This window comes from Delphinapterus leucas, chromosome 13, assembly GCF_059928025.1.
Source record: "Delphinapterus leucas isolate spDelLeu-1000000601 "Yukka" chromosome 13, BTC_Dleu_Yukka2, whole genome shotgun sequence".
Classification (NCBI taxonomy): Eukaryota; Metazoa; Chordata; class Mammalia; order Artiodactyla; family Monodontidae; genus Delphinapterus; species Delphinapterus leucas.
The window spans coordinates 86,674,230-86,817,850 of record NC_143141.1 but is presented as its reverse complement, the minus strand read 5'-3'; the positions used below and the strand labels follow the sequence as shown (position 1 = coordinate 86,817,850).

General features: G+C 45.6%; 3 protein-coding genes across 6 annotated transcripts in view; 1 reads left to right on the top strand and 2 right to left on the bottom strand.

Moving 5' to 3' along the window:
• NOL10 (nucleolar protein 10) overlaps positions 1–21,827 on the bottom strand; it is a 97,367-nt gene extending 75,540 nt beyond the window's left edge. For both annotated transcript variants that reach the window (XM_089923442.1, XM_022554120.3), the window contains exons 1-9: positions 21,662–21,827; positions 17,689–17,734; positions 15,314–15,412; positions 12,535–12,612; positions 11,252–11,289; positions 9,900–10,036; positions 9,100–9,165; positions 7,595–7,655; positions 2,839–2,924 (exon numbers count right to left, since the gene is read on the bottom strand). In XM_089923442.1, coding sequence (XP_089779568.1) covers positions 2,839–2,924; positions 7,595–7,655; positions 9,100–9,165; positions 9,900–10,036; positions 11,252–11,289; positions 12,535–12,612; positions 15,314–15,412; positions 17,689–17,734; positions 21,662–21,727 — 677 coding nt within the window. In that variant the 5' untranslated portion in view covers positions 21,728–21,827. The remainder of the gene's footprint in view (positions 1–2,838; positions 2,925–7,594; positions 7,656–9,099; positions 9,166–9,899; positions 10,037–11,251; positions 11,290–12,534; positions 12,613–15,313; positions 15,413–17,688; positions 17,735–21,661) is intronic.
• Positions 21,828–48,288: 26,461 nt separating this feature from the next.
• Positions 48,289–102,527, top strand: ATP6V1C2 (ATPase H+ transporting V1 subunit C2). Of its 2 annotated transcripts, XM_022554130.2 has the most exons (13): positions 48,289–49,608; positions 52,194–52,261; positions 77,369–77,454; positions 84,223–84,317; positions 88,535–88,626; positions 89,957–90,055; positions 90,665–90,733; positions 92,631–92,723; positions 92,838–92,931; positions 95,334–95,471; positions 96,240–96,337; positions 101,849–101,981; positions 102,256–102,527. In XM_022554130.2, exons 1-13 carry the CDS (start codon positions 49,480–49,482, stop codon positions 102,343–102,345), a joined length of 1,284 nt encoding a protein of 427 aa, XP_022409838.1. In that variant the 5' UTR covers positions 48,289–49,479; the 3' UTR covers positions 102,346–102,527. The 2 variants fall into 2 exon arrangements, with proteins under 2 accessions (XP_022409838.1, XP_022409840.1); XM_022554132.2 differs by lacking the exon at positions 95,334–95,471.
• PDIA6 (protein disulfide isomerase family A member 6) lies at positions 102,475–125,856 on the bottom strand. 2 transcript variants are annotated; one of them, XM_022554129.2, is made up of 13 exons: positions 125,728–125,856; positions 120,256–120,397; positions 116,915–116,972; positions 116,337–116,463; positions 113,117–113,223; positions 111,303–111,433; positions 110,791–110,905; positions 110,119–110,259; positions 109,260–109,344; positions 109,065–109,137; positions 107,770–107,928; positions 104,071–104,167; positions 102,475–103,467 (listed from the first exon to the last, which is right to left on the bottom strand). In XM_022554129.2, the coding sequence occupies exons 1-13, from the start codon at positions 125,744–125,746 to the stop codon at positions 103,399–103,401; spliced, it is 1,323 nt and encodes a 440-aa protein (XP_022409837.1). In that variant the 5' UTR covers positions 125,747–125,856; the 3' UTR covers positions 102,475–103,398. The 2 variants fall into 2 exon arrangements, with proteins under 2 accessions (XP_022409837.1, XP_089779567.1); XM_089923441.1 differs by lacking the exons at positions 102,475–103,467; positions 104,071–104,167 and adding an exon at positions 104,864–104,955.
• Between the last annotated feature and the right edge of the window lie 17,765 nt (positions 125,857–143,621).

The window sequence follows — 143,621 nt, the reverse complement described above, 5'->3', positions numbered from 1 at the left end:
CACGGGTTCGTGCCCCGGTCTGGGTAGATCCCACATGCCGTGGAGTGTCTGAGCCCGTGAACCGTGGCCGCTGAGCCTGCGCGTCCGGAGCCTGTGCTCCGCAACGGGAGAGGCCACAGCAGTGAGAGGCCCGCGTACCGCAAAAAAAAAAAAAAAAAAAAAAAAAATCACCTGAAGCTGAATCAGCAGGCAGAGCTACTTTTAACACTTTGTAACATATCCAGATTTCGTCCCTATGACTGGACACATAAGTTCACTGTTTTTCTTATGAAAATGTGATAAAACTCTATAGGAAACTGTATGATTTGCTTTTCCACTTAACAGCATATTTGGAACATCTTTCCCTAGAAATAAATATGCTTCTGCCACATAATTCTTAAAGGCTTACGTAGGCTATTGGTCAACACTTCCTCATCTGTAAAATAAATACAAAACAGTACCTGCATCAAAGACTGTTGTTGTTTTATTAAATAAGTTAATATATGTAGAGAACTTAGAACGCTACCTGGCAAATAGAAAGTACTGTAAGCTATTATTTCTACCAAGCTGTATTTTGATTTGCTATCCCGGGCTCTTTCTGACATCTTAGTATTATTATAATGGGATAAACACCTTGGGCTGTGGAAGATGGGAGAAGGTGCACTCTGTACACGTAGGAAGGCCTTTAAACTGATGTTACCTTTTCTGTCAGGCAATTTAGCAATGGGTACCAAAAGCCTTAAGAACATGTATGCTGTTCAAGCTCTTGATATTTTCCAAGGAAATAATCATAAAACTGTAAATAGATGTGTACTAGTGAAAAACTATAAGCATCCTTCACGAACCAAGAGTGGTCTGTTACTTAAATTAGACCTACCTGTATATATGCAGGAGTCATTTTTACTTTCTTCTGTGCATTTTTTGAAACTGCTTAGTATCTTTTTACATTAAGTACAAATCATCTTTACAAAATTAAAAAAAAATTTTAATAAATAAAATAACCTCCATCATGACAGCTGAAAAATGCCTCACCCCTAAGGACAAAAGAGGCCACCAAAAATGTCTGTGAATCAATATTCTATCAAAAAAAGAAAAACTACTCCCATGTTTCTAGAGACCACAGTTAAGATTATTTTTTAACATCCCTTCCTTAAATTTTGTATAATGGTACTTCTACTGTAGTCATTAAAGTAGAAATAACCTTAAGACATACTGCAAATAACTCCTGCTGGCCTGTTTTCTTAAATGACTTTTCAAGATGAAACAATTAATGACAGGGTTTGTACACAAGTCTCTTTATTCTAATTCAAACACAAGTTAATGCTTAAGGGTAAGAGAAAATTAACCTCTTTGCTTCCTATACAGTGAGTAAATATCTTTCACTTAAACCTGATTTTCTACTTTCTAAAAATAAACAAGTTTCTGATTCATTTTCTTTCATACCTACTTGATGAATACTAATAAGCATTTTCCATTGCTTTATTCTATTAACAAATGTAGAGACTCATAATTCAGTAATCTGCACTTAATGTTTTATGAGTTTTTCTTCATGTGTACATTTCACAATAAAAATGTCTAAGTAATTCCAAAACAAAATGAAAAATCAAATGTAGAATGAGTTTTCCATTTTTAGATTGTTTAATACACTATACTCCATACCATGACTAATGAAGTTATTCATTAGCATTACTTTAATAAAACTCAGTAACAATACTCAGGAAAAAAATTTCCTATACTCACTTTCAATGTCATAATTAAAAGATGGAAAAAATTTTTTCTTTACTTATGACACAGGGAAAAATGTATACATTAGAAACAGACATCTTTCCATTCAGTGATTCTTAGCTTTTATTTCCAGGTCAAGAATGCTTTTTTACAAAGCTGATTTTTTCAAAAGAAAGAACTATATTTCTTCTTCTCTCCCCCAGAAAAATGCAAATCACACAAAATTCTACAATAAATTTAGAGTTAGTCTCTCTTAGCCCACCCATCTAACACTCCACCTCCTATGTGACATGACTGTAGATAAATGTCTGATCAACTGAAAAGACAAAGTAAAATGACATTTCCATGAATAACAAGATCCCAGAGAAAGGGCATTCCCGAGCAGATTACAGCAACTAATCCCATGTCAAGGATCTGACAAAGAGAGTGATAATCTGCATGTGCTAATATGAGCACAGAAAAATGTCTAAAGGGAATTCCCTGGCGGTCCAGTGGTTAGGACTCGGAACTTTCACTGCCGGGGGCCCGGGTTCGATCCCTGGTTGGTGCAATAAGATCCCGCAAGCCATGAGTCAAGGCCAAAAAAAAAAAAAAAAAAGTCTGAAAACATATGTACCAAGCAGTGTAACAGTAAGTACTCTTGTGAGTGGGAAAAGGACAGGGGGCTTATAGGTATTACTTAATTCAAGCTTTAGAGGTTTTCATCCCCCAACTGTGATTTACTTTTCCAATTATTTTAAGTGTAGGAATGGCCAAATAGGAACAAGAAAATATCAAAAACATTGCTTCCCTCTACCTTAGAATTCAAAGCACATATTTTTGTTTGTTAAATGGAGTGGTGGACTCCTGGTTCCACCACCATATCCTACAGAATGGGAAATACAAATTCCTGCAGTGTATTTGTTTTAACAAAATTCCACGGCAACTATATAAATAAGGAATTCCATCTGGCTTCCCCACTTAGTGACCTTTCACAGGAAAGGATTTCTACATAAAACAACCACAAAACCACAAGCTCAGATAAACGTGTTTTAAGAGTGTCATCCTTTAGCAACTGATTTTAATTTAGTGTTGATACGTTTGTTTAAATCAGAAGCTGATGAGTATTTAAACTGCGACTTCACTCCCACTTACTCAGAATCAGCTGTGACGCTACTTAAGGCGCAATCTAACAGGCCAACCCTGCCACGCGTCCTCGGGTCCCAGCACTCCACTCGGCCCTAAACAGATAAAACACAGTCATTTTAAATACTAGAATATTTTTAGACAAATACCAAAAAAAAAAAAAAAAGTCTCATTGATTATCTCGTGGGGAATAAGAATTTAACTTTTTCTGTATGCAGAAAATTATAAGACACTGATGAAAGAAATTAAAGATGATACAAATAGACGGAGAGATATACCATGTTCTTGGATTGGAAGAATCAACATTGTGAAAACGACTCTACTACCCAAAGCAATCTACAGTTTCAATGCAATCCCTATCAAACTACCACTGGCATTTTTCACAGAACTAGAACAAAAAATTTCACAATTTGTATGGAAACACAAAAGACCCAGAATAGCCAAAGCAATCTTGAGAACGAAAAACGGAGCTGGAGGAATCAGGCTCCCTGACTTCAGACTATACTACTAAGCTACAGTAATCAAGACAGTATGGTACTGGCACAAAAACAGAAAGATAGATCAATGAAACAGGATAGAAAGCCCAGAGATAAACCCACGCACATATGGTCACCTTATCTTTGATAAAGGAGGCAGGAATGTACAGTGGAGAAAGGACAGCCTCTTCAATAAGTGGTGCTGGGAAAACTGGACAGGTACATGTAAAAGTATGAGATTAGATCACTCCCTAACACCATACACAAAAATAAGCTCAAAATGGATTAAAGACCTAAATGTAAGGCCAGGAACTATCAAACTCTTAGAGGAAAACATAGGCAGAACACTCTATGACATAAATCACAGCAAGATCCTTTCTGACCCACCTCCTAGAGAAATGGAAATAAAAACAAAAATAAACAAATGGGACTTAATGAAACTGCAAAGCTTTTGCACAGCCAAGGAAACCATAAACAAGACCAAAAGACAACCCTCAGAATGGGAGAAAATATTTGCAAATGAAGCAACTGACAAAGGATTAATCTCCAAAATTTATAAGCAGCTCATGCAGCTCAATAACAAAAAAACAAACAACCCAATCCAAAAATGGGCAGAAGACCTAAACAGACATTTCTCCAAAGAAGATATACAGACTGCCAACAAACACATGAAAGAATGCTCAACATCATTAATCATTAGGGAAATGCAAATCAAAACTACAATGAGATATCATCTCACACCAGTCAGAACTGCCATCATCAAAAACTCTAGAAACAATAAATACTGGAGAGGGTGTGGAGAAAAGGGAACACTCTTGCACTCCTGGTGGGAAATGTGAATTGGTACAGCCACTATGGAGAACAGTATGGAGGTTCCTTAAAAAACTACAAATAGAACTACCATATGACCCAGCAATCCCACTACTGGGCATATACCCTGAGAAAACCATAATTCAAAAAGAGTCATGTACCAAAATATTCATTGCAGCTGTATTTACAACAGCCAGGAGATGGAAACAACCTAAGTGTCCATCATCGGATGAATGGATAAAGAAGATGTGGCACATATATACAATGGAATATTACTCAGCCATAAAAAGAAACGAAATTGAGCTATTTGTAATGAGGTGGATGGACCTAGAGTCTGTCATACAGAGTGAAGTAAGTCAGAAAGAGAAAGACAAACACCGTATGCTAACACATATATATGGAATTTAAGAAAAAAAATGTCATGAAGAACCTAGGGGTAAGACAGGAATAAAGACACAGACCTACCAGAGAATGGACTTGAGGATATGGGGAGGGGGAAGGGTAAGCTGTGACAAAGTGAGACAGTGGCATGGACATATATACACTACCAAATGTAAAACAGATAGCTAGTGGGAAGCAGCTGCATAGCACAGGGAGATCAGTTCGGTGCTTTGTGACCACCTAGGGGTGGGATAGGAGGGTGCGAGGGAGGGAGATGCAAGAAGGAAGAGATATGGGAACATATGTATATGTATAACTGATTCACTTTGTTATAAAGCAGAAACTAACACACCATTGTAAAGCAATTATACTCCAATAAAGATGTTAAAAAAAAATTTAACTTTTTCAAACTTTTTACCTATCCCCTTTTTAGTACTGTTAAATGTTTTATCATTAGCTGCATTTCTTTTATAATTTAAAAGGAGAAAAGAAGGATGGTTAAGAAAAACAAGTGCAAAATGTGATGCATGATCCTTGAATGGACCTTGATTTGGTTGGAGTGGTAGCGGGGAGAGGAGTTATGAAAGACATTTTGGTATAACTGGGAAATTATAAATTTGTAAATATTACTGTATCAATGATAAATGTTTAATATATGTACTATAATAACTATCACAGAAGAAATCAAAATCCAACATATAATATAAAAATTAGTACTTCCCTGGTGGCACAGTGACTGAGAATCCGCCTGCCAATGCAGGGGACACGAGTTTGGGCCCTGGTCCGGGAAGATCCCACATGCCACGGAGCAACTAAGCCTGTGTGCCACAACTCCTGAGCCTGCACTCTAGAGCCCGTGAGCCACAACTACTGAACCCACATGCCACAACTACTGAAGCCCAAGCTCCTAGAGCCTGTGCTCTGCAACAAAGAGAAGCCACTACAATAAGAAGCCTGCTCGCCGCAATGAAGAGTAGCCCCCGCTCGTTGCAGCTAGAGAAAGCCCGCGTGCAGCAACAAAGACCCAATGCAGCCAAAAATAAATAAAGAAATAAATTTATTTTTTTAAAAATTAATATAAAATGAATTTTAAAGTCTGGTCTAACTATGCATATCAAATTTCAAGCCCCCAGTAATCAAGGTACCCAAGGAATTCAGGGACCCAGCCTTTGGTCTGGGGGGTTCTGCTGCCCCTTCAACAAGTCTCAGGGCTGGTCTTAAAACAGCTAGTGAGGGCTTCCCTGGTGGCGCAGTGGTTGAGAATCCGCCTGCTGATGCAGGGGACCCGGTCTGGGAAGGTCCCACATGCCGCAGAGCGCCTAGGCCTGTGAGCCATGGCCGCTGAGCCTGCGCGTCCAGAGCCTGTGCTCCGCAACGGGAGAGTCCACAACGGTGAGAGGCCCGCGTACCGCAAAAAAAAAAACAAAAAACAAAAAACAGCTGGTGAAAGAGCAGCCTGCTCTAATACAAAACTTCTCTTACAGAGCACGCTTCCTGATTTCTAGCCTAACTTACTCTGTAAGGACTCTATTCAAATAAACAATTTTTTCAAGAAAATTATTTTAAAACTTCCCCTTGGTAATCTCAAGAAAAGTAATTAGCAAGATACTGCTTCACTGGCCTGACTCAGGCTTAACAGTATTATAACACTGTCAACACAGTTTTATATGTTTCCATTAAATCAACCTCATGTGTTCCATTTCAAATTTTAATCTTTTAACATAAAAATAATTTTAGTAAAGAAACCTAAATTTCATCCAGATGGACTGGTTTAATAAACTACAGTACATTCAAACAATGGAATCCTATCCATCAGTTTAAAAAAATTACTTTAGGCGTTTCCCTGGTGGCGCAGTGGTTAAGAATCTACCTGCCAATGCAGGAGACTCGGGTTGGAGCCCGGGTCTGGGAATATCCCACATGCCGCGGAGCAACCAAGCCCGTGCGCCACAACTACTGAGCCTGTGCTCTAGAGCCCGTGAGCCACAACTACTGAAGCCCATGTGCCGAGAGCCCGTGCTTCACAACAAGAGAAGCCACTGAAATGAGAAGCCCGCGCACCGCAACGAAGAGTAGCCCCAGCTCGCCACAACTAGAGAAAGCCCACGCGCAGCAACAAAGACCCAACGCAGCCAAAAATAAATTAATTAATTAAAAAAAAATTAGTTTAGCTTTATAAGTAATTACAAGTACCAATGTATAAAGACGTACATTATATACCATTACATTAAAAAAAAAAAAGCAAATGAAGAACCATGGTATAATTTCAATTTTGTGAAAAACTTTTAAAACCATATTACTAACACATATGCATACCTGCACATACACAGAAAAACAAAAAAGAAGGGAGAATACTGCAAGCCATTAGAGTTACCTCGGGTGTACGAGGATTTGGTAACTGGAAGGCACAGAAGGGTACTTTTTTAATAATACGTTTTTGACATTTTTACCTTTTTTTTATTAGGAGTATTTAACAATATTGTCATTAAAAAATGCAAATCTAGAAAAACTTCTGGTAAGCATGAAGGACACTGATTGAAAGGTACTGTAGTTTAAAATGAAAATGTTGTGCATTTATTGAATGCTACTATAGAGGATGTCCAAATCAAAACCCCATATACCTTTCCAGTTTATAATGTTTTCAAATAGGTTCTTTCATGTGATTCTCACCAGCACAGCACCTCTATACAGTTGCCAAGGTAAGTATTATCATCTCCATTTCACTGATGAGAAAAACAAGCCTCAGGGAAAGTCAGTCATAAAACTATCAAGCAGCAGAGAGCTGGGACTGCCTCCTGTTAAGAACAAGGGTGGCAATCATACTGGAGCTGGCAATCCAGCAGCGACTTCAGGTCTCACCCCCGACGATGATGGCCCTCGCAGACCACATCAATGCACAAGGGGCACAGTCTGCAGCAACGGCACAGCTGTATCTCTGTGGAACGTGACCCACGGTCCATACGAAAAGCAAACCAGTGGGCTGTGGCTTCATTAGCACCCTGCTCTTAGGAACCAAGCAACACTGTCTTTAAATAAAACTCCATTCGTTATCAAATACAGAGCAAATGTTCTAAAAAATAAAGTCAACGTACGCTTACCTCTATTGTTCCTGCGGCAAATAAGCCATGCACTGAATTTACGTCACAAACATTATTCTCCCTAAAATAGTAAAGCCATAAGGGAGAGAGTTTTAGCATCTACTTTTGCAGGGGGCGGGGACGACAGACACTCAATAAACTTTCTAAACAAACAGTAAACGCAATGCTGTGCATAAGGTGGCAGCAGATTCTCTCGCTCATCTGCGTATGAGAAGCACCGAGGCATTGAAGGGGCCAGTGCATTGTACACAGTCCCCGCAGTTTCAGACCCCAGGGTGACACTCTATCTGCCAGGGGACGAGACAAGGAAGGGCTTTCTTCAAAAACACTATTCCACCATCGCGAGAACACGTTTCCCAATATATTTTCTCCCAAAGCAAAAAGAACGCAGGCTATCACTACGCCAATCCTGAGACTTGACCAGCTTGTTGAGTACACTGACCTAGGCTCGTTTTCTTTTTCTGAAAAATGGCATTCACCAATCTCATAGGTTGTTGTGAGGATTAAATGAAAAAACTACATGTTCAGCACAATGTTTAGAGTTTACAAGACAATAAATAAAAGTTGTTATTATAAACAGGAAATTCTGCAACTAAAAAGCATGTAACTTTTTATTATCCAAGGATGCATCATGACATTACTATAATTTCTTTTTAAAGAAAATAAGAGTATTTCAAATCAATGTGGAAAAGTAACCCAGAGTTTACCTGGTTTTTTATCACTACCTGTTCTTCCAGCCTTTAAAAATCCCCTTCAAAGCAATAAGGAAAATCCAACAGGCTCATTATATACATAGGTGAGAAGTAATCCAGCTTCCACTCTATACTAGCTGTGTGAACTTAAACAAGCTACTTACCCTCTCTGAGTCTCAGCTGCCCTATCTGTAAAATGGAGATAACAATAGTACCTATACTGTAAAAATTTGTTATAAGTTTCAAATGAGTGAATATATATAAAATCCTGAATAATGCTTGGCACATAGTAAGTACTTTCACTACTGTTGTTGTTACTATTACTCAGTATTAATACTATTATGACAGATTCATCCCTAAAGGATTTCTCTATGAATAAAACAAAAGTACAGACCATAACATATGATGAAAAGAAAACGTGAAAAACTCTTAAATGTCTGCCAGCAAAAGCATAACAAAATAAAATAAAAAAATAGTACTCCAAGTTATTTCAAAATTTCTCTATAACAGAAAATATCACAAAACTAAATCATGAATGAAAATTTAAAGAACACAGAAAAAAACAGCAACTGAATTTCTGGAGTGAGTTAAAAACTCTTCACATATATTAAAAAAAATTTTTTTTAATTTTACAACATCCCCAGGTCTTCTAGTGAATTTTTTGTGTGGGAAAAAATTTAATGTTACTCTTTTACCTAAGTTGCCCAGAGCTCTGCTTACAGGCAACACGTGTCATTTGACAACAAAGTGGGCGTCTGGCTTCATCTCCTGGCCAAAATAAATACAGCAGGATTCTTATAACAAAACACTCACGCAGCATCAGTCTGTAGAGGATTCAGGAACCGTCCTTGTTCCAAGTTCAATCTATAAACTTCAGAGCTGTCAAACAATGAATAAAGTGAAAAATCCAGGAAACTACAATGAACGTTTCTTCAAGCAAATATAATTTTTAGAAACATGGATCTGTCATGAAGCATCACTTCCCTTTGTAAAACTGATACAAAAATGCATTCTAACCCTAAAAGATAACCACCTTACTTGTAAGTTTGTTCATGCATAAAAGTGATTTAAACGACCCATGTGCCAAGGAAATATGATGAAGTCATTAAGTAGGATATTATTTACAAATAACACGGAGAATACAAGATCCAAAATGTATCTATAAGTGTATGTATATAAGACTACAATGAAATAACAATAAAATACTAATAAGGGTTTCCTCTGAGTGGCATAATTATGGGTGATTTTTTTTCTTCTTTATTCTTTTTTATATTTCCCCAATTTTCTAAAATGGATAGGACTTATTTTTATAATCATAAAGAAGGTAGCATTTAAGAATAAAAGTTTTAAAATGCATGCAGTGGGGCTAAGATACTGACTCCACACCACTGCTACTGGGTCACCCATGTCTCTCTAGATTTAGAGCACCACGCTAATAGAAGTCAAGGATGTAATTCCTAAATGAGCCAGTCACTTTGGAACTACACTCTTTGAGCAACCATAAGGCAGGGATAATGTCTTATCCTTCTTTTAATCCCTCTCCTCAATTTTAAGAACAGAAGTTGCTTGGGGAGGTGGAAAGGAGAAAACAAAGGGTGATTAGACCCCAATACCTCGCGCCAACAAAGTACAAGTCACAGGATGGATAATGGTAAGAAAAATCTCTCCCGAACTTTGGTATTCTGGTTTTGTAGTAGAAACCTGATTGTGAATGAAATTCAATGTATCTATCGTTATGCAGGAAGACAATCTGAAAATGAAACAAGAAAATTAGTTTGCTTAGGTTAAAGTATTTATTTCATCATCATCACTGAAACCGGCAAAGCAAGAAAATCTCTGATCTCTCTCATCCTTCTCCTTGCTCTCTGTAAACGCATGTGTATAAACACAACTCGCCATGATGGTTAAGAAATGTGTTTGAGAATCAAACCTCTCCATTAGTTACTTAATGCCTTCCTGCATCTTAGATAGGTTTTTGGCAAACTTTACCTTCTAACTGAAAGACTTAATACGAATGCTCTTCATCTATCTGGCACCAGCACTTTGTAATGTAGAGCACTGCTCAGTAACCTCAGCGAGTCATTTCCTATTTTACTTAAGAACACGTTTTAGTAATCTCACTATTATCACACGGAGTTTGATAGGCTCCTTGTATAAATTTAACTTTAACGTATTACAAAGGCATCTTAAAAATCTGCAGATGGTATTGAAAAGCAAATTTATCAAGATCTAGAGAAAATATACTATAAAATTACAAGTCCCAAAACGTACGATAAACGGCTACCACAGGCAAAAGGATAAACTGTACCCCATAGTTTCCAGAACTGAAGACAACATAGAAAGCATGTCAGCTCTGAAAATTCAATTTTCTTTCATGATGACATCTCTAAAAGTTTTTCATTTTAAACTGAATAAGGCACTTTTACCGACAATCTTGTAACTGTTGAAAATTACCACAAGAGTTGAAAGATGCACTAATGGCACCAAAAAAGAAAGAAAAGGAAACATAAATATATTAGCTGTGTCTTGAGCTGTTTCAGTATATGCACAACCACTTATTTGCAGGGTTAAGAAAATTAAACATACAACACTGCTGCTGTACTTTTCACATATGAATAAGAAAACGAAAATAATAAATGCAATAATGAAAATCACACATCTAGAACACAGGATGGTCTAAAAAGATGACTGCTACCAATTCTTAAAAATATAGATAAGGTTTCATTCATACATGCTATGGCAAACTTATTCCGATATTAGACTGGCCAAAGGCTATCTCTATCCCAGTTGTCACATACATGTGACAAACTAAGTATATATTAATAGAAAACAATAGGTTTTATTTTACTATACAGCCATTTTAAATTTAACAATGGAAACATCATAAAAACACTTATCATAAAAACAAATCCCTCTCATTCATTTCCTGAGGACAGGCAGGATAAACCAACGCTACAAAGCATACCTTTGAATAGTCATCAGACAAAGTTTCAAAGGTGACAACTGAAAAATAAGGAATAGGAAAAACACAATTATCAGTCCATTTTTTAATAAAAATACAAATTTGATGCAAAGATTCTAACTCAACACAAATACTATATAGAAATGCTGGGTTTTTCTTCCCTTTTTGCACCTACATAACACAAGAACAAAGTTTCCATGCTATATTGCCCCCCCAAAACACCAAATGGAAAATTAAAAGCTTTATAGTTTCTTTATACAGATCAGCTAGATTTTCTACAGAACTGAAGCAAATTAAATAATAAATTTACAAAACATAATGACTTCTAAATTTTGTCACAGTTTTTCTGAGATGTTCAAAGTAAAACAACAAACATTAAAAACTCAAAACTTTTTGCTTTAAAAAAGGTAACAGTAACTTTTTACTCATTCATAGTATACCTGCTAAATGAAAATAAAGAATGAAAACAGTTATTATTAGCAGCACATGGAGTTTGTACTGTTTTTTAAAAAGAAGACAGTGAAACAAGTTAAGAGAATACATAATCCCATTAACTTCTTCTCCCTCAATCTCAAACATGGGGCCACCTGACAAAAATACCTGAACTCTCCCATTTCAACCTGCGCCCTGCGCCAGGCAGAATTCTAAGAATGACCCCGCTGACCTTCCCCCCCAGGGCAGTCCCCTCCTCTGGAGAGTGTGGGTGGACGCTATCAATGTGAGGAGACACCGCTCTTGTGATTACATCACGTTCTATGGCAAAGGAAAGATTTATAATCACACGAGCCCTTTCAAAGCAGTTTTCTACAGCTGGCGGCAGAAGGGGTAGTCAGAGAGATTCAGAGCACGAGAAGGATCCAATGAGCTGCTGCTGGCTTGAAGGAGGAGGGGACCAAGTGAGGAGGAATGCAGGGCTCTCTAGAAGCTGAGCATGCCCCCAGGCTGACAGCCAGCAGCAGAGGGGTCCCTAGCCCTACAACCAAAACAAACTGCATTCTGCCAACATCCTGTAAGTTTGAAAAGGGGTCTTGCCCAGGGCCTCTGGAAGAGTCCCACCTGGCTGACACCTTGAGGTCAGCCCTGAGCACAGAACACAGAAAAGCCTGGACGGACTTTACCTACAGAGCTATGAGCTAATAAATGAATCTTTTTTAAGCTGCCGCGTTTATTGCAATTTGTTACACAGCACCGAAAACTGATACACAACCCATGCCCATTTCAAAAAGCAGAAAAGCAGCCAAAAATAAAAACTATTTTTGTGATTTCAAATATAACCTCTTACTTACCTTCTGAATCTAAACACCTTTCAAACTTCAAGGATAATTGATAGGTGTCATAACATCGAACTCGAGGTTTGTATGTTCCTATAAAAAAATTTAATGTGATGTAAAACCTAAAGGACATACTTTTCATTATCAATATCCTGCAGATATGTTGAGTATACTTTTTGTTTAGAGGTAAGTAAGATTCATTATAAGCATATCAAACAAAAAGAATTTAAAAGCAGGCTCTCCTAAAATGGACGGCTAGTGGGAAGCTGTTGCATAGCACAGGGAGATCAGCTTGATGCTTTGTGACAATCTAGAGGCCTGGGATAGAGAGGGTGGGAGGGAGGCTCAAGAGGGAGGGGATGTGGGGATATATGAATACATATAGCTGATTCACTTTGTTGTACAGCAGAAACTAACACAACACTGTAAAGCAATTATACGCCAATAAAGATATTAAAAAAAAAAAGCCCTCTCCAACATCCCAAGGGAAAAATGAACAAAGGATATAAACAAGCAAGACACGGAAAATGTATACACCTGTGTATGAAATACAAATAACTAATCAACTTCACAAATAATCTAACAAAGTAGATTTTTTAAAAATTAGTTTTTGCCAATATTTATAAAATAGATAAATAATAAGAACCTGTTGTATAAAAAATAAAATTCAAAAATTCAAAAAAAATTCCAAAAAATTAGTTTTTGTCTATCAAATGGCAAAAACGAAAAACTGGTTAGTATCTATATTGAGGTTGATGTTCAAAAAAAGTTCTCTCATACTTTGGTGATAAGTATAAATTATTAGAAATTCTTTGGAGGACAATCTGGCAATATCTGTAAAACATGTGATGCTCATACACCTTATATCTGTATTTCAACTTATACAAATTTATTCTACAGAAACACACCCATAAGTGTACCAAAGACATGAAGAGTGTTCACCGCAGCATTATTTACTGATGGCCAAAAATTGAAAGCAAATTAAATGTCCACAGATAGGGAAACGGTTAAATAAATGATGGTAAATCATTATAGAGGTTATAAAGAGGATGACGCAGACCTGTAACTCCTGACATGGAAAGCTGCCAAAACATATTACAAAGTGAAAGGGACAGTGGGTACAGCGGGTGCAGTGAGGGCTGCAGAGTGGCGCTTATACTGTGATCTGGCTTTTGTAAAACTCAACAATGACAGTGTCAGTACTCTGTACAGAAAGAAGATGGAGGAATAAGCACGGTGATATCTTGTGTATTTTAGTGCAATCTTAGGGCCTTTCACATTTTATCTTATGTATTTCTATAATGTTTGCATTTTTTATAAGTTTATCATGAAAAGAAAAAGACTGACTTTTAAAACCACTAAGGATATTTTTAAAAGAAAGGAATGAAGTAGTCCTATGTTTTCTGGCATGGATCAAAGCCCAAGATCTCATTTAAAAATAGTATATAGTATAGTATATATACACACACATACTCTATATACAATATATGTGTTACATATAATCTATAATTAAAATTTAGATTCTGAACATAAAACTGGACGCTAAAAAATGTGGATAGTGTTAGTAATGAGACAACCATTAACACAGAACAAAAGAGACTAGCACGTGGATGTATAAAAGTTGTCAAATAAGAAAGTGGTTGGAAAAGAGATATAGATGGATAATGTTAAGCCAACAAAAAAATTTAAGTGGACAATACTCAGGATATATGTAGCAAAATCACAACCATAAAAAGGTTGGGTAATGCTGTTCTAACTTATAATATATTAAAAGTTCCCTATATTTGTTGACTTTTTGATACTGATGAATACTGCTAACATAAAATCTTAGTGACATAAAAAATACTAGTACATGACAGAGAAAATCATTACGGTAAAAATGCCCTTTCCTGGAACCATCATTCATCGCTGGTGGGAGCGCAAAACGATCTGACTGCTCTGGAAAACCATATACCTACCCTCTGACCCAGCAATGTCCTCAAAACAGACTTGGACAAGACAGTTCATAATGCTTTACCAGTAACAGTCGAAGAATGAAAATAGCCCAGGTGTCCACCAAATGAAGAATAAATTAACAAAGTGTGGCATATTCCTATAAGGAAATACCATTTGCTAATAAAGAAAGAACACATTACTGACACGTATAATGACATGAATGAATCTGAAATATGAAGTCCTAGATGAAATAAGTCTTACACAAAAAAAATACATAGTGTATGACTGCATTTACATGAAGTCCATTTAAAACAGGCTACACTTGTCTGTGGTGAAAAAATAAATCACAGCAGCGGCCGGCTACACATGAGTGGGAGCAGGGATTGACTGTGGGGGGCATAACGGAATGCTCCGGATGAAAGAATGTTTTGTATCTTGGTAGGGGTTTGGGCTACACAGGCGTATGCATTTGTCCAAACTCATCAATGTACTTATACAAATTTATCTTTTAAAAAAAAAAGCCATAAACGAATACTGAACTCTAGTTAATGATGTACACACTGAGGTATTTAGGGGTGAAGTATACTAATACCTGCAACTTACTCTGAAATGCATCAAGATACAGGATAGATTGATGGATGGCAGAAAGACGGGTAGACAGATATGTGATAAAGCAAATACAGTAAACTATTGAAGAATCTAGGTGACAGGCTGTTCACTGTACAGTTTTTTCAATATTTCTATATGTTTGAAATTTTTAAATAATAAAATGTCAGGGTAATTTTTAAAAAGTGACCTTTCCCATCATAACATTTCCTGCTACGAAGTATATGTAAATCATAACCAAAAAGATGCTTACCGGTTGCTAAAATATACTGTCCATCTTTTGATACCTTAATAGTGGTACAAACAGTAGGCATTTCAAAATCCTGAATAAGTTCAATTCTCCTACGGACATCTACAAAGAAAGAAGATAAATAACTGGTTTAACCGCCATGTGCTTACTCTTGTGTCCAGGAAGACAGTATTCAGAGCGGGGTCACTACCAACGGCAACGTCCCTGTGCCTCCCAGCCTCGGGAAAGTGCACGGACACAGCCCCGCCCATGACACAGCAAGCTCTTCTCTTAGCTCATACCTTATTTTTCTAAACTAAGTATTTTATTTTTATTTTTCAAAAAGGAAAAAGTGTCATCGTTAATTGGAAAAAAAAAAGGTCCATAACAGTGCATCAAACATCCAGTTTCAAGCCCGGGATAAAGGGGCAACAGAATAAACATTAAACCACTATTGTTATTCAATCATGGATCATGGCTAAGACAAAAATCTTTACCATTTTTTCTCCTAAATAATAACAAGTCTAAACCTTTAAAATCTTAACTTTATATAAGAAGCTGCTACCAAGCTGACTTTTGCCTCTTTGTGGCAGCACTGATCTGCGGCCAAGAAGATCCAGGCTAGAGGAAGCCTTAGAGCAATCTCTGGGTCAAAACACTTAAACGTACTCTCACAAAACCTGGTTCCCTGCAACAAGAAAGTGTGGATTCTTGCTGGCTGCTACTGTAACAATGCGCCCACTGTGAGGACTGTGTATGACTCTCTGGCACATTACTGCCTTGTTCACTAAACCAACCAACTGAGCAGGAATGGCCCACTAAATTTGGAAGACACACGATACTCTTGAGATGGGCTGGAAAGGAGTCAATGAACAATTTTGTCCTCTAAGTAATCTGAACCTGTTTTCTTACACACTAGAACACTGGAGTGGAATGAGAGAATCAGAAGAAATCAAAATCAGTAAGCACTGTGAAAGCAGCAATTATTCTTTTCCTTTGATTTAAAGTTGTAATTTTCTAATTTTATATAAAGCCTACTTCTTCTCCAAGATGCTTGCTTTGACGTATTTATCTCACATCCAGAAACCTTTTCAATATCTTAGGTCTTTGATTTTCAGAAAATAACTTGAACAAAATATGTGGGAACTTAATCATCTTTCAACTATGACAAGTTGTAATAGAGAAAATTTAATGAAAATTTGTCCAAAATGATTTAAGTTAAAAACTGATCTTACAAACCTATCTTCCCTGCTGTCATAACTTAAAGAATCAAAATCTTCTACAATGACCATATGTTCATGTTCATATGTACTGTATGTAAAATTACTTTGTTCAGAAAGAAAATGTCCATTGTCTCTATAGCTCAAAAACTGACAAATGGATTTAACAAATGGAAAAAGATATGATACACTGGAAAACAAAGTGATTATGGAACTGTTAGGAGAGCTAGTCCTTCTATGACTGCTTGCATTCCTATTGGTCTTGCTGGGTATGGCAAGACTGTGAGGCCCTGGCCACTCCTTTACCTGAGCCATTTCTCAGCATTATTTATGCAGCTGGGAACCTCCACAGGTGAGTCTCCTCTAGACAAAGAGCAGGCGTGTCTACTCCTTGCTGTAAAGGCAGTGGACTTCTCAAGTTCAGTGTTCCTCAGCTGCAACACAAACCCACTGCATGCAGTGCACCCATCTGGGCCGCACTGAGTGCCCTTGTGGAACTTGGGCAGGGGGGTGACAGAGCATGCTGCTGATCATGCTATCTGCTGTGCTGCCTGAGTAATGCAGCCCTTGTCTCTGACCCAGGAGTCTTACGTCTTCTGCTATCATCCATGAAACAGTAACAAGCTAACTTACTAGTGCTTAGGTAGGTAAAATCAAACCCTATACCCACGGGACTGTATCAAGCACAACAAAGGTTTTCTTAAGAAGGAAAAGGGGGCTTCCCTGGCAGTGGTTAAGAATCCACCTGCCAATGCAGGGGACACGGGTTCAAGCCCTGGTCCGGGAAGATCCCACCTGCCGTGGAGCAACTAAGCCTGTGCGCCACAACTACTGAGCCCGTGTGCCACAACTACTGAAGCCCACAGGCCTAGAGCCCGTGCTCCGCAACAAGAGAAGCCACTGCAATGAGAAGCCCGTGCACCGCAAGGAAGAGTAGCCCCTGCTTGCCCCAACTAGAGAAAGCCCGCGCACAGCAACAAAAAAACCCAACAGAGCCATAAATTAATTAATTAATTAAAATTTTTTAAAAAAAAGAAGGAAAAGGGCAGGAAGTTTATTTTCCACTGCATGAATTCCACTGTGTTTTTGTAAACCTTCACTTAAATATGATAACAATAAATGAGAAAAGCATTATAACGTGGATCACAAATGTAGCTGAAATGAAAAAATAATACTCACCAACATCTTTCTTCTGAAGTGCTCTCTTTTTTCTGTCAGAAAGCCACTTAAAGAAAACAAAGAGACTTTATTTTAAAACATATTTACTTGAATTGTTTCTCTGCTTACAAAAATAATACATGCTCATATTAAAAAATTGAAACTTCACAGGAATATATAACATAGAAAATGAAAATACTCTGTAATCCTAACCCTACTGTTAACACCCTGTTACATGGATTTTTTTCTGGTATATATTTACATATACTAGACAATAAATTTTTAGAACTACTATATTTTATACAAGAGAAAACTAGTTCATCTAATCAACCTAAGGGAAAGGAGTAAGCCTCAAATATTATGGGTTATAACTAACATATGGAACTTTAAGTGAAATTTTAAAAAGCAAACATTAAATGGAGAAAGTTTCTTAAAGAAATATATTTTTTACAAAACATAAACCTAGATAAATAAACCTGACCAAATAGCTGACACTTGATAATAAAGAAATGATACTTTTAAAAGTCACATTCGCTGACACTAGATTTTGTTCTGTAATTCCTGTACCTTATTTTAGCTTGCAGCGTAAGTCCATTGCATGAACAGGTGCCAACGATGAAGCACTAACCAGTTACGATTACCTTAAAGCAGTGGTTCACAACCGGGGGCAATTTTGCCTCCGAAGGGCATCTGGCAATTCTTAAAGTGTACTTGGTTGCCACAATGGGAAGGGGTGGGCACTCCTGGCACCTAGTGGGTAGAGGTCAGGGATGCTGCCAAGCCTCCTACAATGCACAGGACAGCCTGTACAACAAGCATTGTCCAGCCCAAAATGTCAATAATGACGAGGTTAAGAAAACATACCCTCAGGAAATCAAAGAAAAGCAAGAGAAAAATTAACAGATGTCATTTCTAAAAGCAGAAACCCAGTGTACAGCCCATGTTAGACACAGGACATTATAATCTTGAGGGCTCTCTGGTCATGTAGCCCCACTCCTGAAGACCCTAAGTGTGACGCCTGAGGCAGTGTGGACGCTGGAACAGGTGTCACTCTTTGAAGGGCCTCAGTCTGAGCCAGAGCTCTCCTCCTGCCTTGTGTTAGGGCATTGATTTACAGGTCTGTGCTAGTCTTTGTGATTATACTGCTCTGATTTCATTTTAGGCAGAAATGTTTCAATTAAAGGTGATGTTAAACTATATTTCTGGGCACTCGATACATTCTTCTACATCAACTTAATAGAAGCAAAACAAAGGGCTTCTCGTTTCATAGGGGATTCGATTTCCTCTTATCAGGGAGTTATGCTAAAGAAGGGGGCAGTTCATTCAATAGCTGGTCTCACACATCAGGAGCTTGGGGCAAAGGGGAGGGGACTGAGATTGCCTTCTAAATGGGAGCCTGGGACCTAAAAGAGCCAGAAATTCCTTACAAGGGTGACGATGGAAAAGAGTTGAAAAATGATGAAAAAACAGTTCACTCTGCAGTTTCTGTACACACTGACAGCACTACAGGAGAGCACACCAGACAGAGTCAGCACGGGGCAGGAATGAACCAGTCTAAGTTTTAAAAGTTCAACAAAGAACTGAAAGTTGTCACTGATATCAGGCATCCTCTTTGTGTTCTACAAAATCACAGCTGATAGAGAACGTCACTTTGCCAATGCCAAAGAATTTAACCAGAAACCCAGCAAAAGAGCTCTGGAAATGCTGATGACCTAATTCTCTCACTGGACAGGCATCCCGCCATTGTTGAAAAAAAAACAAAAGAAAAGAAAAGAAGAAAAAAAAACAACACCCTGCTTGATCTTACATTTGAAGTAGGTAAAGCAAAATAAGCAATTTGTTGATAAGTCAGAATTACTTTAAAAGAAGATTTAGAGAGATTCCCTAACAGGATACACATACCCGTTTACTCAACATTTCCACCTGATGTTTATTAGAACATCAAACCTTCAGTATCAAAAATAAAACTTTTCATGCCTTTTGCTCACTACCTTCCCCCGACCCCCAATGTGCTCAATTCTCCATTTCAGTTATCAGCAACACCGTGTACCCAGTTATTCAGATCCACACCCTAAGAGTTCTCTCTTGACTCCTTCCTTCACCTCAACTCCCTACGACTATCCAACCCATTAGCAAGTCCCATTAGCCTACCTCCAAAACACCTCCTTTACCCCACCCAGTCTTAGCATCTCCTCTGCTACCATCCTAGCCAGAGCCACCCGTCTCTCAGTTGGACCACCTAACTCATCCCCACTCACACCCTCCCCAGCTGCAGTAATTTACCAGAGAGCAGCCAGTCTGAAACCCAGCAACAGCTTCCAACAGCACTAAGAATAAAACCTAATTTCCTGCCTTGGCCTACAAGGCCCACCTCTCCAGCCTCAGCTGTCCCCACCCTCTTGCCCCACTGAGCATTCCACAGCCACAACCGTGCCTCTCCTGTTTCTCCAACGTGCCAAGTGCCTTCCATTGTGGGTCACTGACACTTTCTGTTCCCTCAGTACGGAAAACTCTTCCTTTCTCCCATCTTCAAAAGACTCAATCCTTTTCATCAACCAAGTTTCTGTTCAAATGTTACCCCCTTGTAGAGGGGCCTTCCCTGAGGGCTTGAGTCCAAACCACTTTCTCTAAACAATTCATCCACAAGTGCTCTCTTACAGACACTCAAAGCACTTTTCAGTATCTGAAGTTGTCCTATTTGCTTACTTATTATCCTTTTCCCCAACAGGGAACCTTATCTGACCGGTTCATCACGTATCCCAACACTTAGAACAGGGCTGCCTGCAGGTACTCACATCTCAGCAAATGTGCAGAACCAAAGAACAAAATGAGAAGGATCATGCTGTGTGACAAACAGCTGGAGAACAAGGAGTTATTTAACCTGAATTCTGAGAAGAGTCTAATCAGTGGCTCCAAATCTTTTAGGGTCAGACACAAGGAAGAGTTACACTTATTCTGATTTCCAAGGGCAGGACTCAGAGCAACAGCGGCATGTAGAAAGGGGGCGTGTTTTGTTTGTTTGTTTGTTTGTTTTTTTGCGTTATGCGGGCCTCTCACTGTCGTGGCCTCTCTCGTTGCGGAGCACAGGCTCTGGACGTGCTGGCTCAGCGGCCATGGCTTACGGGCCTAGCCGCTCCGCGGCATGTGGGATCTTCCCGGACCGGGGCACGAACCCGTGTCCCCTGCATCGGCAGGTGGACTCTCAACCACTGCGCCATCAGGAAAGCCCAGGGGGCGTGTTTTAAAACAACTGTCTAACAAGCAGTCTCAAAATGGAAGAGCTTCTGCCAAAAGTTTCTTCTCACTGGCAGTGCTTCGACAGCAGCCTGACCAGCACTTATGAGAAATAACATACAAGCTACAGAGCCTAGGCAGATGACTCTGGACAAGTCACCCTTCCCCTCGCTGGAACTTTTGCATATTTTCAACATGAAAAGATTGGAAGAGGATGGCTGACTTTCCAAACGCCTTCCAATTCTGATGTCCTAAGACTCAACGAAATCGAGTTAAGTTCAGCAAGGTTCAAAAATACTGCCGTCCACATCATAAATGCTGCTGACACAAAGTCTGCATTTCTCTTCACTGCTGTATTTCTAGAACTTGGCATATAACAGGAATTCAACGAAGAGCTGATGAGCGGGCATTAAAGTGGGGGAGAAACACCTGTCAACCAATCTGTCCACGTTTTCCTCCTCGGTGTGGCAGCGGCTGTGAACATTATACAAGCCCAAAGGTACAGCTCCTCTGTTCTAGAGAACTTTACTCGCAAAAAGTTCAAGCCAACTCATCAATCCCGATCACCCCTCGGCCCAGGCTCTGGCGCGGTAACAGCACTGTCCTCGTCTCCCAGCATCGACTAGCTCCCCCAGGCACCGTCCCTGGACTCTGGGCCTCCCCTAGTCTGGGGCCGGCCCGGGCCCAGCTGAAACTACCAGGAACAGGGAGGAGGAAAGGGGCGGCTGCCCCGCGAAGAGGAGGACCCGACGTGACTCACCTCGGGAAGGGACTTGCCGCAGCTGAGACTGTAAATCTTCACTTCGTTGAGGCTGGAGACCTGCATCGCGGCGCCGAGGAGCAGCCACCCCCGTTCCCGTCCAGGACGCTGCAGTGCACGCAAGCACCGTAATCTCAGGGCCTCCTGGAGCGCAAGCGCCTGGGCGGCGTGGGGCCGGGGGGCGGGCGCTGGGTGATGACGCACTTCCGGGCGCCGGGAAAAGCGCCGGTCCCGGAAGTGGGAAAGTGGCGGAGTTAGGGAAGGCTAACTAGTGAGGTCCTGGAGTCGGTGGGGCTGGGAGCGACCTTAATATAGGGAGGGCGAAGAACTGCTTTCCCTTTTCTCAGCAGGGAGGAGCAGGAAGCTCTTAGGGTCTCTGCTCAGGCCGAAGGGTCTAGGTACCCGGGAGGGCGAGGCTGTCTGGGCTGACTGAGGCTTTGGGGGGGCCCGGTCAGGGAATCCAGGGAGAGAATGCGACCTGGAAGCGAATTCAAAGTGGAAGTGAGTTCTTTTCTCACCAATGTTCCTGCAATATTCCATTAGAAATAAAAGCTTTTTAAAAATGATATTAAAAAAATATTTTCATCTGGAATTGACATTCATTCTGCAGGGGAGCAAAATTTACCATCCCAGAATGTCTCTTTGGCGTGCGTATTATTTCTAACTGAAACCAATCAAGGCCCAAAAGACACAGGAAAAAACTTTGACCTTCCCCTTCACTGTCTAGAAGAATGTAGATGGAGGACCTGTTCTAGCAAGGGCGCTGTCGCCATGGATAACTAGAGTGTGAACTGGGTGTGGTAAACAGGGAGCAACCTAGCAAAGTCTGTTAAAATTCCCCTCTGTGTCCCATTGTCTCTGTGATACCCAGCAAGCATTTGTTTGCCAAACATTTGCTTTCTAATCTCCATGTCAGTTGCCTTCCTCGCTTTTGAAGTCTCAAACCAGTACCCGAAACAATCTTTTTTGTCTTTAGCCGAAGATGGTATTTAAGATGAGGGTTTCCAGCATTTTGGTGCATTACTCAGTTTTCCTGGGTCCCTCCCATGTATACATGTTATTACACTTTTGTTTGATTTTCACATATTAATCTGATGTCAATTTAATTCTTAGACTAGCCAAAAGAACCTAGAAAGGTAGAGAAAATTTTCTTCCTGGCAATCTCACTAAATAAGGAAAGAAAAGAAAAAGCATAGTAAGAAGAGGGGAAAAAAGGTAAAAGAAGAGGTGATCAGGGAAGAAATGGATTTGAACCTGATGTTTTTTGAGATGGGTGTGTGACAGTATTGACAGACAGACCCTCACTTAAGTATCGTTTTCAGAAAGTTCACAAACTTTCTCTGTTGATCATCCAGTTACTTAGAGACTGTTGCCTAGATCTGAGGACTTAAGAATTCTTGGTGTGGTTAGATGAAACTTCAGCAGAAAGTGTCGGTTAACTGTGCAAAAGGGTACTTTTGAAACTGGAGAGTAGTACTCACTCCACTTTCATATAACTGAGGTGGGTCACTTTGAGCACAAGCTATATTTTTCATGGCAGAATAAGGACTTCTGAGCTCAACAATTTTGTTCCTATTGTAACTGTCCTTATTCTACCTTAAAGTTCCAGTCCAAATTCTACCTTCCGCCTGAGACTTTTTTTGAGAAAATACGCAGGACTGCCATCCTCCTTGGGGAGGCGGTGTCCCAAGGGAGAGAAAGATCATGGGCTTCAGAGTGGTAATAAAATAGGCCTTTTAAGCAAGTTGTAAAAATAGAAAACGTTAACAGAAACAGACTGACAGATCTAGAGAACAAACTAGTGGTTACTGGTGGGGAGAGGGAAGGGGGAAGGGACACGATAGGGGTAGGGGATTCAGAGGTACAAACTATTGTGTATAAAATAAACCAGCTACAAGGATATATTGTACAGCACAGTGAATATAGCCAATATTTTATAATAACTTTAAATGGAGTATAATTATAAAAATATTGAATCACTATGTTGTACACCTGAAACTAATATTGTACTCAGCTATACCTCAATTTTAAAAAAAATGGAAAATGCTTATTTTCCAAAATATGCAGGATGATTTCCAAGACACTTTGAATACTTTCATACACAAAAAAATACTACCTTTATTATTTTTTAAAATAAATTTTTATTTATTTATTTATTTTTTTGGCTGCCGTGGGTCTTTGTTGCTGTGCGCGGGCTTTTCTCTAGTTGCGGTGAGCGGGGGCTACTCTTCGTTGTGGTTCCTGGGCTTCTCATTGGGTGGCTTCTCTTGTTGCAGAGCAAGGGCTCTAGGCGCGTGGACTTCAGTAGTTGTGGCACTCGGGCTCAGCAGTTGTGGCTCGTAGGCTCTAGAGCACAGGCTCAGTAGTTGTGGCGCACGGGCTTAGTTGCTCCGCAACATGTGGGATCTTCCCGGACCAGGGCTCGAACCTGTGTCCCGTGCACTGGCAGGCGGATTCGTAACCACTGCGCCACCAGGGAAGTCCCTACCTTCATTATTTTCAAGAACGTATTGTAAAGACCCATTGAGTGTAAACCACAAGCATGTCTGTCACTTATTAAGTGACATGTGTTAGGTATAATATATATAGATATAGCCTACTCCTAACTTTGATAATAAAGAGTCCTAGACCATTTCACTTTACCTTATTCAATCCGATTTCCCACTGACTGACCCCTAGACTTGCCATCTACCTCATGAATATCAATTTCATTTCTCTGCTTTTGAATCTTGGCTGATGGTCATTTGAAGCCCTCCCTTTGTCCTTATATCCAGAGGCCACCATGTCCTCAAAACTCACCTTCTGAATATTTTTCTCATTCTCCCATGCTTTCACTGTACTGAATAAATACCTTTTTTTTTTGCAGATTTTTATTATTAAAATGCATAGTAATTTAACACATCCTACAGACAATAATAATGAACACGGATGCCATGCGATACTAGATGCCTGTTCTTGGCGGTTTCCTGCAGGCACTCTGGTTTCCTTAAGTCACAACCTCTCAAGCCTAATTAAAATATCATTTTTAAAAAGAGAGCCCATAAAGCTTCCTTTTTTGTTAAATTTGGGATGGGCTCCTTTTTTAAAATTTAAAAAGTTTTTGATTTCTATACAATTTTTAAAGGTTACTTTCCATTTACAGTTATTACAAAATATTGGCTGTATTCCCCGTGTTGTACAGTAACATCCTTGTGCCTATCTTACACTCAACAGTTTGTACCTCCCACTCCCCCAGCCCTGTATTGCCCCCCACAACTGATAACCACTAGTTTGTTCTTTATATCAGTGAATCTGCTTCTTTTGTTACATTCACAAGTTTGTTGTCTTTTTTAGAACACAAATAATACATGTAAGTGATATCATACAGTATCTTTCTCTGTCTGACTTATTTCACTTAGCATTATGCCCTCCAAATCCATCCATGTTGCCACAAATGGCAAAATTTCATTCTTTTTTATGGCTGAGTAATATTCCATCCTATACATATACCACAGTTTCTTTATCCATTCATCTGTTAACGGACACTTAGGTTGTTTCCATGGGGGATGGACTCCTTTTGAACATGTTCTTCACCCTGTTATTTTCTTTCTCCCTCATTTTCATTACTCCAGGAAATTTTTTAACATATTTAGAAGTATAATAGTGTATTGAACTCATGTACATAAAACTCAGCTTCAACAATTCACACATGAACCATTATGTTTCAGCTATACCCTCACTACTTCCTCATCCTTGGTTTATTCTGAAAGATTTGAAGTAAATCCATGGCAATTACCTTTGTGGTTTGTAAGTACCTTTAGTACTTGTCTGACCACCCTTTGCACCTAGACTTCATGACAGTCTGGGCCTTACTTCATCTCTGGGTTCCCTGGGCCTAACCCACTGCCTGGTAAATAGCACACTCTCAGTAAATATTCCTTGATAAAAATGAGTCAATTAATCACTCCACATCCTGACCCAAAGTCCTAACTCTTTGTCAGGTACATTTTGGCCTTTGGAATATTGAAAACAGCACAGCTCTCTGCCAAATGATTGTTTCAAACATGCCCATTTATACATCTTCCTTCTCCAACAAGAAATTTCAGAGAGTCAGGAACCACACTGCAAGGAACATGATGTTCCCTGCTGGGTAGAACAAGGTGTACTTGGTCCTCGGTGCCAGGATGGTGCCCCTCCCGCAGTCACTGCCCTGAGGGTTCAATCCTCCGCATTCTAGGGTTGTTTTCCACTGAGGGTGGAACTACAAAGCAGGTGCTGCTTCCTGGGTGTGTCTAGTTTCATCTCTAACACGAATATTCAGTCCCTAGACTGTGATGAACTTGAATGTGGTGCTTTATCCAATGCCCGTGCTTGGAGCTAAGAGTACAGTCTTCAAAGCCAGACTGCATGGGTCCAAATCCTGGCCCTACCACTGGCTACCTGGATAGAGGCTGGATAGAACAAGTTCATGTAATCTCTCTGCTTCTGTTTCCTCATTTGAACAATGAGGATAATAATAGAACCTACCTCAGAGGGCTTTTATAAAGATAAAATGAGTGTGTGTTATAATTCACTGCGTCCAGGATACCTATTTTTATCATCCCTGAAATCAGGTGTGTCTTGTGTGTCATGCATATTTAATTGACAGTATTTTTCTTCTAATGGTACATGGGATAATGGTGCATCTTATAGTTAATGGGCTTTTAGATTCAAAAAAATACAGCACATATGAAACGCTTAGAACTGTTCCTAACATAGTAAGCACTATTTGTTAGTTATTATTATTTACTCCTGGGAACAAAAACATTAAAAACTGTCTAAGAAAAAAAATAAAGTTGTAGACTCCAAATAACCTTAACTGCTGTGTTATTAGTTGCTATTCCAGAGACCTTCAAGTAAACATTCAAGATTCCTCTCCCAATTCTTTACGTCCACAGCCAATCCAACTCCAAATCCTTTAGATTCTCCCTTTCAGATGTCAAATTCATTCTTCTCTGTTCCCACTGCCAGAGGAATTCAAATTTCATCCTCTCCCACCTGGCCATCACAATCCTTTTATTCTGGTCTTCCTGCCCCAAATCTGTCTCTCACAGGAGACAAAGTCATGTCTCTAATGGGCAAACCTGATCACATCTACAGTCTAACTCGAAACTCTTTAGTTCTCCCCAAGCCTAGAAGGACACCTTTGCTGGCCCCTTCCGACTTTCCCAGCCACTGTACCTGATGCTGCCCCCTCCCCAGCTCGTCTCTCACCCCCGCTCACTCCCTAGACTCTCCAAGCTGAATTACTCACAGCGTGAAAAATACAAGACCCTCTCTCACACCTCCTTCGAGTCTTTGCACCTGCTCTTCGGACTACTATTAATCCCACCCTCTGTACCTCAGTAACTCCAGTTCATCCTCCTTCACCTCCGGGGGCCGTAAATACCTAGATTCTCATCATACATTGTATTTAATCTCACTGCAGTGTTTCTTAAACTGGGGCTTACAGTTGTATTTGCAAAATAACATTTCGTTGTTTTTTTTTTTCTATTTCAACAATAAGTTTTTAACCAACTGATATAAGCATATCTGATTATCTGGTTGGCGTCTTCTGAAAAGTACTACGTCTCATATCAGCGCCAAGTTTGTATTTAAGTTTACAGTTCACTGGCTCCACATGCCACTACTTTTATTGTCTCGGTTCAGTGATTAGAAAGAGAGAGGATGGCATGAAATAATATGATAGGGACACGTCTGAGCCAAGTGAAAGCCCAACGATGTCATGGCCTATTATGTGAAAGAAGGTTTTGCAGTTGATCACATAGAGGACGGTGGTGGGAAGAATTAAATCAGGTGGGGATAGAGAATGCAACAGATCTCATGTCATAGCAGTGCTATATATTCATCTAGCAAAGCAGCAACTGGTTTTCATCAAAAATATCTATATATCAATTATCATCGTAAATTAATTTGAATTCTATTGGTTTGAAGTTTTACATGAAAATAATGTATCAATTTGTTTTGGTGTATAGTAATACAAGAGCTAAAAGCATAATAAACTTATACTAGGTTTACATTTGTGCATCTTTAAATAAAACACTAAAAAGAATTAAGTCCTAAATGCAACATGGTGGTGTCCTGGATTGGATCCTGGAACAGAAAGATGATATTAGCAAAAACATTGGTAAAATCTGAATAAAATCTGTAGTTTAGTTAATAGTGTTGCACCAATGTTAATTTCTTAGTATTGATAAATACGCCATAGTTATGTAAGATGGGTAGAATAGGGGGAGCTGAGTGAAGTGTATATGGGAACTCTCTGTAGTATATTTACAACTTTTCTGTACATCTAAAATTATTTCAAAATAAAGTTTTTTTGTTTTGTTGTTTTGTTTTGTTTTATTAAGATGAAGCCAGTGTTGAGAGCCCTCCTGCTAAGCCCATGGAGCGTCTCTGTTTCTTCTGGAAACTCCTTCCTCGTTTTCTCTCCATGAGGCACTACAATAGGCTGTGGATAGATTTCCCAACCATCCACCAGAACCAGAACTCTTGATACCCGTCACCCCTGGCCTTCCCCCTCCCAATAAACAGGATTATATTCACCAAGTGGTTCACTCTCCAAGTCAAATCCACCGGGAAGTCTACCTGTTTTATCTCCAAAGAAGATTTTCTGGATTTCTACACTGCCACTGCCACCCACTGCCTGGCTCCCCAAGCTGCCAGCTGGTCTCCCTGCTTTCACTCATCCCCTGACCCTCAGCCCTCAGAGCAACCTTTTTAAAATAGTGCATCAGATGGTTTCGCTCCCCTACTTAGAACCCAGTGCACTCACATTTAAATCCAAACTCCTTCCTGATGCCTAACAAGATCCTCCACCACCTCTGTTCAGCCTACCTCTCTCTCCCCAGTGACTTGGCCACACTGTTTTCTTGCTTTTCTGGCCTCAGGGTCTCTGCACTTGCTGTTCTCTCTGTCCAGAATGCTCTGTCCTCAGCATTTCCACGGCTGCTGCTTTGCAGCATCTGGATCTCATTTCAAATGTCGCCCCCCCCACCCCCAAATGCCTTCTCTGACCCATAGCAGCCCTGCCCCCGCCCAGCTGCGTCCATCACATCCATGTGCTTTATTGTCTTTCTTGCATTTATTACCTGAAATGACTTTACTCTTTAACACTCGAAGTGTTTTATACTCTGGCTCCTCCATGCTCACTAGCATGTAAGCCCCGTAAGAACAGGAACCTTATCCATCTGACTGCTATACATATATGTAATTATATGCAACACTGAGAAGAGAACAAATATAAGTATTTGTTGAATGAATGAAAGAGGAAGATGTTACTATAAGTGACCCCCAAAGATAACGTTTCTCTCTTCCAGACGCTTGCTGGTCGCGTGGTCTTCTTCTCGCCTGTCAGACCCCATTTCAGAATACTGAAATGCCTGATAGCTAGCCACGCCCTTCCCAGCCCAGGATGCCTAGCTCACCCATTTCCCTGTTACTCTGAATCATTGCTTCGGGTTCCGCATAACCTGCAGAGGAATTTTCCACACCTTAAAAATACCATTAACAACTGGATTCGTTTTCTATTGCTAATAGCAAATTACCACAAACTTGGTGGCTTAAAACAGTGTAAATATTGACCCACAGTTCTGTAGGTCAGAATTATGGCATTGGCATGGCTGGTTCTCTGGCCATGAAACTAAGGTGTCGGCCAGGTTGGCTGGTCTGGAGGCTCTGGGGAGAAATCAGCTCCCCAGATCATTCTTGTTGTTGGCAGAATTCAGTTTTCTTCAGTTGTAGGGATGAGATCCCTTGTTTCCTTGCTGGCTGTCAGCCGGGGGCCACTCCCAGCTCCCAGAAGCCGTTCTCAGGTCCATCCTCCGTGACCCCCATGGGCAGCTCACAGTATGCATGCTTGTGGTCTTTCAAGCTGGCCACAGTGGGTCTCAGGGACTTCCCCTCTGCATCCAGCAGAGAAGACTCTTCTAAAGGGCTCATGTGAGTAGGTGGCCCTATCTTAAGATCACCTGATTAGTAACTTAATTATATCTGCCAAATCTTTTCTGCCATGTGATGTAACATAATAGCCTATCATAGTTACAGAGGAGGGAGCTATGCAAAGGTGAAGGACGTTGGGTCATCTTAGAATTCTGCCTAACTACATGTGACTTGCATGGCCGTCACCATCACCATCACCATCACCATCATCATGTACAGGTTGTCTTTCCCACCGAGGGAAAAAAAGAATCACTCCTCCCTCCATGCGATAGACTCCTGGAGTATAGCAAAGATGTGAGAAATTAAATTTAGTTAAGCACACATGTATTCAGCTACTACCATGTGTAAATGCCATGTTTGAATTGAATTGAAATGCCTTTAGGACTTACTATAAAGTTTTTGTGTTATTTTAATAATTAACTCTTAATCATGTGTCCTGTAACACTATTCATTCATACACTCATTCAGCGAATATCCATTGAGTTACTACTATGTGTTCAGACACTTGTCAATATGTCTGCCTTAGGCTGTATGTTTTTAGAAGGCAGATTTCAAGTGAAATTACACAGGTGAAAATGCTTTGTAGATGACATTATTATATAAAAGTAAGACAATACCATGTAAGTCTTTCTCTGTGGGCTGAATTGGCACACAGATTCCAGAATGTATATGAGATAATGTTAACATTTTTAGGTATACAGATGCAGTTTGCATACCTAAAATACAGTGCTGCCCTGTATTTTTACACAGCCTTGTGTTATGCCTTTTGTCCATTTTATGTGACTTGAGCAAAAAAGAGAAAGGAATAGACAGTTAATAGTTTTACTGTTAAAAAGATTTACTTTTGGGCTTCCCTGGTGGCGCAGTGGTTACGAAACCGCCTGCCAATGCAGGGGACACGGGTTCGAGCTGTGGTCCGGGAAGATCCCACATGCTGTGGAGCAACTAAGTTCATGCGCCACATCTACTGAGCCCGTGCGCCTAGAGCCCATGCTCCGCAACAAGAGAAGCCACCGCGATGGGAAGCCCACGCACCGCAACGAAGAGTAGCCCCCGCTCGCCGCAACTAGAGAAAGCCTGCACAGAAAAAAGAAGATCCGACTCAGCCAAAAATAAATAAAATAAAATAAATAAATTTATTTAAAAAAAGATTTACTTTTTTATTATGTTAAGTCCACAAATGGCCAATGGTGAAATAACTATAGAATATTTGATCATGAAAATCTATTCCCTAGTTATAACACATAATAGGCACTCAATGTCTGTTGAATAAATAAGTAAATGAATAAATTTAAAAATGGTTAAAGCTATATGCACGTTATTAAGAAAATAACTTTCATAAATGTTATTAATATAAATTTATTATTGTTTTCATTAGTATTATTAATATGGACATTTAACTGTCTTAAATGCACCAGAATGAGTTATTATCTACATTATGGACAAAGTTAAGCTGAACTTTAGATTAAGTAAAGCTGTGTTTTCTTTGCTTGTCTGCTCTGGGTGGTGGTGGGAGGGATAATATAAGTTAACTTACTTCCACAAGATAATATAATCCAACGCTGAAATCCCCCTTCTCTTTCCTTCCCTCTTTTTTTCTCCCTTTATCTTCCATTCAGTAGCCAAACATTTACTGGACCTATTGCCAGACCTTGTGCATATTAGGAATAAAAGTCTACATAGGACGTAGTCCACATTGCCAAGGAGTTCTAGAGTGGGAGAAATCAAGCCAGGGAAGTTGGCAGTAAGACAGACTGGAAGACCTCTTATACTTGACCATGAAGACCCTCACTAGGACCTGGGCCCCAAACCAGATTGCAATACACACCCCACACCTCACCCCAGACAGTGGGATGCTACCTCACTGCACGTTTTCTCCTTCAATCACACACTAATACTTTGCATAAACGATACCAAATACACATGGGCGTGCATTTCCAGTCTATCTGAAGGAGCTATTTTGGAGAGTTTAATGTATAGAATCCTTTGAATAAGAACAGATATTTACTGAGAATGAACACAGGCTAATTATACTACACGGAAACTGGTGACGTCTGTGCTTGAAAGTTTATCACAAGCTCCACCTTTGTGGTGGGATTACTGGCTGACATCACAACCACAAGCAAATTCATTCCGTCAGGGCTCTCAGTGCCCCGATCACAGCGGGCCTCACGGAACATAATCATTTGTTGACTCAGTTTTCAGAACTGAGCAGCTGGACTGTAATAGTAGTCAATGTTCTACCTTCTAAGGGCATTCAAAGTGATCAGGTTATAACAAAAGACAAAAGCCATTGATTTTGGAAGAAAGCAGCTCACTTCATGGATGACTTGCCTGGCTCCTTCAGAGTTCTAGGGCTTCCTGCTCCACACAAACAGAGACAATGACAAGAGTGGGAAGTGCAAAGGCCCTGTGCAGTCACACAGGGCCCCATGCTCATGAGACCCTCACTCACACCTGGTTTAAAACTCTGCTGTTGTCATCTTGAAATTCTTAATAATTTTTGAGCAAGGGACCCTGCGTTATGTGCCCAGTCCTGTGTACAGGGCATGGCTGATGCATCAAGGAGGGGTCCCAACTCATTTGGGGGGGGTGGGGAGGCTTTCAGAAAAAGGAAGGGACAGCGAATGTCAGGAAATGTAGCTGAAAAGGTGAGAAAGAGCCAGGTCATGAACTGGTACCTTTCAAGTTAAGGCAACTGGGACTGATCCTGGAACTAATGGGTTTCAAGCCAGAGTAGTGGGGTCAGATTTGCAAAAACAGTCTCTCTCAGGCTGGTGCATGAGCTACATTTGCAGGGTCCAGGTAATTAATCAGAGATTGCAATTATCTGGGTGAGTAATGAGGAAGGCCTGCACTAGCACGGTAGCACTAGGGACAAAGGAGAAAAATCAGCAGGCCTTCATGATTGCTGTCAGGGCTAAAGGAGAGGCCAAAGTTAAGGGTGCCTCCCAACTTCAGGGTCAGGTATGACAGTAGATAACACAAGAGCAGATCTTGGTGTGTGTGGGGGGAGTGGGAGGATGGGGAGATACATAAATAATTCAAGATGAGATTTGTCAATAAGATGTCCATTCTCTTGGCTTCCCTGGTGGTGCAGTGGTTGAGAGTCCGCCTGCCGATGCAGGGGACACGGGTTCGTGCCCCAGTCCGGGAAGATCCCACATGCCGCGGAGTGGCTGGGCCCGTGAGCCATGGCTGCTGAGCCTGTGTGTCCGGAGCCTGTGCTCCGCAATGGGAGAGGCCACAATGGTGAGAGACCCGCGTACCACAAAAAAAAAAAAAAAAAAGTCCATTCTCGGGCTTCCCTTGTGGCACAGTGGTTAAGAATCCACCTGCCAATGCAGGGGACATGGGTTCAAGCCCTGGTCCGGGAAGATCCCACATGCCACAGAGCCACTAAGCCCGCGAGCCACAACTACTGAGCTCGCGTGCCTAGAGCCCATGCTCCGTGGCAAGAGAAGCCACCACAATGAGAAGCCCTCGCACCGCAACGAAGGGCAGACCCCCACTTGCTGCAACTAGAGAAAGCCTGCGTGCAGTAATGAAGACCCAACATAGCCCCCCCAAAAAATAATAAATAAATAAATAAAGCCTGAAAAATCACATTAAAAAAAAAAAGATGTCCATTCTCACCACATTAATCTATAGATTCAACGTAATCCCAATCAAAATTTCAACAGGCTTTTCTTTATTTTTTGGTAGAAATTGACAAGCTGATTCTAAAATGTGCAGCAATACAAAAGGTTTCTTCAAAACATTTGAAAAAACCCCCAGAGTTAGATGATGTACACTACGTGATTTCAAAGCCTACCGTAAAGTTACAGTAATTAAGAGAGTATGCTTCTGGAGGAAGAATCAACAAACACATCATGGAAAAGAATAGAGAGCCCAGAAATAGACTCTAATTTATGTAATCATTTGATTTTCAACAAAGGCACCAAAGCAATCCAATGAGGAGAGGAAATTCTGTTCAACAAATGGTGCTGGATATATGTATATGTATAGCTGATTCACTTTGTTATACAGCAGAAACTAACACACCATTGTAAAGCAATTATACTCCAATAAAGATGTTAAATAAATAAATAAAATATAAAACAAATGGTGCTGGAATAACTGGATATCCATATAGGGAAAAATAGACCCTGAATTCAACCTCATACCATACAAAAAATATGAATTCAAAATAGATCATAGACCTAAACACCAAAGTTAAAACAATAAAGATTTAAAAAGGAAACATAGGAGAACATCTTGTGACTTGGGGGATAAGCAAAGGTTTCTTAGGTCACAAAAATCCATAATCATAAAAGAAAATTGATGTTAGAATCAAAATTAGAAATTTCTGATCATCAGAAGACATAGTTAAGGGGCTTCCCTGGTGGCACAGTGATTAGGAATATGCCCGCCAATACAGGGGACATGGGTTAGAGCCCCGGTCCGGGAAGATTCCCACATGCCGTGGAGCAACTAAGCCGATACGCCACAACTACTGAGCCCACACGTCGCAGCTACTGAAGCCTGCACACCTAGAGCCCGTGCTCCGCAACAAGAGAAGCCACCACAATGAGGAGCCCACGCACGCCACGAAGAGTAGCCCCTGCTCGCCGCACCTAGAGAAAGCCCATATGCAGCAATGAAGACCCAATGCAGCCAAAAATAAATAAATAAATAAATTAATTAATTTTTAAAAAAAGACAGTTAAGAAGATGAATAAGCAAGATACAGGCTGGTAGAAAATATTCGCAAAACATATATCAGATGGTGGCCTGGTATCCAGGATGTATAAAGAACTCCTACAACTCAACAGTGAAAAAACAACAACCCAATACAAAATATATGAGTATATTAATGACCAACAAACACATGAAAGTGTCCCCTACATAATTAGCCATCAGGGAAATGCGAGTTAAAACCACAATGAGCTGTCATTACACACGCATCTGGATGGCTAAAATTTTAAATTCTGAAAACACCAAGTATTGATGAAGATATGGAATGACAGGAACTTTCACACATTGCTGGTGGGGTGTTTGGCTTAGCGCGATCACTTTGGAAAACTAGAATTATCTACATAAGTTAAATATATGTAAACTCCAGGACCCAACAATTTCACTCCCAGATATATATTCAACAGGAGTACATACAACGTGTTCACCGAAAGACATGTACAAGAATGTTCACAGCGGCATGATTGCTAAAAGCCCCAAACTTGAAACAGAAGTCCACCAAAATACACCATGGTACACCCGGCAGTGAATACTGCACACCAGTTAAAACCAAACACCCAAGAACATCGAACCTCACAAGCATAACACAGGAATCAAGAAGCCAGGCACCGAAGAATAGATAGTGTATGATTCTATTTATAACAGGCAAAACTACTCAATGGCTTTAGAGGTCAGGCTGGTAGCTTCCTTTGGAGAGTGCGAGGAAATACCAAATGGCAGAGGGCCAAGGGGGCTTCTGGTGCATTACTAATACTCTTTTTTCTTTTCTTTTCTTTCTTTTTTTTTTAACTAATGCTCTATTTCTTGATTTGGTTCCATGGGTGTTCCCACCTGTGATTCATTGAGCTGTATACCTGTAATTTGTTCTCTTTCCTGTATACATTATAGTTCCTCTTTTAAAATAATAGACATTAATTTTTAGAGCAGTTTTAGGTTCGTGACCAAATTGAACGGAAAGTACAGAATTCCCACGTGCACAGCTGCCCCCATTATCAAGTCCCCCACCAGAGTGTTATATTTGTTATAATCCGTGAACCTACATTGATACATCACTACCACCTAGTTTGTTTCATCCATTAGGTTTCATCCTTGGTGCTCATTCTTGGTATTCTGTGGGTTTGGACAAAATGTATAATGACATGTACCCATCATTATAATAATATTATACAAAGTAGTTTCTCTATCCTAGAAATCTTCTGTGTTCTGCCTATTCACCCCTCACTTTCCACTACACTTCAGTGTTTAAAAGTTGTAAAGAATAGATGGTCCTGCGGGAATGTTTGAAATCTCTCTGGGAAAGTGTATAGATGAGGCTTCTAGATCTGGAGTCCGAGTGTCTAGAGGGGCCCACAAACTCCTTGATAATATCATGTGAAAAGAATCCTATGTATTGTGTAATGTGCAGTTATTTTTTCTAGGAGGAGAGGTCAACAGAGAATCAAAGGGATCTGTGATCCCCCAAAGTCCCAAACCTCCGGTGCAGGGAGAGAAAGGAGCGGGCAAAGAATGGAGTTTTGGGGACAACAAAAGTAAAGGGAGGTCAGAGAAAGGACACGCAGGAGAGAGTCAGGAAATGAGTGGCCAGAGGAGAGGATGGAGTCGTGCAAGTCCCAGCAAGGGGTGATTCCAGAGGAGAGCGTTAAACGAGGCTTAAAAATGGAGGGAGGATTGTTTTCGAGGAAGCAGCGAGGACAGATGGTAGTGGCTTGAGGTGGGGTTCCCACCTACACACACTGTCCGCAGCAGAGCCGGGAGCCTCCTCCCACCAGGCATGGCTCTGCCTGTCCCCACCCCTCACGAATCTGGGTGATTCTAAACTTTCAGGCCCTGTCGTTTCTCCAGGGAGAACCCTGTTTGAAGTGGGTTTTCCCCGATACTCTCAATCTCACTACCCCTTTTTATCTTCTTCATAGAACTTTAAAAAATATGTAAATTTCTCACTTACCTGTTTACTTGCATGTGACCAGAATGTAAGCTGCCTGAGGCCAGGGCCTTGCCTGTCACGGCTCCCGTGGTTACCCCAGCGACGAGCATAGGTTCAAGCACACGGTAGGTCCTTCAGCAGCAGGGGAACTCGCTGTACCTGGCAGTCAGGATGCAAACACAGTGCTGGACGTTTAGCAGGAAGGAGAGAGATTGGGGAGGGGTGTGTGTGGAGTGAGGCTCAGGGCCTAAGGAGGGCGGTTTAAAGACAGAAAGTGATTGAGGGAGTTCCTTGGCAGTCCAGTGGTTAGGACTCAGCGCTTTCACTGTGGTGGCCCGGTTTAATTCCTAGTCAGGGAACTAAGATCCTGCAAGCCGCATGGCGGGGACAAAATTTAAAAAAAAAAAAAAAAATCAAAGAAGACAATTGAGCTTGTTTGCATGCCGAGGGGAAGGATCGTGGAATGACGGTGTGACGATGAAGGACAGCCAGGAGATAACCGATAGGGGAAGTAGAGGGGGGCCTCGGTGATGAGCACGGGGGTGGGGGACACTGGCCTCGAAGAGGAGGACCTGTCGCGTTCTCTAAACAAGAAGAACAAAGCAGCTGTGGGGTGAGAGGTACATAGGGTGGTAAATTCATAGCTTGGCAGAATTAGAAATGATATGACATCCGAGGGTATCACTTTTCTTGAAGTAGGGGGCAAGGTCATCTTCAGAATGAAGGCTGCAAAGCCCTAGGTAGTAACTGCAGCAGAACAGTGAGGCTGACCCCGCTGAATCACCGTGACGGTCATTTATCTATTTACTGTGTCCCCCCAGCAGCAGGGGGGGTCTCTGAGAGCAGGCACCTGACCTGGCTTTGACCACTCAGCCCCAGGAACCTTGAACAGCCCTGGCCCGTGTTGGAGATCAAAGCGTATTCGCTGAAAGCATGAACGGGTGAGTGACCAAAGGGAAGGGACAGCTGGGAAAGGAGGACAAGAGCGGTGCTGGGCAGCACTGTGGGGCCTCTCTGGCACTGCTGAGCTGCCCAGATGTAGGTGGGGAAGACTCAGCATCAAGGGTTTTGCTGAAATGAGCCGAGGATGATTCACGGGAGGAGTAGGGCACGAGAGAATCAAAGGTGCTGATGAGAGGGAAGTTCAGACAGTCAGGCCTGGCAGGAGAAGAAGCCAGATTGGGAGGAGGTGACAGAGCAGGGGAAGGCAGAGGCATGCGTGTGTGCGTGTGTGTGTGTGTGTACGTGTGTGGGCGCGCTGAGGGCAGCGCAGTGGGAGTTGGGCATGAGAGTGGGATATTGCTGTCCAAGCTTTCAGAGGTGGGGCAGTCCACAGGAGTGGGCAGCTGAAAGGACCAAAGGGAAGGGCCTTGGAGTGGAGGAGCTTAGAGGCCGGGATGGACGTTGTCCATAGGAACACTCAAACCATTCCATTCGAGCTGGAGAGAAATACCGCACCAAAGTCAGATGCCCGGCCTCACAGAGCAGGGGGGAGGGACCAGATGATGACATTTCACTCATTCATCTTCATCCATCCATTTATTCATTCGCTCGTTCAGGAAATACTCATTGTTGATTTCCCTCACAGGGAACCAGGCAGACAGGGGTCTTTCCCTGACGGACCTTGTCATCTCCAAGGACCTACCACCATGCACGCAGGTCCCTTCCTAGGAGGGGGAGGGTGCGGCGGTCTGCTGGACCCTTGGCAAGAGGGGCTTCTTCGCGGACACGGAGGCATCTGGTCCGGCAGCATCGGTTTCCCCATGGATGTCCTCAGGGGAGGGCTCAGCAGGAAGGAGGCACGTTGACATACAGCAAGTGTGTTTGCCCTGGATGGTGTCTCCAGGGAGCCCCGAGGCTCTGAGATCGGGCAAGGCCTCAGAGCACCCTGGGAAGAACAGGAGTGAGGAAAGCAGGAAGTGCTCAGGTGTGATGGATGAGCTGGTCAAAGAAATGAGGGTCCCCAAGGGCCTCCCAAACTCACAGACGCACTGCTCAGGCTCACACCCAACCTGGACCCACAGCCCTCTCCCGAGAGGTTTCGGCCCCGAGTTCACTAACACCTGGAAAGCCCTGCTTAGTACGTCAGCAGGCTTCCGGAAAGCAGAGACTCGCTGAAAATTCGTGCTGCTCCTCGTGGCAGTTATGTGTGTTGAGAACCATTGTTCCTTTAAACATTCTTAGTCAAAATTCCCTAGGATTGCAGCACTCATCTTCCAAATGGGTACCATCATTGCGTCACTCTCGCCAAGTATATCCAGAGAGAGAAGGATGTAGTACAGATCAGTATACATTTTCACAGGGGCTACCAGCAGTTCTAAATGGGAATTTTAAAGGCTCTTTAAGAAAATGCTGGGCAGGAACCTCATTTGCAGCCAGGGAACCACCTATGCTGTCCTCCAAGGGGCGTGGACTTTCCCCTGGCTGGCCTCAGGCTCTCAGTGGAATGAAAGGACAAGGAGGACAGGATGGGCCACTTCCTCCACCACTGTCACCTGTGCTCTCCTGTCTCTGCCTGCAAACTTCTTCCCGCTGGCCTGTTGGCTAAGCGCAGATCTCTAGGACCAGTTCAGGTAGGATAGCCCACAGAACAAGCCTTCCTGAGAACCCCGTCCGTGTGGGACACTATGTCTGCAACAGGGGCCCAGAGATGATTCAGAGTCAGGGTCTAGAGGGCCTGTATCATCTCCAGAGCCGGCTGCAGGCTGAGGATGAGAGAGGAGATGGGCAGCTGGGCTGGTGGGTTCAGGGAAATGCCCGGCCACTCCAGCCACCTACCCAGTGGCTTGCTCCCTAAAATGCTGGCTTCCCAGTGCTGAGATCAAAATAGAGGTCAAGTATTCGGAGAATCTGACATACTTCGCCTCTGAAGTTATTAAGTACAGCATGGTTCTCAGAAGCACAGACTCCACAATGTTTATCAGATGTTGATGGATCAAAGGTTCATGGCTATGAATATTTATCAAACAAATATCTAATCGACATATCTATTAAATGCCACAATATTTATCAAGATGATTCTGAGAATTCACTCATTAATCAAACATTTACCGGCAACCTTCCTTGTGCCGGGCACGTGGCGATGCAGAGAAGAGTGAAGTATGACCCTTGGCCTCTAGTAGCCCCAGCCCAGTGATGAGGACAGATGGACTGCAGGCTCCCACACCGAAAGCCGTGAGAGAGGGATGGGAGTCGTCAGGCCGTGTGGGAAACCGAACAAGGATCTGGAAAGGTTTCACCAGCAGGTCATGCTTGAGCAGCCTTGTTTGTTTTCGGTTACCTTTTTGGTAAATGGTATTGGTGGTTGATTTCTATTTTTTAACAACTTTATTGAGAAATAATTCACATACCATACAGTTCACTCATTAAATTACAATTCCCTGTTTTGTGGTATATTCATAGAGTCGTACGGCCATCACCACAGTCAACCTTACACTTTCATCATCCCTCAAAGAAACTTCATACCCGCTAGTAACCACTTTCTATTCTCCTCCAATTCTTCCCGATTCCCTGCTCTCTCCCAAACCCTAGGAAACTCTTAATCTGCTTCCTGCCTTGGATTGGCCTGTTCTGGATATTTCACGTAAAGTGAATCATATAATATATGGTCTTCAGTGACTGGCTTCAATGTTTGCAAGGTTCATCCATATTGAAGCATGCGTCACTGCCCCACTTCTTTTTGTTTGTTTGTTTAGTTTTCTTTTTTTTGGCCATGCTGGGTAGCTTGCGGGATCTCAGTTCCCTGACCTGCGATTGAACCCGGGCCATGGCAGTGAAAGCCCAGAATCCTAACCACTAGGCCACCAGGGAACTCCCCCCACTCCTTTCCATTGCCAAATAATATTCCATTGTGTGGCTATGACTCATTTTATTTATCTGCTCATCAGCTGAAGGACACTTGGGTTGTTTCCACATTTTGGCTATTATGAATAACGCTGTTATTCACATTTGCATCCAAGTTTTTGTGTGTGTATATAGTTTTAATTTCTTCAGTATATACCCGGGAGTGGAATTGCTGGGTCACCTGGGAACTCTGTTTAACGTTTAAGAAATTGCTGGGGCTTCCCTGGTGGCACAATCGTTAAGAATCCACCTGCCAATGCAGGGGACACAGGTTTGAGCCCTGGTCCAGGAATATCCCACATGCCGCGGAGCAACTAAGCCCACGTGCCACAACTATTGAAGCCCACGCACCACAACTACTGAAGCCCACGCGCCTAGAGCCTGTGCTCCGCAACAAGAGAAGCCACCACAATGAGAAGCCTGCGCACCGCAATGAAGAGTAGCCCCTGCTCGCCGCAACTAAAGAAAGCCCGTGTGCAGCAGCAAAGACCCAAAGCAGCCATAAATAAATGAATGAATGAATAAGTAAATGAAGAAAAGAAAGAAAGAAAGAAATTGCTGAACTGTTTTCCAAAGTGGCTGCACCATTTTCTATTCCCACCGACAATGTATGAGGGTTCCAACATGTCTACATCCTCATCAACACTTGTCCTTTTTAAAATGATATCTATGTTGGTGAGTGTGAAGTGGCATCTCATTGTGGTTTTTATTTGCATTTCTCTAATGACTAATGATATTGAGCACCTTTTCACATACTTATTGGCCATCTGTATATCTTCTTTGGAGAATGTCTGTTCAGATCCACTGCTCATTTTTTCATTAGGTTATTCTCTTTTTATCACTGAGTAGTAAGTGTTCTTCATAAATTCTGGATACAGGTCCCTTATCAGATATACAATTTGCAAATATTTTTCTCCCAGTCTGTGAGCTGTCTTTTCACCTTCTTGATGATGTCCTTTGAAATGCAAAAGTTTTTGTTTTGATGAAGTTCAATTTATTTTTCTTTTGTTGTTTGCAATTTTGGTATCATATCTGAGAAATGGATTTTTTCCCAACTCAATCACAAAGCTTTACTCCTTTGTTTTCTTCTAAGAATACTATAGTTTCAGCTCTTTCATTTAAGTCTATGACCCATTTTGAGTTATTTTTTGTATATGATGATGGGGGCTTGTGGGGGTTTTCTTTGGATTGTTTTAGTTTTCTTAGAGAATTAGCAAAGTCCTCTGCTGAGGGTAGAGATGGAATAAGATGAAATAGACATACAGGAGAGAAGAGAGTTTAAAATACTTGTCTGGGAGAGTGGGAGAGAGAATGAATTGGGGAAGTAACATAAAGTACTGGACTCTACCAAGGGCTCAACTTAGGTTCCTGGTCACAAATTTAAAGTAGAATTGCAGGGGAGGAAAAACTCTCCTCCACCCTATCTGGGTCTCTGGCCGGGCCTAGGAATTAAACTGACACAGAACAAATTAACAGAAGAGCGTATAATTTTTTTGACCAGAGCAGGAAGCTTTTATATCTTTCAGACAAAGACACAATGAATTTGTGACAAATTGACAAGACAAAGGGGTTTGGACGTGGGGTGGTAAGTGGTGAAGAAGTAACTAGGAAGATAAAGGTTAGTTTAATAAGCTTGTTGGTACAGATTTCTCAGCTTCCAATCTCCCGTCTCTGGTGATAAGAATGTCTTCCTTCTTCCCAGGACAGAGCAGACACCTGGGAGCTTTATCTCCTGCTTTTAGGAAGAAAAACAGGGTCAATGTCCTCCTTGCCCCTGTGTTTCTTGAGTGCCTTTAACTCAAAATAATCAATATGCCAAAGTGGCCTATTTTGGGATGAAATATTCTAGTTTCCTTCAATCAGTATAGACCAATCAGTATAGTCTTATGTTTTCCTCCAGCTGGTGGGTGCATGACCCAGGTGAGGCAGGTGGAGGGTTAGATTTTTGCCCATCAAGTAAAACCAAGCAAGTGAAGGACAAGCGGGCTGAAGGGAGGGGCGAGGGAGTGGACAAAATGATGGGCCATGAAGTTTAAGGAGGGAAGTGAGGGCATGACGGTGTGACAGACAGATAGACAATGGCAGGGTCGATGGATTTTGGTCCCAGTGGGTACTAGGGAAATGAGGAGGAAAAATGGGAGTGGTCGTGTTGGGGCAAAAATAATTCACCTGGTAAATGGGGTAGGATCTTCCCAAACTAGGGCTCGAACCCGTGTCCCCTGCATTGGCAGGCGGATTCTTAACCACTGTGCCATCAAGGGAAGCCCCTGTTTTTACTTTAAGAGTCCCTTGTATTATGAAAAAGTTGAAACTGTAAAGGTCAAAGGAAAAGAGAACATCTGTAATCCCACTTTCCAGCAACATCTTGATGTATTTGTGTTCCCTTTTAAAATAGATGTATACTATGTACTTATTCTATTTATACATGATTTCTTACAACACTGGCACCTTAATTTTGGATTTTCCACTGAAAAGTTTATGATTATTTCATACGTCATTTAATATTCCTCTAAAACATTTTTAACAGCAGCATGATTATACCATTAGCAACTTGTCCAATCCCTTTTGCCTGGCAGAGATATTGTCTCCAATTTTCAGCCTTATAAACAGAATTGAATGACCATGGGTGTCACACACGTTTAACATACATAGCCAATCCTTACATACAGTCTTATATCTTCATGACCCTTTGAAACTGCTTAAAACTTCTAAAACAGAATAAATCTAGAAGAGCGAAAGAATTCTCACTCAGCTTCCCAGGATCTGCCAGGCAGTCTCCAGCTTTTAGGTTCCTTGCTTCAGGTGATCCAAAAAGTATTCAGCACTAAGAACTTGACAGTGAACGAAGCAGGTGTGGTCCCTGCCTTTCCGAAGGCTGTAATCTAGGGTGAAAAGATGAGCATACGAGCGAGCATCAGGCACGTTTTGACATTTTGCATGCCTTATCTCATTCCACTTTTACTGTAATTCTCTAACAAGACCTTGACTTCCCCATTTTATAGGTGAGGAAACTGGGCTATGGGGAGCTTGTATTTGGAAAGGGCGCAGCTGATACACGACAGAACTTGAGGCTGGAGGTCAGATCCTCTCAACCCCAAAGCAGAGCTCGAAGCGCCTGCGGGTTCTCTTTGCTGGAGACTCCTCCCCAAGCACTTGCTGCCCTCTCCTTCTTTCCAGCTTAACTACATCAAAGACATGTTTGAAGAGTTGAATGCATGAGTGACAGACGGGTCACGTGTTTATAACTGGGCAGGATCAGTATCTTCCAAAAGAACCCTGGGAGGGGAAAAAGGAACTTAGAAATGAGAAACAAAAGGAGAAAAAGAAGCAGAGAAGCGTGAAGATTTTTAAGGTGGCTGATACTCAGAGCACACTCTGATGACTTAATAGGGACCGGTCACTGTGCCATATCATTTAATCCCCAGGAAAACCTTACTTTATTTTTTTATCTTTGGCTGCATTGGGTCTTCATGGCTGCGCGCAGACTTTCTCCAGCTGATGCAGGCGGGGGCTACTCTTCGATGCGGTGCGTGGGCTTCTCATCGCGGTGGCTTCTCTTGTTGTGGAGCACGGGCTCTAGGCGCGCGGGCTCAGTAGTTGTGGCTCACGGGCTTAGTTGCTCCGCGGCATGTGGGATCTTCCCGGACCAGGGATCGAACCCGTGTCTCCTGCATTGGCAGGCGGATTCTTAACCACTGAGCCACCAGGGAAGCCCAGAAAAACCTTATTAAACAGGAACTATTATTATCCCCATTTTACAGCCCTCTGAACCCAAGTAGCTGTGCAAGTTCACTTGGCTGATGGTGGGAAATCCAGGAATTTAACTCCACGTAGTGTGCCAGTAGCTGGTTCTTTGGACCAGGTGGTAGAGCAGTAGTTTAGATATTGTTGTGCAATATTCAGAAGAATGAATTTCAAATCTGAGGCCTACCATTAACTGTGCTCTCAATCAGCTCACTTAATGGGCTTGTTTCCTCATCTGTGAAATGAGGATCATGGCATTTCTTGAATATTTATGCCTAATTTTTATGCGTGTATCACATCCCACTCAGTGTTTTATATTCAAACCTTCGTGAGTTGGGACTGGTCATAATTCTGTTTACCATATTTGCTTTGCTGTACCACCAGTCTGAAAACTCTGATTTATTTTTGCAAACTCCAGAGGCTGGAAGATACTGGAAAAAAAAAAAAGAAAAGAAAACAAACAAAAAAACTTGTTAAATGAAATGAACAGAGAAGGCTTCTCCTTATCTCGATGCACTTGAGCAAATGAGTCATGAGAATTCCTCCTCCGTCTTATTTTCTCCAAGAAAAAAATCAACACCATCAGAACACTGTCCTTAAATCAAAAGGGTATCGGCCAGATGACAAAATGTAGATCAAAGGACTTTGGGCCCTTGGAGAAAGATGCCAGGCAATAACAAGGGATTATAATAATGTACCAAACGTAAAGTGTAAAACCATAAAGACCGTCTAAGAAAGGAGAGGGAGTGAGAGGGGAAAGGAACATTTACTGAGCACAACTGGTTCCCAGGCTCTGACTTTGGTGCCTCAGATGCTATTCTCTCTTATCCTCAGAACAGGCCTGAAAGTTGAGCATAATTGCCCTCCTTTTTTCAGGTAGGAATCCTGCAGCTCAGCAAAGTTAAGTAGCTAGTCCGATTATCTGATTCTAAAGCCTAATCTGTTTCTACAACACCAGGTGGACACTCAAGGGACAATTCGGCTTACACTTTTCTCTACTAGAGACCTGTCCCTCCAGAAAATCTTCCTTGGGTCCTTCTCAGCAAAGCCTAGAAAAATCCACCTGAGCTGATCGTAGGTGGAATTGTGTGTCTGCGCTAATTTGGGGACAGCATCTTTGGAAAAGGCTGTCTCCATGAAGTAATGAAGAGGTCCGAAAGGGTACCATCTGGGAGAGGCCGGTGGACAACAGACCAACTAGGCCAGCCTCGTCCTTCTGGTTCCCAAACCTGATGGGACTGTACCACCTTGCACAGACTTCAGCTGGCTCAGTGCACAACCAGTGCCGGCTGCAGAAATATTTCTGGAATATCTAGCTGAAGCCAAATTCATAATAAGCTAGAGATGATTCAGGGCTGATGGCATTTCCTCCTCAGCCTTTATTTCCAGGAAGAAATAGCATTCTTTCTGACCTGGGTTCTCTCAGGATTGTGTCCATGAACGTGTTTTTCATAATCTGGGGGTATTTTATAAGTGGTGGTCAAGGCACTTAAACTTAGCTGCAGCTTTCAGAGACTCTGGGAGGGGTGGAGACACTGAATATGGGCCTTAATCGCTGCTTCAGGCCGATACGTGGAAGGAAACCTTTTTGTTCTATTTGGGGTGGGAATGCTGCTTTATATTCTCCTAATAGCCTAAAGGATCGAGCTCCACAACTTTTGGTTGATGTCTCCTTCTTTCTTTGTTTTAAAAATTGGTCTCACTTTATAGGGAAATAAAGAGAATAACACATCAGTTCAAAACTGGTAAGTACATATACTCTCTTTGAAAACTGCAAGTCAAAAAGCCCTGGGGCAAGACAGTGTTGTTTTTTTCTCTCCCTCTCTCTTTTTTTTTCTTCAAGGTGTAAGTTGTCCAACAAGATCTCTTTATTTGCCTTTGAAATCAAATGTTTCTGACTCAAGTTCTGAGCTGTGGTAAATTGCTGATGACATTGGGTTATCCTTTATTGATAATATAGAATGATAATTTTTTTGATCTTTAAAAAGCAATCCAGGGGCTTCCCCGGTGGTGCAGTGGTTAAGAATCCGCCTGCCAATGCAGGAGACACGGGTTCGAGCCCTGGTCCAGGAAGATCCCACAGGCCACAGAGCAGCTAAGCCCGTGCACCACAACTACTGAGCCCGCATGCCACAACCACTGAAGCCCGTGTGCCTAGAGCCCGTGCCCCATAACGAGAGAATCCACCTTAATGAGAAGCCCGCGCAATGAAGAGTAGCCCCCGCTCGCCGCAACTAGCAAAAGCCCGCGTGCAGCAACAGACTCAATGCAGCCAAAAAAAAACAAAAAACAATCCATAGCAGGATGCCAAACTTTATGTATAGCATGTACAGTCATGCCAGAAGTCCATATTTGTACCTATGAATATACATTAAAAAATAACAAAGGGAATTTGAATGTTATTTTCAGATCGTGGAAGTACAGGTGATTTTTACTTTTTCTTTATACTTTTCTATGTTCTGCAAATTTTTATAAGATGTGTAGAATTACTTATGAGTGGGAAAAAAAGAAGTTATTTGAAAAAAATCAAGCAGACTTAAGGGTAGAATAGCTGATATCTACCCCTAAAGCAGTAGATATCAACTACTGTAAATTCCAATACTTAAGAAGAAACTTAAGATGTGAAAAGACCAGAAAGATTGTAGATTTTTAAGTAAGACAAGGAACACTACAGTTCTTATTCTTTTCTTAATCAGATGGCCAGGAGTTATTTTGTGTTGGACTCTTATTTCATGAAAAAAGCTTGTTGGAGGAAACCATATTTATAGAAAGAAGAGGTTTCATAAGCAAAGTTGGGGGCACTCCTAAATGTGTTGCCCAGTCTCTGGGAAGCCAGGTCTCTGAACAAGGAAGGCTAGAAAAACGTGGACTGAAATGGAAAGCACCGGTTCTTAGAGTTAGGACCCAGGCCTGCAGGCTTGCTGGGAGCGGTGGGAAGGACACAGGATTTGGATCAGAGGCCTGAGTTCCACTCATAGCTCTGCCATTTATCAGTTGCGTGACACCTGACAATTCAAGCAACATCTGTGAGCATCGCTACACTTGTTCGTAAAAGAGGTCTGCTCCCGGCTCTAGGATTCTGTTTTCCCTGGCTGGAAAGAATGGCATTCCCAGATAAAGTCCAAAATTGGAGACCCCACGTCAATGCCTGACCGGGCCGCTCCTTCCTTGGAATTGCCACTTAACCTTCCTGTACACACAGGATTTCCTCATCCCTCGGTTTCAGGTGTCCTCCCTCAGGAAGATATTGCAAGGACTGACTAATGCACTTGAGTGGCCCAAGCGTGATGAGGCAGAATGCAGGTGCAGGGAGTTCCAATCTGCCAATCCCAAATCCACAGTAGGACTGCAGTGCGATCCTGCTGTGACCTTAAAAGTCACCTTTCTGTCCTGCATCTGGGGCCTCCCATCCCAGCACAGGGCACCTTACACCTCTTTCCAAAGATCTAAAAGCATTCCTGATAATAGGTTGCCCATCGGGCTACTTTCATACAGTAAGGGGGACCCCATTCTCAGGGTAGCAACCAAAACTTCTTCAACACCCCCTGCCCCCTAAGGAATAATTCTGAGACTTTAATCTTTCCCAGAAATCACTGAAAATACCATCCACGGAGAAGGATGCACTGAAGTTTCCTCCTTGACTCCAGAGAAAATGAATTCTTAGAGGTTTGTTTTTTGTTTTTAAAACACTCACATGTTAATTTCTGGGGTTTCCCTCTCTTCCAAACAGCACGGATCATAAACTCACACCGTGGTGCTAGATAGTAAGTCAAGGCGATTAGGAAGGAGGTAAGGTGAGGTGGGCGTATCCTGCAGTGGAGAGTTTCCTTGGCAACCAAGGGCAAGCTCACGCCCACGTCAACAGGAAGATTATTCCTCTGCCCAGGTGTGTGTTCCAAAACCTATGTGAACCTGTTGCGTCACTTTCCACAGGTCAGTTCTGTCTCTCGGTGGTTCCCCTTGAGACCCTGTTCCCTGTCACTGTCCGGGGATGGGGTGGAGGTGGAGAGACTCGAGGCGGCGGTGTCCGGGTGCCGAGTGCTTCGCCTCCCCCGCTTCTCTCGGTCGTCCGCTCTGCTCCGTCGTGGGGTTGGGGACCCCGTCCGATGCTCCCCAGAATCCCGCCGGGACCCAGCCCAGCCGCTCGGGGTTCGGGGATCTTGGCCAAGTCGTGAAGGGCTGGACCCGCCTGCCTCTCGCGTGGCACGGCGACCGCAGGGACCCGGCGGGCGCCCCCTGCCCGGCGGCGGCTGGAGGCGGGCGGCCCGGTATGCAAATATCCAGCGGGGCGGCCGCCTCCGGCTCGGATAAAAGCTCTGGGCGGGGCGTCGCGCAGAAGCCGCTGCCTCCCGGGAGCCGGCCGTGCGCTCCGGCCCGGCGCCAGTCCGCCCCCAGCCCGCGAGGCCCGCGGGCTCCCGGTAAGGACGCGCGGCGGGTCGGGGGCCCGAGGCGGCGTGGGGAGAGGTCGCGCGTCGCAACCGGGGGCCCAGCTCGAGCCGCCCGTGTCGCTTTGGTCCCCGCTTCGCCTCGGCCCAGGGGCGCCGTCCAGGGCCGAGCCTTCTCCGTGGGAACCGGGGAACCGGCGTCTCTGCTGCGCCCTCCCAGGGGCCGGGCAGGTGGCATCTCCCCAGGTTCTGCGCAGGGCCAGTTTGTCCCCAGGCCATCAGCGGTCAAGTGCCAAAGGTGCTGCGTTCGGCGTGCGCAGTGTTGGGAGGGGCTAAGATCGTCTTGGAGGGGGTGAGACGGGGGCCAACAAGAAGAGCTTGCACGATGGGTCTCTGGCTATTATCCTGGTTTTTTCGTAGCCACCTGGAGACATTTTGGGAGGCGATGGAAGGGAGAAACAGGCCGAGGGGAGAAAGGTGTGGGTGTATGTACACGTTTGAATGAGCAGAGCTAATGGACTTTAGACGCTGGACAGAAACTCCCAGCCGGACCCAGCGCGTTACCCACCTCTGCCGAGTAGACACCTAGTCCTGTGGAAAAACGACTCTAATAGCCCCCTTACCTTCCCTCTCCCCTCCTTATTTTATAAAGAAAGGGGTTCTTCTGAAGTCGTTGTGAAGCTAGCTCCAATCTCAAGGTTGGTCAGTTAAGATCTGGGTTTGCCCAGCCTGCCCATTGTGGAAGTGCCTCCTTGTCTGGTTCCTGCCTCACCACCCCTTTAACCCCCCAATCCTACATCCCTGGAGATGCAGCGTGGAAGGGAGAGAAATAGTCCAGAAGGTGCCCAAGTCCAGCTTACTGGCCCCCATTTTATGATGCCAGGAATGGGTTTTTCTGCTGAAGTAGGAGGGACAGGAATCACACTCCCCCTCCTCTCCTCAAAACCAGTCAGAACCACCCTGGGAAGGAGTGTCTTTGGGAGTCTTTACAAAGACCTGAGGGCTTTCCAAGTGGAGATAAGCTTTGGGCAGATGGCTGTCCTTGGAACTGTAGAATCTGAACTGGAAGGTCAAAGGGGGGAAGGAACGGGAAATGGGAAGAGTGGAGAGGATTAATTCTGAGGGAAGGGAGTGGTGAACAGGTAGAGGTATTTGACACTTCTCTCCTGTTTCTGTTTGTGTATGTTGCTGTGGTTCTGGTCAGTAACTGGATGAAAGAAGACTGGAAACATGTCCGAGTTTTGGTTAATTTCTGCCCCTGGAGATAAGGAAAATTTACAGGCGCTGGAGAGGATGAACACAGTAACCTCCAAGTCAAACCTGTCTTATAACACCAAATTCACGATTCCTGATTTTAAGGTAAAATACCCCAGGAGGAGGAAGGAGGTGATGGGCTGGGGTGGTGTGGGTGTCTTCTGGAAAGCCAAGGAGAAAACAACAGGACAATGGCGCCAATGCTGAGGATCAGCCTGGCTGTGAAGCTGTACGGGAGGACTGGTCTGGATGGGACTTCACGAATAGCCCCAAATTAACTGTGATGCTTATGGACTTAGAGCTACAGGACAGAATGAGAGGGAGACAAGGGTGCGGCTAGCAGTGTCTTCAAAAAGTGGAAAGAGTGTCTTAAATACACTTGGGTCCTCATTGAGTTCTCAGATTCTTCCTGTTTTATCTTCAACATCTAAGAAGACCAACAATATACTTTAAATGTGCAGGCTTGGAGAGGTTCAACCTTTTTTTTTAAATTTTTGGCTGCAGCGAGCGGGGGCTACTCTTCATTGCGGTGCACGGGCTTCTCATTGCGGTGGCTTCTCTTGTTGCAGAGCACGGGCTGTAGGTGCGTGGGCTTCAGTAGTTGCGGCGCGTGGGCTCAGTAGTTGTGGCTTGAGGGCTTAGTTGCTCCGCGGCATGTGGGATCTTTGCAGACCAGGGATCGAACCCGTGTCTCCTGCACTGGCAGGCAGATGCTTAACCACTGCGCCACCCCAGGAGAGGTTCATCTTTTTTTTTTTTTAATTAATTAATTAATTTTTGGCTGCGTTGGGTCTTTGTTGCTGCATGCGGGCCTTCTTTCGTTGCGGCGAGTGGGGGCTACTCTTCATTGCAGTGCTCGGGCTTCTCATTGCAGTGGCTTCTCTTGTTGCGGAGCACAGGCTCTAGGCACATGGGCTTCAGTAGTTCTGGCTCACGGGCTCTAGAGCGCAGGCTCAGCAGTTGTGGTACATGGGCTTAGTTGCTCCGTGGCATGTGGGATCTTCCTGGACCACGGCTAGAAGCAGTGTCCCCTGCATTGGCAGGTGGATTCTTAACCACTGCGCCACCAGGGAAGCCTAAGAGGTTCATCCTTGATTGTGTTGTTGAACTGGGAGCAGGGCAGGCAATCCAGCATCCCTCTGGTTCTGGTGGAGAGAGAAGGAAGGAGACTTAGTGACAACTGGGCAGATGGCAGAAAGAGATTTTATTTCATTTGTTTACTTTTAAAATATTTATGTGGCTGTGCCGGATCTTAGTTGCAGCACGTGGGATCTTTAGTTGCAGCATGCGAACTCATAGTTGTGACATGCAGACTCTTAGCTGTGGCATGTGGGATCTAGTTCCCCGACCAGGGATTGAACCCAGGCCCACTGCATTGGGAATGCGGAGTCTTAGCCGCCGGAGCACCAGGGAAGTCCCAGAAAGAGATTTTAAAATGAAACAAATATGGAAGAGGAGGAAGATATGTGCAATCTTCTTACTTCAAAAAGAGTGGACTTTTTGCCATGCTTCCTCCTAGGGGAAGACGCCTAAGGCAGTCTTTCTGCCCTACAACTATGTCACGGATTCTGGAGGGATGGTGCTAAACGCCCAGAGGTGGCTCTCCTAGTAAACTGCCGGGTAATCCTTTTTCAAACCTCAGTTTGCCCCGCTGGGCTTTTCTGCATAGTTGTTAATGATGCTCCTACATTTGTTAGTGTTTATGGAGCGGTATGCTGGGGGCCAGGCTCTTTAAGCGCATCTTCCTGAATCTTCCCAACTCCCACTTTATAGATCAGGATGGGCTGAGAAAGGAGACGGGGGGTTATGGAGCTGGTAAGTGGCAACACTGGGTTCTGAACCCACATCTTGCTGATTTTTCAAGCCTGCCATTGTTTGTCCAGGGTCAGATACTGTGAAGGTTAGTAAATTAAGCATCCACTCATTGCTTACTACGTGGGAAGCGCTGTGCCAGGCCCGAGGGTACAAAGATGAAAAAAAGACATGACTTCTGCCAAAAGTTGCTTAAAATTAAGTTGTCTGAAAAGAAACAACACTTACTGGGAATATCCAGACTTCATAGTTCCCTGATTACTTTTCAGCATCTGACGGGTGGTTGATGATGTGATAACAAACTTTTTCCTTCTGGTTCTGTGAGTAGACCTTTAAATACAATTTTGGACACAGTAATAATTTCCACAAGAAACAGCTCATCCTAAGTAATCTGTAAGGAAAAGGACTTTCATGAAGGGGAGCGGGAGGAAAAGCTGCCCTTGCCCCAGAAAGATCATTGTTAATAATGGCACAGAGGACCAGAGATAGGGATCGGCTGGACTGCCTTGGAGAAGAAAGGCTTTCAGAAATGATAACTTCCTTGATGTGCTTTCTGTCTCATTGCTTCCTTGGCTGTGGTGATTATCCCCTGAAGAGCAGACTGCCATTCTTAGACGAAAATAAGCTGAGGGTAGACCACGACACTCCTTTCTGTGGCAGAAATGACAGTTTATCCTGTTGGCCAAAAAAATAATGATGGTAATAATAATCATCGTGCAAAATCCACTGGTTTCCCTCGAGAGCTCTTCTCAGTTTCCAGTTTCACCATTGACCAAGGACAACTGAGTCAAGATAGGATTCCCTGCGCTGTAATTGAAACCCCGTGACCCCCACCAGCTACAAAGCCTGAGCATCTAACTTCTCTCCCATCTTTCTAGGTGGGGACCTTGGATTCCCTTGTTGGCCTCTCTGATGAGTTGGGGAAAGTCGATATCTTTGCTGAAAGGTAAAATATTTCTTATTTACTACATACAAGTGAGAATTTGACATTGTTGTCAGGGGACACAGTGCTCTTGCTTTGGCTGAGGCCATACTTGCCTAAACCCGGTCCTGGAAGTCACAGGAAGAGACAGGGCAGGTCTCCGTGAGGGTGCCAGGTCCATAGCTGCGCGTGGGGTCCCTTGCGTAGTTTTGTTTGCTGAGGCAGGGTTTTTTTTAGGGGGCTGCCTTCAAAATGAAGAGGGCTACGGCATAAGGTACTAAAACACTTAGAAAAACAGTTGGTGCAGTTTTCCCCCCAAGGCCTTTTAAGTTTTTCTTTTGTTTTTGTTTTTGTAGGAACATATGCACGTAGTAAAAAAATTCAACTACAAAGGAAAGCAAGCTATCCAGTGAAAATTGTTTTCTTCTCACCTATTTTTCAGTTTCCTGTCCCCTCATTTTTCCTCTTTTAAGGCAATGTTATTATAATTTTTAGGAGAGCCTTCCAGAGACAGCCTGTACATGTACAAATAAATATGAACATATTCTTAAAAATAATTTTATACAAATGATAGCATATATTCTGCACCTTGCTTTTCCCCCTTAATCACATTTCTTAGAGATAGTTTCATGTCAGTCCATAATTGCATTTAAAATTTTTATCTTATTTTATTTTTAATTTTTTAATCTTTTTAAAAAAACATTAAATTTATTTGGCTGTGTTGGGTCTTCGTTGCTGTGTGCGGGCTTTCTCTAGTTGCGACGAGTGGGGACTCTTTGTTGCGGTGCGTGGGCTTCTCATTGCGGTGGCTTCTCTTGTTGCAGAGCATGGGCTCTAGGCACGCGGGCTTCAGTAGTTGTGGCTCGCGGGCTGTAGAGCGCAGGCTCGGTAGTTGTAGCGCACGGACTTAGTTGCTCTGCAGCATATGGGATCTTCCCGGACCAGGGCTTGAACCCGTGTCCCCTGCATTGGCAGACAGATTCTTAACCACTGCGCCACCAGGGAAGCCCCTGCATTTTTTTTAAACTGGCTGCATTACCTTGAATAAATGTAACCTAATTTATTTGAATTTTCTTATTGGTGGACATTTAAGTTTTCTAGTCTTTTGCTATTACAAACGATGCTGTAATGACTGTCCTTTTTTGTACTTCTTTGTGCCCATGTAGGAGTATCAACGAGTATTTGCATGTAAACATCTACAGATATGTCCATATTACCCCTCCATGAAGTTGTTCCTATGTGTACTCCCACCAAAAGTGTATGAGGATATTTTAGTCTTCAAATCATTTATTTAAAAAAATTATTACAAATCTGGTACATAAACATTGGAAAATATTTATAGATCATAGAAAAGCATAAAAAAGAAAATACAAATCATACGATACAAATCACTTGTAAATATGCCATCCGGAGATAACTGGATATGCTATATTTGTTTTATTTGCAGTATGTACGTCCAGCTTTTTCTATACAGAAGTATTATTTATGCATACATATGTTAATAAAGGTGACTTCATGTTACACATTTTTTAAAAAATAAATTTATTTATTTACTTTTGGCCACGTTGGGGCTTTGTTGCTGCCCACGGGCTTTCTCTAGTTGCGATGAGCAGGGGCTACTCTTAATCGTGGTGCGCGGGCTTGTCATTGCAGTGGAACACGGGCTCTAGGCGCGCAGGCTCAGTAGTTGTGGCTCACGGGCTTAGTTGCTCCGCGGCATGTGGGATCTTCCCGGACCAGGGTTAGAACCCACGTCCCCTGCATTGGCAGGCAGATTCTCAAACACTGTGCCACCAGGGAAGTCCCCATATTACACATATTTTGTAACTTGCTTTTCCCTTCATATCTTGTTCTTTGGATCTCACCGTTACCTAGTCCACTGTAATGTTATACCATATGGATTTGCCATAATTTACCTTTTAGGTAGATTTTAAATAATAATACTTCCTTGTCTTGGTGAAGATGAAACTTGTTTAACAAGTGTTTTCACTTGGTTTTAAGAAAAATACAGGTGAGATAGGTGAGGAAAGAGTCTTCAGGGGCCAAGGCATACACCTACCCATCTGCATGAGGGGAGACCAGGGTTTGACTGCCTGACCCTAAATAGAGGGTTTCCTATTTTCAGGGCCTGTGGACATGTGCTTTTTACCTTCTCAGTGGAATGGTGATGTGCATGCTACTGCCTTCTCCGATGCATTTTTATGGAAATTGTATAATGAGGAGTTCTAGTGATCATACTTTGAGGTTTCTAATCTGTAGCTTGGTGCCATGGGCTAGAAATTAAGTTTTCTGTGTTCCAGTTGCTGTTCAGCCACCCATCGCCTAAGAATAAAAAGAATCCTTTGTTAGTAACGTTTTGCTCTATGTGGAATGTTGCACTAACCACACAAAGGCAAATCCTAATCACCAAGCAGTTTGTAGCTCACAGTCCTCGAGAAAGAAAACTAACCTTCACCTTTCTCATCTATGAAATGGGACAGTAGTGATCATCTCTGTGCTTTCAGGGAACAATGAAGGGGAGTGAAATCATGTTGAATCAAGAATGAGCAAATCCCAGGAAGTGTTCTATGAAAAACTAACATCCAAGAAAAAGTGGCTTGATCCCTAAGTATCAGCTCCTTTCTTAGGCTGCTCTGCCCCCTGGGGAGGTGGGCCTAACAGATACCGTGGAGGCCAGCCCACTGTCCTGGGCTGGAGATGCCTTTCCTCGGCAGCCCTGACAAACCACAGGACGAGGCTATGCGGTGAGGTGCAGCAGTGTTGGCTTCAGGGGAGTGAATTGTTAAAGAAAAAAAGAAAAGTGTGAATTGTTCTCAGGCCTGCTGCAGAAATGACAGCTAGTCAGCATTTTTATTTTTCTAGACCTTTCTTTGCTACCAGTTTTCTTCCCTGGTGCAAGTCCTTAACCTCTTTCTTATTCACCAAAGCCCCCTCTACCTCTAATAAAATTCTGTGATCTTGGATTATTATCACTTCCACTTTCCTTTTTTGTTTGTTTCTTTGTTTTTTTCACTAAGCGTTTGTGTTTTGTCCCGTAGCTATCGGTTGCACAAGTTACTCGTGTTTAAGAAAATGCGTGAGTAAGCCAAATTAAGGCTGTAATTGTGAAACAGATAACACCCGAATGAATTAAAGAGTTTTTTGGTTTTTTTTTAAACAGGGTGAGGTATGGAAGAATGAAAATCACTTGCATTGTTTTATTTTTTCCTTGTGGGTGTATATTCCCAAGAGCCTTCCTCTCAGGGGGAGAAGAAAAGCGGTGTGGTCTGGACACCCTGAAATTCTTATTTCTAGCATTTATCTAGTCTAGGGGTCAGATAACTTTTGTTTGGGGGTTAATGCTGGAGCTTGGGGTAAAATAATGGGATACACTAATAATAAAATACAGAGATCAGCTTCAGTTAAAACGACGCCAGTGTTATTGGATAAATAAACCCTAGCTGGGTATGTAACCCGTGCAGCATAAACCCGTCAGCACTGCTACTGGCCAGGAGAACAGAGAAGGATCAGGAGTTTTCAAGGTGTATTGTTTCCACATCCTTTTATTATTTATTTACTTGGTGCACTAGAGTGTTTTTCCACGTAGCTGGAAGGCAACCTTTGCTTACTGGAGCCTTCCTTTTGTTTTTGATTTATCCCCCCATGCTGTCTTTGGTAATTTACTCTGTATTTGCACTGTAATTAATGAACTTTTGAGAAACCAAATGATTTTACCTTTAAAAGAGCCCTCCCTCCCTTTTTTTTTCTCTTCTACGTTTGAGTCCTTCCCAGTATCTTAGCCTGTTTTGCAGTGCTGGTTAAAATATTACATTTCACTGGCGCTTCGGCTGTCAGAGGCACCTCATGAGTTTCTCTGGTACTTTGGTGACCCTCAGCTGCCCCTAAGTGCATTACCTGGCTTGCGGAATAGCTGGTGGCTTTTCTTTAGCCACGTGGCTCCGTGAAGTTGACTGAGGGTTGGCTGATCAAAGATTCCATATCCGAGTGTGGCTGTCTGCTTAGTGATGCAAGTCTTAGGAAGTCGGTTCTTCTAAGGGCATTCTAAAGAGAAGCAAAAATATAATTAAAAAAAAATCACCCAAGCTTCTCTTCTCTGTCACTGCAAGAACATCAGGATGAGATTACCAGCATTGACGCAGTTTAGATTCACTGGAGAAATGTCAGTCGAATGCCTGTTTATGCTGTTGTGCTGTGAGTCCTCAGGGCTCCTTGGTAGTCGCACCGTGTGTGCGCTGACCTCCTGCTCTCTGGAATGACTAACTTTCCCTATGCCCCACTCGCCCCTGTTATCGCCTGCTAATCCTGTTCAGCTCCCCCAGACTCTCCTCTCACCCACACCCCCTGCCTGCAGACTTGCTGATTGACCCTCTCCTAGGACAACTGAGTGCGCCCGCTTCTTCATAACACCCTCCATGGTGGCCTTGTACATTTTCTTGTGGGATCGTTTGATGACTGCCTGTCTTCCCAGCTAGACTGTAAGCTCCAGAAGACCAGCTGAATGAATGAACGGAAGAAAGAATCCTGGAATATTCGAGCTGAACGGGTCCTTAGAGATCTGATCGAACTCCTTCATGTTCCAGATGAGGAAACATGCCCAGAGAGAAGTTCCTAGAAAGAGCTGGGTGGGCTGGGGGCAGTGGAGGGGGAATAGACCCTGGAACCAGATCCACTAATTCACCCATGTGTCCATCTGTGCCTACCCTTCTTCTCAGTGGCTCCCACCAGCGCCAGCAGGAAGCTTAATAGTATTTTTTAATACAGACCTTGAAAGGTGTCTTACTTGTGTTTTATTCATTGCTCAGATAATTATTGTTGACACTTTAAAAAAGTAATATATTTACACATTAAAAAAAAATCCAATGGTATAAAAAGGTACAAAAAGAAAATTGAAAGTTCCACTTTCACCCCAGTCGCTCTCCCCACAGGTGGCCATTATTAGGATTTTGTGTGGTTCCTTCCCTGGTGAAAAAAGACAAAATGAAAAAGTTTTTAAAAGACAAAATGAAAAAAGACAAAATGAAACACACACACACACACACACACACACACATACACACGCACATTCACGATCCAACCCAATATTTACAAATTTTATTTTGAGATATCTACTTAGCACAAACAGATCTGCAAAGATCCTATTCATGATTCATTTCAGATTGCACTGAAATTAGTGGAGATTAACATTCTTAAAACTTTGAGTGTTTCCATGAGCACAGTTCATCTTTCAATTGACTTAGTTCTTTTTCTTTGTTCCTCTGGTAAAGCTTTAATGGTCTATTCAGAAGGTCCTGCAAAATATCTTATTTTTTTCCCAAGTGTTACGGTTTTATTTTGTTGCTATTGTAAATGAGATGTTTTCTTTAAATGCTTATTGTTTGTAAATAGGGATTTTTCACATTGACTTAATGACGTGACAACTTATGGAATTTCCTTGTTGTTTCTAATGATTTTTCAGCTTATGTTCTAAGGTTTTTAGGCATGTAATCATATTGTCTGTAAGCGACAGTTTTCCCTGCTTTTCTCTCATTTTGTTTTCTTGCTTAATTGCAGAGGGTAGTAGCCCAGAAAAATGTTTAATTTGTCAGTGATGGTAGTGGACATCGTATTCTCGTTCCTGCCTTTAATTTGGATCATTTTAGTGGCTCGCCATTAAATATCATTGAGCTCTTGTTTTTGACTATGCTATTATCATGCTAAGGAAGTATCTGTTTCTGTTTTACTAAGAGTTTATCTGGAATAAGTATTGTAATTTTTTTTCAAATTCCTTTTGTGGCATATAATGAATTGGTCCTATGTTGTTTCTTTCTTTTCCCTTGACCTTAATGTGGTATATTTATTAATAGATATCATAATTATTGAATCATCCTTGCATTCCAAGGAGAAACCCTACTTGGGATGTTGAACTCTGTTTGCTAATGTTGCGAGATTTTGCATCAGTAATCATGAATGACAATAGTACTAACATCATAATGTTATCATAACACAGTGATAGTTAACATTTATTGAAAGCCTACTCTGTGACAGCCCAGAGATTTCAATAACTGGTGAAGCTAAAGTTAGAGGCCAGGGAGTCTGGCTGCAGAGTCCTCATGCTTTTTTTTTTCTTTGTGAATCTCATTCCTTTATTCTAGCTCAAGCTTTGTCTCCTGAAATGTAACCCTTTGATTTTTTTTTTTTAACATCTTTACTGGGTATCATTGCTTTACAATGGTGTGTTAGCTTCTGCCAGAGTCCTCATTCTTAACCACAGTATTAAAATTGGTCTGTTGTGTGACAGCACACAATTAAAAAGCCGTATTACGTAGGAAAAGTGGTGGCTTTGTAAGAAGAATTCCAGAAGCTTTCCTTCTTTCTCCATTCTCTCTACACTGTTCAAAATGACATCAACTGACCACATGGGATCTCTAAGCACTTGAGTTGTGGCTAGTCTGAATCGAGATGTGTGAAGTTTAAAATACCCATCAGATGTTGAAGAACCTGTACGTACAAAAAAAAGGATGTAGAATATCTCAATATATTTTTATGTTGGTTACCTGTTAAAATAATAATATTTGGGAGATTGGGTTACTTACATAAAATATATGATTAAAATTAATTTAGTTGTTTTACTTTTTAAAATGAGGCTACTAGAAATTTTTATATTATATGTCTGGTTCAATTCTATTTCTGTTGCACAGCACTGGGCTAGAGCTCCAGACAGTGCCTCTCAAACACACACATGAGCCCCCTGGGGGTCTTGACAAAATGCAGAGTCTGACTCAGTGGGTCTGGGCTGAGCCTGGGATTCTGCATTTTCCCAGACTCCCAGTGATACTGGGGCTGTGGCAGACCGCCCTTGTCATGGCATGGTCAAACAGGGGCTCTCAAAGTGTGTGAGTCAAGTCATCTGGAAGATTTGGTAAAACAGGGTCCTGGGCCCCCTCCAGAATTTCTGATGCAGTAGGTCTGACGTGAGGCTTGAGAATCTACATTTCCGCAAGTTCTCAGGCGATGCTCACACCGCTACTTGTCCTGGCACGGTGATTGAGAACAGCTGCTTTATTTTATTTTAGTTTTTTCTTTTTAACATCTTAATTGGAGTATAATTGCTTTACAGTGGTGTGTTAGTTTCTGCTGGATAACAAAGTGAATCAGCCATATGTGTACATAAATCCCCATATCCCCTCCCTCTTGCGTCTCCCTCCCACCCTCCCTATCCCACCCCTCTGGGTGGTCACAAAGCACCGAGCTGAGAACAGCTGCTTTAAATGGTACTGGGATGATCCGTTTCTGGAAAGTTTAAAATATGTCATTGTGACATATTGGGGCTTGCTGCTGAATTTCCAGTATTCTCTCGGTTTTCTCTTTGGGAGAAGAGATTTTGGTAAATTTCATTTTCCTAGAAAATAATCTATTACCATCAACTTTTCCAAGTTATTTGCATTGAGTTCGATATTGTTGTGAGTTTTATAATTGTCTCTGCTAATTTCTCATTTTGTGTGTGTGTGTTTTCTTTGATTAGGCTACCCAGCAGTTTTACCTATATCACTCTTTAAGAGAAGCAGCCTTTTTTCTCAATATTTAAAAATCAATGTTACCCTTTTCTGATTTCTAATTTTCACATTTCTGCATTTATCTTAGTTTCCTTCCTCTTGCTTTGCTTGGGTTTATTTTCCTGCTCTTTTCTGTGAAACATAACTGAGTTACATGCTGCGTTCATTTATGTTCCTTTTTGTTTCATTCTGTAATGTTTAAGGCGATGGATTTTTCTCGGCATATTATGTAACTTTTGGAATTTTCATTATCATTTTTTTCTAGATGTTCTGCAAGTTTTTAAATGCTTTTTAAAATTTCTGGACTGTTGAGTTTTTTTGTTGTTTCTGTTTTCATTTTTCACTTCTAATTCTATTGCTTTGTCATTAGAGAATAAAATAAGTGCTATTTCTACCTTTGGGAATTTGAAGTTTTCTTTGCTGCTTTTTCTAAGTGTTGCATGGGTGCCTGAGATGGGTGTGGTCTCTTGTTTTCATTGTATAGAGTTGATATATGTCTGTTGGACCCACAGTATCGATGATTTTCGTATCTGCTGGGTCCATGTTTCTAACCTTGATGCGCTTTGCTGCTCTTACTGCTGGATCATAAAGGTCTGTGACAGTTATGACTCCACTGAGGGTTGCCCCTTGATGTTCTCTAGAGTCTCTGTTATATTGTTCCCTGTCTTGAGTCCACACCACCTGCCGGTTGTCACGTCCCTGTTTTGCTAGGGGCCATTCTTTGATTACCCGTTGTATACCAGGCACTGTATTAGGCGCCTTCCATTTCTCTATTTCCTCATGAGATCTTCACCACAGTCCCAGGAACTGGGTGAATATCCCCACGTTCTAGATGAGAACATTGATGTTCTCAGAGTTAAGTCACTGTGCAGGATCATAGCTGACGTGTGTCAGGCCTTCACTGGTCCCCCTGCTTCTCTCCCTTCCTGGCAGATGGCGGGGTTAACTTCTTTCCCGCCCGCCCTGCCCTTCATCCCCTCCTTCAAAGCCTGCTGGGATAGTCTCTGCTTTGACAGCCCCCGACCAGCTCCGGCAGTTCTCACCAAAGCGGAAGTCCCACCTGCAGGGAAGGAGCGGGTGTTGATTTCTGTGCAGGAGGCCACGGGCCAGCGCCAGCCTCAGGCAACATTGTGAAACTCACAGAGTGATTCTTTGGAGGTTAAATTTAGTATCAGGCCCCTCCTTTTCATTTATTTATTTTCTTAATTTTTTGGCTGCGTCAGGTCTTGTGGCGGCCCACGGGCTTCTCTCTAGCTGCGGTGTGTGGGTTTTCTCTTCTCTAGTTGAGGCGCACAAGCTCAGTAGTTGTGGTGCGCAGGCTTAGTTGCCTTGCGACATGTGGGATCTTAGCTCCCTGACCAGGGATCAAACCCACGTCCCCTGAATTGGAAGGCGGATTCTCTACCACTGGACCGCCAGGGAAGTCCCCCCTTCCATTTTAGACCTGGATCAGCTCCTGGGAGCCACGGCTCCACTGTTCTCCAGACCTCAGCCCAGTCCTGTCCACACAGCACTCTTCACGCCTTACATAGATGGCAGCCACTTAGACTTATTTTCAGAGGCTTAAGGGGCAGCTTTAAATGGTTCTTTTTTGGCATTGGCTTTATGTCCGAAGTTAATATCATTCTCAACCGACAGCTTATATGTTTCCATTCTCCTCTTAACGTGGTCTTTCCCACCTCAGTCAAAGGCTCCCGGGGCCCAGGCACCGAGCAAACGGTCTGGGCCCCTCCTTCCTGACCCTCCACTTGAGACCCCAGTGAGGACCGAGCCCGGCGGCCTCCGCCTGCCAAACCTGTCCCGTTTCCGTCCACTCCCCTGCCTTCAACCAAACCACCTTCTTCTCGTTCTGTATTTTTGCACCAAACTCCTGACCCAGGCCCGCCACCTGCCACCTCACCTTCGAAGGGTGGGCCCCCTGTCGTCATCCCATCTCAGTTGGAATGTCACCCCCTCCAGAGGCCTTCTGTGGGCTACCAGCCAGCCGAGCCCCTCTAGGTCACCCTATTTTAATTCTCTGCCTTCCACACACCACTGTGTAACACTCTCCTTGTTTGTCTTTGTGTGTCTCTTGTAGAATATATGCCCCAAGGAAACAGGGACGGTATTTCTGTGCGCAGCTCCTGGCTCAGGGTGTGTGCTGAATTAATATTTACCGGGTACACGTCCATCTCACAGTAGTGGGCCTCCTCTTCTAGCACCTGTACCATCTCCTGGGGAACGTAAAAAATTTACAGGTCCTGGGGCACCACCTCCAGGGATGCTGATTGGGTCCGGTTGGGGTAGGGCCTGGGAATATGCATTTTAAGGGGACCGCTGGGTGATCCTGAGGCAGGTGGGCTTCCGACTTTGAGGACCAGTGTTAGTAACGGCGCTTACACAGCTGTCTAGCCCACTGGATCCTCACGTACTTCTAGGAAGCATGTCTCAAGGCCAGGGATTCTAAATTTATATTTAAAAACTTACAACAAAGTTTTTTGTATTTGTTTTTGTGTGTGTGTGGTTTTTTTGTTTGTTTGTGAACAGGTAATACATTCACATGCGTCAAAGATAAAAACAATATAAAAGGCTCTACATGAGCAGTTTCCCTTATGCTCTCCGCGTCCGACTCCCTCCTCAGCCCCCACTTAGGAAGCTGCTTGTATGAATTGCTTGGATACATTTCTGGTCCTTCTTTATGCAAATACAGGCAAATTCCAGCATAGATTTTTATTTCTCCCCTTTTCAAATACAAAGTAGTAATCCACATGTTTAGCATCTTGCTTCTTTTTCACTTAACAGTATATCCTGGGAGATTTTTCCCATCAGTACATAGAGAGCCTTCTCGGTTTTAAGCTACCTTGAATTCCACATGGGGGAGGTATCATAGTTTATTAACCAGGCCTAGAAGTGGACGCTTGCCTTATTTACTTTTATGGGGAAGGGGATCATTACCAACAGTGCTGTAGGGTGTAATCTTGCTCCAACATCATTCCCTTGCACATATAATTGTGCAGGTGTATCTGCAGGATGAATTCTCAGAAGCAAATTGTTGGATCCCCGGGTCACTGCTGTGGCCTCTCCCGTTGTGGAGCACAGGCTCCGGACGCGCAGGCTCAGCGGCCATGGCTCACGGGTCCAGCCGCTCCGCCGCATGTGGGATCCTCCCTGACCGGGACATGAACCCGTGTCCCCTGCATCGGCAGGCGGACTCTCAACCACTGCGCCACCAGGGAAGCCCTGCCTTTGTAATTTTAATGGATGTTGTCAGATTTCTCTGACCATTTTGCATTTCCACTAGCAATGAAATTAAGGGGTCCCCATTTTCCTACAATCTTTCTAATCAAGTATGCTGTCAAATTTGGGGGTTTTTATGAACCTGATAGGTAAGAAATGGTACCTCAGTGTAGTGTAGGGTTTTTTTTTTAAACGGCTTTATTTAGATGTAAATGATGTACAACAAATGGCAAATTCTTAAAGTGTACATTTCGAATGATGAGTTTTGACATATATACATCAGTGAAACCATCACCACAGTCAAGATAGAGCACATCTGTTACCCCCGAAAGTTCCTTGTGTCACCTCCTCAACAATGATCTGCTTTCTGTCACTGTAAGAGTGTGCGCGTGCTTTAGAACTCTTTTTTTATATATATATAAATTTATGTATTTATTTATTTTTGGCTGCGTTGGGTCTTTGTGGCTGCTTGCGGGCTTTCTCTAAGTTGTGTTGAGTGGGGGGCTTCTCTTCATTGCAGTGCGCAGGCTTCTCATTGCGGTGGCTTCTCTTGTTGCGGAGCACGGGCTCTAGGCCTGTGGACTTCAGTAGTTGTGGCATGCGGGTTCAGTAGTTGTGGCTCGCGGGCTCTAGAGCGCTGGCCCAATAGTTGTGGTGCACGGGCTTAGTTGCTCCGCGGCATGTGTGATCTTCCCGGACCAGGGCTCGAACCCGTGTCCCCTGCATCGGCAGGCAGATTCTTAACCACTGCACCACCAGGGAAGTCCTAGTACTTTTATATAAATGGAATGATATAGTATGTACTCTATTTTTTTGGTTTGGTTTTTCCATTCTGTATCATTATTTGAGATTTATCGATGTTGTAGTGTGTATATTAATCGTCTTTTTTTTTTTTTTTTTTTTTACTGCCAAGTAGTATTCCATTTTATGGGTAAGCCACAATTTATTCACCCATTGGAGGACATTTAGATGGTTTCCAGTTTTGGACCATTTAAGTTGTTATGAATATCCATGTGCCATTTCTGCATTGACATAGTTTTCATTTCTCTTGGGTAAATACCTATTCCTTGAGGCAGCTAGGCTCCTGGTACCCCAAGTGTGATTGCATACCTCCCCTTTGACCCTCAAACCTTTGCATTGCTTCCTGACCCTGTGGGATGATAGTGGCTTAGATGAGAGCCAGATTAGGACCCTCTAAAGCATGGTGTCCCAGGGCATGGCCCGCTTGCCATGGACTAAGCTTGATATTACAGCTGCGTTGAGTACTACTACTTTGTAGACTTAAGGGATACTGATTTTTTTTAAAGAAATGCCCGTTCTTTGAAACGTGCACGTTCTGGGAGATGAGGCAGCAGAGTGAAGCAAACGTCTGGATCCTGTCGGTGGCACGTGAGTGAAGCAGGGGAGGCTGGGGACCGTGGTGGCTCCGAGGACCATTGGGCTGATTTCTTGCTTCACATCCTGAGGCGCTTACCCACTAGCCAGCATTTGCTGAGCGTCTGTGTGTTTTCTAGGAGCCACTATATGTTTGCTTGAGCTGATGGCAGCTCAATTAATACATTTTCAGAGGTCTGTTTGTTTAGTGGTGACCAGATGAGGAAACCAGCGCTTTAGCCGTGTGATGATTTATATGATGGAGGGAGGGTCCTGGTGTAAGCCCCCTGAGGGCGACAACTGTGGTCTGCTTGTTCACCGCTGTTTCCCATAACATCGCCTGGTGCGTAGCGGATACAGTATGTTCTTGCTGAGTGCGGGAGGCAACAATTTTTTTTTTTTAATGGTAGTCCCTTTTTTTTTTTTTTAATTGGGGTACAGTTGATTTGCAATGTTGTGTTAGTTTCAGGTGTGCAGCAGAGGAAGCAACGTGTTGTGGGTGGAGGTGTTTTCCAACGCTTTGTTGTACAATATTTGTTAGGGTTGACTTGCCTTGAGGAGGGGGCACTTGGGCTGTTATAAAGGGTGAGTAGCATCCAGGTAGCTTCAGAAGACTGGCCTGGGAAGGACAAAGGAGGGGAAGAGGGTGGAGAAAGAGGAGGCCGACAGGGAGGGGTGTTCCTTGTAAACTCTGCTGAGGAGTTGGAACGTCAATATTTGAACTTCTTGAGTTGAAGCAATGCGATGGCATGCTAAGCTGTGTATTTTTAGAGATCCCTCTGGCTGCCATGGGACGGAGGGGCAGGAGGAGGCCAGATTGGGAGAGGCAAGGAAAGCACAGTGGAGGCTGTTGAAGGAAACCTGGACGAAGTTGGCATGACCTGCCTAGGACAGCGACCCAGGGCAGGGCTTGGACAGATTTCTGGTAATTGTAAAATATAGTGGTGGTGGGAAAAAAGGGGGTAGAGCCAAGGAACTTTGGGGGAGGTGGCGACATCCAGCATAAATGACCAAACCAGTCCTTGACATTCTCCACGCTGGGCCTCCACCCTTGGAGCCAAGAAAAAGGCCAAGACATTTTTTTATAAAATTGAGATATAATTCCACACTGCAGCATTCCTCCCCTTAATGTATAAACTTCACTTGTCTCTAGTATATTTACAGAGTAGCCCAGCCATTGCCACTACCTAACTCCAGAACGTCGCCATCATCCCCAAAGGATGATTGGAACCCATTGCCGTCCCCTCCCAAGGAGCGTCAAGCTGTCCTAGAGGCCTAGTTTTTGTCCTGGTCAGCTCCCAAGGAGCTGTGTGACCTAAGGCAAGTCCCCACCTCGCCTTGGTCCCTGAAGGCCCTTCCAGCTGTGACCCCATATGATGATTCTGGGTGGGCAAATTATGTTATGGTCATACTTCCATGGCTCTAAAGTAATGTTAAAGATTTTTTAATGGCCGGGGTGGGGGGCTTGTTTCGTTTTATTTTTTAATGGTAATAAAACACAGATGATTCTACTATAATTAACACCCTAATTAGCATCTTAGCATAGATCCTTGTCCTCATTTTTGGTTACCTCCTAAAGTTGCACTTCCGAAAGTGAAATTACAGGTTCAAGGGATGTAGAAATATTTAAAGTTGCTTGTACGCATTGCTAAATTGTTTTCCAACGAGGTTGCGAGAACGTGCTGTTTCATCAGACCCTCCTTGATTCAGTGCCTTTAAAAAACATTGTTCATGTCCCTGGCAAAATGAAAATGATGTATGATTGTGTGAATGTGGATTTCTTGGGTCACCAGCATGAGCAAGCACACTTGCGGGTGTTCCTGAGTCACCTGTCATCCCATTTTGTGATCTGCCATTTCTGACCTTGACCCCTCCATCCCCTGGGAAGGCTGCGGGTAGTACCAGTCTGGTGGCACCCTTCACCTGTGAGCCCTGGGGCCCCTGCCGTTGGGCGTGGTGACCGGGCTGCTTGGTGGGCTGACTTTCGGCAAACTCTCCAGGACGTAGACAAATGTGTGTTGATGCTTAGGGTCTAACCGCCCGGTTATTCCTAAAAGACCCCAGAGCATTTCAGTACCACTTCAGAACAAGTAGCCTTCCTCTCCTCCACGTTCCACTAGGGGGCAAATTTTCTCTGGGGGTAGGTTGGCTTTTTTTTTTTTTTTTTTTGGTGGTGGCATGTGGGATCTTAGTTCCCCAACCGGGGATCGAACCCGTGCCCCCTGCAGTGGAAGCGCAGAGTCCTAACCACTGGAGCGCCAGGGAAGTCCCGGCAGGTTGGCTTTTTGGAGAGGACCAAGAATTTCTATGCTGTGTTGTGGGCAAGTTGAGCTGCACAAAGCCAACCTGGCCAGAACCCGTTCTGTTCTGAGTGACGGTGGCAGGGGGCGGGGTGACTTAACTGAGTGGCATTCCTCTAAAGGTGGAAATATTTGTCTATTTCTGAAACCGAGTTTCTGAGAGTCAAGGGCAGAATTCAAAGTAAGCTGTAAGTGGGGCCAGAGTCCCCAGAGCAGGGACCTCCCAGAGACCTCACTGGATCTTGTTTTTCTAAAAAGAAAGTCACTGAATTGCTCTCCTCACATTTCCCTGATGACTTTGCTGCGGGACATATCCCTTGGCCGAGGAGGAAGCCGAGAGACAAAGGAGCGGGTGAGGTGCCCAGGGGCTCCTGAGTCACCAGAGGAGCCGTGGGGAGCAGGCTGCCTACCTGTGTGGAAGCTTCTGGACCTCACTGCTCAGGGCCGCCGTGTGGCTGCAGAGGGAGACTGGGCCTGTGGTGGCACCTTTACCTTGACTCTGAGGCCAGTTAGCGCTGAGGGAGGGGCTTGGGGTTTGGGTCCCCCGTAGCGGGGCACGTCAATCCCAGGTGCGCTGCCAGCAGCTGGTGTGGGGGATGGAGACTGGCTTTAGAGGCAGGGGTACAGGACTGGTACGAGCTGATGCTGCGGCCACCAGTAAAAGGCCAGGGGCCAGGGGCGGGGGGAGTTTCTTGGCCTCCCTGAATCTGTTTCCTCAGCTCCTGGGGGCTTCTCCTCCTCTGTCCTGAGGATTCAGATGTATCTGTGCCAAGGGCCCTTCTGAGGACCGAGGGCAGCTCACTAAATGGAGCCACCGTTACCCTTGCTTAAGACCCTATGGAAACTCCCTCTTCCCTGCCTGTCACCTGTTGGCCCTCTCCCCCAGGCTTGGGGTCCTTTCAGAAAACCAGACCCACCTTAGTCTGCTCTGCCTGAATTACCCAGAAAACCCAGGGGAGGGGGGATGCCCTCTTTCATGTCCCGTACACTTGCACTCAGGACCTCGGAACCTGACAGCCGTGCTCTCTTTATGAGAGAACTGGGTATAGGAGACCCAGCCCTTCCCACAGAACAGGGGGAGAGGCAGGTGGGTACAGATCGCCCAGCTGAGGCGGAGCTCCCTGATGAAAGCGTGGCCCACAGGGATGCTTTGCTGGGCACAGTTTGGCGTGGAGACACCATTTAGGAAGCACCTCCTCTGTGCTTGAGCCCCGGGGCAGGGGGACTCAGGTGAGTGGGGATCAGCCCACTTCCACCTAGTGCGGGGCAGGCTTCCTGCCCCGGCTACTCCTTCCCCCGACAGACCTGGGCCTGGAAAAGCCCTGAGGCCCTGCATGCCAGACGGCCAGATGAGATTGCAGGAGGAGAGGCGGTAGACAGAGAGATCTCAGAAACACCTGCCTAGCTGTGCTCTTAGCTCTTGAGCCCTCATGTACCCCAAGGAGCAGCAGGGATTCTGGGCCCCCTTGGAGTCCAGGGTGCAGAAATCAGCAGTGCTCAAGGTGCCCCAGAAGATTTGTAGAAAGGGAGGACAGGGTGTTTCTGTCACATACTCGGCCACAGGCATCTCCGTCTTTCCTGACTCTTATCCCTGCCATTCCAGGTCTCTGGATTCTGCCTGCTTAGCTCCTGAAGGCCTCCTCCCTTTTCCGTTCCCTACCTGCCCCGCCTCCCGCCTGGGTGATGCCTCCCCCGCCACCCCCATCTTACTCATTCTCCCCGTGGGGGCTCCCCAGATGACTGCCACAGTATCAGCAGTTAATTTGAAAGAAATCTTAATGGGCTGTGCCCAGGTAGATGCTTTTGACTTATTCCTTTATTAGCTTCTTGCTTTGTGTATTTGCAAGACCATTATTGGTCTTTTTATTATTAATATGTAATCATGCTTGTTTTTTTAAGTCCAAATTCCACCTCTACAGTTCCACTCCCCAAAGGACACCATTTCCACAATTTATTGTGAATCTTTATAGACTTTTCTATACATAATACAAGTTTGAGTGTTTATGTCTTTTGCTTTTTACAAAAATGTGGTCATAACTATAGATACTGTTTATTATTTGCCTTTTTTCCTTTTATTCTGTGATGTACAACCTTTCATGGCAGTCTGAGATACCTCCCTCATTGCTTTTTGTTTGTTAGTTTGTTTTTAGTTTTTTGGCCATGCAGCGTGGCATGCGGGATCTCAGTTCCCCAGTCAGGGATCACACCCGCTCCCCCTGCAGTGGAAGTGCTGAGTCTTAATCAATGGACCGCCAGGGAAGGCCCTCTGCCTCATTGTTTTTTAGAGATTCCTTGGTGGTCCATTATATCAGCTGGGTCCCCTATTGATAACATTGAGATGACTTCCTGTCTTCTGCAATTACAGACCATGCCACAGCCCACATCCTTGTGTATATACGTTTTTTTGCGCAGGAGCCAGCGTATCAGAAGGGCCAATTCCTAGAAGTAGAATTGCTGGGCAAAAATATCTGTGTGTTAAAAACGTTTGATCGATATTCTGAAAATACTCTCTTGTAAAGCTGTTCATTTGACATGCCATGTCAACAGGGCATTGGTATTCCCATTTCCTAGAGTACTTGCCAGTGCTGAAATTATAAATCTTTTTACTGTGCCCATCTGGTAAGTGAAAAATGCTTTATCACAGCCAGTGAGGTTAAGCTTTTATCCTGATGTTTATGGGTGACTTTTTGTTGTTCTGCCAAGCATTTTACCAGGCCTCCTCACCATTAGTGTTGGCTGGTGATTTTGAGCCCTTTTCAGTGCTTGTTGGCCATTTGTATATCTCCTTTGGAGAAATGTCTATTCAAGCCCTAGGCCCATTTTTGAATGAAGTTGTATGTTTTTATGTTGTGATTTTTAGGGATTCTCTATATATTCTGTATATTAATCTCTTATCAGATGGTTTGCAATTTTTTTCTCTCATGCTGTGAGATGCCTTTTTATCCTGTTGATAATGTTTTTGATGCACTGTTTAAAATTTTTCAAGTCCAACTTGTATTTTTTTTTCTTTTTTTGCCTGTGCTTTTGGTGTCATATTGAAGAAATCATTTCCTAGTCCAATATCATTAAATTTTTGCCTTGTGATTTACTCCAAGCATTTTATGGTTTCAGGTCTTACATTTAGGTCTTTGATCCATTTTGAGTTAATTTTTATATATGGTGTTAGGTAAGGGGTTAAATTAACTTCATTCTTTTACAGTTTTCCCAGCACTGTTTGTTGAAATAATTGTCCTTTTCTCATTGAATGCTGTTGGCCCCTTTGTGAAAAATCATTTGATCATATATGTGAGAGTTTATTTCTGGGGTCTCTATTCTATTCCATTGGTCTATATGTATGTCTATGCTAGTACCACACTGTTTTGATTACTGTAGATTTGTAGTAAGTTTTGAAATCAAGAAGTATAAGTCTTTCAGCTTTATCCTTATTTCTTCAAATATTCTCTCTGCTCCTTTCTCTTCTTTTTCTGGGACTACCACAATGCATATGTTGGTCTACTTGATGGTGTCCCACAGGTTCCTTAGGCTCTGTTCACTTTTCTTCTATCTTTTTATTTCTGTTCCTCAGACTCAATAATTTCCAATGTCCTGTCCTCAATTCACCGAGTCTTTCTTCTTCCTGCTCAAATCTGCCTTTGAATTCCTCCAGTGAATTTTTTATTTCAGTTATTGTACTTTCCAGCTCCAGAATTTCTTTTAGGTTTCTCCTTAGGTTTTCTATCTCTTTATTGATATTTCCAGTTTGCTCATACTTCGTTTTCTTAACTTTCTCTGCATCTTCTTTTAGTTCTTTGAGCATCTTTAAGACAATTGTTTTAAAGTCTTTGTCTAGTAGATCTGCCATCAGATCTTTTTCAGGGACAGTTTATGTTGATATATGTCTTTCCTTTGAATGGGCCCTATTTTCCTGTTTCTTTGTATGTTTTGTGATTTCTTTTGTTGTTGTTGAGCCCTGGACATTTGAATCTAATAATGTGGTAACTCTGGAAATCAGATCCTCCACCTTCCCCAGGATTTGCTGGGTTTTGTTGTTTTTGCTTATTATTAAAAAAAAAAATTATTGTTGTAGTTTGTCTCTGTGCCAAGGACCAGCCTGAGGTGTAAACTTAAAGTCCCCTTAAGCCTTTTCTGAGGCTTTCCCTGGACATGCACAGCCATTTTCTAATTTCCCCCATGTGCACAGTTGTTTTTGAATGTCCTAGTCTTAACGTCCGGCTCCCAAAAATGGGAAAAAAAGAGAAAAGAAGGGAGGAAAAATGGGCACTGGCCCTTTAAATCCCTTGGGAGTCACTACAGCTAGAAGGAGGGGGGTTCGCAACAATGTGGGGAGGTGGCAGCAATGGCTGCCCACCTCTTCGTCTGTGCCTCTGTGATCAGAAGCAGCAGTCAGAGCAGATTCTCCACTGTTTGGAGGACAGGGTCCTTTGCCCACCCTGGCTCCTGCAAACTGTATCAGCTGCTCCAGGAACACAGGGCTGCCTGCCATGGCTGGGGGTGGGGAGGGATGGCTGCTACTGTGCTAAGAGCTGAAACTGACCCAGATTGACTGCAGTTTTATGGTTCAAGCCTCCACAGTTGCAAGCCTTCAATAGGCTCCAGAGCTCCAAAACAGTCAGAACAGCAGATAGACTCTGCCAGTGCCACTGTTGTCTAGGTGGGCAGACAGACTCCTGGTGCTTCTGACTCTGCCGTCCTCCTGGAATTCTCTCCTACTTATCACCGTTTTAACCATTCTTAAAATAGTTCGGTGGCATTAAGTACATTCACATTGTTGTGCAACCGTCACTGCCATTCATTCTCAGAACTCTTTCCTCTTGCAAAACTGAAGCTCTGCTAACCCATTTTACACTACACTAACTCCTTATTCCCTCCTCCTCCCAGCTCCTGGAAACCATCATTTTACTTAAGGTTTCTATGAATTTGACTCTAGGTACCTCATTTAAGTGTAATTATACAGTGTTTCTTTTTTTATTTCACTTAACATAATGACCTCAAGTTTCATCCATGTTGTATCAGGCAGCAGAATTTCCTTCCTTTTTAAGGCTGCATGATTATTCCACTGTATGGGTAATACCACATTTTGTTTAGCGATTCATCCACCAACTGGCACTTGGATTGCTTCAATCTTTTGGCTCTTGTAAATAATGCTGCTATGTTTATTTATTTTTATTCATTATTATTTATTTAATTATTATATTATTATTTATTTCGTTTCTTTTGTTTTCTACTTACAAAAGTAACATTATGTCTTAATTCAAGCATGACATTACAGAAGTACATAGAAAGGGAAAAGTGCTGTTCTTGTACCCACAAAGGTAACCAGTGTTAACAGTTTGGTGTCTTTTCTTTCAGGATTCTCGTTTAGGTGTATACTGACATATAATTTTTTAAAGTGGGATTATAGGGCTTCCCTGGTGGTGCAGTGGTTGAGAGTCCGCCTGCCGATGCAGGGGACACAGGTTCGTGCCCCGGTCTGGGAGGATCCCGCATGCTGCGGGGCGGCTGGGCCCGTGAGCCATGGCTGCTGAGCCTGCGCGTCTGGAGCCTGTGCTCCGCAACGGGAGAGGCCACAGCAGTGAGAGGCCCGCGAACCACAAAAAAAAAAAAAAAAAAAAAAAGATAGTATCTGTTGGACTTCCCTGGTGGTCCAGTGGTTAAGACTCTGCACTTCCAATGCAGGGGGCACGGGTTCGATCCCTGGTAGGGAAACTAAGATCCCACATGCTGTGTGGCCAAAAAAAAAAAACAAAGATAGTATCTTGTAAAAGAATATTTTTTCTTTTCTTTGTTTTACCAATTTTTAAAAATTGAATGTTATTTTACAATGTTGTGTTAGTTTCAGGTGTACAGCAAAGTGATTCAGTTTTATATATATACATATATATATATATTCTTTTTCAGATTCTTTTCCATTATAGGTTAATGTAATGGTGATTATAGGTTATTCAATAAGATATTGAATATAGTTCCCTGTGTTTTACAGTAGGTCCATGTTGTTTATCTATTTTATGTATATTAATCCCAAATTCCTAATTTATCTTTCCCCTCCCCCCCCATTGTCCCCTTTGGTAACCATAAGTTCATTTTCTATGTCTGAGAGTCGGTTTCTGTTTTGTAAATAAGTTCATTTGTATCATTTTTTTAGATTTCACATATAAGTCTTTCTCTCTCTGACTTACTTCACTTAGTATGATAATCTCTAGGTCCATCCATGTTGCTGCAAAAGGCATTATTTCATTCTTTTTCATGGCTGAGTAATATTCCATTGTATATATGTACCACGTCTTCTTTATTCACTCATCTGTCGATGGACATTTGGGTTTGTTTCCATGTTTTGGCTATTATACACAGTGCTGCTATGAACATTGGGGTGAATGTATCTTTTCTAACTAGAGTTTTCTCTGGATATATGCCCAGGAGTGGGATTGCTAGATCATATGGTAACCCTATTTTTAGTTTTTTAAGGAACCTCCATACTGTTCTCCATAGAGCCTGTATCAATTTACATTCCCACCAGCAGTGTAGGAGGGTTCCTTTTTCTCCACACCCTCTCCAGCATTTATTATTTGTAGACTTTTTCATGATGGTCATTCTGACCGGTGTGAGGTGATACCTCATTGTAGTTTTGATTTGCAATTTTCAAATAATTAGTGATATTGAGCATGTTTTCATGTGCCTGTTGGCCATCAAAAAATTTCTTTTTGAGGTAAAATGTACATACAGTGAAATGTGTACATCTTGTATGAACAGGTTGATGAATTTTGTTGGGTGCCTCAGTGTAACTAAACCCCAATCAAGGTTGCACACCATCTGCAATTTGCTTTTTTAATTAAAAATATGGTTTCTATATCTTCCCTTGTGGGTTAGTATAAGCTTTTGTGTTAGAGGAGGGAGCCAGAGTTTAGTTTAGACAAGCACTGAAGAGCATGGCTTTGGAGTCATGTAGATCTGGGCTCAACTTCTGCTCTGACACTTATAACTCACTGTAGGGGGACTTTTAGCTCTTTAAGTCTTAACTTTTTCATCTTCAGAGTGGGGATGTTATCTAGCTCAAAAGAGCGTCTCAAGAATTGAGTCCCCAAAACACCTAAGAGCCCTTACAAATCGATGTTTTTTTTAAAAAAAAAAATGACGAGAAACCAGTGAAAGATATGAACACTCTATTACCAGAAGAAGATAGCCATCGGGTAGAGTCTAATAAACCTATCAGAAGATGTCCAGCCTCATCGATGATCAAACAGATGCAAGTTGGAGCACCAGTGAGATAGAACTTTTCAGCTATCAGATTGGCAGGGATTAAAAAGATCCATAATCCGTCACATTAGCAAGGATTTAGGAGGCAGGCACTCTCATCCATTGTTGGTGGGAGGGTACATTGGCTCTGTATACTTGGCGGATAATTTGGCCTTATCTGTTAAAACTGCAAGTGCTCACACCCTGTATTCCAGTAGTTACTCCTCTGCAATTTATCCTACATATGTGCCTGCACAAATGGGCAACATATATGTTTTGCTGCAAAATCATTCAAAGCGTAAACAACCCAAATGTTCAATTGAGAGAATTAGTTATGATACAACCTTGCAATGAAATGCTATGCAGTCAATGAAAGGAATGAGGAAGCTCTACCGTGACGTGTAAAGGTTTTCACAATGAACTGTAAAGTGAAAAAAGTAAATTTAAAACAGCATCTAGACTCTTAGATTCCTTTCAATGAGAAAAATGTTCTGATTTTGTCATACCACAATTCACGGATGACTGTAGTTAATGATCACAGTTAGTCAGGGAATTTTTGTTATGTGCAACAAGCAAGTTTTCCAGCAATTAAGCTTCGTCAGACTGCGCTATTCTGAGATGTTCCGTGGTGGTGTACACGCCTAGGGGCAGGTGTGCCTCCATGCTTGTTATAGTTAAACATTTCTTGGAGGCTAGAATTGGGAACAGCAAAGAGTCATTAACAGAATGACGAGGGAGTTCTGCTTTTAGGTCGATTAGGAAGGAAGCATGTGTGTTATTTAGGTGCTATGACATTCGTTTATTCATTCAGCAAACATTTCCTGAACAGCTGCTATGCTTCAGGCATTGCCATTGGGGCTGCAGTTACTACTTCCTTCATGTAAAGAAATTACTCAAAATATGACAGAGGATATGGTAATAAGAGACAGCAACCTGCATGTGTCGCTATAATAATGATAAAGAGGAGCCCTTGACAGCATTAGAAAGAAGCTCTCTGAGAGCAGGGGCTGCTTTGTGCATAGCATCTAGGTTCACGGCACTCTAATCAGTGCTTGGCACACAGTTGATTAATGTCTGGAATTTGCTAAATGAATGAGTGAATGAACGAATGAATTTATAGGGTCAGGGTTCTAACAAATAACAGAAGACATACTCCAATTAGGATGATTTGAGAAAGGTCTATTCATAAAGGAGCGTGTAGTTGTATGAGGGCTGTTGAGAAGCACAAGGAACGGTACAGGAACCCAGGTAGACGCAGAGAGGTTGCCACACCCCTAGGCTATAGGAGATGAGGGGAGATAGGTTACTGGAACTGGGAGGGAACCAGATTTGTACCCCCTACCCCTGCCCTCACCGTCTCCTATCGAATCTACTGGGGAACCAGAGGGCAGAGAACCCAGACGCCTCCATCAGGCTGCCGAGAGCTCATCTGAAGGTACCTACCACAAGCTCCCGGGGGCCTGGTTCTTGATATGCATTGCACCAAACTCTGTGAGATGAGGAACATCACCCCCATTTTGCCAAGGAAACAGAATGAGATTAGCTAGGTGACTTGCCCCGTTGTCATTAGTAAGATGCAGAGCTGCTATCCTAAGAAATGCCAACACATTTGTGGAGATTTGAGCCCAGGTGGCCTAGAGCCTTGGGGTCCACAGACAAACTGGGTAGTTGGGAGGCAAATTACTCCTCTGGGCCACAGTCTCGCATCTGTAAAATGGGATGATAATCATCACAAAAATTCGAGAATTTTTGTGATGATTCAATAACAGTGATAGAGGACTTGGTAAACAAAAGAGAACCTCAACTTAATATGAACTGTGGAAGTGTTAAGTATTTGGAAATATGCCAGAATTCAAAGCACGTGTTTCCTTTTGGGTGGGAGAGTGTGGTTGTTCATTTTTTTAAAAAATTAATTAATTAATTCTATTTATTCTTGGCTGCATTGGGTCTTTGTTGCTGCGCGCGGGCTTTCTCTAGTTGCGGCGAGCGGGGGATACTGTTCATTGCAGTGCTCGGGCTTCTCATTGCGGTGACTTCTCTTGTTGCGGAGCATGGGCTCTAGGCACGCGGGCTTCAGTAGTTGTGGCATGTGGGCTCAGTAGTTGTGGCTCGCAGGCTCTAGAGCACAGGCTCAGTAGTTGTGACGCGTGGGCTCAGTTGCTCCGCGGCATGTGGGATCTTCCTGGACCAGGGCTCGAACCCGTGCCCCTGCATTGGCAGGCAAATTCCCAACCACTGCACCACCAGGAAAGACCCTTCATTTTTTGTTAATTACTTTATACTTGTATTTTTCAGTTTATGGTCACGAACATACATAAGTTAGATGCGAAAACAAGTTGCTCTCCCTGCCTACTCCGTCATTTTTTCCTTCCCTCTCTCCGTCTTTCCCTCTATCCCTCTCTTTCTTTAATCTGGGGCCTTTCAGTGCCCTCTGCCTCAGTTTTCTGTGTCGGGCCCTAGGCCCTTGGGCTCCACGCTCTGAGTGGCCACATGGCCAGTGTCTGCGTCAGCAGAAAACCGTGTTCTCCATTTGGAATTCAGTGACCTCATCCTCCTGCCTGCAAACACCTGCTCCCTCCTGGGAGCCAGGAGAATGAGTAGAGAGCGCCTGAGGCAAAGATGTAGATCATCAGAGCTTTTAGACTTTGATCCTGGTTGGCCTGCTGCCAGCTGGACTTCTAACTGATGGGCCTCCAGGAGTGGACACTCTTTGCCACCAGACACTCCTGCCTGATTAGTTCTATTAATATTTACAACAATCCCGCAAAATGGGTGTCATCCCATTTTACAGAGAAGAGAACTGAGGCTCAAAGAGATTAAATAAGTTTGGCCAGAGTCATACATTCGGCAGAGCCACAGTGAACTTGAGCCCTTCTGCCTCCAAGTCTCATACTTTCCTTTCCTTTCTCGTACTTTCTGGAGCCTTCAGTATGTTTTCTGAAGACTTAGAAAGTTTTAATTTTCTAATTATAAAAGCAATACTGGATTAGGATAGAAAATATGTAAAGTAGGAAGAGCATTTTCACATAGCTGCAGCCATACTGTCTGTATATGCCTGTATCTTGTTTTCTTTCCACATAACATTATAATGCACGCCTTGTTCCATGGTATTAGAAATTCCTTGTAAACCTATTTTCAGTGGCTGCTAATAACCCCTCAGCTGGGTATACCGTCCTTCACTTAAACAATCCGCTATTGTCAAACCTTCCAGTGGCTTCCAGTTTTTCGCCGTCAGCAATGTTACTGCGAAGAACATCTTTTTATTCAGAAAGCTTTTTCTGTTTGTCCTGTTTCCTTAAGATAGTTTCCCAGAAGTGGAAACACTGGTTTAAATACTGGTTAGCATTTTGTGTCTCTCCATGCGTATTGCCGGATTGTTCTCCCAAAGGGTGACTCTGGTCCTTCTGCCGCCAGCAGAGTGCGGGAGTATTCTGAGGGCAGTTTCCTACTCTAACTGGCTTTTCGTTCTTTCCCCAAAGCCTCATAAAGAGAATGGCCCAGAGTGTGGTGGAAGTGATGGAGGATGCAAAGGGGAAGGTCCAGGAGAACCTCCTGGCCAATGGAGGTAGGTTCCTGAAGTGCGTTTATGACGGTGCTTTCCCAGCCCATTCTGGTCCATCAGTGGCCTCAGATGTGACCACACAGTAGCGGCTGAAATGATGCAGGCACCACGGAGGCTCCAGACTGACACATCGGCACCGCTGTTTGGAAGACGTGCCCCTTTACAAGCTTATAATCCTGCTGTCTCATTTCTAAAGCATCTGGCATTTCTTACCTGTAGCTGAACTCCTCAGTGAAATTTGAAATGAAAATGGGTTCAATGAGGTTTAATGGTTGGTTGGCTCACCCACCTTGTCTATCAGCCTCCACTTTATCCCGCATGGAGTATTCTGTCCCCACCCCCCAACCGATTTATCCCTTTCCCCAAACGAGGCTGAAAAATGCCTCCATTGCTGGGAATGCCTCAGACTGAATTCTTTAGTTGTGCCCAGTAGGCGGAGGAGAGATGGACCAAAAACACTTTGGGTAGCATGTTTGCCTTTGGTGTTCTGTCTCCCCTATGCAAACAGGGTAAATCTTTAGATTCCAAGGATGTTTTGGTCCATGAATTAGTGTACAAACAATTTGAGGGCACTTAAAACGTGCAAGACAAAAACTTAGAGGCTTTGGAAACCTTAGAATTAGGTGTTTCAGCATCTGTAGAGATAATTAGACCTATGACTCTACGTATAAGTATACTGAAAATGAGAACATATATTCTATATTTAATATTTATTTATATCATTTATTACATATAAATTAAAGTCTTTTCCCTTCGGGGAACATTTCTTGTTTTTGGCCGCCGTGTGGCATGCGGGGTCTTAACTCCCTCATCAGGGATCGAACTCGTGCCCCCTGTAGTGGAAGCGTGGAGTCCTAACCACTGAGCCGCCAGGGAATTCCCTCCTGGGAACATTCGAAAGCTTTTTCTTTGCTTGTTTTAACTGATACATGGAAATGTTCGTACTCCCAAATCTGAACTTAGTTTTGTATGTTAATGCAGTCTAATAACTTCACCTTATTACGTTGCAGGTTTGAAGGAGAAAATGAAATGTTTAAAGAGTAGGTTGTGCGTTGTTTGTTGTGTGCGTGCTCAGTGTGCCACCCGCATGTCCCCAGGAAGGTGGAATCTCAGTCTGGTTGTAGGGATACAGTGATCAGGTGACGATGGATTTCTCAAGTGACAATCTCGTAGCGTGGTCACGATATCCATATAACACAGATAGCAGCTGTTTTTTCCCTCCCCGCTCTTCCTTGCATCTCCCTTGCCTCGAGGGAGGCAAGGCATGCAGCACTGCATGCCTCCTGAAGTGGTGAATGCCTTGACCCTGGAGTTCAAGATCAACTTGGGCATCTTTTGTCTTGTGGTTCGCTTCTTGCCGTGATGGCTGTCCCTAGCGTCCTCCTGCCTGTTCTTGGGGGCTGGCTCATACAGGGAGCCCTCTTCTCTCAGGCCCCTCCTGGGAGAGTCCCTATGCTCAAACAAGCCATTTCTGGTTTCCCTGTTCGAAGGTGTCGTTTGCTTTGGTTTTTTCTCCAGCCTGCTCAGACTGGTGGAATTGAAGCCAGCAGATCCTCTTGGGACGAATACAAATCTTTACAGATTAGAAGTCACCAAAATGCCTTCCCAAATGCAATCTGTTAGTTACACTGAGATTTCTTGCCGAGGCTAATCAAAAAAAATTATTTTGTTCAATTGATGAACTGATCTTACTTCCCAGCAGGTAACTCATAGGGCCCTAGACTGAAGCGCAGACTTAGGGCCTAGAGCTACTTTTCTACATAAAAACCTGGTCCTGAGGATTCTAGGATTTGAGCTCACATTACAATAATGATCAAAATGCTTACATTCTATTCAAAATTCACGTCAATTAAAATTAGATGTTATTATTACATCGTATCCATTCCCGGTCCAAATGGCACGACTCTAAGAGCCGCTGCTTCTCCTCTCAGGAGGTGGGAATTCAGCTTCATTTGTTCGTAAGTGTTTCATTATCTCTAGGCCGCCTGGGAGTTGGGTGCCCACAACTTCCAGCTGGTCCCGTACCCCAGCCCTGTGCGAACAAAGGTCAAGGACGCTAGGGCAGAGCTCATGGCCGGCTGCTGAACATTGCTCATGCACACGTAGTAAAGGCTCTGAAAAGTACTGCAGTCAAGAGACCTTTGAGACAGTTTGTCTCAGGCTTTCCTGATATTATCCGGATGGGGAAATATTTTTCTTCTGCAGAGCACCCAGGGAACTAGTGATTGAGAGAATTCACTGGAGAAACTCAGTGTTGCCCCCAGCAGGTGGGATTTTAATCTGATGTCCCTGAGGGTACACCCAAGTCTTCTGGGCTGTGTTTGCTGGAGGGCCAGCAGTACTGGGCTTGGAACAGTCAGGCTTGGTCCTTTGTGACCTTGGCAGGTCGCCTCCCTGGGTCTTGGTTTTCTCACCTGTCGGCTCTCTGCTCTGCCTGGGCACCTTTTGTTTTTGTTGGTTCTCTGCCTCTCGCTGCGCTTGGAGCGTGGAAGGACACAGACTCTGATTGCAGCAGAGGCTGACGCGCAGAGTCAGAACCACCTGAAGGCCCGTCTGGCTGCCCGGGCAGCAGGCCGCCGCCTGTGTGGTCACAGGTCCTTCTTTCTGCCGCTGCCGGGAAGGCCTTGTTTTGGTTCTTAGATGACATCATTGTTGCTCAAGGGCAAGCGCCTGTGTACAGCGTGTTTTGATTCAAAGTGAGCCTGCCCGGGCCGTGGTCTGACCTCACAGGCCCTTGATCCAAGCCCCATACTGCTCCCTCGAGACCAGGCTTCCGGACTTCAGCTGGGGAGAGGGGAGGGGACGGGAGCCTGTCATTTCCGGGGCAGGCGGAGCGGAGGCTGCGGTCCTGGAAGCACAGGAGGGCCCAGGGCTGCCGCTTTCTAAGGCTGAGGGCGTCCTCAGGCAGAGGGGGCAAGGCCCTTGGATGCGTGAGCTGGGGCTGCGGGGAGGGGGCAGTGTCTGGAGCTGGGGCTGCGGGGAGGGGGCAGTGTCTGGAGCTGGGGCTGGTGCTTTCCACCTGGAAGAGGAGGTGGAAGAACTCACAGTCACGAACCAGAGGTTTCTGGAGGCTTCTGTCGGGAGACCTTCACCGTCTCCTTGTCTCACTCATCAGACACGCATGCCTGGCCGTCGAGTACCAGGCAGTGTGCTGGGTGCTGGGCATCCAGCGATGACTGTCCTCCAGGAGTTCACGGCCTGGGGACCAGACCCACAGTGCCTGACGTGCTGTGATGGAAACCAAGTGCTTAGGAGCCCCCACGAGGAGGGGGGCTGAGTCTTAAAGGAGTCACAGGCATTCTAGTAGAAAAGAGGGGCGCGTTCTCTTTGGTTTGAGCGCCGTAAAAGCCTGGAGTTTGTGAAAATGCATGGACACGAGACCTTGTCTGAAATGTACCTCTTCTAAGCAACCCGGATAGTGTTAGTACAATAATCAGGGTTAATAGGCAGATTCTCATACGAAGCACTTGCTCCCTGCTGGGCACTGTCACAGGCTCTGGGGACACAGAGATAATCACCTGCCCTCAAGGAGGCTGAAAGAGCAAGGGAAGCACGGGTGATCGTGCAGCGTCATTAGTGTGATGAGGCAAGCATCCCAGGGCTCAGGCCAGCAGGGGGAGGGAGGGCTGGGCAGGCTTGCAGGAGTTGGTCTCCAGCCTGATGTTTAGGACAAGAGCAGCAGTGAGAGAGAGAGTGAGGGGTCGGGGGTGGCTTAGCTTGGGTGGTGGTGTGCCCATGGGGTCTGGGGTGGGCAGAGGCAGGAGTCTCTAGAGCACACATCTGCCTGGCACCTGCCTAGGGCGGGCTGTTCCCTGGCCTGTGTGGTGGGCGACGGCTCCCACCGGGCAGCATGTGACCGCATGGGAGGTGTGTGACCGTTGTGCTTGCCCAGGGCCTGGCCCACAGTAGGGTCCAGTAGCAGGATCGGGGTGACTGCTGGCACACGAGGAGCCCTTTGCGACCGTCAGTTCTGCCTCTGACTGCGCCCCTGCCATCATCCAGACCTCAATGCAGTTCCTCCGAGGCCTGGATCCTTCCTACAAAGTCATTTCCCTGCCCTAGTGTAGCAATCCCCAAATCCATATTAATAACCAAATTAATACCAAAATCTGTATTAGCTCAGGCTGCCATATCAAAATACTGCAGACTGGAGGCTTAAACCACAGATGTTTATGTCTCACAGCTCTGGAGGCTGGAAATTCAAGGTCAAGGTGATGGCGGATGTGGTTCCTGGTGACAACCTGCTCCCTTCCCTGTGTGTTCACACGGTCCTTGCTTGGTGGGAGCACGGGGGGTGTGGGGGCTCTTTGGTTTCTCCTTATAAGGGCACTAGTCCACTTGGGTCAGGGCCCCACCCTTGGTGCCTCAGAGGCCCTCTTGTCAATCCCAACACCGTTGGAATCTGAAGGACCCTCTAAGCCAGGAGACCAGAGGTATCGGAGTGTGGTTCTTGCGGAGATGCCGACAACGGCAGCTTCCCTGTCCCCCCAGAGTGTGGCCGCTCCTGCCCGAGGCCGGGGCGGGGAAGGGGCGTGGTCCTCCCTGGCCTCCACGTTCCTTGTCTCCTTTTCTGGTGGACGTTACACGACTTACTCTGTGCCAGAGTTTCCTCATCTCTGAAATGGAGATAATAATGATATTGAACAGGGTTGAAGGGTAAATGAACTGAAATAACTCATGCGTCCAGGCCACAGTAAAGCACCAGCCAGCGTCAGCTACTGTAATGGTCATCACCAGCGTCGTCATCCTGCTGACCTCCCTCCCACAGCCCACTTCCCTCCTCCAAGCCCCACTTCATTTCCATCTGCCGTGCGGGAACTTAACTGACCCGAATATCCGACTTAGCTCGTCCCAAGCGGAGCCCGTCTCCGCTCGCCTCTGCTCCATCCCAGGCTGCCGCCTCCCCGCTGCCTGGCCGAGTGAGCATCCCCTCCTTTCACCTAGTCACCCAACCTGGAAACCCAGGTGTACCCCGAGCCTCCTTCGTGCCCCAGGGGTAATTGTCCCTGCGTGCCGTTGTTGGCCCCCTGCCTCTACTCCCCGGGCATGGGCCCCTCTTAGCTTTCCCTTCTGTCTCCCTCACAGCCCCAGAGAAGGCTCCTCAGAGCACCAGTATCCTCCCCCGGCTATGTCCTGACCTCTTGGTGACCTTTCCGCAGTGCTGTTGAGGTTGGAGTGACGCGTGTCCCACTCCTGGCATGTGCGAGGGGCTCAGGAGGTGGGCCTGGTGTCTGTATCGCCACAGGAGAAGGTGTAGACGTGACTTTCCTGACCCTGCCTGGCCTTCCTGATCCCCCTGCGTCCACACTCCCTGCTCCATCAGCGTGACCCAGGGAGTCCTCATGCCCCGCGTGTGACGCTCACCAGTCCACCCCGCCTGATGCCCGGCGTCCTCCTTCACCGGCCACGTGGCAAACTTCATCCCATTCTGTCCCTGCGTGAATACGGGGTCCTCACGAAGCCCTTGGAGTGCCCCCCAGGACAGGAGGCAGGTGTGGGCTCTCCCCCTCCTTCCTCAGCCCCTGCCAGCCTTGTGTTACACTGCTCACTGTGGTGTCATGTTTGACTCGTGTCCCGAGCAAACAGGGAGCACCTCGAAGGCGAGGGGGCTACGGTCTGCTGTCCCCAGCACAGTAGTGAGCTGGCCTTCAGTCGCGGTGACTGAAAGTTGAGGGAGCAGTGACCAGTCCCTTTTCACCTGTGTGAAGGGCCGGCGTCCACATAACCTGGGGGGAGAACCCAGGATAGCAAGGCTGGGGGCCCCCTTAGCGCATCCTACACTGAAGGGGTAATGGACTGGGGTGTAGCCTGCAGCTGGCCCCCGGGTTGCACCCTTTCAATGTGCCTAGAGCTCACCTGAGGAGAGAGGGCCCTCAGGAGGTGTGCCGACACCCCTTCAGCGCACGCACTTCTCAGGTCAGGAGGCTGAGGTGCAAAGAGGTTTGGTTACTAACACGCCTCAGGGCCCCCAGGCGCCGCTGCCTGACTTCGCAGCCCCTCCTCCACCCGCGGCCGGTTAGAGACAATCACACCCTGAGCACACAGGTTTAGGCTTCGGAGAAAGGAAGAGAGAAAAGGAAATTTGAGAAAACACTGATTTGTTCCACCCACTATGCACTTTTATATAAAGAACATACCCTGACAAATGCACATCTGTACCAAGTGGTAAAAACCACCTTCACTAACTCCAGTATTTCGCTAATGTTGAAAATGCCTTTGTTGAAATAGACACGTGTGAGGACCTGGCCCATGTCTAGCGCTGGGACGTGGGAGAGGCAGGGAGATGGTCATCTGCCGGGCAGGTGGCACCAACGGTGGCTGTGGGGTCTTGGGGGTTGGCTTGGGGCTCTCTGGGGTACCTTTGGGGTACCTCGAACTGACAACTCAGCTGGGAGTGTGGTCGAACCAACTGGAAAAGGCAGGGGATTCGTCTGGTGCCGCAGAATATCTCCGACTTCGTGGCCACCCCCTGGGAGAGCAGGGCCTCCCACGCGCGGGGCTCTGGGGCAGCCGTCTGAGTTTGAGCTTGGGTGCAGGAGCGCACCTTTGCAGCATCCTGAGGGTAGGGCTACCCGTGGTCCTGGCTGATTGTTGGCCTGGCCCTCTGCTCCCGTGGGGAGCATCTGCTCTCCCGGAGAGGGAGGGCGCCCTGAGTCTGTCCTTCCGTTTCTCTCATTGCTTCCTCGGTTTCAGTGGGGATGCTTGGCCTGCCTGCGTCTCAGGAGAGACGGGGAGTCCACTGTCCGGTGCAATGTGTTTATGTTCTTCCAGCGGACTTAACGTCCTTTGTGACCCACTTCGAATGGGACATGGCCAAGTACCCTGCGAAGCAGCCGCTGGTGAGCATAGCAGACACTCTGGCAAAGGTAAGAGAAGGGCCTTCTCTCGGGGGACGTCATGCTGCTGTGACCGGCGTCACTGACCATCTGGGGTGAAGCTACACGGCGTTTGCACCCTAGCGAAGCGAGGAGGGACTTTCCGGAGGCGGGAGGCTGGGTGGGTCCTCGCCCTGCCCAGTGGCCCTGGGTGGGGTCCCTTCCCGTCTGGCTCCCGCCAGCCCTGACTGGGCCCTGAGCTGTGGCCTTCCATGCGCCGGGCAAGGTCAGACACCTTTGGGTTTCAGGGCAGCCCTGGAAACGGCTTGGTGACCACCTGTCCTCCCTACACCTCTTCCAAATCTGCCACTGGGCAGGGTGGCTTCGTCTTACAGGACACTGCCCTCGATGGGTGCTCTGAGCCCCTAGTGTTCTGACCCCAGACCCCGGCGCCTGTCCACTGCGCTCCCCTTTGAAAGGTGCTGATGGAGAAGTCAGTCCCACCCTGACTCTCCCGACCCGACGGCCATCGTTCACTTAACAAAAACTGTCTGCTTCCGTGGAGTTTGGCTTAAGAGCCCTAACTCCTGGGAGGCATCTCCCGGGGTCCCACCCCTGCTGACAGTGGGGAGGCCGGTGGGTGCTGCCCCCATGATTGCACTGCCTCGGTGAGCGGGGGGCCTCCAGCTTCTGCTGCGTTAATAAGAGCACCAGGGCGGAGCCCTCTGGGGACGTCGCGGGTGTCCTGCAGTGTGTTGACTCCCGTTGGTCCCCCTGAGGGTGGGCGCTGACGAAGCTCCTGAGGTTTAGCCTGATGGTTTATGGCCACTGTCCCTCCCCTCCCTCCAAGATGCACAGAGCCCCTGATATGTCACGTCTCCTGTGGCTGGGTGGCTGGGGAGCATCTCAGCCAGACCAGGAACAAAGCCTTCCTGTTGTCTCAGGGCGACAGAAGCGCCCAGGTGTGTCTGGGCGGCTCAGGTGAAGGCGATGGGCTGCTGGGACCGCCCCCCCCCCCCCCCCCACTGCAGTCCTGTGCATCTCCTGCTGGCAGGCTGGCACCTGGCCTTTGTCTCTGGGAGCACGGGTGGGATCAGAAGGCTCCGGAATCTGGGTGCGGCTCGTCGGGCCCCCTTTACATCAGAGGTCCCAGCCCCTCCTGGGGCGATTGGGCTGTGATTCTGGAAGGCCCTTCGAGGAGGGGCTCCCAGAGCACCTGTGCCAGGTGTGGCATCCAGGAGGGTGTTGTGCACCTCCACCCCCAAGCTGGAAGCACACAGTAGTTTGTGGGACTGACCGCTCCCCGCCCTGCTCTGGTGAGGCCAGGCCGAGCCAGGCAGCATGGCCAGGGCTGTGCCAAACGTCCACTGGGGACAGCGCTCGCCAGCATGGCTGTCCCGGGGATGCAGGCAGTGAGGGGGGTTCCCAGAGTGCATCGGGGTGTCAGCTGAGCGGGGGAGCAGAGCAGTTGTAGAGGACAGGACCTGGCTTCTCTCTAGTCCGGGGGACCCAAAGAGTGACTTTGGCAGGAAAGCAGGGTGGAGAGGAGGGCACTGGTTTGGAAAGCGCTCCCTGTGTGCCTGGAGCCATGCTGGGCTTTTACTTCCCACGTCACCCCTATGGGGTAGGTGTCGCCTTCCTCTGCTTTCAGATGGGGAAGCTGGCTGAGAGGTGGCGTGGCATCCCCCAGGACCTGCAGGTGTTGAAGTATTGCCCTGGGATGGGGATGCAGGTCTCGGTTGGGCCGTATGCCTGGCATCACTTCCCAAGGAAGCCCTGGGCTGGCTCCACTGCCAGGAATCAGCTTTCTGAGGCCGGCCAGGCAGAGACTCCGGGTATCGTCTCCCTCACCCCGTCCCGCCCCAGGAGCACTCGAGCGCTGCCCTCAGCACTGGCTCAGGCCTCTTCCCCGCATCGCGAGAGCTAAATCTGTTAACTAGAGACGTCCTAGTCAGAGGAACTCCCTTCTCTGAAAGCGCCCAGTGTCTTCTAGGTGTCCGAACGGGTCTCCCCACCTGGGAGGCGCCCTGTGCTGACACTCTCAGGGCTGGGCCCCCGACCCTCCCAACAGCTGGGAACTGAGCCCACCTGCCTCCCCTAATGAAGGGGAGCGAGGATGGGGACCCAGCCCCTGGCTGTGTCCATCTCCACGGGCTGGGTCACGGTGTATTTCCAAAAAGGCTCCCGAATCTCACCGGCATAACATAGCAAACAGTTTCTTTGCCTACCGCACGCATGTCCACGGTGCTCGGTGGGGGCCTGCTCCCTCCAAACCACTTGGGCAGCGGCCGCTGGCGTCTCCACCACCTGAAGCATCTCTGGGTGCTGTGCAGAGAGGTTCACGGGGCCTCAAGGCTCTGCCTGGCGCACCTGCCCCTCGGTGGTGGGAAGTGCATGCCAGCCACATGCCAGAAGGGGCAGGACTGCGGGAGCGCTTGGCTCTGGACATGTCCTCGAAGCACTGCCTTGTGCTGGCCGCTCTGCCCAGAATCGCAGAGATCACCCAGACCCAGTCTGCCCTTGAGGGGCTCAGTCTGTTGAAGAAAGGGCTCACCTTTCTGGATGACCTGCTCTGAGGACTGTAGCAGCTCATGGTAATTCCATGGCACTGAGCTCAGAGAGGTTCAGGAGCTGACACCACGTCACACAGCCAGAGCTGGAACTGGCATTCAAATTCGGGCCTGACGGGTTCCCAAGTCTTAGTTCCTCTCGTTGTTTTGCGGGTTTCTAAACACTGTAGTTTTTCTAAAACTCTGTAGTTTTTCCATGGCTTGTGGTAAAATCAGAAGAATAAAGATGACACAGGATTTTTTGTTTGATTTTTTTTCCTTTAAAAAAAATACAAATGTATAAATCTTATTTTAAAAATCAAGATCTGTGGCTCGTAGCCATGTCAATTTCCTGGTTACGATATTGTACTCTTGTTATGTGAGATGTTAGCAATGGGTGAGACGGGTACATGGGATCTCTTTCCTGTGATCGATAATAATTTCAAAGTAAAAAGGTTCTAAAAATTGTAAAAAAAAATTATAAATCTTATTTTAAAAATCAAACAATCAAAATCGAAAGATGAAAGCCCCGCCCCATCACCCACACGTCCCCTCCCCTCCAATTGCCACTCCCTTTAATCTCCCTAAAGGTGACCAATGTCTACAAGTTTAAAGTGGATCCTCTCATCTATATTAAAAGTATACATATTTCAACTCAAAATTGCATATCCTACAGATTGCCTCCTTTTTCTGTGTAGTGATTCCTGAGACGTTCCCGTAGCAGCAGTGGTGTGCTGATCTGTTGTGTGTGTTGGTGCGATGTAAATGTCCCCTCCGCAGCCCAGGGCGGGCCACCAGCGAGGCGTCCCTGAATGTGTTTCCTCCCGGTGGGACCAGCCCTCAGGCACCGTGTCGCTGGCACAGTATTCCGTGGTGTGGGTGCCGTGCTTTGTCGGGCCAGTTCTGTGTTCGTGGACCCTGCTGTTAAACTGTGAGCCAGAAAATCCCCACAGTTCCCACGTGCAAGAGGGGTTCGCCGCTGTCGCTGAGCCGCTGGCTTCAGCGACCTCGAGATACTGATTTGCAGTGGTCGTCGTAACAGCTGCTGACTTTTGAGCACTTCCGTTGAATTGGGCCTGGTGAGCATTTTTCTTTCACTGCTGTGGATGAGTTATCACCCCGGCTGAGCAGGTGGGGCACCTGAGGCCAGGCATCTGGAGAGCTGAGCCTCATTTCCCTGCCCACCGCAGGAGGGGATCCCGGACGTGCTCCTGAAACTTCCAGAACAGGGGGATATCCCTAACGTCAGGCTGGTGACCTGCCTCCAAACTGAAAAGAGCCTTCCTACCTACACAGAACAGGAAGGGGCTGCCGTGGGGCACAGCTGAGCCTGGAGACCTGGGTGCTGGTCGGGGCTGGGCTACAGCGGGTCCTCCGAGAAGCCGGGATGGGGGTCAGCCTGAGCTGACCTCTAGCAGAGCCTGAGAGCACATGGAGTTGGGGCCCTGGGGGCCCTGAGAGTACGAGATGGGCTTGAAATCGGGACAAGACTCAGCTTGCTGAGTGATCCTAGAAAAGCCATTAATCCCTTCCCTGCCTCCCGGGGTGAGCTCACGGTAGGGTCAAATGCTGGAAGGTCTGGGAGAGCAGAGGGGAGAAAAACGCAAGCCATCCCGGCAAATGGGCGGGGTGCAGCGTTTTCCTTAAGTGCGCCAGGAGCAATTTGCGGCAATTTTGAAAAGTTCAGCCAACTCTTTAAACTCTTGCTTTTCCAAATAGCAACTGGCACAGATTGAGACGGACCTGAAGTCCCGAACGGCCGCCTACAACGCTCTGAAGACAAATCTGGAGAACCTGGAGAAGAAGTCCACGTGAGTCTTCGGGGTCCCACGCTCCTTGCAGCCTCAGGGCCTGGCCAGGGCAGCGTCCAAGCCGGGCTCCTGCACGGGCCTTTCAGGTCACCGGGTGAGCTGGGTGTCTGTGTCTGAGAGAGACAGCCAGCCAGCTAGATGGACAGACAGACACGGAGACACTCCTGCCTCTTCAGGAGTTACGTGCTGGGCAGGGAGGGCCAACAGTAACAGTGGTTAATTGAACATACACGGAGTGAAGGAGGGGAGGGTGAAGAGGGTCCGACAGTCTCCGTCTCCCTCTGATGTTTCTCTTTTTCTTCTTCGGATCAATGTTTATTAAGTACCCACCATACTCAGGCCTTATGCTAGGCCCTAAAGATACAAAGCAGAATAAAATATCATTTCTGCACTTGGAGAGCTCACAGTTATTCACTCAACAAATATTTATGGAAAGTCTGCTTTGCGCAAGGGGTGCAGGTGTAAGATAAGGTCTTATAGATAAGACCAGACAGATAAGGTCTGATAGCGTAAGGAGTCCGGGACAGATGGGCACTGCAGGGTGCCTTTGGAGGGGGACCCTAAGGGCCTTATCAGTGATGGCTGGTCGGCATGGGGAAGAGGGCGTGTGGATTCCAGGTGGGCAGTCTGGAGAGCCCTGTGGGACGGCTTTTTACCTAAAGCTTCCGGCCTTGACTAAGGGCTCGAGAACTCTTTCCTCAGGAAGCAACGTGCACTTGGGTATTTAACCTCATGGCCTACGTGCTGATGCTACAGACCGTCCCAGTAGTTGTGTTTTGGCCCATTGGCTGATACAATAGCCTTGATCCCTGTGCTAAAAATACCATGACCTTGATGAGACAGGTTCCACTGGACACACGTACAAAGCTATTTCAGGTGAATGTCCCCTGGCTGCTGGACCTGTAAGGTGTGTAAGGTGAAATGGAGCCCTCTTCTGGGCCTGTCTCTGCCCGGAGTGGCCCAGGTGGTGGCGTGAGCCGACCGCTGTGTTCCATTTGGGTAACGTAAGCTTCCTGGCGCCAGCGATCCCCTCGCACCAGCCGGTGGCTTGCGCCGGGGCAGCGCAGCTGACCGAGGTGTTGAATTCAGCTCGGGTGACTGGTGATAGGACCTGGGGTCCCGCCAGGCACCACAGTTCTGGACACAGCCGGGGGACACTTAGCCCAGGGCCCCCACCCCTCCCCAGGAAGCGTCCTGAACCTTCCTGTCCCCTGCTGTCCCAGCACCTGCATGTCATGGGAGTGCTGGGGGTCTGGGCATCCCACAGGCCCAGGGATGCCTCTGTGTGCTTTTCTGCTGATCACAACCCCTTTGTCCCACGTGGATTCAGGGGAAACCTCTTCACTCGGACACTGAGCGATATTGTGAGCAAAGAAGACTTTGTGTTGGATTCTGAGTATCTGATCACACTTCTGGTCATTGTTCCCAAGTAAGTGGACCAGGAAGGTGAGTGGTTTGGGGTCTCCATCTGGGTTGGTGATCACAGAAGGAAACTCGTCCTGCCCAACAGAGATGAAGCGGGAGTCCCCCAAGGCTAGATCCGGAGACCTAAACGGCAGCTGTGGGGTGGTCAGGGGAGCAGGTGACAGTGCTTGTGGTGGTAATAGTGACAGAAGCGGTCATTTCTCGGGCATCTGCTGTGTGCCCGATGCCACACGCAGGAGCTCGTTTCCCTCACAACACGCCCGGGGTCAGGCGGGGGCTGTTACTGTTCCCTTGTCCTGCGGCCGGAGAGGTCAGCTGGTTTGCCCACGCTCACACAGGGCCAGGATAAGAGCCCCCAGCAGGAATCTCCTGAGTCCTTCTCACGGCCGCTCCATGGTGCCTGGGGCCTCATGGGGAGGCTAAGCCCCAGATGGGGCTGGGGACCGGGGTCCCAAAGCCCACGGCAGTGCCTCAGGGGATGTTTGGGGCTCTGTCTGGCCCCTAGCCCTGCTCCTCTCAGGCCCTCAGGGAAAGGGGCATGCAGGTTCCTGGACTCTTAGGACACTCCAGTCTTTTCTGCAAAAAATCACTGAACGATTCTGTACTCTCACAGACCAAGCTATATACAATGGCAAAAAACCTACGAATCCCTCTCGGACATGGTGGTCCCACGGTCGACGAAGTAAGTGAGACCTCAGCTTGGCCCCAGGGCCTGGGGTGTGCGGGGGGCATGTGTGGGTGCTCTGGGGCACCTAGCCACCAAACATGCCCCAAGAGCACAAGTGCCTTCAGCCCTCCACACTTGTGCCTTCACAGCCACACACTCAGCCACATGCCAGACTCCCTCCATCTTTCAGCATCCCGCTTCCTTGCCCCCTCCTCCGGGAAGCCCTCCCTGACTACCTTCCGGCCCTCGGGGCATGCAGGGCCTGCGCTGTGCTCTGCTCTGCATTCTCAGCTTGGCCTGGATTCTTCCCCACCTGAGGGTCAATCAAGAGATGGCCACAGAGCCCGAGCAGGGGAGAAAAAGAGTCTCAACGTGTGGCCTGCTGGGGTCAGAGCAGGAGCGGCCAGTGAGGGCTGGAAAAGTGACAGCAGAAGGGATAGAGGAACATATTTGAACCATGAATACCACACAGCTGGGAAAATCAACAATTTAGCGTCACGGGCATGAGCAAGGATAAATCTCACGCTGTGGTGTTACGCGGGAAGCAAGTTGCGGAAGGGGACACACAGCACGAAGCCATTTATTTAAAATCTAAAAATGGACGAAACTAAACTGTATGTGACTTGGGTAATGCAGGTGCACGGAATTGTGGGTGTTTGAGGATGAGAAACGCCAAACTCAGCACAGCGGTGACCTAGGGGTGGGATTAGAATGAGGTTGGGGAGGGCATGTGGGGCTTCTATTGTATGAAAATTGTTTTATGTCTTAAGCTGGGCGGGGAATACATGGGTATGTATTCTCTGTGCCTTTTCCCATGCCTGAAATAGCTTGCACTTTAAATGGTTTCTCAATGAGTCTTGGGCAGCTCTGCCCACTCCCATCCCAGCCCAGAGGCCTCTGGCCTGGGGCGCCTGCTGGCTCCCCCAGGGTCACAAACTCACGGGAGAGAGCAGTCAGGAGCTAAACTGAAGGGTGCAGGGCCAGGACAGTCACAGCCTGAGGTCACCAGGGGAGGCTGGAGGAGGAGGGCATACAGGCCGGCAGAGGAGCTGGCCCTCGACGCTGGCCTGCTTGGCAGGAGCGTTCACTGCTCTCCAATGCTGGCTCTCCATGACCAAGTGCTGGGAACTCCTGCCAGGAGAGGCTGCTTCAGGAGGTGGCTTGACTTCTCAGACCAGAACCCCCAGGCCCTCCATTGTCGGGGGGCACCTGAGAGTCTGCTGAGCTTACTCTGGAAAGGTTTCTGGAACCTGGGTCAGCCCCTATGGGTGTGGGCTCGGAGAAGCAGCAAAGGTGACCCGAGACCCTGCTTGGGCCCAAGGGCTCCCATTGTCAGGTCATCTGGCCAGCAGGACTCAAAGACGCTCAGACCACGGGCCCCAGTGACCCCACATTGAGGACAGCAACCGCAGTGGTCCTGCATCAAGGTGTGCCAGGGAGACCGTGTCTAATTAGAACATTGTGCCATTGCACGTGAAATGCCCATGTGGGATGGTTTCCACCATCTGGAACCTTTTCCTCTGCTTCGTTACAACCACAGCGCGTGAGAGCTGGCGCGCCCCGCTCGGCACAGCAGGTGACCAAGACCTGCGTGCAGCTTCCTCTTGGCCAGCTCATGACCTGGAGCCCACCCCAGATCCGAGCAGGTCTCCAGCGTGTGGGTCACCCCTGGAGCCCTAGCCCGGAGGGTGAGAGAAGGAGAGGAGACGCCGGGAAGGCGCCGGCAGCTGACACCGCGCAGCCAGGAGTTAGGCGCTAGGAAGGGACGCCCTCGCTTTCTCCGCCCTCGCCGCCGCCAGGGCCACCAGGCTCCCCCTGCAGCGACGCCCCCCGCCGGGGAGAGGACGGGCTCCTTCCGGCCCAGCTCCGGGCCTGATGGTGAGCCCAGTGAACAAACGCTTCTCTCCCACAGGTTGATAGCTGAGGACAACGAGTGTGGCCTCTTCACCGTGACTCTGTTTCGAAAAGTGATCGACGATTTCAAAACCAAAGCCAAAGAGAATAAGTAAGGGCTGGCCTCGGTGGGTTTCTCCGGGTTTGGTTTGTCTCCACAGGAGGGGGGGGTCTCTGCTCTGACTGGAAGCTTCTTAGCAAAAGCCTCTCCTTTGCTTGTTTTAAGGTTCACTGTCCGTGAATTTTACTATGATGAAAAAGAAATTAAAAGGGAAAGGGAAGAGATGACCAGACTGCTGTCGGATAAGAAGCAACAATACGTGAGTCTATGATACAGGCCCCGAGGATTTTCCTGAAGGCGTTGGCTGGTGCCCGCGCACCCAAGGCCTGGAGCAGAAGGGCCCCGCCTAAGTCCCAGCACCCACGCCAACATCCCTACTGGCCCGGTGCACACTCCTGGGGCTGCCAGACAGGGTCTGGGGGAGGGTGACAAGTACCGGTAACCTGGAGGTGACACATGAGCCGCGAGCCCTGCTGTAGGAGATCTCACCGAGCCCGGCACTGCCCTCCGGGAAGGAACTCTTAGCTCCATTCTGCAGAGGAGGAAGTGAGGCTCTGAGAGGTGAACAGGCACTGGCCCTGGGAGAGGACCCCACCTGGCCGCCTGGGGTCGAGCGAGGCTGTCAGGGCTCCGGGCAGGAGCGCCTGTGCTGACAGTGGCAGGGCCGCTGCCTTGGAGAGCGCAGCTAGCCGTCACCCGAAGCCCTGGTCCGTGTGACGTCCAGGCGTGCTGTGACATCCCCGTCACTGACACCTGTATTTACCTCCCCGAGGCTTTTAGCAAATAGTGGGTGCTTATCCTAGAGACTTCCAACCACAGCCACTCAGAACCTTCTCATGTGTGAGGGCAGCTGAGCTCAAGAGAGAGAAAAAACAGATTTTCATTTTTGAAATGTGAATGGTGTAGCCTTGAGAAAGTCGCTCTGTAGAATGGGCACCTTCGGGACTCAGCATCCTTCAGCTCAGAGCGGGGCTGAGCCGGGGGGCATGTGTTCAGGTCCCCTGCCCTACAGTCCCCCCAGGGAGGGTTCTCAGAGAAACTTCCAGTTCAGCCTCTAGAGGAGAGAGGAAGGGAGGGGTGAGGAAAGTTGGTGTGTAAACATGAAGCTGTGAGTGTGTGTTTGGGTGAAGAGCCAGTGCCTCCCGTGGGGCTGTGCCTGTGCCCCGGGCCTCCTCCTGCCTCGGGCTGGGGGATTCTGTGCATCCCGCCTGACCTCTGGGTCCGTGGCCTTTGCACAGGGACTGCAGACACCTGGTCCCATCAGGAGTGAGAACCAGCCACGGGGCCCCGGAAATGGGGTCCCCAGAGCCCCACTGGATGGACCCATCCCCCTCTGAGGAGGAAATGGGAGCTGATCATATAAAACTGCCTGCGAGGGATCTCAGCCCTTCTGTCCCCGAGGAGAAAGGCACGCGCGCGCACACGCACACATACGTGTGTGGACACGTGTGTGCGCGCCAAGGGAACACACACTTCTTAGATCCACAGTCTGTCGGGCTTGGGCCAAGGCTCCCGGGCCCTTCCTGAGACTAAGGACTGAGCTGGAGCCCTATGGCCCTGGCCTCGGACCCGACTCACCAGGCAGGAAAGATGCTCACCAGCAAGAGCTGAGATCCAAAGGGTTTCCTCCTTCACCTGAGCTCGCCTGGAACCCTAATATCCCAAGAAGGTTCCAGCCTTCTCTTTAGCTGAGCCCTTTCCCCGCTTGCTTTAGTCCTGGCCCGAGCCCCCAGCGGTGTCTCTGGAGGGAGCTAGGTGGTGGCACCTTTCACAGGTGACCAGGGGCGAGTCTTTGGCACCCACCTCCGCGCTGGCACAGACCCCCTGGGGATCAAGGTGATACACCCGAGCCCAACGCCTGCGCCTCTGTCTCAGGTTGCTCGCTGGCATTTTTTCGTGTGGTGTAGACTTCCGCTCCCTGGCTCCCCCCGGGAACACTGCCCGGTCTCCGTGGAGGGGAAGCGGAGCTCCGAAGGACAAACTAACTTGGAAACTTGTAGTTGCCTGCGAGGCTCTTGCTGGGCGCCAGCGAGCAGGGGTCAGCTGGGGTCAGCCCTACCCCGGCTTCTTAAGAATCTCTTTCCCCCTTTAGGCTTTTTGGAGGTGCATAGGACCAGCATCCTGTGTCCGTCCTTTTGTTACCTAGGTCCTGGGTGTCAGTTCCCTTTGAGAGCACAGGATGGGATTTTCCCACTCTTTTGCACCTGTCTGCAGAGAAGGTTGATAAAGGGTCGAATGTGTGCTAACAGCATGCCTGAGCAGTTTTCTGCATGTAACATGCTTAAGTGCGTCCTGACGGCCAAGGAGGCTACTGTGAGCTGGACTTGGGAGAGACACCCTGACTCAGCCCAGACAGCCCGGAAGGCGGAGCTGGTCGCACAGACGGTCCAGGGAGGGGCAGCTCCTGGCCGAGGCCAGGCCGGGGGAGGGGCTGTGGGCTCTGCCCCTGGAATATGGAAGCCGAGGACTTGAACACCCCCGCCCTGGAGGGGGAGCGCCAGTGGCACCGGCACACCTCTAGTCCAACCAGCACGCAAGTGCCGAGGGTGGGCCGGCATGCCTGAGCCCACCTTCAGGTGCTTTTCAGGCCGTGAGAATGATTTCTGTTTGTTTGTGATGCATGTTTGCTGAAAGATTAATAAATCATTTCTGTGCCTTTAGCAAACTTCCTGTGTTGCTCTTAAAAAGGGATCATCCACCTTCCCGGACCACCAGGTTAAGGTAACCCCGCTAGGGAACCCTGATAGGCCCGCTGCGGGGCAGAACGACAGAGAGAGAGAGAGTGAGGGCGAGGGTGAGGTAAGCATCTCCCCGGGAGCCCTGGGGTTCCCCGGCTCGCATGTCCTCGCCCGCGCAGGCATCTTTGGAGAAAACAAATCCTTGCGTTTCCTGTTATCTACTATGGCTTTTGAGGTCTTAAATTCAGGGATTCCAGAATCATGCCTTCCTTCTAATCTGCAGGGTCTCTTGGGAGCTGCCCCTCCCCCTCCCCCTCCCCCAGCAATGATTGGTGCTTGCTGGCCAGGGTGCCTTTGTCCTGGCTGGCGGTGGCTGGAGCTGGTGATGGGGCAGCTCAGCTCTCTTCCCCTGGGTGCCCGCCCCTGACCCACCCCTGACCTCTGTGGGCATCCGAGGAGGACCAGCCATACCAGCATTAGCGACAGCGGCTGTGGCCACGTGCAGTGGGGCTGTGAGGAACCCCCTGGAAGTGGCGGCTGGTGGATGATGCGGGGACTTGGAGTGGAGCCTTCGAGAAGGGGGGCTCCTTGGCAGCGCGGTGTCAGCCAGAAGCCTGCTGGCTGCCTTCTGAACGCCCCCCGCAGCCCGGTGGGTGATGGCCCCATGCGTGTGCTGGCTGGCAGGCCCACTGAGCTGCCCCAGCGCCAGGTGCCCTGGAGAACGTGGGCCTGGGCCTCACCCTGGCCTTGTCGGACTGACTCGCTGCTCCTGCTGGCCCCTGGGCGTTTCTTCTCAGCTCGGGGCTTGCTCTGTCAAAACCCACGTCCTTTGTTGGCCGGGCGTTGGGTGGAGTGGCCGGGAGGGGTCACCGCACTCCTGTCCCTGCAGGGCCCGCTGCTGCGATGGCTCAAGGTGAACTTCAGCGAAGCCTTTATTGCCTGGATCCACGTCAAGGCCCTGAGAGTGTTTGTGGAGTCTGTGCTCAGGTGCGTGGACGAGACGCCCGCCCTGGGCTGTCCTGCAGTGGGCGGGCGGGCGTAGCCAGCTCCGGGGCCACCTGGGCTCTGCCACCCCTCTTCTGGCCCCTCCAGCCTCCTCTGGGACGCGCCCTGGCTTTCCTACCCTCTTCCTCTGCAACTCCTGGCTCTTGGCAACAGGCTTAGGGTTTCCTCCATCAAATAACCCTTTCCTCAGTCCTGAGGGCCCCTGCTGTCCGGTGCTCTGGCCCTTTCCTGCCGGTCACGGGGCTGGTGCCCTCCTGCGCCCACCCCCTCTGTGCAGCCCACCAGGGGCCAGTGGCTCCTGGAAGAAACACCAGCACCGACCGTCTCCATCCTTGAGCTTTGAGGCCTAACCCTCAAGGCCGCACAAAAAGTAAAACCCAAACCAAACCAAACCAACAACAGCTAAACTTACTTTACCCTTTTTTTTTTTTTTTAAACGCAGACTAGGTTCACTATTTTGTAGAAAGTATAGGTAATCCCAAAGAGTGAAAGCACCAAGAGGAAACACTGCTAACATGCTGGTGTACCAGCATCCTTCAGAGTTTTGGGGTTTGTTTCTTTAAATTTGCAGACATGCGTAACTGTTTTTAACTTTTTATTTTATTTTGGACTATAGCCGATTGACCGTGTTGTGATGACAGTTTCAGGTGCACAGCAAAGGGACTCAGCCATACATATGCATGTATCCATTCTCCCCCAGACTCCCCTCCCAGCCAGGCTGCCACACAGCATCGAGCAGAGTTCCCTGTGCTCTACAGTAGGTCCCTGTTGGTTATCCCTTTAAGATATAGCAGTGTGGACATGTCAATCCCAAACTCCCTGACTGTCCGTTCCTCCCACCCTTCACCCCTGGTAACCACAAATTCATCCTCTAAGTCTGTGAGTCTGTTTCTGTTTTGTAAATAGGTTCATTTGTATCATTTCTTTTTAGATTCCGCAGATACGCATAATTTTTACAAAATTTTTACAAAAGTGGGATCAAACAGGAAATACGTGTTGAAGCCTGCTTTCTACTGTGTTTGAACATATCCCGTGTCCTGAACTATGGGGGGGGTCTTGGCAGCACTGCTCACGGCCGCTGCCCCCTTCTCCCAAAGCTTGGCCTGCTCTGGCCTGCAGGCTCCAGGGCCCCTCGGCCCCTCTGGGGTGGTGTTGCTGGGCCCCTTCCGCCAGGCTGACTGCCCTGCTCTCTCTTTCCTGCCCAGGCTTCCTAGGTCTCTGCCGCCGTGCACTTCCCGACCGGCTTCACTGGGTTCCAGACTCATCTTGCCTCCCCGTCCCTTCCTCCTGATCTCCGTTTCTACCGGTGGCCTCAGGTCCTTCCCCAAACTTCAGGGCCCACTTGGACACCTCCGCTCCCTCATCCTCACGTCCCCTCCCACCTCCCTGCACCTCACGCACCCCTGACAGCGCTCCATCCTGCCTTTGCTTTCTCTCCCGCCCAGCTGTTACTTGGGCCCCTGCGTTCAGTGCATCCTCCACGTGGCTGCCAGTGTGGTTTTGTCCAAATACAGACCGGCTCTGATGGTGGTTCCTCATCCTCTCAACCATCTCAGACCCCTGTAATGGCAAGGATTGTGGCGCTGGGCTGAAGGGACACTCAAGATGACCCGGAGTGTTCCAGCCATCGACATTGTAGACGGGCCCCAGTCTGTCCCTGCTCACCTTGAAAATCAGGAGTTCTCAGGCCCAGTGTGGCAAAGCCTGCCCATCCTTACAGGATGCCCATTTTGCTCAAGTGAGAGGTCAAGAGGGACGTCCCTAGTATCTTGTTTAAGCTCGGTAAAACTGAGTATACGCAAAAATAATTCCTTTCAAAACTATCAATGTATCACATTTTCAAAAACTACTTTTTATTTCTCCTGAATAGTTCTAATACATGAACACTGTAAAAAAAAAAAATTCAAGTTCAGAAATATGTACTGTGGAAAGTAAGTTCCTCGCAGCCCCACTGCCCATAGATCATCCCAGTTAATGGTTTCAAGACTCTTCTCATCCCCCAAATGTCATCACTTATACTTAACGTTCTGCAACTTGCTTTTTTCATCTGCTTTGCATTATAGTCTTATCAGTATGCATAGAGATACTCGCTCCTCCTTAATGGCTTTTTCATATTCCATCCTATGGAAAGAGCATAAGCTAAGAAAACAGATGTTAAACCAACAAGTTGATTAGAGCAGACGGGTAAAGTTCGCCTGTTTCTTGACCCTCCGACCCCACGTAGGTCTTCTACCCCGGTTCGCACTTGTTGCTGTGTCTTCCTCAGAGCTGGTTCTGTCCTTTTTCCCTACCCTGAGAGCTGGAGGGGAGGGCTGGGGTGACTTGGCCTCACTGCCTGTCACCCAGCCCAGAGTCAGACAAAGAGGAGGTGCCCCACGTTTGTGGCCTGAATCAAATCAAAGAGAAGCGGACCAGTCCTCAGCTGAGGAAGTGCTGGTTCATTCTCAGGGTGAAGTGAATCAGGGGCTTAAATCACCCAAGGTGAGAATGGAAACGGGCCCTGGGTGTGGTGGGACCATGGCGAGACCGGAGAAGCCGGTAGCTGGGTCATTAGTCTGGATCTTGGGAGAGGTCTGGTGGGGAATGGATATTAGGGAAGCACCAGTGATGATTGATGTGTGTGGATGGGTTCACCTACAGAGAGTCGCTTAGAGGGAATGTACCAGCATTTAAGGAATGGAAGCAAAGAAGCCTGTGTGATGTCAGAGGCCGGAGGAGGGAGAGATGGGCGAGTCAGGGATCAGAAGGTTAAGGCTTTAGCTGTCTCTGGGATGGGGCCGCTGGGAGGTCACTGGTGTGGGCAGCTCGAGTGTAGTGGCTGAACGATGCTTGGGTGACATAGGACACTGGGTGCTCTCGGATGTGGGGTGAGAGCAGAAGGGATTTGAGGGAATTTTTATTTTAAACAAGGTACGATGGTGCCATGTTTGTTTGTTTTTTTCTGGACATGTAGAATTTTATTTTTTAACATCTTTATTGGAGTATAATTGCTTTACAATGGTGTTTCTGCTTTATAACAAAGTGAATCAGTTATACATATACATATGTCCCCATATCTCCTCCCTCTTGCGTCTCCCTCCCTCCCACCCTCCCTATCCCACCCCTCTAGGTGGTCACAAAGCACCGAGCTGATCTCCCTGTGCTATGCGGCTGCTTCCCACTAGCTATCTATTTTACATTTGGTAGTGTGTATATGTCCATGCCACTCTCTCACTTCGTCCCAGCCTACCCTTCCACCACCCCGTGTCCTCAGATCCATTTTCTACATCTGTGTCTTTGTTCCTGTCCTGCCCCGAGGTTCTTCATAACCACTTTTTTTTTTTTTTTTTTAGATTCCATATGTATGTGTTAGCATACGGTATTAGTTTTTCTCTTTCTGACTTACTTCACTCTGTAGGACAGACTCTAGGTCCATCCACCTCACTACAAATAACTCAAATTTCGTTCCTTTTTATGGCTGAGTATTACTCCATAGTATATATGTGCCACATCTTCTTTATCCATTCATCTGTCGATGGACACTTAGGTTGCTTCCATGTCCTGGCTTTTGTGAATAGAGCTGCAGCGGTGCCATGTTAAAGGGGAGGGTGGCGGCTGCAGTATTCCCAGCACGGAGGGTGCAGGTGGAGGGCTCACCGCCAGGGGGCCCGGAGGGGAAGGAGGCTCTTCTACTGAGGCGTCCAGGAGGGGGAAGGAGCGGAGAGCCGACCCGCCGTTCCTGGAAAGCAGGTTCTGAGCAGGATGGGGAGGTGTTCACTAAGCTGACCTGGAGGGAGGACTGGCAGGGAAGGGGCTGGAAGGATCTGGAAGAACGTGCAAACCCTGAAACCAAGAGGGGAGTGGGCTGAGAAAGGGGTGCAGGGCGTGGAGGCTGGATGAGGGGCGAGGAGCATTCGTTCAGCCAGTGCTGATGGGGTGCCTGTTATCCGCCGTGCGCTGGGGAGCCGTGAGTGAACAAGACGGATGCGGACCGCTGCCTGCAAGGAGCTCACAGGCTGGTCAGGGGAGGAGAGCTCAAAAGACGGGGTCCTTGTTCAGGAGAAGGATAATCTTCCAGAGCACCCTGCCGATGAATACGGTGGGATGACCGGATTGGAGGGTGGCAGAGGCAGGTTCTGTGTCCGGGTAGCAGAGTGATGGTCTAGCAACTGCATCTGGGAGCTGGAATGCCATCTCCTGGCATACATGTTGCCTGGGCTGTGAGATTGGTGACCGTCGCCCTTTGAGAAGGCTGCAGACTTCCCTGTAGTAAGCGGGTAGAGCTGCGCTGGTGAGGTCGAGGGTGTGGGGTGGGTATCCAGGGCACTGGGAGCTCGGGGAGGAAGCTCAGGAGGGAAGGCAGGGCGAGGGTAACTGTGCGTCCGGGTAATAGGGGCTGGAGAGCTACGACCCTGTCCTCAGCGTCATCTGGGTGACCAGAGCTTTGGTGACAAGGAACAAAGAAGGAATGAGGGCGGTCCGCTGGACCATCCTCTCGCCCACAATCTAGCCCAGGTGCCCCCGCCATCCCTGCCAGCATTTGCCAGCCTCTGTGGCCCTTGCCTCTTGGGTTTGGCAGGGCCCCGCTCACCCAGTGTTCTAAGGCAACGGGACTAGGTGCGTCTTATGCTTGGTTACAGTGAAGCAATTAACAAATGGCCCTTTCACGTATTTACTTCACCTTTCTGCAGATCCACCAGGAGACCTCAGGACTTAGTGAACACTTTGCACCATTAGCAGCCAGAAATGAGGACGGGAGAGCCAGGGGCTAGTTTATGGGCATTGACTGAGAAATTAAAACTAAGTAATACTAACAGGTCAGGCAGTGAAAGGGCATCTTAAGGCCAGCTTTCACATGCTGGGCTCCGGCATGAAGCACAGGTGATAAGTATCGAACATCCAAGCCTTTGCTCACTGGTAGTATAGACATGTATTTTAAAAACATTGAGAATCACAAAATGCATGTTTACTGTTTATGTAGTACTCAGTGTAAATATTTTAAGTGTTTTGAGATACCACCACAGGAAGAGCTGCCAGCAAGTGGTTTCAAAGGTACTCATGCATACAAAGTCCATTTAAAGTCCTTTCTGTCCACCCAAAACTCAGCAAAAGGAATTCACAATCTTGATAAACCAAATTTGCGTGTGTGTGCGTGTGCTGCTTTTTTCAGTGGAGAAAAGTATGTCAGCTAAGCTGGGTTTTAGACGAAGCCTTTGGAGTCAGAATATTTAGTCAAACAGCCTCCATTCAGCTTGACCCCTCACCACCTGATAATTACACACACCCCGGAGACCCCGTGGCTCTATAGTCAAAAAGCTGTCACCATCAGAAGTGGGTGAGCATATTCTAGAGATCTTTCCATGCACACGGATCTAGCAATTAGTCTCACTTCTGACCGCAGACATTCCACTCAAGTTTTCTTTTCCTGAGCTATGTTGCCTCGTTTTTCATTCTTACTACAGTGTCAGGTTCATTTTACCCATATCTGCAGTAACTCCTCTACACTTTGAACAGGTATGGATTGCCAGTGAACTTCCAGGCGGTTCTCCTCCAGCCTCATAAGAAGTCATCCACCAAACGTTTAAGAGAGGTTCTGAACTCCGTCTTCAGACATCTGGATGAAGTTGCAGCTGCAAGTATATTGGATGTAGGTCTATTTTTATCCAGAAAGAGCTGCCTTTCTACAGTAAGGTCAGCCTCTATACGTGGGAGGTACTTTCCAAAAGTGGTACCTGCCAGACTGTTAGGAAAATCTACACTTCACAAATGTGAAAGTTTAACAACAGGCTGTGTGTGTGTTTGGGGTAGGGGGCGGACTGTGGGGCAGAAAATACAGTCAATGCCTAGAGAGCTTTCCTCAAACAGAAAAGTAAAACAAGAAATGAGTTTATGCACTTAGAACGTGACCATGTCTTTTGTAGGCATCCGTGGAGATCCCTGGATTGCAACTCAGCAACCAAGACTACTTTCCTTATGTCTACTTCCACATCGACCTTGGTCTTCTTGACTAGAAAGATGAGCCAGCACCGCTAAACTTGCATATTTGTGCAAATTACCACAGACGCTTCTTTCCTTTAGCCAGAGAAGAGTTTAAGTATCCTACAGAATTTAAATTTTTAGAGAAATATTGCTCACAAAAATTAGTTACAGTTGTATTTATTTTTTTTAAGTTACAATAAAGAAATGTTCTCAATCCTTTGAATTGTCTCTTCATTTACATGCTAACAGAATTCAGAGCTTCACTTTTCTGAATGTTTTACATAAATGGGGACTTCCTATAAACTGCTAACCTGCCGCTTATTTCACGTCTTAAGGGACATTTTGTGAGGGTTTAATAATAGCGTATTAAAAACCGTGGGCTAACTGTATAACCGGCTGTTTACCCTAGTAGTCGCTGGTGATGGCCCAAAGACAAAACACTGGGGGTGGAATGCAGTTCTCACTTGACAAACCATTGTTTTTCATCCTTCTATATAAGCTCGCTTTACGTTTCACACTTACAGTTGAAACTCAGCCTTGCAGGACACGTGTAAAATCTGTGTGGTGGCAGGCATCCAGATGGTGTCATGTGAACCACAGGTTTACAGGGAGGAGAGACATCAAGGTCATCCCTTCATAGTACTAATTTACTGAATTTAGGATGTGGACACTAATTTCATACATTTATTGGCATTGTCCAAAATAGTTTTATTCTTTAATGGAAAAAAGCCATTAATATTCAAAGGAAAGGATCACATTAAAAAACTTGGTATGTAAGAAACAGCCTCCAAGAACATTCAAGCAGCAGTCAGAGGGAGGGAAAAACGCTTAAACAGCCCATCAGTTTTCTTCAAAATATTATTTGACAGAATACAACCCAATTCACCGGCTATGACAATTCACAGAATTTTTCATTGTTTTCTTGAGATGCAGAAGTTCACTCTTGCAGTGTTTTCAGATGACCAATCAGTGTTACTTCTTGGTTTAAAAGGCCACTGGTAGATCCATCTGATTGGAAAGAACGTTCCTTCACTGCTGGAAAATCCGCTCCCAAGAAAAGAAAACTCGAGTCTGTACGGCACCTCTCATAACTCATCTTTCTCCAGGTCGTCGAGCTCCACGTCACTCAGGTCAATGTCGTCCTCCACGGGAAGCTGTAAAACGGAAAGCCACCATCAGGCCCTGCAGGGTCTATGCGGAACCACAGACAGGGCGACCCTGGAAGTCTGGCATCTCAGTTTACAGAGCACTAAACTTCCAGAGGGGCTTTAGTCACAAGTTTCTCCCCAGTCCAGCTCCTGCTTTTAAGTTTGCCTATTATTATATAGATAGAAAACTAACAGCTATTTAACTGGTCCTTTGGAGGGGGGTGGGCAGAAGTGTACCGGAATAAATGCTAATTTCAAAGCTACAATTTTGTACTTCTCTCAAAGTTAATGAATTCTAGCTTAAATGTTCACTTTACAGGTAACAGGAAAGCAACCTCACTGAAATCTATCTCGGTGTCTCTGTCGCGAATATCCTATGTCACGTAGCACCGTGTAATATGGAGGATGGGATGAAGGGTCTTGCGACAAAGAACACCCCGAAAGGCCCGTGAGGTTGATTCTTCAGGTTATGCTCACAGCAAGGCTTAGGTGTGATGCAAAGGTCTTGTTTACAAGTAGCAAAGATGCACAGGGATCGGGAAAGTGAGGGGCTGGACCAAAGCCCCGACAGCGAGTCCTGCTCACACACAGCTCGGTCCCGGGACTCACCTCGCCGTCCTTGCCGTCCCAGGGCTCTCTGGTGCTGATGGCAGGGAAGACCCCACCTCCTACGGGTGCTGTAGATCCACGCCCAAAAGATAGCTCCCTTGGGGAAAATGAGCAGAGCACGGGTGTTAATGACGGACTGCTGGTGCGGATGAAGAAACAACTTTTCAAAAATAACGATTTCCCTTCCCTACTCCCTGCTATGTTTGCATAGAGGCATTTCTCACCTCTCTCCGCGGAAAAGCACTTCATGAACAGTATTATCTTTTCAATCAGGGACAACAATGTAACCAGATGACAATATAATGACATTCCTGACTAAGGCCTTGGCAGTAGGTAAAGCCAGGTACTGCCAATAATTAAAACAAAATAGCAAACATATCTTGCTAAAATACAACTTAAGTGTGTAAAAACGATCAAAGTTGACCCAGAACATGGTCTAGACCAACACTAACACTTGATTAACAAAATTCCACACTAACTTTAGAAAGGCTTTTTCAAAGATGGTACCTTAAAACTGAAATCCTTTTCTCAGATTTCTAACAGGAAGCAGAACCCACAGGCACCACAGGCCCCCTCAATGATCTATAGGTGATGGTGGCAATTTTCACACGTCAAGCTTTCAGACAGAAGAGTTGTACCATGAAACAGTGTGTTAGGTTTTGACTTTGGCAGGTATTGATAAACATTTCCCTGGAAGGATGTAGAGGCGATCGCCACACTGTGAGCAAGGCTTCTTTATAAAAGGAGCCTCCAGATATCCTCGGTGAAGGGTGCTTAGAAATAGGAGTTTGGGATTAACATCTACACACCACTATATATAAAACAGATAAACAACAAGGTCCTACTGAAGAGCACAGGGAACTCTACGCAATATCTTGTAATAACCTATAACAGAAAAAAGACATGGAAAAATACATATATAAATATATGCATAACTGAATCACTTCGCTGTACATCTGAAACTAACACATTTGTAAATTAATTATACTTCGATTAAAAAAAAAGAATATGGGTAAAAGAAAAACAAACAGGATATCACGTTTCCTGTATGTGTCTGACAATAGTTACTGTGCATAGCGGGAAAACTGGGTAATTTTATCCATTGCTTTCGGCTACTTGGCATATTTGACAATGTGTATCAGTGGTTCTGAAATTGAGGGCAATTTTTGCCCCCAGCGGACATTTGGCAATGTCTGAAGACATTTTTGATTGTCACAGCTCACAAATCACTGAGTGTGTGTGTGTGCGTGTGTGTACGCTGCTGGCATCCGGGGGTAGAGGCCAGGGATGCTGCTAAACATCCTGTAATGCACAAGACAGACAACTACCGGGCCCAGCATGCTGAGAGCGCCCACGCTGAGCAACCTTGACGTACACACACCAGTTACGTTCAGAAAACAGGATTATACATATGTAAAAGCCCACTTCACCACCATTCCATGAACTGTGCTGTATGGGTAGAACAGAGGTATTCAGCGCAATAAGTCAGACCTGTGTCACACGCAGGCTACTACCTCCGCCAGAACGGCTCAATTTACTAGGGAAAGGCACAGGACAATCCAGGCTCTGGTTTATGTGGGAAACACAAACCCATGTATATAATAAAAAGTCAGCAGTTCTGCTTCTTACTAGTTCTGTGTCCTTAATCAGGTTATTTATTATCTCCGGACATCAGCCTCTAGCTTCCTACTTAATAATGTCAGCGGCAAAAGCAAACAGACTAGAGGAAAGATGTCAAACCTTCAAAAAGGAACAGAACCTTGAGGGCAGAGAGTTCAATCATCATTTAAAAAATAAAAAAAAGGTTTTTTAATTGCTCAATTACGCACTTGCCCTCTGGCTCCATCTTCCTTTTAGGCTAAATGCTAACAGATCTCTCTTCTAACTAAGAAAGCCTGGAGAAGCATGGCCACCGCCTTCAAACTGAACGGCCACGAACGCATATACCGGCTTGGCCAGAAAGTTCGCTTGACATCTTACGGAAAAACGTGAACGAACTTTCTGGCCAAGCCAATATATGACTCAAGCCCTTTTTCACTTCTGGGGGCGTAATGCACAATTATATACTTGCCTTTTCTGGCTGCTACTCCAATAGAACATAACATGACTTTTTTTTTTTTTGCCACACCGTGCAGCTTGCAGGATCTCAGTTCCCCAACCAGGGACTGAACGCAGGCCATGGCAGTGAAAGCCCGGAATCTTAACCACTAGACCACCAGGGAACTCCCATAACATGACATTCTTAAGGAAAGATGCAGAAAGCACTAATGTCACCTTGGGTTGACCACAGTGTTCAACTGCTGCCCCTACATTTATAAATTGTTAGTTTAGCTTCACTGTTACCATTAACTTCTATGGGCTGTTTGACGACCTGCGTATACGCACTGATGGTTTTTGTCCTTGGTTTTCCAATAGCCACGCAGAACGTGGCAGGTGTGTGGTTTTTCAAGTACGTACGCTGGTGCCTCTCGCCACCAAGCAGATGTACCCGCCAGCTCTCTGCCAGGCCCCACCCCGGCCAGCTGGAGGCAGTCTCCTCACTAGTGACATGCTCCGTACAAGTTCAGTCTCCTTAGAAAAGAAGACTCACATGTGGCTAGAAACAAGCATACTGCCACGTTTTGTTTCCTTCCTATTCATTACCACAGACTTTTCTCCACTGGTAATCTGAGGTTTTCTGTTAACTCCAAGACACAAAGTTTGAGAACCAGTGACCTGTATGATGTCAAGCAAAAGTAACTGCCTCAAGTTTACAACATGCTATTGCTCCTGGAAGCATTTACCTCCTCTGTACTTTACGTGAGTCCAGAGGCTTAATCTCAAGGTTACTTACTACTCTCCTATACTCAGAGCTCTAAGGTTTTCTAGATTGGAATTCGCTGTTGGAAAAGGATGAAGCACACTTACGAGTAGTCTTCCTGCCAGTGTCCCTGAGGGTAGGGATGCCTTTCCTAACTGAAACTGTTCCAGAGACAAGAAGTCAATCGTTCATTCATAAGTATTTATAAGAGCTTATTACCAGCCAGGCTCTACAGTGGTGACTAGGGGTAAAGTTTTGTGTAAAAGATTCAAACTTTGTGGAACTCACAGTTAATAGGGAAGAGGCATTAATCAAATCACCACAAATCTAAGAAAAAGTAGGGGTTAACATTCTGTATTTGCCTAAATGACGACTAAGTCAGTTTTAGGATGAGGTGAACAACAGGGCAGCTTAGCGAGCTCTGTAAATTGGTTTTGAGTTTGAGAACCTATCATATTGTTTGCACGTTTTGGAGTCACTTCAGTAAGTGCACTCATTTTCAAATAACTACATTCTAAATCCAGTGCCCAGGGGTGGAAACTCTATCACCTGAAGTCAGGGGTACAAAGCATCCTAGGGTGGGAGTGGGTGAGACGGGACTGCTTGTAGCCCAAAGGAGACCTTTATGAGAATGAGGACAAGCCCAATGTCAAGTGCACAGAATGGCAAGGTGGCCCAAGAGGAGGAATGTGCTAGTATCACTCACTAAGTAGAAGACTTCCACGGCACAGGAAGACGACTCCAAAGCTCTAATTTATAAACGTTAATTCTCTGAAATGTGAAATACAAAACTATTCCATTTATTGCCTAGTCTATATAAATCTAGTTTGGAACCAATTACCACAATAGAACCAAACAAAGAGACAAAACAAAAACAACTCAAAGAAGCAAGGAATTACCTGAGAAACTCATTAATGCCTTGCTCACTGAACGATCCCTTCAGAAGAGCAAATTTCATCTTGCGTGCGTTAATAGCTGCCATGGCGGGGTACCCAAACCCTCCAATCCCCAGCGCATTCTCAAGTTCAGACTGGGCTCCGGCTTCTGTCCACAGCCACCTAGAAAAGCAGATTGGTTTTTAGGGCAAAGATCCCTTTTGAGTTAGTCAGAACCTGACTAACAATTAAAGAACAAAAGATTACACATCTTTTGAATGAAATAGGTGAAAAAATAAATGAAAAATTCAAGATTAGTTTTTAAAATAATGTGTTCTAGATGTGCTCTGAAGTAACTACAGTTCCTCTCCTATGTTCCCTAGACCCTAACCCCGGAAGTCCCCCAAACGGACTGGTCTATCTCTAGGACTGTTTTTCCCCTCAGTCCCCAAAATACTGTCCAACAAACCTGATGAATTTTCTGTTACCTGAAATCCTACCAACATCGTTTGGGTTATTAAGCACGTACTTTAGCAGTGTAACAACTTCTTTTTAGAAGTTAAGGATGTGCCATTATTTAATACATACAAAAATGCTCAACCACATCTCTGCCCTTGGGGCCTCCCGGGCTGTCCGGTCCCTGGTCGGGGTAAGATCCCGCATGCCCCGCAGAGAGGCCACAAGAAAAAAAAGGAGAAAACGCTCAAAAAACCAACCAAAAAAAGCTCTTCCCTCCACTCATACAAGGGAGAAGAATAAGGAACTTGGGCACGCAGCCTTCTGCAGGCACACAGTAAACACCTGCTGGACTAACGGAGGCAGTGTGAGGCCACTGTGAGAGGGACAGCAGGGACACGTGGTGCCTGGGACAGCAGCGGATACGGACGACATGGAGCAAAAAGATTATTAATACAACGGAAACAGAGACAAGCTTTGTTTTAAACATTTGCCTGCGTCCGGCCCTCACTCAGAAGAGGGTACACACCTCTGCTTCTGCTTTCTTTATCTAGCCTTCAAGGCTGTGCTAAGAATTGAACTCTGTCACTAATGGCGTTTTTGCCTGCTAGCCTAGAACCCAACCGCCATCAGAACACGATTCCTCTAAGAAAAAGTGTGCTGGGGTACAAATAAGCGTGTTATAAATAAGAGTCCTGCATGACTTCATTTCCTCCTAGGTGGTCAGTGTTTTTATATCCTAAATAGAAAAACATGCCAAAGTGAGCACAGGAACAGAGCCTACAGAAAACACAAAGGGAGCCGCTTTCGCGCAGCGCTGCACTCTCCCACCTGGACGACACTGAGACAGTTCGATAACTTACCCCCATATTTTCTTTTTGTATTTGTCTGCCAACTTCAGAAGAACTTCCAAGTAAGAATTTCTGCCTGCAGCTCCTGATGTAAATGGACAAAAAAATTTTAAGGTAAAAATAAAGGAATGGGTAAAATTAATCTGTCAATTAAGCGTTCTCAGAGCGAGGAACACGGCACAATGAATGGAAAGCGGCACGCCATACCCGTGTCTAGAATATGCGGCAGCACAGCCACAACGCAGAGCTGGTACTCCTCGCACGCCTTCCTGGCGACGTCCTCGCTGAGGATCTGCGGGGCGCAGAAGACAGGGTGTTGGAAGGCCACGTGACACAAAGCCCAGAGGTAAGCTGGCGTGAGCGTCGTCACTCTCGTTAAGAGCAAAGCAACTCAAGAGCTAGATAAGCCTCTTCCCAAGTAACACTTCTGTGTGCGTTATAGAAACACCACGAGACGTTCTGTGAAGACTTCTGCTTTTATCCCTCAGCCATCTATCCGCGGTGGTGCTGAGGCATTTGTATATACACACAGTCAGAATACCTGCATGTAGCCTGGTTACGACATTTAGTCGTTTAGACAGATAAAAAAGACACATTTACATGTATCATATATTTACATGAATTTGAGGCTCTCTGTGCCTGTGTCCCCATATTTAAAATGGAGATTAAAAACAGTATCTACCTCTAAGTGTTCAGAGGAGAATTAAATGAGAAAAGTCCACAAAGACACACCAGAACAGTGCTTGTCACGTGGTCAGGTGCTCAATGAACGTTAGCTATTGTTTTGAGAGCGATACATGAAAGAATGGATTCGTTCTATCTTTAAGACGCTAAGGTACACTTCTGCTCACAGTGCGATTATTTTGGCACTAAAACTTATGACGGGCAGCCATTTTCAGACAAGTTTTCCCCATCTGAAAGTACAAAAACACTCTAAAGAGAGAATTTTAAAAGAGAAGAGAAAGAGCTTATTGGAAAAGACAGCAAGCTATTACTGCTTTAATATCCTCTATCATCAGCCTGGAAAAGCTTCCCTTACTACGAGTGATTGAAGAGGTTTAATTACCTCAAGGAGCTCAGGAGGCGGAGCGTTATCAGAAAACAAATCAAGGGCCCGGGAAACGATGTCGGATCTCGTCCGTCCCCCATCATAAATCACAGGAGACTCGCCTTTCTGAAATATCTTGATTGTAGGAAATCCCCTAATCTATTAAAAAATATCAGAGTACAAATCAAATTACCATTTCATAAGAAATAAGATCTTTATGGTTTCTAAAACTACCTTATAGGTAATTTAATGTAACAAAAATATTCCCTAGCCTGCACTGATGTGTAAGGGACAGCACACAGAGGTCTGCTGATCAGGGGGTTTTAACAGTCTCACTGCCAGGCTTAGCCGAATCCTATTCAAACCCTGGATATATACTTAACACAGTCTATGTGCTCTAGAACAAATGAACCAACTTCAAAAGCTGTACGAATAACCTGCGAAAGCTCGGGCTCACATTAAACACATAGGCAGTGCGATACTGAAAACAAAACAAACAAAACCAAAAAGCCCCCAACAGTCTTGAGTGCCAGGTTCACTTGTTACAACAGTAGAACGATTTAATTTTGTCATTACAAAACGGCTAGCCTCCCCGCTCCCACGTCCTAGAGAGCCCAGGAGTACTAGACGGTGTAGCAGGTGAAAACACAGGGCACCTCACAAAGACACCAGCCTCGTAAGCACACGCACCTCGTATCGGCTGGCTAGAACCTGGTTAACGGTGGCGTCCACAGCTGCGAGTTTCACTTTTCCTTTCGTTTGCTCTTTTACCTCTGTAGCTGCCGCAGCCCATTCTGGCTCTAGACTGTAGAAAAATACCTGCGCTTTAAAAGTGTATTTTAACTGTAGGCACAAATACTTTAACTGGTGTGTGCATTTCTGCCCAATCCGGTTAAATCACACTTGGGAAACACTCTGTGTGTAGCTTTACGAAAGGCATGATGCCCCCTTCACATTCACTTCCTGGTCCTTCGTCCACCACGCTCCCCAAATCTGGATGCCGGCTCCCTGTTAATCACTGAAAATACGACAAGAGGAAACACTCGGCCCTAATGCTGACGTTTAACATTCATTCAGAGCCGGAGCTTTTGGGGAGGAGATCCTGGAGGTTACCTATGACCTGGTTCAGCTCTTTCAAAGTGAGCCACGTGGACAGACTAAAAGCACCTGACTTAAAAAAGCACCTGGTACAAAGCACTTACTTTTTGCAGTGTCCACACCAAGGAGCATAGAACTCAACCATCCAAACATCTTCACTGTCAAGAACACTCTTATCAAAGGTGTCGTCCGTCAGCTCAATCACGTCCTTCTTACTTGAACTGTCACTTCTACCCTGTCATTTGTGACATTAAACCTTAAGTTACAACTTGGCCAAAACGAACACTAATCCTATTCTAAATATATGTATAACAATAATCATTTCTACAACTTAAAAGTTCTGAGTTCTTATTTCAACTGAAAACTATTTTACTCAGATTGGGGACATTCCTTAATATTATTCTTTTTACTTGGCAAACAGTATTTACTTTCAAACAATTAGCAGTACCCTCAGTGTAATATGGAACGTGTATCTGAACTCCACCCCCCCTGCTATCTTCATTAAGAGAAACCTCAGCATGGCTCAAAGAACCACCTTAATAACACCACTCTAATTCAGAACAGCGCTGGTTCATCCCAGGACATCCAGTTAGTACCTCTTCATAAAGTCCCTACCATTTAAGAAAGCTAAAAATAACATTTAATCCTTTTATCTTTTCAAAGAGTTTTCTTCAGTACTAAACCCACAAAGCAGTCAGAATCGATACAATGCTTTCGGTTGCCTGGGCCAGAAGCCACGGGGGTAGGAAATACAACTGTGCTCATTAAATGTCTAAGTCTGAAACAAAAGGCAAAATCATGAAATCTCTGGTAAGCTCTGAGTCTGTCTAAAGAAGCTAGTCTCACTGGCCTCCTAAAAGAGTGAAGGGCTGTGTGTACATACGCAGGCAGACCTTGGAGATACTGCAGGTTCGGTTCCTGACCACTGCAATAAAGTGAGCATCGCAACTCACATGAATGCTTTGGTTTCCTGGTGCACATAAAGGTTATGTTTACACTATGCTGTAGTCTAGTAAGTGTGCACTAGCATTGTATCTAAAAGACAATGACCATACAGTAATTAGAAAATACTTCAGTGCTGAAAAATGCTAACCCTTATCTGAGCCTTCAGCAAATCATAATCTTTTTGTAATAGTAACACCAAAGATCACCGATCAAGATCACCATAAATATAATGAAAAACTTTGAAACATTGCAAGAATCACCAAAATGTGACACAGTGAGCAAATGCTGCTGGAAAAATGGCACCAAGAGGCTTGCTCGACACAAGGTTGCCACAGACCTTCACTCTGTAAAAAATGCAACACAACGAGGTGTGCCTGTGTGTACCAGGGAGAATTCAATGCCTTTTCGCAAGAACATAACTACGCCACATTTCACACACGGGAATCTGCAATACCAATCCAGAGAACAGGAATCTTCTTCCCTGTCCATTTATGTAAAGATGCCCAGGGATTTCAGCCTGATTGCCACAGACACGGGCCAGGAGGTCATCCAAATTTCATCCACGTTTGCCCAAAGCTGACCTGGAGGAGAGCTGGTCTCCCTCTCTCCACTTTGGAACCACAAACGCCATGGAAGCCAGATTCCCACTCCCACGGCCTGGGGCTCTTTCTCCCACTGTAGGCCAAACCCTTGTACTTCGGCCCTGGGCCAAGGAAGCCATCTCGGGGCGTGGTTCCCGGCCTGCGGCTGTGGCGGATGCCCTAGGACTGGCTATGGCGACAGTGATTCTGAGGGGCCACGCGAGTAGGCTGGGTGTCTGACTCCCTTTTGGAGGGAGTCAACCTCCTATTACTTTTTAACCGAAAGTCCACCAATTTAAAATATTTTAAGAAGTAATTATCTTCTACGCGGAGTTTACAGTCAGGCTTAAAGATCATGCCACATTAAAAACTGACATTATACACAGCCTTACTTGTTTTCCAGAACTATATCCACCACTCCTGCCCCCAAGGCGGCCCTTTACGAGCTGGCGCAGAGCACCGAGAGCAGCGTCTACGATGGCTTCACCAGTTCTGCCACCTACGGGAAGACAACGGGCCATCAGGTGAGCGGGGGCGGGCGGGCTGGGAGCCTACATCGGATGCTACCTGAAGACTTGAACCTTTACATACCTGTGAGCTTCATCTGATGTTCAAACAGACCTAACACCACGTGTATCTTTAAGACAGCCAGTTTCTTCCAGACTGTATTTCCTGCTAGACTTTACGCTGGGAAAAACTAAATCCTCTTCTTCAGTGTTAGGTTATTACTGTGAACGAGGACATTCTGTTCACCCATAAATACCATCTACTACTGAGAACAGCTCACAAATGTTTACTGAATGTGTAACACGTACACAGATGAAAAAGAAGGTTATCTAGTTAAGAGAGCAGGGGAAATTTCTAAACACAAAGTACCAAATGAGGCAAATGGAAAAACTATTTCTATGAGATAATAAGAAGTAGGATACGAGGGGTCCGAAGCTAGGAAACTGGAAAGCAATCCACTGTTTTCTACCTTGCTTAAAACACTTATTTTGGGCTTTTAGGTTCTGTAGCTGAACTTACTCCTAATATAGGAAGTAACAAGCCCCGTATTAAAGATAGTGACAATAGCCTTTGGAAGTTTACCAAAAACTATGTCCTCAAGAAGAAGTTAGGGGACTATTAACTGACTCAGAAGAATATGGATAATATATGCCTTGAGACTATCTTCAGAGTTTAAAGGCAAAACTAAAAAAATCTTTTTAGAAAGTTTCTTCTTTCTTCTTTCTTAAAAATAGAGTTTTCTAATCAAACTGCCCAGGAAGAGATTAAAAACTTCTGAGAACGCTTCAGACTTGACATTAGAAAGAAAATACACAACAGCAGCATTCGGAGTGTGTTCAGATCATCCTGCACTACATCCTGGCTGAGATTACCAAGTATGTCACTTCCTGAGACAGAAAGGCAAGACTTCAACATAAAAACAGCCTTCTGCTCCTTATCTACTGCAGACACCTCCACTTTCTGAACCAGTGCCCCTTCCACCACCAATCTCCACCTGGAAATATACCAAATCAAGAAAAACACTAGGGGGACTTCCCTGGTGGCACAGTGGTTAAGAATCCACCTGCCAATGCAGGGGACACGGGTTTGATCTCTGGTCCAGGAAGATCCCACATGCCATGGAGCAACTAAGCCCATGCGCCGCAAGTACTGAGCCTGTGCTCTAAAGCCCACGAGCCACAACTACTGAGCCCACGTGGCACAACTACTGAAGCCCGCACGCCTAGAGTCCGTGCTCCGTAACAAGAGAAGCCACCGCAATGAGAAGCCTGTGCACCGCAACAAAGAGTAGCCCCCGCTCGCTGCAACTAGAGAAAGCCTGCGCACAGCAACGAAGACCCAACGCAGCCAAATAAATAATTTTTTTTAAAGTGAAAATAGAAAAAAGAAAAAAGAGAAAAAAAAAGAAATACACTCGGGAAAAAGACAGAGAGGGTTTTCTCACTCTAGACCAAGGGTGAGCAAACTGTTCCTGCAAAAGACCAAACAGTAATTATTTTCATCTTTGCAGGCCATACTGCTGCAGCTACTCAATTCTGCTGTTTTAGTGTGAAAGTAGGCATAGACCATATGAATGAACAAGTGTGACTGTGTTTTGAAAAACTTCATTTACAAAAACAAGCAGCAGGACAAGTGCTAACCCCTGCTCTAAACATTCCATTTTTACAAGTTAGCAAAATGAACAAATTATCTTCCAAAGCAGAAAAGCAGGTGGTTAGTCAGAAAAATGAAACTGATCATTTTATGGAACTTTAGAGCTGGGGAGTCTAGGAGAAATGATGTGTCTAAGGCCTCATCCCCAAGTATTTTGACCCCCATCTTGGTGAGGTACCAACCACACCGACATTTACCAAGTTACATGCTTTACATGTACTATTTCAGTGAAACTTCCAGTAGCCTAAAACAGATTTTCACATCCCCATTTTACAACCAAGAAGCAGATCCAGAGAGATAAGGTATTCTGTTTAGCCAGCAGTTAAACCCAGGCCAGGCTATCTTCAAAGCTCGTGCTATGGTTTCTCTGCTCCCTTCACATTCCCTTTTCTGGGAATGTTTTCTCAATCCGCTGGATACAATGCAGGACACCAAGTACAGATAAGACAACAGTCACTTTGTTTTTATCGTGATGCTGATTCTGCCCCCCTCCAACCCTGAAAACTTGTTCTTCTCACATAAAGCAAAACCTAAGATTTTAGACTCTAAGTTTAGTCACTTACATGCCCCTTGTAACAAAATCTTTTTTAAAAAAAGATCAAATGAGCCATAATTTAAACTTTAAATACATTACGCCCAATACTTTTATTGCACCCTGGATATGGCTCAACTTAGCAATTCTGAGTGTCTTAAATATGATGCTTTGTGACATCTTAAATAACAGGCGATTCTGTAAAAGAACAGGGAGTCTGAGCCAAGATCCTCTGCCCACTTGCCTCAGTGACTCACAGCAGATACAACTGACCACTGTCTATAAAATGAAGAACTTGTGGGACTTCTTTATTATCAATAGTTTAAAAGACTAAATAATAGCTTTAATATTCAGATACTATACATGTTTACAAGGCATAAAGATTCATGGGCAAAATACTCCATAGTAATAGCAATAGTTTAAACTGACTTCCAAATTACAGGACTCTTCTTTTTCCACGCTGCTATGCTAGACCTGCCCCACAGTGAAGGGGCGAGCTATCAGAGCAAGAAAACACTTGCAGATCTTTTCAAATATTAAGTAATTACAGAAACTTATTAAATATTAACTAACTATAAAATATTCAGTAACTAGTATTTTTTAAAAACTGTAATGAAAAAGAGGGAAGCACGAAACATCATTACTCTCCCATCGCTAAGCCCGTGGGCCTAACCTAGTATAAACAGTAATAAAAAAAACTTCTACCTGTTTGACACATATTAAATCTTTAGAGCAACCCAGAAGAGGTAGGAATTACTCTATACCATTTGACAGATAAGGAAATTCAGGCACGAAGAGGGTGAGAAACTTGCAGGTAGCAGGGCCAACAGGTTATAGAGTCCCAGGTTCCCTATTTTCTACCTACCTGCTCAAATTAAAATTCCAACCAATGGAATGAAGTAATTAGGAAAAGTCCTTACCCTGATAATCTTCTGGTTGGTTTTTATTAGATCCAAAAATCTTAATGGTAGGAAATCCCTGAACGCCATATTGACCTCCCAGGGACTGATGTTTATCTGCGTCAACTGCACCAACTTTTACAACATCCTGTGCAAACATAAAAGAAATATCTATTTTTCTTTCAACCAGAGCAGATTCCACAAGAACCCATCATCTGATGATGTAGACTCAGAGACAAGATAGTAAAGGGCCAGGTTCCATTTGCCAACAGAATCAATGAGAACTTTAGCCTGGGAAACCATTCCTAAATGGAAAGCTGGGCAACATGCAAGTCAGCCTGTGAGGAAACTGTGCAGCTCCCAGAATCAGCACGGCTAAGCATAATTATGCCATTTAACTGGGCAACAGGATTAACAAAAGTAGACAAGATAAAAATTAGAATGTACAGTATCCCTTTGCTCCCTACATAATTTTGGCACCAGAACAAGAGTATTGGGCTTCAATATGCAAATTAACTTCCTATTGTACATTAAGCCCATTTGCTTAATTAAACTTATTTTAACATACACAGGTGAATGTGGACATCTCAGAAACTCACTTTTAATGCAGTTGCTACTTTCTTCCATTCTGGCGTTAACCTTTGGCAGTGGCCACACCTTTCAGGGGATGAAAACACAAAGAAGGCAACAGTTAAGTCCTTGATTCCCAATTCGAGAAACATTCACCAACAGTCTACTGAGTGACACGCGCTGAGGGTGAGGACCTGCAGGGAGAAGAGCACTAAAAAAACATGATCGGTGACCTGAAGGAACTCACTGTCCTGATTTTACTATGATCCTCTTTCATATCATAATAAAAAAGCTTCCAAATTACTGCTGAGTTAAAGTGTATTTAAAGAGTCTAAACAAACACTATCATTCATAACTCTCTCCCTGAGTGGAAACTTTAGCGTTTATCTGGTCAAATGTGCCTCACGTGTGGTCCCAGTTGTACGGCTTAGCAAAGTGCAGGTTCTTGGGCCCCAAGAAACCAGAGTTCCTAGAGAAGGGTTTCAGGAACCTGTATTTTAATAAGTTCTACTAGTGATTCTTAAACCTATTAAGGTTTGATTTAGTCCCTGATCTAGTCCAAACTTTTCATTTTATAGATGAGGCAACTGTTTTAGAGTCTAGATATCCAGTGCCTAAATCTCAACGTTCTTTGGCTCCCACAAGCAGCTTGTAGAGGTAAAAATGCACATGTAGTTCCAATTTAGTATGGCTAACAAGTGAAAAGCACTTGATACTGCAAGGTGGTGATAAAAGAACACGAATGAGTGACAGTCACATGAACACAAGGAAAAATAATCTTAATCTTTTAGGTACCAGTACTTGAAAAGAATTATCGTGAAATATAACACACACAGAAAACTGCTTTTAAACATTATATATACAGAAATCTGTTATGTTTAAATCAGTCATCGAGGTTACAGGTAGCTGTATTATTTTCATCATTGCATAATACCCATTGTATGAAGACAGCATAGCTAGTTTATCTATATAGGTGACTTTTTCCTTTTTTAACCGAAGTATATTTTCTTCTAATTAAGACTCTAAGGATCTGATGAGCCAATGCCACGTGCCAGCACCACGATGAGCACTCTTCAGGCAGGATCTCATTTAATCAGCACAACCACCCTGCAAGCAGGCTTTGTCATTTTCATTTTACAGATGAGGAAACAGAGCCTGAGAAGTTAAGAAACCCTCCCAATACCACCCAGTGACAAAGCTGCCTGACAGGTTTTCCTGGCTCCAGATCCCACATTCTTAATCACTATGTAACATCACCTTTCATAGGGGCTTAAGCTTAATCCAGTATTTTATTTTATTTATTTATTTTTGGCTGCATTGGTCTTCATTGCTGTGCACGGGCTTTCCCTAGTTACGGCGAGTGGGGGCTGCTCTTCGTTGTGGTGCACTGGCTTCTCACCGCGTGGCCTCTCTTGCTGCGGAGCACAGGCTCCAGGTGTGCAGGCTTCAGTAGCCGTGGCGCACGGGCTTAGTTGCTCCGCAGCATGTGGGATCTTCCCGGACCAGGGCTCGAACTCGTGTCACCTGTGCTGGCAAGTGGATTCTTAACCACTGCACCACCAGGGAAGTCCAATCCAATATTTTAAAAGTCAGGATCTTTCAGCAAAACGTCCTGAAATGCTGATCCTACACACTACATATACAGTATGTTTTGCTATTTCGGTGAGCTACTTAGAAGTCCACAAGTCAAAATTTTACAGGACTTTGTGCCTCTTTAATTTCAATTTATTCTAATGAAATAAGGACTCAAATCGGAGATTGTCAGAGTATACATCCCCTTCAATTCCAATGTGAAGCAATGTAAAGACAGATCAAAATGCCACAAATATAAATATAGCAGCACACCCTGTAACTCAAGGGTTCTTCAGCTGGGGTCTATGAATCCCCAAAGGACTGGTGGATAAAAATTGAGAGGCTCTGTGAACTTTGATGGGGAAAGAAAAAAATCCTCTATTTTCATTAACCTGTAATTGAAATTTAGGATTTCCTTCAGTTATAAACATTAACAACATATCATAGTTGGTTAGTACTTGTGACTATCACAGATAAAAATCACAGCTATTTTCTTATCACCACTATAGTTGTTGCAGGTATCTTTAAACATCATTTATGTTCATCACTGTTTCAGTATTATGGTAGCTAGCTGTTAGATGTTGGTATTTACGTTCCAGTAAATGAGTAGTACATAATCATATCAAGATTTATTTTGCTATTTTAATAATGTTATTCCAACATTTTAGGTTTCCTTTGTGATCCTATAGCCTTTATTTTATACATGTGTATTTGTTGGTTTTTTGTTTTGTTTCCATTAAAGGTTTTAACTACATAAACAATACTGCATTTTGACTGCACAGATGACCCTTGAATAACATGGGGGTTAGAAGTGCTGACCCTCTGCAGTGGAAAATCTGCATGTAACTTTACAGTCAGCCCTCTGTATCCATGGATTCAACCAACAGTGCATTGTGTAACACTGTAGTACAAATTTGTTGGAAAAAAAAAAAATCCACATGTAAGTGGACTTGGCGCAGTTCACACCTGTGCTGCTCAAGGGTCAGCTGTATGAATCTGGGCACTATTAATTTCAATGGTAATTACAAGTTTGTTCCCACCCTCCACCCCAGAAACAGATGTAAGGCAAGAGAAGAACTTTTAAATCAAACCAAATTTTCTCATTACATATTTTTGGAAGCAACCCTCTTCAAGAAACAAAATGGAGTCAACCACTGGTTCTTCCCTTTCCTTTGCCCGATATTCTCTCTGCATAAAATCAATTTCCTAGGCTTCCCTGGTGGCGCAGTGTTTGAGAGTCCGCCTGCCGATGCAGGGGACACGGGTTCGTGCCCTGGTTCGGGAAGATCCCACGTGCCGCGGAGCGGCTGGGCCCGTGAGCCATGGCCGCTGAGCCTGCGTGTCTGGAGCCTGTGCTCCGCAACGGGAGAGGCCACAACAGTGAGACGCCCGCGAACCGCAAAAAAAAAAAAAAAAATCAATTTCCCTTCCATCTTCACCCCACTTACCTCATCATAAAGATGTATCTTCCTAAAATTATAGGAAGGAAGGTTTTTTCCTTCCTTCTTTCTTGCAACTATTAGCTACTTCCACCATTTTTTTTGTCAGTGGCTCAATCTCTGCACCCTTTAACAGACTCAATCAACAGTTTCCCTCTCCTCTACCTCTTTTATTTATTTATATTTTGCCATTATGAGATCTCTTCTTATTAGTATTACATGGATGTTTTCTCTACCTCTTTTAAACAATCAGTAAACTAGGTAAACGAGATGGCTGAATAAAATTACACTTTTATGTAGTATTTTTCTTAATTTTATAAAGTACCATAAATAACTGACAACTATTTTATAATACTTACCATGGAGCATAGAATTCTACAAGCCACAAACTATCACTCTGAATAACTTCTCGGTTGAAGTTTGAAGGAGTTAATTCGATTACATCATCACGAGACGAATATAGACCATTAACTGCTATAAAGAGGGTACAGCTCATCAGACCTGGAGTAACAACAAAAAGCACACCATCAACACCAGGGTTCACGCTGACAGGAAACCTGGGCCACCAAAGTCCTTTTCAACTGACCAAGGCCCTTCAGAGGACAGCCTGGGTCAGCTCTCTCCTAACCCCCTTCTCCCCAACTCCCACCCCCAGCCTGGCTGCTGCTGTAGCCCCTGGAACTTTAGTCCCCGCTAAGGGAACAGACAGCCCACACCCTCATCTCTTGAGCTGCCTTGGGACCAGATTTAAATACTCTTCTTAGTGCTTTTCCTACACTAACACCTTCATTCTGTACAACCACACTCTATGAGGCAGTACTATCATCACCGTTTTATGGGCAAGGGCACTGGAAAATGGGGAAGTTACATCTAGCTCTGTGACCTTGGATAATCCACATGGTATTTCTTGTGTTATTCAGTTGCAGTATTAGCACGCTATCTTTATTAAAGCTTATTGATGGGAAAAATAATTATTTGCCTCCCCTACTAGACTGTGACTCTCTTAAGGGCAATGATTGTTTAAATATTTTTCTTTCTACTAACACTATCCATGGCACATCATCAGGCACTCACAGTGTTGCAGGATGAGCTCCGAAAGAATGTTCATGTGAACAATGTTATAACGGAAGGACAGAGAGTCTGTATCATTAATAGCATAGTTTAGCCACACTGTGGACCAAGTGTATTTTTGTTGCTACTCTGGGAACTTACATGCAGATTATAACAATTACATAGAAAAACAAGTTCTGAATATTTTAAAAACCCAAGTTTTCTGAACTGGTAATGTCAGAATTTTACCTCCCTTAAATTTGTCTGTGTATGTATACACAGACACACAACATAAATTATATATGTTATATATGAAATTTTATAAAATATATAATTTGCTTTCTAACTGCATTGTCTAATATCTCCAGAATAATGCTAAATAACAGAACGTTTTTTACTTTAATAGGTATATTTTCCCATTTGCTAGCTTTTGGGTTGAAACAGATAAACTTAATGATATTAAAGAAATTTCTATTACTTTCTTTTCAGCATCTATGAAGATGACCATATAATTTCCTTCTTTTAATCTCTTGATGCAAAGAATTATAAGAGACTCACCTGTCTTCTAAGAAAGCATGTGTGTATATGCCATCTTAGTCACAGTTTCACATGCTTACTTTGTAAACAGAATTTGGAAGATTTCAAATGGAACTTTTTGAACAACCCAATGGTAAACTTCTTCTGGAATAAGTGTATACTGGTGTTAATTGTTCTACTGCTAAATCCTCCACCTTATACTTACAAGGCACTTTGAATTTTTAAATCACTTTCAAATGCATTGGATCCACTTGATTTTTCACAGCACTACTAACGAGAACATGGGAATCATCCCTATTTTGTAAATAAGGAAACAAGGGCAGATAGAGAGCAAGTGGCCCGTCTGTGGTCACACATAACTGGGAGAGCAGCTCCCTGACTTCTACTTCCAAGCTCTACCCATTAAACCATGTTGTCTTTTTAGTGTTCAAGATAAAAATGTTCAGTACGCCATGGGCATGAATAACAATGACACTGTTTGAGAACACTGCCTTTGAATGATAGACATGACTAGTATTGCAGGAACTTAACTGTGGACCTTACTAAGGGTGATGTGAAGCCACTAAAGGGTTATCATGCAGGGGGTATGATCAGATTTGCTTTCTATAGAGTATTCTGGCTGCAATGTGGACAGTGGATGGAGAATTATCAGGAGAGTGGTTTCACATAAACCAGGGGAAAGACGGAATGAGCAACAGTAACAAAGAATACTGGGAGGCGAAGTAGGAACGACTGCAAACTGTCCACTGCAGTTGAGGTACAGCAGTGGAAGTAAGCAGCAGTCAGGCTGCACAGGGCTGGAGAGAGCAGGAGGGGACAAGCTGTGAAAATCACACAGTAACTCTTTAAACAAGTTTCTTAGAAAGAGCAGGAGACAGTAAGAAAATGGGGGATAGAAGGAAGCTTTCTTTTTAAAGATGGGAGTGAGCTGAGCACAAAGTGAAGAAATATGTGGAGGGAGAGGCTAAAGTACAGGGAATAATGTAACAAAATGCCTGAATTAGGAGGCTGGGAGGGAACCCAGAGTCAGTGACGGGGGTAGCTTGCAACCGAATGACCTCGTCTTCCATCTCAAGAGGTGGGAAAGGGTGTGGATGGAGGTCAAGCAAAACAAAGCGAGGCTCCCTTGCTAACTGCTGTGCAACATGGCAGCCGCTGGCCACACATGGCTGCTCCAAACTGAGGTGTGCTGTAGGTGTAAACAGCACACCAAATCGCAAAGACTTGGTGGGGAAAAAAGTAAATTATCTCATTAATATTTCTGATATTGATTTCCTCTTGAGGTGATATTTTAGATATACTGGATAAATAAATATATATTAAAATTAATCTCACCTACTTCTTTTTGTCTTTTTAAATGTGGCTACTAGAAAATTTAAAATTACATACAAATTTGGCATTATATTTCTATTGGATGGTGCTGCAGGAAAGATTACAGAGTTTGACATATTTAATAAAGCAAGTAAATCAAGAACCTAAGCAGAGACAGTCCTAATTCTGAGTAAGCGTGAGAGGAAGACTGGTCTTAGAAAATCCTCTATGGAGATCTACTACGTTTAAAGACGTTTATCTTCTTTAAAAAAAAAAATCCGTATGAATTATTAGTTTTTCAACATACTGAGCTCCTTGTGAAAGTTTCAAAAATGAGAAAAGCCAAAAAAAGAAAAACTATCAACAGTCCCACCAGAATGAACCATTAATAGTTTGGTGGGTACTCTTAACTAACATATCTACACTATAGAGAGGCCTAAACATTTATATAAATGTGATCTTACTACATACATTCCCTTCTGTAACCTTGTTTCACTCAAAATAAGTTACATTTTCTACATAAGTAATTATGGATTACCCATTACCCCCCATGTAACCATTTTTAATGGCTGTATCATGTTCCTAATCCACTACTGACATAATTTGATGGTCTCCATTTTTTTCTGTTAACAGGCCAATGCTAAAAATTCTAACACTTCTTCCCTCCTCAAATAAATATGATCTCTTTAAGAGAAAATCTTACAAGGGGAATGGGGTATGGCTAACATTTTGATATATGTATCTGTCCAAGTACCCTCCAAAAACTGCCATCTTAACTAAGAATAACACTTACACAGCACTGTGTACCAGTAGCTCATCTACTCTATGTGGTGTGTATCATCACGCCCATTTTTAGCACAGGACATGGAGACCAGAAAAGGTAACTTGCCTAAGGCCACATAATTAGAAAGAGTGCCTTGCTATGCAACCCCAAATTTTAACCAAAGGACCGGAGCCTACAGAAGTATAACCCCCAGAGGGGCATTCTATGGCCTGTGGCAGGAGAATTACCTTCTTTCCCTCCTCATGCCAATCAGGGACAGCAATAAACAATGTACTCTCCTCCTCATGCTGTCAAGCAGGCCGGAGTCATCAAAGGATGAACCATGACTGTTTACCTCAGAAATGGGCCTCCTTTCTGTACAAAGATGGTCATGCCTAATGACACTCAGTAGAACATGAACTTGAGCTTTTCCCCCCCCAGTAAGGGGGCTGGACTTTTCTTATCTATAAAGTGGCCTGGTTCTCATAGGAGCATTCCCTCCTCATAAGTGGCTGTCAGTGGAAATGTCTTGATAAAGGTTCAAGACCTAAGTTCCTTAGAAGGCAGTAAGACCTAGTAGGGTTACAAGGAAATCAAACATGCTACTCAGAAAAGCATTAGAAAAGGTACAAATTCCAACAGCTGAAAAGTAGTCAGCAACTACCCCCACAAAACCCCTCAGCCCACTTAAGGTGATAAAGTAGGTCAAGGATGACCAATACTGTTGTTTCTAAAACTCACACGGCCATTCCACTCGCTGATAACGAGCACCGACGCGAAACCGGAACACCCAAGGGTCTAGAATCTATGTGAGCAATGATTTTGCCATCTGTGGCCTCCCATGATTCCTCCAGGGTAGTAAAGGATGTTCTAAATCCACGTCACTAACATCTCTGTCCCACACCTGCTAGCAAGAGTACATGGTCCCAAAGCACTCATCCAGAAACCGAGAGGGTGCCCCAAAAGGCTGACTACATTTATTATAATAATGAATTAATTGTAAGAATCCTACACTCTTTCACAGCCCTGTCTGAATTCACTCGCAGGCAACGGAACAGAAACTAAGTTCTTTCCCCCTCATCTATTCTCTCTATGGTAATACAGCAAATATTTCTAATACGGCAAATATTTCGATCTTGTTTACTCTCTTTAGACATATAAATTCCTTAATCCTGAGAACAACCCTATGGAGTACTAGCCCAGAGTGGTTAAGTAACTAGCTCCCAGCCACACAGCTAGTAGATGCGGGGGTGACGGAGAGGTGGGACTCAAACCCTGCTATCTGGATCCACAGTGTTCAGGTATCCACTGTCAGAGCACCTTGGCTGGGACCAAGGGGAGCCCAGGAAGGAACGGGATCCTCAACCACACTACTGTAGTCTCTAAAACTGACATTTACGTAAGTCCAGAAAGTCTGGGTTCAATTTGGTTGTTAGAAGTGCAACCACATTTAAAGTGCTCTTGCATCGTAAGACCCGCTTTAGGAAGGATTTATTTCAGGACCGGGTTTTGATAGTTCAGGTTTTTTACAAGTGGGAATTCCATAAAACAGGTGGTGAGGACAACTTTCAGTGTGAGAAGCCCGTGACTCTCCCGCACACACTCGAGGCCCAGAACAAGGTCCCCCTGCTAGGTGGCCCCCCAGTACCCAACCTCGGCCAGGGATCAGCCATAGACGGTCTCTGGGCTCAAAGGCAGCTCCCGGCCTTCGCTCACACCCGGCCCACCCAACGCCGCCCCTTCACCGGAGCCCGGCACCGGCCACTCGGCCCCACGCTCGGAGCTGTCCCAGGCGCCCTGGGTTCGAGCCCGGTCTCGGGGCTCCCGCCTCCGGCCGCGCTCGCGCACACGCTCCTCCCGGATGGGAGGAAGTCGCCCCCGCCAAGGGCGCCCTCATCTCCCCACGCGCCCCGCACTTCTGCCCGAGGGCCCGCGCAGGGGGCTCCGGCCAAGAGCAGCCCCAGTCCCCGGAGCTCCCCCACCGCCCCAGGGGCTTCCCCTACTGCGTCCTCCGCGTGGGCCGGGCCAGCGACCCTCCCCGCCAGCGCGGGCCCGGCCAAGGCCACGCACCCGCTCGCTCCCCCGTCCGCGGCCCGCCATGGGGATTCCCGGTCTCCCAGGCTGCCCCTCCACCACCCCCCCCCCCCCGGACGAAGAGGCCTGCGCCTACCAAGCACCAGGAGAGCCATGCCGAGGTCCGGGGCCACCGCGTAGTCCGGTCACCGCCTCGTCCAGCCACCGCCTCCCCTCCGCCGTGCCGCGCCCCCGCCGCCTCACGTCCAGTCCTCGGCCCGCGAGGCAAACGCGGGGCGGTGCGGCAGGGGCGGGCCGGAAGACGTCACCAAGCCGTGGCCGCGGCTTATTGGTCCCGACAGACTTCTCTCATTTGCATAGCCAATGGGAGGCAGCCGGGTAGAGGTTACCGGTTTGGGTTTTGAGGGGGCGGGGCGAGCGACGGAAGGAGGAACTAGCTGGGGGCGGGGCAGGCCAGCCGCTCCATCCCGCGTGTCCGTCACGTACCTACAGTGGCTCCTGGGCTCTCCGTCCTTTTCACTCCAGGAGTACAGTACTTGGTTTACCTCTCGCATCCTTAGGATTCTCTCTTTTCCCACTTGTTTCTAACGACACCGTTTCCAACCCTCATTCATCCCTTGTTCCCCCCCACCCCCGACCCTTATTCTCTTTATCTCTAGGGAGGATAAGTTTCTTTGGGCCCTCAGTACATCTACGACCTTATCAAATGACATATTAGTTTTTCCTGTGCCCGAACGAGTATTCAGTCATAAAACACTTGCTAAACACATACTGTATATAACATAATTCAACAAGTGTTTATTTTGTTGAATTACTTTAAAAGTTCCCACGACCAGGGCACAAGACTGCAAAGCTTTTCACAGACAGGCACTCAGTTCTCTGTAGAAACCCTGTGGGGCTTAAGCTTCAGAGCTCCTAACTTGCAGGGTTTACTTCCTCACCCGAGAGGGGCCCTAGCAATGAGTTCACACGGTCATGTGTTTTGCAAAATATGCAAAAGTGAAATATTTTAAGCACAGCAGGCTAAGACTTCAATATCTTTCCACTGTGATTTCCTCTCTGACATTTAGAGCGGACTCGAGCATTTTCTTTTTGTATTACTAATGGTTTATTTCTCTGTAGTGCTTAATGCATAAAACAGCTCTGATTCTGGCCAAAGCATTTATGGGGTCTGGGAGTAGTGGAGACTGGTAGGGCTTCCTGGAGGAAGCGGCACTAGAGCTGAGTCCGGAAGGAAGAGAAAGTCATTCAAGGCACAGAGAGCAAAGGGAGCAAAGGGAGTGAAGAGGGCATAGTGGGGTGAACTGGCACCATGAAAAGGAAGCTGGCAACAAAAGCCAGATGAAGGGGTGGTGCTGGGGGCTGTGTGACATGGTGAGACATTAAGATCATATATAGACTGAGTGATATAGATGCCTGAGTTTTGTTTTTTTAATAAATTATTTATTTATTTATTTTTGGCTGCATTGGGTCTTCATCGCTGCGCGCGGGCTTCTCATTGCAGTGGCTTCTCTTGTTGCGGAGCACGGGCTCTAGGTGCGCAAGCTTCAGTAGTTGTGGCACATGGGCTCAGTAGTTGTGGCTCGCGAAATCTAGAGCACAGGCATAGTAGTTGTGGTGCACGGGCTTAGTTGCTCCGCGGCATGTGGTATCTTCCCGAACCAGGGCTCGAACCCATGTCCCCTGCATTGGCAGGCAGATTCTTAACCACTGCACCACCAGGGAAGCCCAATTCCTGATTTTTGATTCTGTAAGATATCTTTGGGTTTATTGATGCTACTATAAAATCTAGGCTTCGGTGTGTTGGGGTAAATTTTAGGGAAAACCTTAAAATCTCAGTGGCTTTTACCATAATGGTTTGTTTCTTGCTTTCATTAGGGAGCAGATTTCCATCTGGGTCCTCCCATCTTACAAAGAAACTGTCTTCTAAAAATGCACTTTCAGGGCTTCCCTGGTGGCGCAGTAGTTGAGAGTCCGCCTGCCGATGCAGGGGACACGGGTTCGTGCCCCGGTCCGGGAGGATCCCACATGCCGCGGAGTGGTTGGGCCCGTGAGCCATGGCCGCTGAGCCTGCGCATCCGGAGCCTGCCCGCATACCGCAAAAAAAATTTTAAAAAAATAATAAAAATGCACTTTCAACACGGAAAATATTGCTCCCAAGGGGGCACAATTGGTTCTTGGGGCAGAAGGATGAGAAAATCTTTGATATTACAAGGGCCACAGTACATAAACAGATAAACAGTATCTATGTGTTTCAAACTTCATAGGAGAGAAGAAATTAGGAGAAGAGACATCTAAAAGTCTCCTTAGGGGGGTGATAATGCAAAACAAAGTGGAGAAACACTGTTCTAGAACAGGGCTGCCCAACAGAAATATAATGTGAGCCACGACCACACACAGAATTTTAAAAATTTCTAGTAACCACATTGAAAAAGTAAAAACAAAGAGATTAATTTTAATAATATAATTTAACCCCAAATATCCCAAACGTTATCATTTCAACATGTAATCATACAAAAATGATTAATGAGCTATTTACATTCTTTTTTTTCATACTAAGTCTTTGAAACCCAGTGTATATTTTACGCTTACACCACATCTAATGTTAGATGGGCCATATTTCAAGTGATTGACAGCCACATGCAACTATTGGACAGCACAGTTCTAGAACCTCCTTGGAGTCCTTGATTGACTCCTCTGCATCCAACTGACCAAAGAGCAAAGAGAGAACGAGGAGGATGGCACAGGTACTTTTGGCCAGGCCTGGTAGCATCCTTCCACTCACATCCCATTGGCTGGAAGCCAGCCATGTGACCCCAATGTAACTACAAAGGAGTCTGAGAAATAGTCTTCTGTGTCCAAGAAGAGAAGGTGGATTGGTTAGGATCAAGACAATCTCCGTGGTAGTCTACCCTCTGACCTCCGTGTATCCACTTTACTCTTCCCCCACACGTGAAACATGCTTAGTCCCTCCCCAAGGGGGAGGAGCGTCCATCACTGCACCCAGCTCAAAGTCCTGGGTGTCTGGGTGAGGTGTTGATCCCCTGTTTCAGGATGTGAGTCCTCATGGTGTAGAGCTCATGGACTAAAAAGAAGAGGATCCTCCCCACCCTAAAACTCCCAATGAATGTTGTTGGGACAGGACAGGATAATCATAATAAATGCTCCCTTTCAGAAGGAGAATAGGAGACACACAGAAGTCCCTGGTTTGGGGCAATTCTGAAATCCTAATGGGTGGACACTGTAAGGCTCCCACACTGGAGAAAGTGGTTCCTTGATTAGGTTCCAGTTCTGCTCTCTGGGAGGAACCCTGGCCCCCTCCATCCTCAGAGGCTTCCCCTGGTGATTAGTCTTCTACTCACATCTGAAGGGGGAGGCAGGAAGCCTGATCTCCTAGGGGGCTGCCCAGCCTTCAAAGCCTGCCTCTTGCCTGTGGAAGATTCAGAGTCCAAGGACTCTTTTGTTTGTGTTTGTGCCTTTTGTTTTGCTTTAAGTAAACTTTTTATTAAAATACAACCTTGTTATGGACTGAACTGTGTCTTCCCCAAATCCATAATGTCAAAGCCTTAATCTCCAAATGACTAAATTTGGAGATAGGGTCTTTAGAGAGGTAATTCAGGTTAAGTGAGGTCATAGAGGCAGGGCTCTAACCCGATAGGACTGGCGTTCTCATAAGAAGAGGGAGAGATACCAGAGATGCATATAAGGCCAAGTGAGGACACAGTGAGAAGGCGGCCGTCTACAAGCCAAGGAGAGAGGCCTCAGGAGAAAGCAACCCTGCCAGCACCTCGATTTTGGACTTCAGTGTCCAGAACTGTGAGACAATAAACATCTGTGGTTTAAGCTTCCCAGTCTGTGTTACTCTGAGCAGGCTAATACAAACACATGCTAAAAAAGAGCACAAATCTTTAAAGGTAAGAGTTCCTTGACATTTTTGTAAAGCAAACATCCCATGTAATCGACACCCCAGAAAAACCCCTAACACCCCCTTCAAAAGGCAACTAATACCATGAATTATCATCATAGATTAGTTTTGTCTGTTTTGGCACTTTATACAAGTGTGATCAATCAGTATGTACTATTTTGTGTCTGGCTCCTTTCATCTAGCGCTATGTTGGTACGTTTCATCCATGGCATGGCTGGTTGTACCCCGTTGTTTTCTGGGTTTTTTTGGCCGTGCCTTGCGGCTTGCAGGATCTTAGTTTCCTAACCAGGGATTGAACCCGGGCCGTAGCAGTGAAAGTGCTGAGTCCTAACCACTGGACCACCAGGAAATTCCCTTGTTGTACCCCATTGTATAAACAGCCCACAGTGTACGTGTTCTTCTGATGGACGCTTGGGTCGTTTCCACATCACATCGGCAGGTTGACACAGTGAGGTATTTAAAAGACCAGACACACGTTTCCCTGTCAATGCCCCAAGGTATTTTCAAGGTGTTGCTGAGTGTATGTTTGTATTACAGTTTAAATCTCAGCTCCAATAATATATCTCACAACCACAAACTGTTTAGTAGGCCTGGGGTCACTTAATAAGTACTACTCAGGACCGAAGAGAATTGTGGTAAATTAAGACAAAAAGAGTCAGCTAGTCTATGGCGTGAGGTATGTTGCTGCTTCCCCCAGCTATGCACTGAAGGCCAAGTGTGGGAATATAGAGAACACTGGTTCAGCCATCAAAAGGTATGTTTATCAGTACACTTTGCTATCATCTAGAACATTCTGGCTCTTCTTTTATTTTAAATAATTAATTACTTAATTTTTGGCTGTGTTGGGTCTCTGTTGCTGCACACGGGCTTTCTCTAGTTACGGCGAGCGGGGGCTACTCTTCTTTGTGGTGTGTGGGCTTCTCACTGCGGTGGCTTCTCTTGTTGTGGAGCCCGGGCTCTAGGTGCACGGGCTTCAGTAGTTGTTGCTCGGGGGCTCTAGAGCGCAGGCTCAGCAGTTGTGGTGAACGGGCTTAGTTGCTCTGAGGCATGTGGGATCTTCCTGGACCAGGGCTCAAACCCATGTCCCTTTCTTTGGCAGGTGGATTCTCCACCACTGCACCACCAGGGAAGTCCCTCTGACTCTTCTTAGAGCTTTGAATTTAAAAGCTAAAGTACAAAGAAGGCTTTGGTTACAGGTGTAAACAAAGGAAAATTCACTGTTCACTCACTCTTTCACTCATTCCTTCCTTCACTCATTCATTCGACAGATATTTACTGAATATCCCCTTATTTCAGGCACAGTGGTAGGTCCTGGGCATATTAACCTGACGAAGAGATGCTCCCTGCCCAAAGGAGCTCACAGTCCAATGAGGGAGGCAGGTCAATAAAAAGCTACAGTGAAGGTACATACAAGGTATATACAGTAAGTCCTCTGGGATCATGGAATAAGCCAGCAATTTGCTCCGCTTGAGGGAGTCTGATGTGGAAGAGGGTTCCTGGTGTGGCAAGGAGATGTTCCAGGCGAGGGCAGGTTCATGACCAAAGGCATGGAAGTGGAGAAGTGCATGGTGTGTGGAGAAACCTGACCAGCCCTCCGTTGCAGGTTGACTGGGACCAGTCTCAACAGCTACACTTTTATCAACACTGAGTTTTAAGAACAAGAGATTAAAGCATTTTACATAACTAAATTTCTTGAATTCTAGAACTTTGAACCCACATTCTGTGTGGCTCTTTGGGCGCTCAGCAAATAAGCATGGAGCATTCAGCGTTGGCTGACCAAGATTGGAGACAATTTCAAAAAGTCCTGCCGACTTTGGCTGGAGGCTGAGCTGATCAAACACCAGCCCCGGGCCACTGTTCCTGGAAAGGACAGAAAGGACAGCAATAATATTGTTGAAGTACAGCAGGCCCCTCTTCTTGTTCTATCCTCAAAGGCTTAATCACCAACCAGAAAAGAATAAAACAGATGATTGAAGGAGCAAGAGAGGACTGTCCAGAAACCCTGATTTTTTTCTAGGACAATAAGCAGAATTAGTAACTCAAATTCCCACCATGCTTCATATAGTTACTAATAATTATTATAATAATAAATAAGTAATAGGTGATAACTTTGTATGCGCTAGCTCCAGAATTTTTTTAAGCAGGGGTAGGGATGTTGATGAATAAACTGGACATTTCTTTTCCTTTCATTTCCTTATAATTTCCAGCCCCGCACACTCAGTTACTGTCATTATTGCTTGTCTGCCCTTGTCCGTCAATCCCAAGTTCTTGTAGCACCTTTTCCATCCTTAAAGGAGAGGAGAGGAAGGCCGTGGGGCTGGATGAGAATAAATACCTCTAGGGGGCATTCTCATGTGTGTGTTACATTTGCTCAGAAGTGAATGAAATGAAAGCCCTGAGGAAGGAACCGGAAAACCATCTGACTTTGCCTCCTCTGACACCGGGGGAGGGTCTTTTTCTTTCTTTCTTTCTTTTTTTTTTTAACTAAAGTATAGCTGATTTACAATGTTGTGTTAGTTTCTGGTGTACGGCAAGACAATTCAGTTATACATATATATACCAGTGGAGGGTCTTACCAGTCAGGGAAAGAAGAGAAAGGTGTTCCAGGCAGAGGGCGTGGCATGAGCAAAGGCACGGGGGCAGGAAAGTGCATGGCCTTCTCTCTCAGCTGCTGGATTTTTTCTGAAAACTGTACACGTGCATGTCTTATAATCATAGTCACTATACATCGGTTGCTTCCTAGGGGTCAAACATGAGGTTAAGTTCACAACCTTCATTAACTTATGAAATCTGCCCCCAAACGACTCTTCCCACCTTTTCATCCTTTATGGATCTGCTTACACTTCAAGTCTTCAGAGGCCTTTCCTGACCACACCTTTAAAATCCGTACCATCTTCCATCTTTAAAGCCAACAATGTCAGGCCATGTCCTTCTCATGTCACTTCTCTCTGTTTCCTCTCTCCTGTCCCCATCGCCCACTTTTAAGGACCCTTGTGATTACAGGGCCCATCCAGATAATCCAGGACAATCTCCCTGTTTTAGGGTCAGCTGATCAGCAACACTTAATTCCATCAGCAAACTGAATTCCCCTTTGCCACGTCATTAGCGTATTCACCAGTTCTGGGGGTTGGGACATGGACATTTTCGGGGGTCAATCATCCTGCCTACCATAAGAGGTTATCACAGTTTGTAATTATTTATTCGTTCACTTCCTTTTGTCCTATTTGTGAAGTCCATGAAGGCAGGTTCTGTGTCGTTGCTGCTTCTGCTGTACCACCATGCCTGGCCCAGGGCTGACACGCAGCAGCCCGCAGTGAATATGTGTTGAGTGAGGGAATAATGACCCTACAAGGCAGGCATTATCATGCCTCTTTTATATATAAGAAGAGGCTCAGAAAGGTGAAAAAAAACTCAGCAAGCTCACAGAGCTATGGATCTTAGCATCTACAATAGTCAGGATGGCCTAGGTGATGCTGCAGTAACAAACAACCCTCATGTCAGTGGCTTAAAACAATAAAGGCTTATTTCTCAGTCATCCTACCTGTCTATCATGGGTTGTCTACAGCTCTGCTCTACATCAGCTTCACTCTGGGACCCAGGTGTTGGAGTAGCCTCTACCAGGAATGTTGCTGAGGTCAAAGGAGTCCCTGACACAACACACAGGCTCTTAAATCTTGTTTGGAAGACACACATCTCACATTTATTGGACCAAGCAGGACACATGAGCTTAACTAGGAGGGATCGTATTAGTTTTCTAGAGCTGCCATAACAAAATACCATAGACTAAGTGGCTTAAACAACAGGAATTTATAGTCCCACAAGTTTGGAGGCTGGAAGTCCAAGATCGAGTGCCACAGGGTTGGTTTCTTCTGAGGCCTCTCTCCTTGGCTTGTAGAAAGGCTGCCTTCTGTCTGTGTCCTCAGGGGGCATTTCCTCTGTGTGTCTCTCCCTCTCATAAGGCCACCAGTCCTACTGGCTTAGGACCCCACCCATATGACTTCATTTAACCTTAATTACCTGCTTAAAGACCCCACCTCCAAATACAGTCACATTGAGGGCCAGGACTTCAACATATGAATTTTGAGGGGACACGATTCACTTGGTAATGGCGACGGATCATTTTCTCATAGGGAAATGGGGAGGGTAAGTGGAACATTTGGCAGAAAATTTATAAAGTCCACCACAGATTCTCACCCGGCTTCTGCAGCTCCAAAGTGCAGTAAGAAGGCCTGGCTCAGAGCCTCCTGCAAGGGGTCGTGAGCTTGCTGAGGAGGGAGGCTTAGTCCTCTCTTATCCTCCATGTGGCCCGGCTGGGGCTGACTCCACGTTATGCTCAGTGCCTTCCTCAAATGTCTGCACCATTATCATTCTACTGTTAGGATAATTCGCTCCCCTTGATAATAGTGGCTATCATTCAGGGAGCGAGTGCCCTGGGTCAGAGGCTGTGTGACTTTTACTTGGATTGTCTCATTACAGCCTGGCAGCCATCCTGTGATGAAGTCACAACTGTGTCCCCATTTTCAGTGGAGGAGATGGAAGTCGGGTAGGTGGAATACCGTGCCTGAAGGCCCACAGGTGACAAGAGGACCAGGAGGTCCCCACCGAGCTTGCATGCCTCCAGGCCTTGCACCGCACTCCACGCTATCCTGGGGCTCCGGATGCTCTAGGGAGTGTCTCGTTGCCTGGGCCCAGCCCCCATGGCCCTCCACGTCTGGTTTCTCCCTGGAGCCCCAGCCTCCCCGCTGGTCTCCCCAGTTGTCCACTCTACTCACAGCCCCTAGGACTCTCATGCAGTCCTGACATCCCACATACTGCTGGCTCTGCTGAGGGCATTCTTCTCCCCGCACTGTTGCTTAGTTAGTTCTATGCATTCTTCCAAATTCAGCAAAGACATTATTCTTCACATCTGTTAGGATGGCTATTGGGAAAAAAAAAAAAAAACCACCCAGAAAATGACAAGTGTTGGCAAAAACATGGAGAATTTGGAATCCTTGTGCACTTCTGGCGGGGATGTAAAATGGTGTAGCTGCTCTGGAAAATAGTATGACAGCTCCTCAAAAAGTTAAACATAGGGTTACCATATGACCCAGCAATTCCACTCCTAGGTATGTACCCCAAAGAATTGAAAACAGACTTAAACAGACACGCCAATGTTCTTAAACAGTGTATGCCACTGTTCACTACAACATTATTCTCAGTAGTCAAAAGGCGGAAATGCCCCAAGTGTCCATGGATGGTTGAATGGATACATAAAATGTGATATATCCATGCAATGGAGTAGTAGTCAGCCTTCTAAAGGAATAAAATTCTGATACACACTATAATATGGATGAATCTTGAAAGCACTTATGCTAACACCTGTATAATAGTTATATGTATTAAATGAGCCAGACACAAAAAGACAAGTTATATGATTCCACTTGAATGAAGTACTTAGATTAGTCAAATTCATAAAGACAAAAAAGTAGAACAGAGGTTTCCAGAGGACAGAGTGATGGGGATTGTTTAACGGGTACAGAGTTTCTGTTTGGGGAGATGAAAAGGTCCTGGAGAGGATGGTGGTGATCGTGCACAGCAATGTGGATGTGCTCAATGCCACTGAACTGTGTACTTAAAATGGTAAATTTTATTCTGTGTGTATTTTACCACCGTAATCAAACAAACACAAAGAGAAGCTATTCTTCTGGGACCCCAGAAGGCTTCTCTGGATCAGAATAGTATAATGCGCCATGTTCTCGTCTGGCCCCTCTGCTAGCCAAGTGCTCCTGGGGGCCAGTGACAGCACCTGGGACAGTACCTGCCATAATTAGGGCTCTAGTATGTATTTTATTTTAATAAAAAAGAAACGAGCAACCCTCACGCCAGTGCGTTTTTGGAAGGTTGCTCGGGTACAGCAGGCTCCATGGAGGGGCGCGTGTCTGTGGGGAGCCTTGTGTTCGTTCCACATCCCAGGAGGACAGCCAGGGCTCTCTCTGTGATATTTAGCGGGGAGTGATGACCTTGCCTCTGTTTCTCCAAGAGGACCAGGTAAATTGGAACAGAGAGCACAAGGGTCATGGAGGGCCATCTTTCTTAAAAAGGGCCCATCTCAGCACCATTTCTGTCCAGACCCATAGTGTCAGTCTCCACCTGGAAGGCGACAAACTCCGTCATCCTCGCCTTGTGGAAGCTGTGATGGCCGCAGGTGCTCCCAGGGGGCAGAAAAGGGCAGTGGCCTTGAAGTTAGAGTGAAGGGAAATGAGGGGAATTAAATTCCTACATCTGGGGATGAAAAGAATGACTTTCTACGCCCAGAGGAAAAGGACCTCACTGTAATTCAGAGGCAGCAGCATATTTAAGGGGAAAATGCGTAAAGAAAAAATGTTTAAAGATAAAAGGTGTAAAGTGCAGGAGTATATGCGCTTCAATAACGTGATTTTTGATGGACTGCTTAATGGCCTTTCTTTTGAATATACCACCATGTATGTAACTGGTTCTCTGTTGTCAGCCATTCTGTTGGTCTACCCCCGCTCCCCTTTTTGTTTTGCTGTTATAAGTGAGGCTGCCCTGACCATGGTTCTCGTTATTAGAACTTGGTTATAAGCAACATGTGACTCAAGCTGGCTGAAATAGAAAAAGGGCTCTGTAAGTGAAGGACAGGCGCAGTCTCAGAGCCTGAGGGCAGGGATGTAGCCTGTCTTCAGGAAGAGACTAGAAGCAGAAAGTGAATGTCCTCGACTGAGACGCTAGCCCACTCCTCCCTGATCTCTTAACGCACCTGCTTCCTTCTTCTATTCAGTTCACATGGTGGAGGACGGCCACTGCGCTAGTCACTGAGGGCTGCCATAACAAAGGACCAGAAATTTAAGACAAGACAAATTTATCTTTTCACAGTTCTGAGGCTCGAAGTCTGAAATCAAGGTGTCAGCAGGGCAGTGCTCTCTCTGAGACCTGTAGGGGGAGCCCTCCTCGCATCGTCTAGTTCTGAAGTTTTCTGCAGTCCTTGGTGTCCCCGGGCTTCGGGGATGCATCGCTCCAGCCGCTGCCTCCATCGTCACATGAGTTCTCCCTGTCTGTCTGTGTCTCTTCCCCTCTTCTTAAAAGGACACCAGTCGTGTTGGATTAAGGGCTCACCCTACTCCAGCATGACTTCTTCTTAACTAATTACACCCGCAAAGACCCTATTTCTAAATAAGATCACTTTTGAGGTCCTTGGTTTGAACTGCAACATATTTTTGAGGGGATGCAATTCACCCCATAACAGCCACAGTATAGCTCTTAAATTTTGACATTTTTCCCATTTAACAGACCAGCCAAGAATGAACACAAATTTATAAGTCAAATTCCAACTTTCTGGAGACAGAAACCTGATAGGAGTGGGTTAAATGCCCAGTTAAGTCAACAGTGCCCAGAGGGATGGAGCGTGGCTACAGAGACCCTCTCTCATGACTGAGAGAGAAGGGCAGCTTCCAGGAAAAGAGAGGTCACTGGTGTCCATCACAAACATTCTGCAATACAGGTTTTTAAATTGCATCACCAGACTATTTCCTCAGGCTTCACTCTTAGTGAATCATGAGCTCTTCCACCTCCCAATGTTTTATTATTAAAAATTTCAAACATATAGAAATGTCAAAAGCATTTTCCAGTGAACCCTCACATACCCACCCAAGTTCTACAATAATATTTTACTGTATTTGCTGTATCTCACAACTATTCACTAATCCATGATCATTTTAAGGCTCTTGATTTATATCGGTAAATTGTCTTCTGGACAGACCCTCAATCAGTTCACAGTTCTATCCGTAGTATATGAGAGTGCTCGCTACAACTCATTTCTAAAGTTCTCAAAGGAATATATTTCCAAGCGTCGGAATTTCTGATACTGACCACAGTTGGGTAGATATTTAAGGACTGAGAAAGAAATTTTAAAATAACTTTTTATTTGGAAAAAACTTCAAACTCACAGACAAGTTGCAAGAATAAAAATGGGGCTTCCCTGGTGGCGCAGTGGTTAAGAATCCACCTGCCAACGCAGGGGACACAGGTTCAAGCCCTGGTCCGGGAAGATCTCACGTGCCGTGGAGCAACTAAGCCCATGCACCGCAACTACTGAGCCTGTGCTCTAGAGCCCACAAGCCACAACTACTGAGCCCGCGCGCCACAGCTACTGAAGCCCGCGTCCCTAGAGCTCCGCAACAAGAGAAGCCACCGCAATAAGAAGCCCGTGCACCACAATGAAGAGTAGCCCCTACTCACCACAACTAGAGAAAGCCCACATGCACAACGAAGACCCAACGCAGCCAAAAATTAAAAATAAATGAAATAAATAAATTAAAAAATATATATAAAAAGAATAAAAATAGTACAAAGTTTCCCGAATACCCTTTTCTCAAAGTCACCTGTTATTAACCTTTTATCCAATTTGCTTTATAAGTTGTTCTCTTTGTATGTGTGTGTTGTGTGTGTGGGGGGTTATTCTCTTACACAGCCAAATAATTGGTTGAAAGGATACAGCCCTCTGACCCACTTTATTTTGATACAACCTTCCCCATTTGGGCTTATCTGTTGTTTTCTTGTGATTAGATTCAAGCTGCATTCTTGGCAGGGTGACTGTGTCAGTGACTGAGGTTTTTCTCTGTGAATTCTTCTTCTTGTCCCATTCATTTCGCTCCCCAAGATCAAAGGGGGTGAGGTTTTACGTCACAGAATCGGATATCATAGAGTTGAGGAAGGTTTCAGCAGATACTGAATTCAACCTTTAATTTTATGGGGGCAGGGGTGGAAGTGACCAACAGGGAGAGAGGTCACGTGATCTTCCCAAGGACATTTCTGCACACGTGCTTGGCACGTTACAGGCTTTCAGGATATGTGCTCATTTGGCTTAGTTAACGGCAGACCGAAGACTAGAACCCAAGTTCCTTAAGTCTCGGATTCATGCTCTTTCCCCTGTATCTTGCTGCCTGTTCTTAGACTTCTTTGCCTTTCCAGCCCTTCACGCTGGGAGTGCCCTGCCGATGCTCCTGAGGGGTAAAACTCACGTATGCAAACACACGTCACGCAACTCCAGGCTGCTGGGCCTCACTCTGCCTTTCCCTCCCACTCAGGAAGCCCATGTGATCTTTCTTGAGTGACAGTGATGCCATTAAGAGGCTAACCTGGTTACTCTCTACACAAAATAGTAAACGGTTTGCAAACATGTGTACTTTATTATTAGCAACAAGTCACTTGCCTCACGCTTAACAGCTGATGGTGACACGGTTATGATAGAATGGATAGAGTTATGGCGGCAAACCTCCTCTATTGGGGTCCAAGGGTCTCCAGGCACTAATTCCGAGTTCTAGACATCCTCGTCATCCTTCTGGATTGGAGCAAAGAACTCTCCTCAAGCACCAGTGTTGAGGGTGACTCTTGTTTCAGAGTCACTCTTGGTAGAGACCGCTAGTTTAGCACCAAAATCTGTCCTCTTCTCCCTTCATCATAATAGAATTGTAGCTGGGAATGTGGCTGCCCAGCTGCCCTGTACTTGTCCAAGCCCTTGCCGATGGAATGAAAGAGCAGGTGATGTCTCAACGACTTAGCCTGGCACTCCCTTCCCTCTTCCCCAGCTGCTCCTTAGCCATGGGGCACCTCAACTTCCACCATGCAGACCACCGCAGTGCCCTTGGGGTGAGGAACAGTGATGGGAAAGAACGTGAGTCCAGAAGGACTGTGAAGGTCAGTGCCACACGGCTGCTATTTTAGAGACAAAGGAGACCCTACAGCTCTAGGCCACTGTATTTTGAAATAATTCGTCACACAGTTTAGTTTTGCTTTGACTAATGTACGAATGGAGAGGACTGGGGCAGACCTCTCCAGGGTACACTGGCTTCTCCCTAGGGATGCTCCTGTCTGAATTTCTCATTCATTCTTTTTTAAAAATTGTTATTTATTTATTTAAAATTATTTATTTATTTTTGGCTGCGTTGGGGCTTTGTTGCGGTGCGTGGGCTTCTCATTGCGGTGGCTTCTCTTTGTTGCCGAGCATAGGCTCTAGGCACGCAGGCTTCAGTAGTTGTGGCACGTGGGCTTAGTAGCTATGGTGCGTGGGCTTAGTTGCTCCGTGGCATGAGAGATCTTCCAGGATCAGGGCTTGAACCCGTGTTCCCTGCATTGACAGGCAGATTCTTAACCATTGCAGCCCCAGGGAAGTCCCTTTCATTTATTCTGAGGCTCAGAATATAGCAGAGCAGGGTCTTGTTCTCAGTAAGGAAAAGTGGGGAGAGGCTTTTTAAAAATTGTAGTAAAATATACACAACATAAAATTAACCATTTTAACCACTTTTAGGCATATGGCTCAATGGCATTAGGTACATTCACATTGTTGGACCATCACCACCATCCATCTCTGGAACTTTTTCATCTTCCTAAACTGAAAGTCTGTGCCCATTAAGTAATAACCCCATTCCCCTCTCCTCCAGCCCTTGGCAACCACCTTCTATTTTGCCCCAGAATCTGATTCCTCTAGGTACCTCATGTAAGTGGAACCACACATACATTTGTTCTTTTCTGTCTGGCTTATTTCACTTAACGTAACACCCTCAAGATCCATCCATATTATAGCCTATATTGCAATTTCTGTCCTTTTCAAGGCTGAGTAGTATTCCATCGCATGTATAGACCACAGTTTGTTTATCCTTTCATCCATCTGTGGGCGCTGGAGTTGCTTACGCCTTTGGGCTATTGTGAATCAGATGGAGGCTCTCACTCGGGGAGTTTCCTCTGCTTATCGGGCGTAGTGGCCATGGTGGTTGGACACCTATGGGGTTTTTCCCTGACAGGGGTCAGGCCAGAGAAGCAGCTTAGGCTGAAAAGTGAGAGAGAAGAGGAGGTAAGGTGTGGAAACGGGGAAACCATTATTGAACGTTCACTATATGTAGGCAGTGTGCCTGGCATTCATATACGTGAACCTGTAAAAGCTGGTTAATCAACAAAAGGATGCAGTGCTGAAAAACCCAGTCCCCTAAAGGCACGGATTATCAGAAGCTTCGCTGTTCTGAGATCAATACAGCAAGTACGGAACATCTCTGTCTCGCCTGGAAGGTCTGAGTCATTGTGACGGTGAGAAGTCGCCTCTATTTCCAGCCCAGGGCTTTCTGGGCGCAATTGAACACATTTATCTCAACTTCGTGGTTTCTAAGGAAACAGGACCCTGAGTCCACTCTGTAGCTCTGGTCTGACGGTGATCCTTTTATACAAAATCCTGTTTGGCTTTGAGCCCCTTGATACAGTGCTTCACTTAAGTTTTACCTAAACTCTACTCTTCTGAAAATCATATAGCAATCTTACTTCTCCCTTTGATGAGAGCTTTCCCCGTTTCTCTGCAGTCCCTCCTGCCCCCAGCCCACGTCATATGGCACGAAGCCACCGAGCCTAACTTTGTCGCCGCTGGTTTGTCCCTGGTGATGGGATACATCACATATTTTGTTCCATTTAATCCTCATGCAAACCTTGCAGGTTGGAAATCACTATTCTCATTTTACCGGAGGCCAGTTCTTTGCATGGCGGCAGCCAGGGTGGCTCGGGGGCTAGGAGCTGGAAGCACCTGCAGCCTCACTCAGTGTCTGGACCTTGACCCTGGCTGTTGGCTGGGACCTCCGCCGGGGCTCTTGGCCAGAACACCTACAGGTGCCTCTCCCTGTGTCTTTTCGCATGGGCTAGTTGGGGGTTCCTTTCTGGTCTGGAAGCTGGGTTCAAGAGTGAGCATCCTAAGAGTTAGGAAGAGGAAGCTGCCAGTTTAAGGCCTGGACCAGGAAACTGACATTAGTTGAGCAGTCATAGGGCCCAGATTCAAGGGGAGGGGACTAGACCCATCTCTGAGTGAGAAGAGTGGCAAAGCACTTCAGGGCCATGTTCTAAAAAAAGGCTTCAGAGATTTATTTTATTCAGAGTTGGAAATTTATTCACAGATTGGAATGCCCTTTTCTCACTTTTTTGTTGATGAAATACTGGCCATCCTTTACAGCCTTGATGAAATCTGCCTACTCCCCGCCCCCCTCCTTTCCTCTTAGCTGGAAGTATCAGTGCATCCCCAACTCACTTCGCATTGCTCCCTCCGTCTCTACCGTTGCCCCGTAAGAAGTGGAGGGCAAGATTTAGTCAATCAACTATCACTCCTCATGGTGCTGGCCAGAGTACCCTTTGCAAGGCAAGTCTCCAATAAATGAGTGTTGAATAAATGCATGATACCTGGGGAGCAGCGGCAGAGAGAAGAGGAAGAGGCATCAGGGAAGGCCAGGTTCCCAGTTCCCCTGAGGGGAGGCCTCTGGCTGCACACCTGGGTATCACCTCCTACTCAGCAATACCTGAACTGATGTTAAGCAAACACCCAGAAAGCAGAAGCCTTTCTTGAGAAGTCAGTGCTGTCCCTCTGCAGCATTTTAAGTGTTTCTGTGGCTGTGAGGATCCTAGCTGAGGGCAATAATCAGTGATTTTCATCCTAGTTCAGCAAACAGAGATAACTGGGCGTATTCTCCTTATCCGGGAGTCTTTCCTCTAAGGAGGCCTTTCATAGCACGGCAATAGCTCCACCCTCTATGGCCTGTAACAAGTCAAACAGGAAGCTTGGATATCGACCCAGTGGCATTTGGTTAATGTTCTGGCCTGGCTTTACCTTCCTAAACAATTTGTGGGGCTTCTAGGCAAAGCTAAAACCGAAAAATATGCTGGTCACTTCAGAGTTTGAACCTTAGTTATTAGGTATTGCTGTTCTAGCAAGTCTCAGGAGAGCTTCCTGAGGACAGAGACAAGGGCCTCCCCTTTCTGAATCTCCCCAAATCTCCCTGATCTCCAGCTGGATCTCTGGTATCGGTCATGGACTGTTTGTATGCCCTGCTTGCCTGGGGCTGACTTTAGAATACTCCAGGGTCTTTGGTTAGCCTGCTCTAATCTGGGCTGGGATTAGCAGGTACTGGTTCCCCCACCCACAGCAGATATCACTGAGGCTCCGTCTCCCTTCCCCGTTTGCACAGGACACAGGAGGCTTCCCCATACATCCAGAAGGCACCCTGGGAGGAGAGGGGACAGGCGAAATGCCACATGTACACGCAGTCACTGCCGGGGAGGGCGATGCTGGGCATGGCCCAGCCTTGCTCTGTTTTTCCCCTGGTCTGATTCTTATGGGGACCTCTGAGAACTGGGGGCACAAGCATGCTCCTGGGAGACCCCTCCTTCAGGGAGGAGCACAAAGGGGGAATGACCTCCCGCTCTGGCTCGGCGGGTCAGGCAGTGTCCCCCCAGCACCGGCGGCTCCCTGGGGAAATTCTCAGGGAGAATTCTCAGCCCTCCGCTGTTATAATAGGACAACTCCATTCAAACCCACAGGTTGGTGTGATCTGGGGACATCTGATTGTATCACCTCCCCAACCAACAAGCTGGCTCTTCCTCAAGCATTCGGTCTTCAGAGGCCAGGTCATCAGAGAGAGAAACTGGGGGTTCATCCTGGACGCCTCCCTCCCCTGTCCTGGGCCTGGGTCCCCAGGCCGTTCCCGTTACTGCGCTCAGAATTCTCAGGTCTCAGAATTCCCTGAAGCCTCTCATCTGACTGAACCAAATCTCTCCGGGGGTCTTCTGGGTCCCGTGATACCCAGGGCCCTGTCCTGTGGAGACCCTCCCCAGGGTGGTCCCCAGGACCACTGGCTCCTGAAGCCTCTGGAATGTCCACGTTTCACATCCCTGCTCCCTTTCCTGCTTGAGCAGTTTGGCCCCTTCCTGTTTCTTCAAGCTCTCATTCCCCCTCCTCCCCTGCCTGATACTCTGCCAAAAGCCGTTGACGCCAAGGGTGTTGACTCTCTGCTCTCCAGACAAAAGGTCCTGTGGTTACCAGGATCTGCCCTCATTAGCAGGCAGGGGATCATAAACCACTTTATTCCTTTCGCAGAATCTATCGCCAAATCCTGCCAAACCTGAAACCTAAGCAGCATCTCTCCTCTCCATCCACACAGATCCTGGCCCAGCTCAGGTTCCAGCATCTCAGGCCTGAACTATTACAAGTGCCTCCTTGCTTCACCTCCTTCTGGTTCTCTTCCATTCCATCCTTCCCCAGAACTTTCCAGAGCTTTCCAGAGACTTCCAGAGGTTGAGAGAGGCCC

Bases quoted from the DNA above. Each gene is read 5' to 3' on its own strand.
- ATP6V1C2 (XM_022554130.2), top strand. From the start codon at position 49,480: ATGTCCGAGTTTTGGTTAATTTCTGCCCCTGGAGATAAGGAAAATTTA. The intron at 90,056-90,664 runs GTAAGTGGACCA...GTACTCTCACAG, and splicing joins CTTCTGGTCATTGTTCCCAA to ACCAAGCTATATACAATGGC. The intron at 90,734-92,630 runs GTAAGTGAGACC...TCTCTCCCACAG, and splicing joins GTGGTCCCACGGTCGACGAA to GTTGATAGCTGAGGACAACG.
- PDIA6 (XM_022554129.2), bottom strand. The intron at 116,973-120,255 runs GTAAGTATTATA...ATCCCCTGAAAG, and splicing joins GTAGAATTCTATGCTCCATG to GTGTGGCCACTGCCAAAGGT. The intron at 110,906-111,302 runs GTAAGTGCTTTG...ATTTTTCTACAG, and splicing joins TGGTGTGGACACTGCAAAAA to TCTAGAGCCAGAATGGGCTG.